At 40.6% G+C, this 144,179-nt stretch overlaps 2 protein-coding genes across 16 annotated transcripts; one reads left to right on the plus strand and one right to left on the minus strand.

Annotated features, from left to right (window-relative positions):
• Window positions 1–6,965: 6,965 nt before the first annotated feature.
• On the plus strand, window positions 6,966–72,765 carry AGFG1 (ArfGAP with FG repeats 1). 13 transcript variants are annotated; one of them, XM_036420980.2, is made up of 15 exons: window positions 6,966–7,436; window positions 18,279–18,372; window positions 43,447–43,562; window positions 47,225–47,387; window positions 48,379–48,529; window positions 55,835–55,954; window positions 56,616–56,687; window positions 57,929–58,138; window positions 59,152–59,329; window positions 64,785–64,864; window positions 65,543–65,635; window positions 67,011–67,058; window positions 68,876–69,034; window positions 71,438–71,529; window positions 72,078–72,765. In XM_036420980.2, exons 1-15 carry the CDS (start codon window positions 7,270–7,272, stop codon window positions 72,135–72,137), a joined length of 1,803 nt encoding a protein of 600 aa, XP_036276873.1. In that variant the 5' UTR covers window positions 6,966–7,269; the 3' UTR covers window positions 72,138–72,765. The 13 variants fall into 13 exon arrangements, with proteins under 13 accessions (XP_036276873.1, XP_036276874.1, XP_036276880.1 ...); XM_036420981.2 differs by having other exon boundaries at window positions 71,444–71,529; XM_045575646.1 differs by having other exon boundaries at window positions 7,261–7,398.
• A 45,210-nt stretch (window positions 72,766–117,975) lies between these two features.
• Window positions 117,976–131,867, minus strand: SLC19A3 (solute carrier family 19 member 3). Of its 3 annotated transcripts, none has more exons than XM_036421048.2 (6): window positions 131,724–131,867; window positions 127,647–127,798; window positions 124,777–125,605; window positions 122,966–123,158; window positions 120,105–120,246; window positions 117,976–119,084 (listed from the first exon to the last, which is right to left on the minus strand). In XM_036421048.2, the coding sequence occupies exons 1-6, from the start codon at window positions 131,800–131,802 to the stop codon at window positions 118,956–118,958; spliced, it is 1,524 nt and encodes a 507-aa protein (XP_036276941.1). In that variant the 5' UTR covers window positions 131,803–131,867; the 3' UTR covers window positions 117,976–118,955. The 3 variants fall into 3 exon arrangements, 2 of the variants coding, with proteins under 2 accessions (XP_036276941.1, XP_036276942.1); XM_036421049.2 differs by having other exon boundaries at window positions 127,647–127,913; window positions 131,724–131,846; XR_004984859.2 differs by having other exon boundaries at window positions 118,950–119,084; window positions 120,105–120,239.
• Window positions 131,868–144,179: the final 12,312 nt, after the last annotated feature.

Consider the following 144,179-nt stretch of genomic DNA (forward strand, 5'->3'; position numbering starts at 1 on the left):
AAACCACGCCGGTGTTTCCAGGAAGCACATGCCAACCGCCCGTGCTCTGCAGGGGGGTTTTCCCCCTTCCTCTTCTCTCTCACTGCTTCTGACCAATTAAATTGCAAGGCAGGAAGCAATGTTAAAAATAATCAAACCACAGCCACGGGCAGGTGCTATCAGAAGAAGAAAGGGGGAAAGCTCCAGTTGAGTATGGTTCCACCAAGCTTCCTACGCCAGGCCCTGCGGTGACTCAGTCTGTGAGGTCTGCGGGGCCTGGGGGAGTTCACCGGCCGGCCAGCGCTCCTTTCCCTGTGCCTTGCTTTAATGGGCTGTAAAAATTAGCATTGGCTCCTCTGGAAAAAGTCACGCCATGCGGAGAGAAGAATGTTAATAAAAAAGAGGCTCAACCCACAGCCCTCTTTTTCCTGCATTGGAAAGGCTCACTCACCGCTGTCAGCTCAGTCCCCTCTTTAATTAAAATCAGCTTCCAGCATGGGGGGTTTGGGGGCGGGTGAAGAGGAAGGTGCAGAGGGGAAAGCAAGACCTGAACACCCCAAGAATGGAGAATTGGGATTCCCCAACAACCCAGACACACTTGCTTGAAACTGGGCGCCCAGAGAGGATGGAGGGATTCTGAGAGGCTCTGTGCTCCAAGGTTTGCTCAGGCAGAGCCTGCAGAGTTGTGGGAGGCCTACAGAGTAAGGGGGCTCACCTCAGAGAAGGCGCCTGGCCACTTTAATTCTGTCAAGGTTCCCAGAATATCAAAACATAAAAAGGTGTCCGAACAGGGCCATGTATAATGTACTTAGCAAATTAGCCCTTTTCATACACAAGCAAACCAAGAAAAAGGCAAGTGTGCGAACCCAGGACTTATTAAAAGCGTGACTTCCTAGAGCCCTGCAGGTGGCAAGGATGGACGTGGGACACGCACGCGTGTGTGGCAACATCTTTCTGTTTTGTCGGAGGATACAGTCGGGAAGTCAGAGGTACTGTCTGAAGTCTACATGTGAGTCCTCCGCTCGGGTACTCGGAGCTAGGAGGCACCGCTGGCCATCCTCTGCTGTTTGCTCCTGCTCGCCCTGCTTTGCTCTGGAGCAGACAGCGGGGTGCGAAGGGTGGGGTGGCTTAGGATGAGTTGGCAGCTGGAAGGCTGGCTCCAGGGGGCCTCACCAAACACCAGGGTTTGTTCGGGACATTTTCTCCGAGTCGCCCTGGTGATAAGACTGGCGGGAGCCGCTAAGCAAGCCAGGTTTTAGAATCTTACCCCCAGAGGTTTGATTTCAGAATGTGCAAGTTCCTTCGCACAAGCATTGTAGCTTTGGCAGAACTGGAGTCATCCTGGGAACCAAAGCACCAGAGACAATGGTAAACAAAATGCTGAGCCTGCTGCATAAGACTGAGGGAAGCTTTATGCTCTGGCTCCCCACTGCTGCCGTTATTTATTCACTCAGCCAGTATGTATTGAGCCCCTTTAAGGACCAGACCCCACGCTAAGGGATGGAGAAATAATGGTGAGCAAACACAGGCCTGGTCCCCTCCCAGGTGGAGCCTGCAGTGCAGTTGTGGGGCTAGGAACCCCAACTGAAATCCACACAGCGGTGTCACTAGCCATGCAGTAAGTGCCTGACAGGAGAGGTGCAAGGTACTAGGAGCGCATGTTTATGGGGTCTGACTTGGTTAGGCAGGACAGGGAAGCATCTCTGAAAAATAGATATTGAACTGGACCTGAGGGATGAGATGGTAAAGAGGGAAGGCAGAGGAAGCAACAATGGTATGTGTAAAGGTCCTGAGGTGAAAGAAAAGAGAATAAAACAAACTGGTAAGGGATGGAGCAGAGTGGGGGAGATATAGGTAGTACCCAGGAGACCTGGGGCACAGTGGGGTGGGGCAGGGGCAGGGGAAAGGGCAGGGGCAGGGCGACCTCGCAGGTAGGCAAGAACCAGGCCCCTTGTGCTGGGCATCTGGGTCTCAATGGTTCTGTCTTTTCTCTTTTCTTTTCTTTTTTTTCACTTCCCCTTCTTTCCTTCCTTCCTTTTTATTGACTTTAGAGAAAGTTGAAAGGAAAGGGAAAGAGAAAGAAACAGACTGGCTGCCTCCTGCATGCCTGGCACTGGGGATTGAGCCTGCAACCCTGGCAGGTGCCCTGACCTGGAATTAAACCTGTAACCTCTAGGTGCACTGGATGACGCCCAACCAACTGAGCTAGATTTTTTTTAAGAGCAATTAGAAGTCACTGAGATGCAGGGGGAGGAGACTGGGGATGCAGGAATCACATTTGCATTTTGAAAGGTCACTCTGGCTGCAGTGTGAACATCTTAGAAAGTAATTTCTGCTTTGCAAATCCAATAAGCAGGCTTACTATTCAGTTACAGGAAACAGAAGCTGGAGCCTTACAGCCAGATCTGAGTTTGAATCCCAGGTACATTTCCACCATGGCCTTGGGCAAGCCAGCTTTTTAGAGCCCAGTTAGCTCAAATATAAAATGGGATGATAATACCTCCTTCTGTCTCGTTGTGAGGGTGAGGTAATTAAAGTTAATAAGTAATCTTGCTTGACTTTGATATTATACGGCATGAAACAACCAAAATTCAGTCATATGGCCTTTCAACTCTGCTTGACTTCACTTGAACTTCACCTTAGAAATACCTTCTCCCACTTCTTTGAAATAAGAACAACACAATAATAAAGCAACTGCTTGTACAAGGTGCTGCAGTCATGCCTCCTGGCTTGGGCATTTATCAGATGACAAGACCATGGAGAAGTGAACAAGCCAAAAACATACAAATGACAAGTGAGCTTTGTAAGTATAAAAACAAAGAAGTAAGCCATTGGCTGTTTGATAAGTGGATGTGTTGGTGATGAATAAGTGACTGCCAGTATCTTATATTTAGCCAGAGTGGGGCTGGTGGTTCAGTCTAGAATTGGACATTTCTCATTTCCTAAATAGCCCAGGGCCCTGCTATAGTGACATTCCAGTTGATGGTAAGTCAAGAGTGTTGCCCAAAAGACTCAAGAGTCAACCTTAAGAGGCTCTTGTTGGCCAGTGATAAGACAATGTGAGCACAAAGGATATGAAACACATCAAATGGGTTGAAATTCTTGAGTTTATAATGACACTGAAAAAAAAAATGGTAATCACTATTGCAAGGTGATACGAAACCAATATGAAACCTGTATTCTAATCCTACTTTCCCATTAACCAGCTGAGTGACCTGGAAACTTCCCTCTCTGGTTCTGAGGGGCAGACAGGGTTTCTAACATCCTGCAGGCTGTGGATTCTTACAATGATTAAGAGATTTGGGTCCTGCAGCCTGACTGTCTGGGTTGGAATCTTAGTTATCCCATATGTATCCTTGGGATATACATTGAGTGGCCAGATTATTATGATCTCTGAACACATAATAATCTGGCCACTCAGTCTGTGTTTCTATGTGTCTGTGTGTGTGTATATATATATTAGCTGTCCCCAGCCACACATTGCTGTGGCTCAGTCTGATTAAATGGAAAAGAAAGAAAAGAGGTCCCGGGTTCGATTCCGGTCAAGGGCATGTACCTTGGTTGCGGGCATATCCCCAGTAGGGGGTGTGCAAGAGGCAACTGATCGATGACTCTCTCTCATCGATGTTTCTAACTCTCTATCCCTCTCTCTTCCTCTCTGTACAAAATCAATAAAATATATTTTTTTTAAAAAAAAAAGAGAAAGAAAAGAGAAAGTGCATGTTTCTAATATGTTTACTTTCACAATGCTTGTAAGTATACAGTATTTTTTGTTGTTTCATTGTCTGTGCAGATACAGAGATTGTCTGGTTTGCCGACACTAGAACACTTAACACGTGTAATTGTCCTTGTGAGGCCGCACAATTCTAAAGATTGGCCCTGAGCTTTGTTGATGGTGATTGCAAACGCCAATCGAATGGGGAATTGCAATCTCTTAAATTGAAATGGCATATCTGTTGGAATCATAAGAATGCAAGGAATGAGGACATCTTCACCTTTGAAAGGTCCTGTAAAGATTGTTGCTTCTATGACGTTGCTCATTAATTTTTGTACTGCAAGCCACGTGCCGTTGCAAAGCATTGGCTGGTTGATATTTCGCAACATGATAATTGGCACGCTGATTTTCAGTTGCAGTACGTGCGGTGGCATCCCTGGCAGATCGAGTGAATTCAAAAATTCTGTTGGATAATTAACTGCTTCATCTGCTTCCACAACAGTGTCGATGGACTTGTATGCGACTGCCTTGCTTTGAATGTTAGACTGAATAATATTGTTAAGTTCATAGACATCTTTGTTCTTGGCTGCAAGAATAGCTCATTCACTCAGCCAATCATGATTCGTTTGAATATTGGGAAATACTGTTTCAACCAATTCTTCTTTTGACGTCACTAAATTGCAGAAGTTATGAGGCAATGAAATTTGTCCTGAGGTCAGATCAACCGACACCTTTCTGTTCCCAATTTCCCGCAATCCATGTGAGAATATCTCAGCTGATCAATTGTTTTGCAGCTGGACACGCATATTTGTAGTTAATTTTAACATCTTTATGTGTTACCACAAAGTGGAATATTTCAGGCAAGCATTTATTTTGTCCGCTGGTGTGGATCGAGGAATTACAGGTAATGTTTGCCTGAAATCTCCTGCAAGCAATATTAATGCATTCCCAAAGGGTCTGATGTTTCCACAAAAATCTTGCTCTGATCGATTAAGAGCCTCGAGCGTTTTTTTTCGTGCGCCATTGTGCATTCATCCCAAACGATAAGTTTGCATTTCTTCAATACCTTTGCTTTGCCAGATGCTTTGGAAATGTTGCACGTGGGAGTTTCAATGCATTGCATGTTCAATGGCAATTTCAAAGTAGAATGAGTTCTTCCACCTGGTAGCAATGTTACAGCTATTCTGGACAACACAAGAGCTAAGGCTATGTCATTTTGGGATTGAATTGCTGCCAGAATCAATCTAATTAGGAACGTTTTACCAGTTCCTCTTGGCTCATCTAAGAAGACGATTTCTCCAACCCCACTACTGACAGTTTGCTTTACTTGATCATAAATGCCTTTTTGCTCAAGTGTTAGCTTAGGAATATTTGATTGCACACACGACAAAAGATCACCCATGTTGTAATTTTGTTCATGACACAATTCTACATCTAGCAAAGCAGCAGCAGATCGATTCAGTGATGGCATTCTCAATTGATTTGAGAACTTTGTTTGCGATTTCTAAGCACAAACTTCAATCATTATCAACATTGAAATGGAGTTGTAAAGTTGGAAATTTGGGAATCGTAAATGGATTGTAAATCAGAAACATTGAAATGGAATCGTAAAATATTTAGTACAGCATGTGTTGCTTTTACACCCAACAGATGGCGCCGTTTTTCAAAAAAGCATGTTTTTACCTGTCACAGGTGTGACATCTATATAATAGTAGGTATAAAGTATATAAAAACACGTGTGTGTTTGAATGCAATGTTGTCTCAAAATTTCAAAGCAATCAGTGAAGAACTTTCTGAGATTTAAGATTTTGAACAAATGAACATTTACTACATTTTTATTTATATAACGTAGAGACCCAGAGACCCGGTGCATGAATTCATGCATGGGTGTTGTCTGGCCAGCCTGGTCAGAGGGAAGGGACAATGGGCGGTTGGCTGGCCTGCCTGCTGGTCGAATTCCTGGTCGAGGAGATAATTTGCATATTAGCCTTTTATTATTTAGGAGGATATACACTGAGTGGCCAGATTATTATGCGTTCAGAGATCATAACAATCTGGCCACTCAGTGTATATCTGGATTTTGTAAAACGTAACAAATGCTTACTTTAAAGGGTTCCTGTACTGGATGCAATCTGTAAACATTGAACACATAGCCTCGGGCTCAGTGTGGGTGAGCTGTTTGGAGCCTAAAGGTAGATTTCCAGATAACACATAGTACAAATAAGAAGCAGGGTTTCAAATAGCTAAAAGTGTGAAGAAAACACCTCACAGCAAATTTATGGAGAGTAACTTTCCAGGAAGGTGGGCTGCAACCTTAAATTGGTTGACTGGGCTGAGGGTAGTTGCCTGCCTTGGAGGCAGGTGTGATGCAACCTTCCAAGTGATTCTCAGCTGATTCCATCTCCCTCTCCCACGGTTCCCTATTTGGCAATGTCCTGGGGTTTTGGGTTGCCACAACTGTGGGAGAGGTCCTTCAGGCATCTGGTGGGTAAAGGACAGAGCTGCTGCTCAGTATCCTACAATGCATAGACCTCCCACACATCAAAAATGACCGAGCTCAAATGTCAATAGTGGCAAGTTTAGAAACCCTGATATAGAGAGAACAGCAAGGGTAGCAAAGGTAAGGGTTCTGAGCCAGAAGGGAGTTTGCTGAGGTTAGGGTGCAGATGGAAATCCAGTGTAGATGAGTTAACCAGGAGGAAGTGATGGAGGTTGGGCTAGAATGCTTTTTAGGGCACAGTGTGGACCCTGGAATTATCTCCAAAGCAGTGAGCAGCTTTTGAAGAGTTTTAAGTAGGGGAGGAAGGTAACCCATGTAATGCGCAATGTATATCTAAGAACTTAAATACATATACATACATACATACATATATATACATACATACACACACACACACACACACACACACATATATATATAATTGATTTCAGAGAGGAAAAGAGAAGGAAAAACATCAATGATTAGAATCATTGGTTGGCTGTATCCTGCACGCCCCCTACTGGGGATCGAGCCCACAACCCCGGCATGTATCCTTGACCGGAATCGAACCCAGAATCCTTCAAGTCTGCAGGCGGATGCTCTATCCACTGAGCCGGACCGGCTAAGGCAAATAACTGAGTATTATCATCATCCCTTGTGTATGCTCCCTGCTTGGCCCCAGCCAGAATCCGGGTCTCAGCGTGGCCGCAGTGACTCCTCCTGGCCAGCAGGGGGCGCCAGCCGCACTTGGCGTCCGGCCGCTCGGGGCGGGCCTCCTCTTGCCGTCCCCCTCTCTCTCGTCTTCTCCCTTCTGGAGAAGTCGGGAAGGTGGCAGCGGCGGCGGCGGCGGCGGCGGTTGTCCCGGCCGGGCCGGTTGGTGTGGCCGCTCAGTCCGCGCTCCTCAGCGCCCGCGCCGCGCCCAGCCCCGTGGACTCGGGCGGCGGCGGCGGCGGCGGCGGCGGCGGGCGGCCCGGAGCGCGGCGCGCGCTGCCGGAGGGCGGCGGCCGCGGCCAGGGCGGCCCGTGGGAGCGCGGGGCCCCGGCGCAGCGCCGCGCGGCTCCCGGCCCTGCCGGCCTGCTCCCCGGGCGCCGCGGCCATGGCGGCCAGCGCCAAGCGGAAGCAGGAGGAGAAGCACCTGAAGATGCTGCGGGACATGACCGGCCTCCCGCACAACCGAAAGTGCTTCGACTGCGACCAGCGCGGCCCCACCTACGTGAACATGACGGTGGGCTCCTTCGTCTGTACCTCCTGCTCCGGCAGCCTGTGAGTGGGGCGGCGGCGGCGGCGGCGGCGTGGGGAGGCCCGCCGGGCCGGGGCTGGGGCTCCGGGCGGCGGGGCGGCCGTTGGGGCGCGGGCGGGCGGGCGGCCGCTGGGATGCGCTCGGTCCCGGCTCCGGGCCGGGAGGAGCTTTCGCTTTCGCCGGGCGGAGGTCCAGGCTGGTGCAGCCTCCGGGCTTGGGGGTGGGCGGGCTGCGGGGCGGAGGTCGGGGCGCCCGGGGCGAGCGTGTCCGGGGCCCGGCTCCTGGGGGCGCTGGCCGGGCCGCGGCGGGGGAAGGCCGGGGCGAGGGGCCGGGGGCGGGCGTGCTGGACCCGAGTGCCCCGCCCCTCGGCGGCCGGCCCGGCGAGGCACCTGCAGGGCCGCCCGAGCGGGTTGTGGGGAGCCGGGGTGGGAGCGGCAGGCCGGGGGGACCCCCTTCCCCCCGCGGGTCCAAAGCCCCCGAGTCCCTGGGAGAAGGCTGGCACTTAGATAGGAATAGTCACAAGATTCAAACGTCCCGATGGCACGGGCGCGGGTCCCGAGGGGAAAGTTGGGGAGGCTTATTTCGGGCGAGGGAGGAGAGACTCGCAGCCGATGCAGGGTGGAAGGGCTTGGCTGGAGCGTCAGGGTCCAAAGAGCGTCCCGGGCAGTTTGGGGAAAGTTTCGATGGGAAGAAGCCATGGCCCCGAGCTGTGTCCTTCCAGACCCGGTTGTGGGGTCCGCGCGGCTTCCCTGCCAAGGCCCGAGAGTCCCGGCCGGGACCGGGACCGGGACCGGGACCAGACCGGGACCGGGGAGGCGGAGAGGGACATTGTGGCAGAAACGCGGAGGCCACCGTTTGGACTTACTGGGGGCGGGTGGCATTGGTTTATCTCTGCTTCAGTAAGCTTTATTTTGGTAAGATTCTTTGTAGCTGGGAAATTCCTTTTTGGAAAAGTGTGCAGATGGTTTGGGAACTGATCAGTTGCTTTTATGCAGCGATTACGTATAGATTCAAAGTTAAGTTAATGGACGGAGTAGGGCTTACTAAATGCTAAGAGCTTTATTGTCCCAAAACACCTCGTTTTTTTCATTTGTACTGTCCTTCCAAGTAATTTGATTACTCCCCTCTCTCCAACTTAAACACACATCCACCCACACACACACAACCTTTGTAATATTAATACCGAGACAAAGTACATGGCATATGAGAAAACATTTGGAAAATGCAGGACATGTCCTGTAGTGTACGACTTACTTTTTTTTTTTAAGTTGGGCACCAAGAGGCATTATTAGTCTTCCAAGACTGTTATTTCTTCAACCAACATTTACTGATGCCTTCCTAGGCTCTGTGTGAAGGGGTGTCTTATAAATATAACAAAATTCTTGTTCTTTTGGTGCTTACATTCTAGTGGGGGAAATGGTAATTAGATGAGAAAAATGTCAGGGGTTAGTATGCACTAAAATAGTATGATAGGAGAGACCTCCTCTGAGAGTTACTTTCAGGTTGTAGTCAGGGGAGCCCTGAGAATTTGACAAGTAGTGATATTACTGAGTTACCCCAGCATGGGAGAGCTAGAGTGGTATCTGAGATTGTCTGGTTCATGATTGTCACTTGCAGATAGTTAAGTGACTTATGTTGGGCAACTTTGGTTCTAAAAATGAAGTCAGTAGTCCAGTTTTTTAAGTGTATTTGACATTTATTATGTGCATAAGTATGTCTTTTACTAAACACAAGGTCCCTTGATATATATTTTATAGGAAAGATTTTTAAAAATATATATATTTTATTGATTTTTTACAAAGAGGAAGGGAGAGAGATAGAGAGCTAGAAACATCGATGAGAGAGAAACATCGACCAGCTGCCTCTTGCATACCCCCCACCAGGGATGTGCCCGCAACCAACGTACATGCCCCTTTCAGTCCGCAGACCGATGCTCTACCACTGAGCCAAACCAGTTTTGGCAGGTCCCTTGATAATATTTTAAGTATTTGGTTTGAAAAATATATGTATTTACTCTTCTGGATTTTGACATTTCTTTGTAGCCCTTTATAAGTATAGTGGGGAACATTTAATTTATTGCAGCGAATGCATAAAATCAAGAAGTATTTACAAATTTCTTTCTAGATTCCATGTCTCAAAAGCATTCTATATAAAAGTATACATCAGTGTAATGACAATTGCTTATTTTATTTTTATTATTTTTTTAATATCTTTTATTGATTTTTTACAGAGAGGAAAGGAGAGGGACAGAGAGTTAGAAATATCGATGAGAGAGAATCATCGATCAGCTGCCTCTTGCACACCCCCTACTGGGGATGTGCCGGCAACCCAGGTACATGCCCTTGACCGTAATCGAACCCAGGACCCTTCAATCTGCAGACGGATGCTCTATCCACTGAGCCAAACCGGTTTTGGCACAACTGCTTATTTTAGTGGGGTTTAATCTATAATAGATAGTGCTTCAGATCTGTGTTTAGTGTTAATTCCACAACCTATTTATTGGACACTTGGCCTGTGTCAGACATCGTGGGAGGCATTGGTGTTAGGTGGATCCTCTAATCCTTAAGGGGCTTGCATTCTAAGTACAGTATATACGTTTAGTTATAATACAATATAACATTTCCTTTCTTTGAATGAGCTACTCATGAAATATGTAAGTGATAGAGAAAATTTCATAGAGGACTTGATGCTTGAGCAAAAACCTCCAAATCCAAGATCCATTTGGCAGGTAGGTCCATGGAGTTGATAGAACAGGTATTGATGAGCTATATAAACCTGGTTTTGAATCCTAGCTCCACCACTAGCTATGTGGTATAGAGAGTGCCACTCAGTCTCTTTGAACTTGAGTTTCCTCCTCTATGAAATAGTTTGCCCTGTAGGTTTTGGATGTAGATTAAGTTTCAACATTTGAGATAATGTGTCTAACATTTCATACAATGTCTAGTTCATGATAGATGCTCACTAAATGAGAGGCATTGTTAACAAGATGGAGAGGAAATTTCTCAGGTAGGAAACAATATATAGGAAAGACATCAAAATGAAAATAACTTTATAAAAATCAGTTTTGACTTTTTAGATATAACTCAGATTGGTTTAAAAATATGAAGGGGATTATTGTTTGGTTTTAAGTAAGACTTTATCTAATGACTTAATGAGGTTGCCTAGATTTCCCTCGTCCAAAGATGGCTGCCTTGAGCTCCTGAAGCTGCATACTGTCCTTCTGGTCCGGACATTCTGCAGTTCACTCCTGGTTAGCTTAACAAGTGCCTTTATTGGACACCTGTTCTAAGCTGACTTCATTGGAACTACTACGAGGATCCCCAAATAGAATTCCCAAGTCAGAAATCTGGTATTCTTGGGAAGGAGGGAATGGATGCTGGATCAAATGTCTACTGCAGAAATATTGAAGGGACAGTAAGTTTCTGAGGATTTTTTTTCCTTTCAAAATCAATAATGCAGGAAAATAATTTAAGGGTAACATAACTATTGAATTTAATAATAATTAAATATTTATTATTTAGATGACTAGGCATAATTGAAAGAATGTGAATTTTGAAGTCAGATTTCTTACACCTCTGCTAGCTTTATGACTTAGGGCAAGTATTAACCAGGCCATAATATCTGTAAATTGGCCTGGAGCCATCTCTCAGTCTCAGTTTCTTCATTTGTGGTAACAAGGTGATAGAAAGTTGCTATGAGGATGAAATGGTACAATTCTTAAAATATTCATTGAACACATACTAAATGTGAGGGCACAGCTTAAATAGTAGATATAAAAAGGGGTGGGCAAAAGACAGATACTATATGGGAAATCCTATAAAATAAAAGGCTAATAATAGGCTAATATACAAGTTGACCTAACAGTGGAAGGACCGGTCGCTATGATACACACTGACAACCAGGGGGAAGACACTCAATGCAGGGTTGGGGAGCCTGCTCAGCCAGAAGCTGGGCTCATGACTGGCGAACACAGCAAGTGGTGGGAGCCCTTCCCACCTCCACGGCAGTCAGACTGGGCTGAGGGATGTCCACCAGGCCTTTAGTAGTACAATTAGCCTATCTAATAAAAGAGTAACATGCAAATTAACCATCACCCCACCACGCCCACCAGCCAGACCCACAAGCCAATCAGGAGTGTGTATGCAAATTAACCCAACCATGATGGATACGGCCAAGGAGAGAGCAGGAGGGAGGCTTGGGTTTCTCCGGCTATGGAGGAAGCCAAGCTTTCCACACACCCTGGCCGGGCCAGGCTTCTGCTTAAGTCTACAAAGTTGCAATTATTGAAGATAAGTAAATCCCAACAAAAATAGCGGCAACCACGGAGCTATAGAGAGCAGGAGGCTAGGGTTGCCCCTGGCAATGGAGGAAGCCACGCTACTGCAGCCCTGACCGGACTAGACCTCTACTCCAAGCTACAAAGTTTGAATTATAGAAGATAAATAAATCCCAACAGAAACACTTCTATTACAACCAATAATAAAACATTACCTTCCTATTAAATACTTAATTTTAGCCCAAATTGTTTGTTTTGTGTAGACTAACATTAGTATAATCAGTGAATAATGTAAGAATTGTTCTGTCCTTAAAAAATGATTCATAGCCCTGGCAGGTGTTGTTCAATGGTTAGAGTGTCAGCCTGTGAACTAGAGGGTCTCGAGTTCAATTCCCAGTCAAGGGCACTACCTGGGCTGTGGGTTCACTCCCTAGCTTTGGTCAGGAGCATGCAGGAGGCAATCAATTGATGGCTCTCTCTCACATGGAAGTTTCTTCCTCCCTTCCACTTTCTGTTGAGAAAAATATCCTAGAGCGAGCATTAACAACAACAAAATTATTCATTAATCTTTCAGAACGTGTTTAAATAAAATAAATAACATTTGAGAAATATATAGTTTGTTTTGTTTCTCTTAATACCAACTATTTTATTTGGACAGTACATTTAATCTTGGAATTTTACTGGTGAATAAATGTAGCTGGTTATTAATTTTGTGTGCATTTTGTTTTATGGTGAATCTTGCAAGAATATTATCTTTTTAAAATAATGTTGAACAGATGAAGAGAGGCATTTTACTTATTTTTATATAGTTGCTTAGAGGCCTGATGCATGAAAATTGTCCAAGAGTAGGCCTTTCTTCCCCAGGCTGCCGGCACCAGTTTCCCCGACACTCAGGACCCAGGCTGGCTTTCCTTGGGCTTCCCACAGGCACCGGGTACCCGGGCTGGTTCCCCTTAGGCCTCCCGAAGGCACCTGGGACTTGGGCTGGCTTCCCTCCTGCCTGGTTTTGTCAGTAAGGATGTTCCGTCTAATTAGCATATTACTCTCTTTTTTTTTATTTTTATAGATTATTGTTATAGATAGATTAGCATTAGATTACAATCAAATATCCTTTAGGAGCTCTGCTTATATATACTATTTAGTTCCTCATGAGGTCATAGTCGCCAGTGACATATCCTTAAATTCCTTTTTACTTAAAAAAAGTTTTTATTGATTTTAGAGTGGGGGAGAGAGAAACATGTATTGGCTGCATCCATCACATCTACTGATGATCTAGTCGCAACCCAGACATGTGCCCTGTCCAGTTATTGAACCCAGTGACCTCTCAGTTCATGGAACGATGCTCCACCAACCGAGCCACTCCTGCTGGTCCCCTTTTCACTTTTTTTTTTTTTTTTTTAGCACTATAACGTGGTTACATACTACTTTGACAATGTAGTGCAATTTAAGTTTACTGTACTATCATAGTAAGTGGGAAAACTATTTGATACATTTTCAGTTGCTAAATTTTGTAGGCTCTATGATGGGGAAGTAGGAAAATCAGTACAACTAATATGAGAAGATATGAAAATTCTTCCTCATTTCTCTCTTTAAATCTTTATCTCTTATTCAATAAATCTTGGTGGCTCTAATTTGGAACACTAACTTAGAACAGTTGTGTTCAGTAGGTATGTATTTCTACAAGAGTGCTAATATATAGTGAAGAAACTTGATATTTTGGGGAAATGTAAAATGTCACTCAAGTTTTCTAGGAATGCCTTTTTTTTTTTTTTTTTTTTTTATCAGTTAAAGAGAACACCCTATAAGTATATGTTAAATTTAATATTGACAAGAACTGTTTATTTTTCATTCTTTTTTGTTTAATTTTTAATTCAATTTTTATTTCTATCAAAAGAATACATTTATTTAATTTAAAATTAGGAAGGCTTATAATGAATAACAATAGACATCTATTACCTTCTTCCATTTCTTAATTACTACAGAAAGTGATGTTAGACTGTTGTCTGTTTCTATTTTTGACCCTCCAAACCCCCCAACCTTTGTCTGATTCATTTGGTAATCTTTCAAGGGTTCTGTGGTGGGAATCAACTTCTAGCTGGCTTCTCTCACCTCTGCAGGAGCTTCCATTTTTAGTTTACTCTGTAGTCAGTTACTGCTGGTATACTAACATTTTATCTTCCAAATTTTGTTATTCAAGAGCAATAGTGTGCTTTGGGGCTCCTCCCATGTTCTCTTTCCCAATGTCTCTTTCTCGGTTAACGCTTTTTGTGCCTTTGTTGTTATTTCAGAGGGGTTTAGAGAGATAGTAAAGACATTCTTGAGTTTTGTCTACTCTTTACTGGAATATCTTAATTAAGTTGTTACTTGAGTATTATTTTCTAGATGCTTGCTAAAGTTTTAAAAGTACGTTACAGTGTAATATTTGTGATTTTCTGAAAACAATAACAACTGTGTTTTACGCTGTGTGTGTGTGTGTGTGTGTGTGTGTGTGTGTGTTTATGTATTTTCAGTGTTTTAAAGTTGGGTTCTGGATGATATTAAATAACTACCCTGTTTCCCCAAAAATAAGACAGTGTCTTAAATTAATTTTTTCTCCCAAAGTTGTGCTAGGTCTTATTTTAAGGGGATGTCTTATCTTTCCATGCACTAGGTCTTATTTTCGGAGGATATCTTATTTTCGGGGAAACACGGTAGTATTGGAATAGATTTAAATGTCAAGTTAACTTTATTACCCTATGCCAACAATAGCAACCCCATAAATTTCCATAGTCTATTGGCAGTATTTTACCAGCTTCTCCCTCAGCAGGGGAAAAACAATAACTAACTAAATAAGCTTTCTTACTTATTGATACAGCACACATTGTTATTTGAGATGAACAAATGGGTATTAGCAAGATTGTTTGAAGCATAGTTAAGAGCAGCATACTGATGGACATATGGAATGAGTCACACCATCTGGTTGCAGTGATACCTGGGTGGTGGTCATTTAAACTCCCAACTCTTGGGGATCTGCATATGACTTAATTATACTGTAAAAACATATTGGAACCCGCCAGTAGGTGAGTTTGGAAGGTCTTGAAACCAATTAACTGGCAAGTATCTTTCAAAATATCAATACTGCTGTTATTAAATGAGTCATTATTTAAATTAAACTGGAGACTTAAAATGTGTTTTTTTAGGATTCAGAATGGGTGTTACCTCAATAGTGGCACTGTAAAAATGATGTGGTATACTTGCTCAACACTTACTCAGTGGTCATGACTAATGTCATTACAGTAAAATGTTTTAAAAGCACTGAATTCACATGATAGCTAGACAAGGTTAGAGAAAAAGGAAAGTAGCATTAGCTTCCAGGAATACACCTTAAAAATAATTAGATAAATAAAAATTAATTTTTGATCAGTTAAAGATTTTGTTCATTAATGATATCTTGTAGGTGGAGATGTTCTGTTAATGAGAAAAAAATATTTTAGTTACTCTAAAAATTTTGGTCACTATAGATACTAATATGGAATTAGGACTACAGTGTTTTATTTTTTAAGTTACCATACAGTAAAGTTAACTTTTTTGTTGTTTTTTAGTTCTATGAGTTTTAACAAATGGGTATAGGTTTATGTAACTACTACCATGGTCAGAACATGGCAATGTTCCATCATCCCCCAAGGATTGTCTTAAATTTTGTCTTTCCTCTGTCCCTGGCAATTACTGATCTGTTCTCCAGCACTGTAGTTTTTCTTGCGGAGAATGTCATGCAAATGGAATCATCCAGTATATATAGCCTGTATGATTTCACATTGCCTTTTTCACTTAGCATAGTACCTTTAATTTTAAAGCTGACATTATTGCAGATGTCCCCCTCTCCCCTCTTTGTCTACTTGTACCTCCACCCACCCTCACCTCCCCCTCCCTTGGCCTTCACTACACTGTTGTCCCTGTCCATGGGATACGTATATATATTCTTTAGTGAATCCCTACACCTTCTTTATTCAGTCACAACCCCAACTAATAATCCCTCCCCCCTTCAGGCCTCAGCCATTCTGTTCCATGTATCCATACTCTGATTCCATTTTGTTTGCCAAGGTATTTTGTTCATTAGATTCCACATATTAATGAGATCCTATTTGTCATTCTCTAATAGTCTTATTTTGCTTAGCATAATACTCAATAGGTCCATAGTACCTTTAAGATTAATCCAGGTTAGTTATTAATGGATTCCAATAATTTTCATTTCTCCTTATTGCTGAGTAGTAGTCTATTGCTTGTGTATTTCCCATTTGAGGAACAATTGAGTTGTTTCCATTTTTTAATATATATGAATACACTGGTACAAATATTTATATACAGATTTTTGGGTGATCACAGATTTTTTTTAAACCTCCCCTGAGAATATATTTATTGATTTTTAGAGAAAGGAATGGGGGAGGGGGGGAAAGGGGAGAAACATCACTCTGACCAGGGATTGAACCTGCAATCTACGTATGTGCCCTGACTGTGAATCAGACCTGTAACCTTTTGCTGTAGGGGACACGCTCCAACCAGTGAGCAACCCAGCCAGAGCAGTAATGAATACCTTCTTTAAGCATAAATAGACCTTTGTGATATGGTAGGGACTCGAGATACATGAGTGAATAAGCTATATACATTGTACTGGTTTGATGCTATCACAGCTGTATAAATAACTTAAAAAGAATAAAAGATTTCCTCATCTGACATTTTTAGAAGTACATAGGGGTATTATTCTTTGCTCTAAGATTTCTCTCCAAAATATAAACCCTTATAACATTGTTTGACATATTTTCATTAAAAGGTCATTCATTTGCCTTCTCTTTTAAAAAAAGCTACTTTAAGGGGAGTGGAATGGCAAAGGGTTTACTGGAAAAAGGAAGGAGGAATTAGGGAACAAGGAAAGACAAGTGGCTACGTGAGGATGGAGGGAGTAGTGGGATTTGAGAGAACAATAATAAGTTCTTCCATTGTTTCCGAGCTAGGTAGGTGTAAATACATATCATAGATGAACAAGTGTCCCTAAAAATGGTGAATTTAGTTTAGTTCTCATGATGAGGATGAGGTGGAAAACAGTATCATGCTTTAAATGAAGAATAATTTTGTAAATTTTCACATGGAAATTTATCTTTAAAGCTTTAATTTATTATTGAAAATTGTAAAGATACTTCAAATTAATTCATATTGTAGTTGTTTCTTTATAGTTAAGGTTGAAAGTTTTACTAGGATGAAATTTGTGATCAGTTTCTTCTGCTATGCAATCTCCATTTCTGTTGTATGACTTATCAAGAGCTAGAAGGAAAATAATTTGTTTTAAAATTTAAACCAAATCTAACTCAACACAGAATTCTCTACTGAAATGTGGAGCAGATAAAAAGTGTAATAGAGTGTGCCATCTATATCTGAAAGTTAGAGGCAGAGAAAGAAGGAGCAGGATATGAAGGTTGAGGGGCTCTGTTACGTATGAATTCTCCTTGTTGTTTTGATTTAAAATAACTTTACATACCATATATAATTACTCAAAAGTGTTTCCAGAATATTTTTGGTCCATAATTTTACAGCATTGTTAAATTTCATGGACAATTTCAAGATGACTATTCTGTAAGAATATTGATAATCTGCTCTACAGTCTGGATTCCAAATGACCCTTTACCAGAGGACATGACTGCCAAAGTAATTTTATGAAACTTTGTATAAATTACTTTGTTAGTTTGCAGAGATTATTTGACCCTTATTCTTCTGGATGGATTAGCCACTTTGTGATATTTGGACAAAATGTAAATCTTATTCTCTCTGAGCACATTTCTGTTCACTTTTTTATGTGTGTGATAAAACATCAAGAAACTCAAGAAATATCTTATTAAGGCCGGCTGTACAGAAAAGATCAAGATTGTAAAAGATCTTAAAAATCATTTAATCATGTATCTACCTATTTTTTTTTTTTTGATTCCCTTCTTCAGGGCCCTACTGTTTTCTCTTGAACACTTACTGCCTCATTAGGTGATTAATAATGTCCCTTATTATCAAACCTCACTTGAATTGATGAAGAGATAGAACTTTATTCTTTTAGTTAATAACTTTGCTTCCTTAGGTTAGTTTAGTTTTCAAAATTAGCCTCACATTTAAAGATATAGCTATGTGATTAGAGTATTTGTGGAGCTCCATACATAACACATTATCATATTTTCTTTAAAAAATGAAAATATTTAAATAATCAATTACTCTTAAAATTCTTTACCATAGGGCTCTCCCACAAATACTATCTTCTCCCTTCATCAAAACACACTAAAGCACTGTTTGTTTGTGTTTCCTAGAAGTCATGTGTTTTAGGTACTTTGTGTTTCTAACTAGGTAGTCACTGAATTTATCTCTAAGTATATTATTTAGTGTGGGTCTAGCAAAACTTAGCTTGACATGTCTGTTGTGGAGATTAATAGTTTAAAATAATTTTTAAAGATAACTTTAGTTTATGAAATAAAACCATTGTTCCCAGTTTAAATGTGCTAGCTAAGTATGTTTTGCATTGATGTGTAATTTTAAAATTATAGTATATAATAGTAAATGTGTAAAATATTTTCTCTCTTAGGCGAGGGTTAAATCCACCACACAGGGTGAAATCTATCTCCATGACAACATTCACACAACAGGAAATTGAATTCCTACAAAAACATGGAAATGAAGTAAGTGTTTTTACAATTTCAACTTTTTTGTTGGCAGCCATTTTAATAAGATTTAATAAGTTGTTTAGAATGGTGAATTTCACTGTCAAAAAAAGTTATTTTTGTATTTTATATTTAGGATTTTAGTATATTCTCAATTTATTTAGAATTAATGTTTGCTATCTAAGTACTTTGCTTTAACCTGAGGTGAAATACATATATTTAAAATTCATTAGTGATGACTACAAAAGGCATTTTAGAAGATGTCTAGTATTGGAGTAACTGTTAGTCTTTGCTTTAAAAGATTAAAAAAAAAAGAACTTTATGGTGTTATCATAAACTTTTGTAAGCATTCTTCAACTTGAGGTTCCCTCCTTCCTATATACTACATTTTATGTGATGTTAAATGTTATATATATTGAGCTGGTGCTTAGAAGGGAGGAGGCTGGTAGTTCTGAGGGCACAGCATAGTGTCCTGGGAGACCAATAGTGTAAATATTTGTAGAGGAGTGTTGTCCTTCCACTCTGCTTTATTGGGCTTCCAGTAATTCCCTTCTGTTTGTTTGCTTTTTTGTTTCTAGTTCCATATTTTGCATTAGTAAAAGTTGGTGATGTAATATTTTTTTAAAACTACAATATTACAAAAAAATCACAAAGAAAGTGGGCATATTTTATAACCTGGAGTAAGGATGAGCCAGTCACCTAATTAATTAATAGCCATCACACTTTTATGGGCAACTCTTATATTTCCGATAAAGTAAAGAGTAGTTTTGTTGTGTTCTGGTTGTATTTTTTTGATACAAGAAAAGTTAAGTGTTAAGATTTTGTTAGTTTCAATTGTCTATTTCACTGTCAGAAGATGTATGCAAGCATTTTGTACTCTGTCTTCCAAACACTTGATGATAATATGTTAAAATTGCTTGTCTACTTGTGATACACATGTGTTTTTGGTTCTAAAATAGTGAAGAAGTGTAAATTCAAGATTATATGAAATATTTTTAAATACATGGATTTGTAGAAGTGAGCACTTTTCAGTCTCCAAATTTTACTGATAACATATTTTGAGTAATCAAGTTCCAGGTTAACATATTTTGAGTAATCAAGTTCCAGGTACATTATAGGAAAATCTAAAGCTAGAAGAAAGTACAGAAAGTTTGTAATGACAGTTTAGTATAGAATAATATATTTACAGGTTAAAATACAATTTGGACTATTTGTACAAATTTTAGAATTAGCCCAGAAATGAAAATTTTAAATTACTTTCTTAGAATGTTGACCTATTATGCAAAATTTTGAACATCATAATGAAATCAGAAATAAAAGTATATTATTGTATTTTTAGATTAAAAGTCTAATGACTGTAACAGAACCGGAAAGGTAACAAACAATTCACTGGGGAAATAAGTAAAAATATCCAAACTTGTTAGTTGATAAGTTTAAGTGGAGATTGGTGCCAAAATATTAAGATTTCTCAAAAAGAAAGTTATGGTAATGACACTTAACGTGAGATCTCTCTTAAACATTTTTAAAGTGTACAATACACTGTTACTGACTGTAGACACAGTGCTACAGCAGATCTCTAACACTTACTCATCTTACTGACTGAACTTCATACCCATTGAACACACTTCCCCATTCCCCCTCCCAGCCCTTGGCAACCACTGCTCTGCTCTCTGCTTCTATGAGTTTGACTATTTTAGATTTCATATAAGTGGAGTCATACAGTATTTGTCCTTCTGTGACTGACTTATTTCATTTTAGCAAAAAGTCCTCAAGATTCGTCCATGTATCGCATATAGCAAGGATTTCTGAGGGAACATTTTTTAAGACTGTAATGTCAAAATGAATTTAGAAAATGTGAAAGGCACTGGTTGATTTTAGTCAATCCATTATGTCAAAAGGTAGAAACAAAATATAAATATGAGAGATGACTGGAATGGGTTCATGACTCTTAAATTCTAAATAGACAGTCATATTTATAGGGCATTTGGAATCCTCTCTATGACAGTCACTGAGCTCAGTACTGTGGATGCTGTTACAGATCTGTGTGCATCAGTTTAGCTGACATCACACTACAATTAATTGTATTGAAGAAGACAGATATGTAACTTATAACATGGCGTTAGATAATTAAGATGAATAAGAATTTCAGAAGTTATATGGTGACAAGGAGGGTGTTGGGAAGCTCTCACAAAGAACATGACACTTTTGCAGGTTTTTGAGAGAGACTAGGTCTTAGGCTGACAGGAGGTATTGAAGGCAGAGCAAACAGTGCACAAAGAAAAGGGGAAATTGGTAATAGTTCTTACTGTTAGAAAACATACTGACCTTCTAAATGCTTGTTAAGGAATACAGGCATACCTTCTTGTGTCCCTAAGGGCATCTTTGAACCAAAATATTCGGGTAGGTATACTTGATTCTTTACAATATTAGCAATATCTGTGTTCTTAAAAAATTAAGATATGTGTAAAATGTGAGGACTAATATTATGAAGTGCAGGATGGTTGGTACAACTTCATAAAAATACAGACTTCAACTGCATGTGCTTTATCATCACTTTCTCATACTTAAACCTTTAAATCTTAAGGATAACATGCATACAGAAAAATATATAGATTTTGACTTATTTCAAAATATTTTGGCTATGTAAAGAACCATACTTAAATCACATACAATTTTGGATTAAAAAGGCACTATCATGCATCTTGTATGTGAATGACTTCATATATGAAGATGAGTGCTTCTGAAGTTAAAAGATTAAAAGTTTATTGACTTTGGAAGCAATCTTGGATCTTCTGCCCCTAAGTGAGAGTTTTATTGTTCTGAGGAGCATGTTGAGTTTTCACACCTGGGTGTGTTACTGGCTTCAGCAGGTAAATTCCATGGTTATTGGGTAGCTCAGAATGTGTTGAACAGAAATAACTTACATTACACATGCTTTTCATGTTCTTCCAGACATTTTATATGGGAAACACCTGTTAACAATCATCTACATGTATAACTTAAGTCTATTTTATATGCTTGCATTACAATTGTAAACAACTTTTTAAGTCATGCTGCCAAGTCCAGCATTAGGATAGGAGGGGACTACCAAGTTTCCTGCCAAAGAACATGGGCACAGGGAATCCAGTATTTGAGACCATTAATGCCGTGTTTAGTATATGTGACTATCTAGAAAGGATTTCACTTTTCATTCAGAACTTTGAAAATTGTTTATTGTTTGGAGAATCACAACACTGATGGCAACCCAATTCATGGGTCATTAATAAAGTATATCTGCATTGGTCTGCGTTGGTAGTTGTGGTAAGCAAGTAGTCTTATTGCATTATGTATCAAGGACATGCTTGATATTTCTAACAGTATATCATTAGTTTCTACAAGTATGGCTTACAAGCAGATATGTATGTTTTTAGGTTATAGAATATAGTGTGCCAGAATTTAGTAAATTATTTTGCAGCAAAGCAGTTTGCATTTAGCATTTGTTGAAATGGCTTTGACATTATTCCAAAATTAAAATATTTCTGCATGTCATGTTTTTGTATTAGAAGTTGCTTTACAAGAGAGAGTGTGTATGTGGTGGTTTCCTCCATTTGTCCTCTTGTAATATGGGTAAATCATGGCTCTATAGTTAAAAGAAATTTCACTATTGGGTTAACTTCTGATTATCAGAGTTAATGAAGGAGGGCTGATGAACAGTGCTATAGATAATTCAATAAAAAGAAAATATAGAAGTCATTTTATTTTGAAACCTATGGGTTTTCTTTTCCAGTAGCAAATTTACTTTCCTGATTTTTTTTTTTTTTTAGGGCTGAGAGTAAAGGGTTACTATTGATGGTCCACAGGTATATAAACTACATGAGGAAAGAAAATCATGCATTGATTGACAGTATTTGATTTTTATAATAGATTATAAAAATAACCCCCAAACACCAACTGTTGTTTTGTTATTGTTGTTAATCCTCACCTGAATATATTTTTTTCATTGATTTTTTTAGAGAGAATGGAATGGAGGGAGGGAGTGGAAGAGAGAGAGAGATAATGACATTAATGTGAAAGATTAGTAGCTACTTTCTAAAGCATCCTGTTCTATAAACCATAATAAGTGTTGCTCATTCTCTGTAAAGAGTAGTAGTCTCTGAAAAGTGGAAGGCCAGTATCAGAAAGAGCCTAAGGGACATTATCAGAGCAGAAATAATAAGCTTTTGAATGAATCCTAAATTAGTGCATGGAACTATTATGTCTTTTGGTTATAAACTAAGCAGTCTTAAATTGTTTCTCTATAGGTAAATAAAGTTGGGTGGGGCTTGTTAAATATTCCTTGAAGTGTGGTTTGTGCATAAAGGATCAGATTGGACTTGGCAGGTTAAGATTGTTGGACGAAGTGCCTCTGAACCTCAATTTCTACAAGTATAAAATAGTAACAATAACATCTTGATGTAAAAAGGTTGGAATGCTTTGAACTCGGGCATCCTATGAAAATTCTCAGCATAGCCCTAACCGGTTTGGCTCAGTGGATAGAGCATCAGCCTGCAAACTAAAGGGTCCCAGGTCCGATTTCAGTCAAAGGGCATGCACCTGCGGTGTGCAGGAGGCAGCTGGTCGATGTTTCTAACTCTCTATCCCTCTCACTTCTTCTCTGTAAAAAAAAAAAAAAAAAAAAAAAGATCAATAAAATGCATATTAAAAAACAAAAAAGAAAATTCTCAGCATATTTCTTGTTGAATAACAAAGATTCATATGCTTATTGAATCAAGATCTAAGATAGAAGATGTTAATAGGATTATTAATATTAATTTTAATCCTTGCTCAGAGTAGTTTAAATACGGAGAATTTTCAGATTTCCTAAAATATAATAGTGTCATTTATATTAATACTAGAGGCCTGGTGCACAAAATTCATGCACAGTTAGGGTCCCTAGGCCTGGCTGGCGATCATGGCTGATTTGTGGGGTGATCTAGGTGGCCCCTGATTGCACCACCTTGGTTGGCCTGGTGCCGCCCACCTGCTGGTTGGGGCCTGTGGACTGGGGGAAGCTCCCATGTTGAGCATCTGGCCCCTGCTGGTCAGTGTGCTTCATAGCAACTGGTCGTTCCACCATTCAATTGATTTGCATATTAGAGTTTCATATAAATAGATTTGGGTTATGTATTTAAATTCTTAGAGCATTTTAACTTTGAATTTATGTGAGTTCAAATAATAATAAAAATTGGCAGTTTTTTTTACATGTTAAATGTCATCATTGAGTGGCAGAGTTCAGTTTCATACTTAATAATTCCAGGATTTACATGTACCTTGTTGCTTATAGCAGAAATGGAGAAACTTTTTTTAAAGGGCCAGATAATAAATATTGTAGGCTTCTGCAGTCATCTATAGTCTCTGTTGCATATTTTTGTTTGAAATTATAACCCTTTAAACTAGGGGTGTTGAACTCAATCAGAGAAGGGGCCAAAATCTAAAATCCAGCCTAAATCGCGGGCCGAATGGTTTACTGAACAGTCATAAACTGTCATTGTGATGGAAACGCAGCAGAGTGCAGTGATGACAGCGCGGTGCGGGCCACATTGCAAGGCCTGGCAGGACGGATTTGGCCCGCGGGCCTTGTGTTTGACACATGTGCTTTAAACACATGAAAACTATTCTTAGATTAGATGAAGAATAGTTCAGAAACAGGCCAGTGGTCCTATTTGATCTATAGGTGGTTGGTTGAAGATTCGATCTGTAAAATTCCATTTTGTTCAGTTCACAATATAAATCCTTTTATAACTGACTTTTTCTTGCTTCATACCCAGAAGAAATGTTTAATAACAGTGACCTCAGTTTTTGTTTTCCATATCTGCTCTCTGTATTCCAGTCTTCTTGCCATTTTGTTGATGCCATTTTATTTATACTGAATCTTTTTTTGCAAGGCCTATCAGAATTTATACTTTCCTGTCAAATCTTCCAGGAGTCTTTTAGCCCACAGGGATGAAAACCTCCACTCGTATTTTAAACTCTTCTAAAAAACAAAACAAAACACAAAATGGCATTCACTATAAGATTTTACATGTATTTTTGTTTTTGTTGCTCTCATTGTTTCTTCTTTATTAGACATTTCCATGGCATAATCTTTCATACTTGTTCATTATACCTAAGCAGTGAGAATATATAAGAATATAATATCTGAGGGAATTTCAAACTTTATACTCATGTTAGTTTTATTGGACTTAACTTGTGGTTTTAAAAAAATTTTTAATTTAAAATATTTTTTGGTAAAAAAATCCTGAGTCCTGCTCCCCAGAGATTCTGACCCCATGAGTGGGTTGAGGCACAGGAGCATCTATATTTTCAGCCAGAATCCAATGTGATTCTAATGCTGACTGCTGTGGAGCACTTTTGAGAAAATCAATATAGATTCTAAAGGTTCCAAACTAGGGCTCAGGACCTGTGGTCTGATTTTAGCAACACTAACTGATTAACTTTCTCACCTTGGGCAGACTTCTTTTCCTGAGCTTCATTTTCCTTTGTAATCTATGGTAAGTACCTGTCCTGCCTATTTCATAGGGTTAATTTGAAGATAGTGTATGTGAAAATGTTTAGAAACTGACTAACATGTAAATGTAAGATCCAGTTTTATGTGCAAGGGTATCTTTTCAATTGATTCCTAAGCTCAGAGAAAAAAAGCATCATATAAGAAAATACTGTGTTTTGAACTGAATTCAGTGAGTTTAGTGTAGATAGAAATTTTTGCTGAATCTTAGTCAATATGATGTTATTATTTTTCCATGTTGAGCTTTTTTTTTAAGTTCATTTTTGTTGAAAGTATTGCATATGTCTCCCTTTTCTCCCTATTGACCTCTCCCCCGCCACTCCCACCCCCACCACATACCCTCACTCCCCTAATGCCTGTGTCCGTTGGTTATGCTTATATGCATGCATACGAGTTCTTTGGTTGAACTCTTACCCCCCTCATACTCTTCCCTGCCTTCCCTCTGAGGTTTGACAGTCTTTGTCTCTGAATAAATCTTTTTTCATCTGTTTACATTGTTCATTATTATGATAGTATTAATAAATATGAAAAGTTAGCTCATTAATGGTGATAATAACATTAAAACATTATCTATAAAAATTTAATTACTTGAGAGGATATCTACCTAGTGAGGTATTTGAGGTTTAAGACCATCTATCTAAAATATTGAGGCACACTGTTGAATTATTTAATTTTTGATTATTTGTAAAGAAATAAACATGTATTTTTTAAATAAAGGTTTGGTGTTAGAGTTCTCTCTTAGTTCTAGCTGAATCTAATGAGTAATAACATTGTAATCTTTAAAATATACAGAGTGTATTCTTTTATACTAATGGTTGGCTTTCAGAGAATAATTAAAAAGAATGTAGAAAATGTTATATTTGCTTTGTACATGATGTAATATGTGGATCTTTTGAATGATGACTGACAACCCAGAGTATCTAGAAGGAGCCAGATGTTAGTTTGTGACTACTCTGAGCATTTATTTTACTTTTTTTGCATTTATATCCATTCCTCTCAGCCATTCTAGTTCCATCTCATCTCTCAGTTTTTCTTATTTCTTTCTTGTCAGTGTTATCTTTTTTAAAATCTAATCTATCCTATCTAATAAAAGAGTAATATGCAAATTGACTGTCACTCCAGCACAAACTGGCTGCCCCCATGTGGTTAAAGATGACTGCCAAAAGATGGCCAGCAGGGGAGGTCAGTTGTGAGGGACCAGGTCTACAAGGGAGGGCAGTTGTAGGCGATCAGGCCAGCAGGAAAGAGCAGTTGTGAGGTACCAGGCCTGAAAGGGAGGGCAGATGGGGCGATCAAGCCTGCAGGGGAGGGCAGTAAGGGGTGACCAGGCCAGCAGAGGAGGGAAGTTGTGTGCAACTTGGCCTGCAGGGAAGGGCAGTTGGGGGGGACACAAGCCTGCAAGGGAAAACAGTTGTGGAGGACCAGGTCTGCAGGAGAGGGCAGTTAGGAGTGACGAAGCTTGCAGGGGAGGGTAGTTAGGGGCAAACAGGCTGGAAGGGGAACAGTTAGGCATCAATTAGGCTGGCCAGGAAGTAGGTAGGGAGTGATCAGGCTGGGAGGCAGAAGTGTTAGGGCCAATTAGGAAGGCAGGCAGGCGAGCAGTTGGGAGCCGGCAGTCCTGGATTGTGAGAAGGTTGTCAGGACATCCCTCGCTCGAGGGGTCCCAGATTGGAGAGGGAGCAGGCCGGGCTGAGGGACACATCCCCCGTGCACGAGTTTCATGCACTGGGCCTCTAGTATATATATAAAAGCCTAAACAACTGTTATGATGGATCAACCTGTTGCTATAATGTGCACTGACCACCAGAGATCAGATACCAATGGGGCCTGCCAGCCAACCTCCTGGCCCTTTTCACTGGCCAGGCTTCTGGGCTGGGCTAGGGAACTGGGGTTGCGTAGCAGCGGACACGGCCCATTTTCTAGGGGTATCAAGGGCCAGCTCTTTCCTCGGGACCAACGACTAACCTCCTTGGTCTGACTAACCAGCCAGTACATATGAAGCGTACTGGCAATTTAAAAATAAATGTTGACTTGCTCATGCGCAATACATATTGATATAAATCTCTCGGCGCCAGTCACACACGTGTCTTAATTTTAGTTTTGATAAATGCGTCTAGTTTGGTAACCCGAAGCTCTATAGAGATATAGAACAAGGTCATCATCCCAAAACTTCCCAGACATCCCTTCCTATTTAATCCCTCTCCTCTCCAGAGGCACCCACTGTTTTGATTTTTATTCATATTTATATTAGTAAAGTTATAAAGAGTGTGCTTTTTATGCATGCAAAAAACTTATTTTGAGTTAATGCAGCATGTTCCTCTTTATTACTGAGCACTATTCTGTTATATGAATATATCCATAATTTATTCATTCTTCATTGTCAGATATAAGTCTAGTGAATATTTTCTCTCATAAAAATAAACGAGTAAGTCTGTGGCTTACTCGTTTATTTTTATGTTAGTGTCTTTTGATAAGCAAAAGTTTGCTTTTTGGTAAAATAACAACAATTCGTAGTTCTGTAATTACTACTTTATCTTCTTAAGAAATCTTCGCCTGCTCTCAAATAAGAATAATCTCATTTTATATTTTAGAAGCTCTGAAAGCTTTAGTTTTCATCTATACATCTGTAAACTTTAGTTTTTATGTATACATCTATGATTCATTAATTTTAGTGTATGTATCATGTCAAAGTTCAGATATTTTCATGAATCTATATTGTTCCAGCTTCATTTATTCAAAACACTTTCTTCAATGGATTGCTTTGGAGTCTGTCAAAAATGAGATGACTTTTTAAATAATGGTATGCTTCTAGCTCTCTATTTAGTGTCATTTACAATATTTATTCATTAGTACTTAGGCCAGTATTACACTGTGTTGAAATAAGTCTTGAAGTCAGCTAGTGCAAGCCCCTCAGTTTCATTTTATAAAAGGTTGCTTTACATATTCTGGGTCAGAGGTGGCAAACTATGGCCACCCAGCCAAATTTATATGGTCATTAGAGTGATCTACTATTGTTTGATATGGAAAGCAATTCGGTTGTCCCTTTCTGTCCTCATAATCCCCCTCCCCTATTGGAAGCTGGTGGTATCAGTCTTCTTTGGGAGTTGATCTTTGGACAGCTGCTCAAAGGATGACTGGGATCTGAGTGTCACTGGGACAGAGAATGAAAGTGACCCAGGGTGGTTATTCAGATATCTGTTTCTTATATCAGTTTTGATGAGTTGTATTTTTCAGGGAATTTGCCTGTTTCATCTCAGTTGTCATATTTATTGATGAACAGTTATTCATAATAGCTCCTATTTTATAATGTGTACGAAATCGTGGGTGGTTAGGATCCCTAGACCTAGGCTGGCCCTTGTTGCTGGACTCTGTTGCCGAGTTAGGCTACATGAAACTCCCTGCCCTGGGACGCTCTACAATGTTCATGGCCTCCTCGATGCTCCTCCAGGCTCCTCTCGCCCCCCGCCATGCTCCACAAAATTCTTCCTGCCCTGCCACTGCTCCATGAAATTCCCTCGCCACTGCTCAACAGTCACCAGTCCCGCCCACTGCCAGCTCTCCCTCTTGGCCAGCGGCTGGGGGGGAGGGGGGATTCAGTCATGATAGCATCTACTAGCTCTTTTATATATATTTGGATAGGGTCTGTAATAATTTTGCTCTATAAACTATGACTTTGGGTTATTTGCTTTCCTTAGCTTGTTAAGGTGGAATCTAAGGTCATGATTTGAGAACTTTCTCTTCTAATATTATTTTAAAGCAGTAAATTTCTCTAAGCTTTGCTTTAACTGCTTTGCACAATTTTTGATACGTTATATTTTATTGTTCAGTGCAAAATGTAGAGAATTATCTGATATTTATATTGTTCCTCTGTAGTGATACGTCAATTTGAAGCTTTTTAACTTAAGAGTGTGACTTTAAATGTCTGTGTAGTGTGTGTGTTTTCTTCTTGGGGTTTGCTGAACTTCTTAATATATTGTATAAATTTGTCTTTCATCAAGTTGTACATATTTTTACCATTTTTTTTTCTTCAAACTTTTTTTTCTTCTTCATTCCCTCTCAACTCTTTATCTGAAGTTTCAAACTGCGTGTATGCTAGACATTTTGCTATTATTTCACAGGTCCCTGAAGCTCTTAATTTTTGTATCAATTCTTCTGTTCTTCAGATTTTATTAATTTACTAGAGACCTGATGCATGAATTTGTGCACCAGTGGCGTCCCTTGGCCTGGCTTGTGGGATCGGCCGACACTGGCTCTCCAACATCCCCTGAGGGGGTCCAAGAAGGCACAGACCAGGCCAAGGGACTCCACTGGTGCACTATCAGAGCTGGAGAGGGACTCGGGAGGGCTCCAGGACGTGTCCGGCCCATTTCGCTCAGTCCTGATCAGCCAGACCCCCAGTAGCAAGCAAACCTACCAGTTCACTGGTCAGCAAACTGCGGCTTGTGAGCCACATGCGGCTCTTTGGTCCCTTGAGTTTTTAGCAAAGGCCAGCTTAGGAGTACCCTAATTAAGTTAATAATAATGTATCTACCTATATAGTTTAAGTTTAAAAAATTTGGCTCTCAAAAGAAATTTCAATTGTACCGTTGATATTTGGCTCTGTTGACTAATGATTTTGCCGACCAATGTACCAGTCGGAGCATCTGCCCATTGGCCTTAGCGGCCTTAACATTTCAGCATATTAACACTTTGATTAGTTGATGGCGAGTGGAATACCAGACACTGAGAATATTAGACTTTTATTATATAGGACTAGAGTCCTGATGCATGAAAATTTGTGCAAGAGTACGTCTTCCTTCCCCTAGTTGCTAGCACCTGCTTCCCTCTCGCACCCAAGGTCCACATGCAACCCACAATGAATATTTTTGCGGGCCCGCCAATATAACAGTATGTAAAAAAAGTTTTAATAAAAGTTTTGTAACTTAATTTTTATAATATCCTGTTATACAGAATTATTAATAACGAACCACAATGTTCGCTAATGTCTGATTATTGTAATCATGTTGCATTCATTTCCCTTACGCACAGGCACACTATTTTTTTTTAAATATATAGTTTATTGATTTTGTACAGAGAGGAAGGGAGAGAGAAACATTGATGAGAGAGAGTCATCTATCAGCTGCCTCTTGCACAGCCCCTACTGGAGATGTGCCCGCAACCAAGGTTCATGCCCTTGACCGGAATCGAGCTCGGAACCTTTCAGTCCCCAAGCCAACGCTCTATCCATTGAGCCAAACCGGTTTCGGCCAGGCACACTATTTTTGATTGACACATCATTAGTCTTGTACTGACTTGTTTGGTATGTGCAACAGGAAATATTTTGCATTCGGAGAACAAGAAAAATAGGTTTATTTGCATTGCACTTACTAATTTGTGCAGTTATTCAGTGTCGGATAAGATAACGTTCAAGAAAAAATTAATTTTTATTAAAATGTTCTATTATTTTATGTTAACAATTACTCATTTATTTCACCCCTTTGTATTCAGCATGTCTCTATGGAAATAAACCTATGTTTCTATGAAAATTAAAGCTTTTGGGGTTTTTTTGCAGCCCACATAAACTTAAACCTTGTTTATTTGGCCCGTGTTAGCCTTTGAGTTTGACATGCTTGCTCTAAAGAACCTTTTTGTGATAATTGGCTGTGGATTAGATTAATATAAAATGTTGATTTCCTGATTTTGATAATTTAGCTGAGGTTATATAAAAGAATTCTTATTCTGAGGAGATATACATTTGTGAGTGAATGTTATGTTTCTAATTTAACCAGTTAACTGCCATGATACTTGGAATTTAATTTTATAAAAGGTCCACAGCTTTCGTCTATAGATGCTTATAATTTACAAATGGTTAAATGGTTAGGAAAAAATTGTATTTATCTTGAGAGAATGATTTAGCAATGTTAACAGTAAAGACTCTGAATAGAGTGTATGTGACTTCTTTCCACTATTGCAGCTTTCTGTAAAACAGATTGTTTAAGAATATGTACACTTGAGGTGGACAATAAAAAAACAAGTGATTATAAAAATTTTAGGAAATATAGCTGACTATTTAACATTTAAATGTATAAGGACTTGATAGACTAAAAGCAGTGGAAGAAATAAAGAAGTAAAAATTGGTAAATGTAACTAGCTAAAACGTGGAAGCTTGTTAAAGAGAACAAAAACAAAATTAAAAGGCAGAATAATTGTTTTGTTACCCATAGAGGGTAATTTGACGTCTTAGTTTGAGAAAGTAGGGCAATTTTTCCCAAAACTACTCTGACTTCGAAAATGAAATAAAATCTTCATTTATAAAACTAAAATTTGTGAAGCACATTCATGAATAAACGTGTATGTTTACCAAGCTAAAGCACCTTACTGAGGGAAGAAGAGGGGAAAGCTTCCTGTCCCAAAAAACCACAAAATGCACAGCTGATTGGACCAGGAATGAACTCCTAATCCTGGGGCCTGGCGATTAATCAGACCCTCTCTTAGGAAACTGAATTCAGATTCACAAAACTAGATTTAAGTGATGAATCACTTGATTTGCCATCTAATGAATAAACAGGAAAAAAAATACTACTAAGATAGAAAGAGCAGGATTAGACTTAATATGAGAAACAAAAGTGATAATCTCTGTGTTTGGGGTGGGAGTGTGTATGTAAAGTGGAGAGGGCTTTGGAAATAATCAGACCACTTGGGGTCCACATATTTTCCTATTTGCAACCCAGGTTCCCATAAAGTTTTTTTGTCTTTTTTTCTTCAAGCATTGTTGTATGCCTCTCTAGACTTGTTTTATCTGATCTGGTGGCTGGATTATGGTTCTTTGCAGCCTAGCTAGAATATAGTTCTATCTGACATTAGAGACATTAAATAAAATAAGGCATGAGATGTGCTGAGTTGTATATACTGCTTTTTACTAAACCTCCCCAGTAGGTGTCTGAATTAGAGCTACTGGTCTCCTTCACAACCCACAGATACTTGCAAATAAGTTTTTTTCCGCTATTGACACTACTTAATTTCTCTCCAGTGTTCTAAATATTTGCTCCCCTTATCTTTTCTATGTCTTTGTACTTATCAGTTATTTAGAAAACAAGTGTTAAACACTTACTAATCTTTCCTGAAACTTACTCTAGTGCTTTTTCTCCTTTATTCAAGGGAATAGGTATGTAAGGTAAATTGTCCTCCTCATTTTTGGAAAGTCCTTTCTCAAAGGGAAAGGCTTCTTTCTTTTTATGCTCATCTCTAATATTCTCCCTGCACATTACATAACCAGACTCTAAAACAGGATTTTACTATTTAAATTGTTACTGTTCTTGGATCCTGCAATGGCATCATAGTAAGTCAGTGGTTTCAGGTAAGTTGGGTAGACAGACTTTTTCTATAAAACATCAGATAGTAAATATGAGGATTTGTGGACCATATAGTCTCTGTTGTAACTACCAAAAAAGCAGCTGTAGGCAGTAGATAATAAGTGGGTGTGGCTGTGTTCCAATTAAACTTTAGCTGCAAACATAGGCCTTAGGCCAGATTTAACCTGTGAAGTGTAACTTGCTAATCTCTGGCCTATATATGATGAGAATTTGGATTAGTTAATTTATTACTTCTGTATGAGTAAATTGGTAAGTTACATATTCTAGGTCAGCTTGTATACTTCAGATGGAACAAAGGAGAAAAAGATAATTGTACTGTACATATATTTCAGAACTGTTAGGAAGTTGCTTTCCACTCATGCATCAGATATTTATTTTGTGTCTACCATAGTATGCAAGTAGTGGTGACTCAGAGAGAGAAGGCTCCTGCTTTAGGAAATTTACCTTCAGAAACTGATACAAAGGGTGTGGAAATTAATGTGTTGGGATAAGTGGTATTTGAAGTTTGGTGTGGTGGATGTTGCCTCTTTGGATGGGTTGGTTAGGGAAGACTTTGTGGGGAGGCCTGTGTTACTGGGAAGAGTGATGCTGATAGGAGTTTGGAGAGTTAATCAGGATATTAGAATCCTGTGGGGTCCAAATTGGCTATGATGAATAATTTGACTCTTATGCTAATGAGGAAGCCATTATAAGGTAGTTTGTTCTTAAATAGAAAAAAACAGACAGTGGATTTAATAAATTGTATTTGATATTTTATAAATATGATAATCCTTCACATATCTATTCTTGTTTCTGGTTCACAAAGACTCTGGTGTCTTAATGATTTGCACATATAGCAGTTTTTCAGTGACTCATAAGTTTCTAGTTCTTTTAAAAGAAAAATATATATAGCTTATTGATTTTTTTACAGAGAGGAAGAGGGAGGGAGGGAGGGAGGGAGAGAGAGAGAGAGAGAGGAGAGAGAGAGAGAGATTGATTCAATCAGCTGCCGCCTGTACAATCCCCCACTGGGGATGTTCCCACAACCAATGTACATGCCCTTGACCGGAATCAGACCCAAGGACCCTTCAGTCTGCAGGCTGACGCTCTATCCATTGAGCCAAACCGGTTTCAGCAAGTTCTAGTTCTTGCAAGTACATTTTTATAAAGCCACATTTTACGATGGCATATACTGTATAGTTGTGGAATGCAAAAAAACAATTTTCCTCCCATCTTTTTAGGTTCTTCTGACTGGGCTAATAATCAAATGAGACAAATTAACAGGAGGAAATGTCTAAAATTTATTATGGATGTTCATACAGGGGTGGCATAAGAATATGAAACCTGAAACCCAGTGTACAGTTAAGGTTTATATGCCATTCTGAACTAAGGAGTGGAAGGGGACAAAGGTCTGGGATTTTAAAGGCAAAATAAGGTAAAGGAGAAGGAGAAAACGTAAACAAATTCTTGCTGAGCCACCCAGAAACAGTGGGACACAGAGGGAAGTCCAAGGATAGGCCTCTGCCAGATTTCTTCCTGTCTTCCCTATTGAGTTTATAGTGTAATGCAAAGGAGATGCCCCCAGATTTTTCTTTCTAAATTCTTTTTGGCAGGTGAGGATAGTCAAAGTTCTTTCTTAGTCTTTTATTTTGTAATAACTAGCTTAAAATCAATATCCCAAAAGGCAAAACTTTGGTCTCCTTCACAGTCTAAAAAAATTCCCAATTTCTATATGTGGATATAAAGTTGGACGATGGAAGAGGCTGATAGGGGGGAAAAAAAGATTCATTTGCAATATGGCGTTGAGAAGCACTCTGTGGATACCTTGGACTGCCAGAAAATACAGACAGGTGGGTCCTAGAGCAAATTAAGCCTGAAACATCACCGGAGGCAAAAAATGACAAAACTGAAGCTGTCCTAGTTCTAGCACATCATGAGAAGGCAGGATTCTTTGGAAAAGACAATGCAGGGAAAATAGAAAGTATCAGGAAAAGAGGAAGACCAAATATGAGATGGATTGACTCTGTAAAAGAAATCAGAGACATGAGTCCACAGGAGCTGAGCAGGGTTGTTGAGAATAGGACATCGTGGGCATCTCTCATTCATAGTCAACAGGAGTCAGAGCCATCTCCTAGGCCAGTGGTCAGCAAACTCATTAGTCAACAGAGCCAAATATCAGTAGTACAACAATTGAAATTTCTTTTGAGAGCCAAATTTTTAAAACTTAAACTATATAGGTAGGTACATTGTTATTAACTTAATTAGGGTACTCCTAAGCTGGCCTTTGCTAAAAACTCAAGGGGCCAAAGAGCTGCATGTGCCTTGTGAGCCTTGGTTTGCCAACCACTGTACTAGGCATAAACCTAGAATGATGAATATAAATGGCAAGACTGACTAGAGCTTTCTCCTGCATAAAGCACGTGGATAGTGTTTTTGTTTCTGCAAACATATAATGAGTATATATTCTTCAGATTGCCTACTGAGAAATATCTATCAATTAGTGGTCTAGAACTATAAGATAGTCCTGCAAATATAGTCTGGATGAGTATAGGAAATGTTAACAGTGGACTTGTTTTTCCAGTATATTTAACTTGAATCATTACATATGTTTGATAAAGGTGTTTGAGATATTTTTTTGACTGGATTTTTGGGAGAAAAATTTAAGGCAAAAATTGTTTCTTCCTTTTATTGCAAAATAACATGTTGATTGTAGAGTTGTGTATAAATTCATGGTAGCTCTTCAGAGAGCCTTTAATGGTATTTACCATTTGTTAATATTTATTTCTATTCCTTTTTTCTTTATCTCTTCAAAATGTGGATATTAGTTACTTGTTCATGAATTATTCAATTCTTCAAGTGTCCCAATTATTCCTGTATTTTGTGGGCATTACTATGAAATGGTGTCTTACACACAGGAGGAGGCAGTAATCCTCTACCTTTCCATTAAGGAGAGAAAGGACACTAAGAGCCAAATCTAGTTGGATATATGTAGATTGGCTTAATAAAAAATATAAAAAAAAGATTTTCTAATTTCAGAGCATCTTTCTGTTCTTTCCATATTTTTATATCTTTCTACCTACAGGTTGCAAGCAGTCATGTCACACATCTTATTCTTCGTATACTTTTTATGAAAATAAGTGCCTGAATAAATGAAATATCCATTCCAGCAATTTTCTGCTCTATTTTGCCGTCCCTGAGAGGATTGATTACAACAATGTATTATCACTACCCTTATCTATTTTCCTTCTCAAACCTGATATAACACTGTTTTCTTATCTTTTTCTATATGAGTAATTGAGAATTGGTAAGGAAATTTCCTGTTTTTGGTGTTCTAATTGAGTTTGTTAAATTGTTTGCATATATTTATTATGATTTGGGTGCTGTGTTGGAATACCTTTCATCTGTCCTTACAGCTGGAATCTTTACCAGCTCTGGCTTCAGGCAGCTAGTTTGTCTGGATACACAAATGGGCTTTCTTGCCTCCTGGCTTCTAGTTGGATCTGGTCTGACTGAGGGGATATTGTCAACAGATCAAAGAAAGGAAGGAGGGAGAGGTTAGGATACTTCTTAACTTGGTTCCTGTGGGACATGCACAGGCCAGCTCATCCTTCCATTGAAAGTCACAGCTCCATCAAGTAGCCCTTTTGTTTTAGGTTCTGCTGACCTCTTCTGCTCTCCCCCTCTCCACCCCTTTCACTGTGGGTGGTGGTTAGGCCCTGCTGTTACTAACCTTGGGGTACAGTACTCACTTGTGATTTCTTCGCAGCCTACCTATGCTTTGTAAACAGTCTCTTATTAAACTTTACCCAAATCCAGTGTGCCATCTGTTTCCAGTGGCAATCTGATTGATAAGTATATTTTAAAATATTTTAGATTGTCAATTGCAATTCTAAAGTGGATTAGCACTAAAATAAGGAAAAATTATTCTGACAATTTGATGAATTTATTCTCTTAGCTGGTATGTGGCTATTTTTAATTCTTTGTAAGATCTGTTTTTGATCCGAAACCGGTTTGGCTCAGTGGATAGAGCATCGGTCTGCGGACTGAAAGGTCCCAGGTTCGATTCCGAACAGGGGCATGTACCTTGGTTACGGGCACATCCCCAGTAGGGGCTGTGCGAGAGGCAGCTGATCGATGATTCTCATCGATGTTTCTAACGCTCTATCCCTCTCTCTTCCTCTCTGTAAAAAAATCAATAAAATATATTTAAAAAAAATCTGTTTTTGAGTAATATGATTATTGAACAATCACGGCACTACCTATTGTTTTAAGCATTATGGGGAATTCATAGGTAAATGAGATATATTCTCAGGAATTGTAATATAAGGTTTGTAATAAGTTTCATGTGAGAGGCACAAAGTGCTATGGAAGCTCAGAGGAGAGAGATTGTCCCCTCAGGACCACTTTGATTTTATCTGCAGCAGGAATAAACGGAGACCCCCATTACATTGCCTGTGTTTCTTTCCGGTGATCTTTCTACTGCTTGCTCTTGCTTTTTTCAGCACTCCATAATCCACTGCAAACCACTTAAGAAAACCAGGCCTTAGAGTAATAAGTAACACTATTTAAAGTTCATTCTATATGCCTGTTCTGAGTGCAAAACATGTTAACTCATTCCTTCCAACATTCCTGTGAAGCAGGTACTATTTATTAAACAGTTCCCTTGTCTAGACTTATAACTGCCACAACCACTACATTATTCTGTAATTAGAATTGATTATCCACTCCCCCACAGAGATCATTATAACTAATTCCATCATGTGGGAAGCTCTTTCAGATGATGGCTTTTAGGTATTTGGGTCCTCAGTGATGTTTCTGGTCCTCCAGGCCCGTGCTCCTCAAGTCAGTAGATTTTATCATTTGCTGTTTCTTGCTGTAATCATATCAGGCACTCCTCTCATTGATTATAGATTTAAGCATCTTACATGTCTTTTTTTCCACTAGTGTAAATCACTTCTGCCAATTCCAGTGCCCATATAAGCCACGTGATTATCAAAATCTATAATAATAAAAGGGTAATATGCTACTTAGACCGGATGTCATTCCGGGTGTCCTTTCTGGGGACACCCGGGGCCAGAGGGAAGCCAGCCTGGGTCCTGGGTCCCGGAGGGAAGCCTGTGCCAGCAGCGGGGGGGAAGGAATTTTCATGCATCGGGCCTCTAGTAATAGATAATTTGGTTTCCTGAATTCCTTGACTTCTTATTTCCAGTGAGTTTTCATCCTATTTTAGACTAGATCAGTAACTATATCACCTCTCAGATTTTAAGTTCAAGCATCCTGTTCTCTCACCTCTACTACTACTTTCTTTCCAGCTCATTCCTCTCATTTTTCTAAGTCAAGCAGTTTTGGGACAACCTCCGGCCCACTGAAGTGAAACTTCTTTCTTGCCTATCATTCATCATATTCTCCTGTTTCTTAGTCTGCCTTAGATTTCATGGCCTGTTCTAATTGTTCCCTTTGAACTCATCATACTTTACTTAATTAAAGCCAACACTCTACCTACTTTGTACCTAAACAGCCAGGTGAGCCTGGAGGAAAACACACTATTCTGACTAGTTTCACTTTTAATACTCATGACCACAGATTGTAAATGCTGCCTGCAGTTGTAGTGGATTCACTCTATTTGCCTTCAGCCTTGACAAGCTTTCCCTTTTGAGTTGATGATGTTTATTATTTTGCTAAAACAAAACAAAAACAAAAAAACAAAGCAAAATAAGCAGAAAATAGAACTTGATACTTTCCTCTCAGCAAATCTACAAACCTGAAAGAGCAGTTCTAAGGGAGCAGAAACGAACTTTTCAAGGACTAAAATGTGACTGGGTCACAGAAACTATAGACACTGTGTCTCCGGAACACTGTCTCTGTTAAAAGAATCTTGCCTAGTAACAGGTTTAGTGTCTTAAGTAAATTTGAGAAATGCCAGAAGTATATAGTGAGTGAGTGAGTGAGTGTGTGTGTGTGTGTGATTGATAGATAGATAGATAGATAGATAGGCAGGCAGGCAGGCAGTTTCCATCTGCTGGCTGAGATTTTTCTAAAACATTAGTTGGCTTATTTTACAATCACTTGGAGGGCTTGCTACTTCCAGAGATTCTGATTTCATAGTTCTCCTTGGCTCCTGAAAATTTACATTACAGCAAGTATTTAACTGACTCAGATGCTATTAGTCCAAGGAATTAAGGAATTGCATTTTGAAAGCCATTTCACTTAAGAACTCCATTGCCAAGAGTGGCAGATAGGGTTTAGGATTTTGAGCAACCTAGAAAATAGCCTTTGGGGGGTAATGTAGCTAGAAATAAGAGCTAAGAATGTGAAGAAGCTCTTTTAGTGACACAGCATTGATTTGTAGTGGACCCAAGCAGTTAGTTTGAATGATTTTTCCTAACAGTTTGGCCTATCCAAGAGAAGGAACAGAACTGTCAGCAGTAAGTAAAGAATTTTGAGCAAATCCTACTGGCTGCTCATGTCAAATATCTATAAGTTTACCATCAAGCACTCCATTTTGCTTTGTATTCGCATGATGAATGCCAAGACAGTAACTTTATCATCTGTCTTCAATCCATCTTTTTTAAAAATATATTTTGTTATTGTTAATAGTATTATAGATATGTCCCATTCCCCTCCCTTTTTTATCCCCCTTTTTCCTGTTCAATCCATCTTTTTAAAATGTGTTTGTATGTTACTTATTATTCACTAGTGGCCCAGTGCATGAAATTTGTGCATGGGTGCAGGGGATGTTCCTCAGCCCGGCCTGCACCCTCTCCAATCTGGGATCCCTTGGAAGATGTCCTATTGCCGGTTTACAGGGATTAGGCCTAAACCGGCAGTTGGACATCCCTCTTGCAATTCAGGACTGCCGGCTTCTAGCCACTCGCCTGCCTGCCTGATTGCCACTAACAACTCTGCCTGCCAGCCTGCTCGCCCCCAACTGACCCCACCACCGGCCTGCTTGCCCCCAAATTCACCCCCTGCTAGCCTGATCACCCCTAACTGCCCCCCTTGCCAGTTGCTCATTCCCAACTGCCTCCCCTGCTGGCCTGCTCACCCCCAACAACCCCGTCCCCCCACCAGCCTAATCATCCATAACTGCCTTCCCATCCTGGCCTGATCACCCACAACTGCCCTCCCTCCCCACTTGGCCTCTAACCACTTCTACCTCGGCCCTGCCACCATGGCTCAGTCCAGAAGAAAATCCAGAAGGTCTCCTGGAAGGTCTCCCAGTCTAATTAGCATATTACCCTTTTATTAGTATAGATAGAGGTCTGGTACCACGGGTAGGGGCCAGCTGGTTTGCCCTGAAGGGTGTCCCGGATCAGGGTGGGGGTCCTGCTAGGTGCCTGGACAGCCTGGTTGAGGGGCTGAGGGCTGTTTTCAGGCTGGCCACACCCCCTTCAGGGTGGAGGTCCCTGCTGGGGTGCCTGGCCAGGCTGGGTAAGGGGCTGATGGCTGTTTGCAGGCTGGCCACAGCTCCCAGGTACCGAAGCTCCCAGCCCCTCCTTTTTTGTCTCTCCCCCCCCCCCCCCCCCCCCCCAGCACCTCCATGAGCTGAGGCTAGGGCCGGCTAGAAGCAGGTATCTGGGGTTTATCTTCTATAATTTAAACTTTGTAGCCTTGAGTGGAGGCCAGTGCTGGCCAGGGCAGGCAGGAAGTTTGGCTTTCCCCATCGCTGGGGACAATTCAAGCCTCCTGCTCACTCCAGCTCCGTGGCCACCACCATCTTTGTTGATTTAATTTGCATACTCATTTCTGGTTGGCTGGTGGGTGTGACTTGTGGGCATAGTGGAGGTACGGTCAGTTTGCATATTTTCCTTTTATTAGGGTTAACTAGAGGCTCAGTGCATGAATTCGTACACCAGTTGGGTCCCTCAGCCTGGCCTGTGGGATCGGGCTAAAACCAGCTCTCTGACACCCCCCTCGTGGTCCCGGATTGCAAGAGGGTACAGGCCAGGCGAGAGATTCCACCAATGCACAATCAGGGCCTGGGAGGGACACAGGTGGTTGGTCAGCTGGGGAGGGACTGCAGGAGGGCTCCAGGGCATGTCCGGTCCATCTCACTCAGTCCCAATTGGCCAGACCCCAGTAGCAAGCTAACCTACTAGTTGGAGCGTCTGCCCCCTGGTCATCAGTGTATGCATAGCGGTTGAGCAGCTTTAGCATATCATTAGCATATTATGCTTTGATTGGTTGAACGGACGACTGGACACTTAGCATATTAGGCTTTTATTATATAGGATTGTTTTTTATATATGGTAGTTAACAGGGGTTTTGGAATGTAAAGTCTAAATGTTTATGGTATTTGGTATCCTGAACTAATTCTGTCAGTTACAGTTAATAATTTGGGCAAATGACTACCATATCTCTTGTTTGGGAATTTTTAAAATAGAAAAATTAGCCTGGCTAGGGTGGCTCAGTGGTTGAATGTCGACCCATTAATCAAGAGGTCACTGGCTTGATTCCTGGTCACAGCACATGCCTAGGTTTCAGGCTTGATCCCCAAAAGGGGGTGTGGAGGAGGTGCTAATCAATAATGTTTCTCTTTCATCTGTTTCTCCCTTCTTCTCTCTCTAAAAATCAATGGAAATTTTTTTTTTTTAAATAGAAGAATTAGAAACTTCCACTTTTCCCATTTTGAATATAACTATAAAGTCACAGAAACTTTTAAAATTACATTTTGGAAGGATTATTAGTCAGTTTTCTGGCTAAGGAGAATCTCTTGTGGTTCCTTTTAAGTAGCTAAATACTATTGCAGAAGCTGGGTCACCACAGGGTTTATGGCATTTCTGGCAGTAAGTTGTATTACCATTCCTGGGTGTCTGCACTTTTCTGTCTTTGCCTCTTAAATGTTTTTATAATGAGATTTCATCTTAGCCCAGGCCTCACAGTGACGTGTCAACTTTTCTGTCTTAATGAGGTTATAGTAGTATTTGTATTGAAGGAGCCACAAGAAATGTTTTGAAACATGGTTGCTATTTGATAAGAAAAGGGGTGAGTCTTTTTTCCTGTCCTCCCTTACCCACCTCAGTGAGCAGGTAAGATTTAGAAAGATGCTGCATTTCCTTCTCTGATTTCTCAAATTTCTGTCAAACTTTTGAAGCTAGATACTGTATTATTTTTGCAATATTAAAATTGGTTATTCTTCAAAATAATGCAATTTTGGAAACTTGTGGACTTGTTTTTATAGCTTTATTGAGGAATAATTAATTACAAGAACTTGTACTTATTTCCAGTGTCTAATTTGAAGAGTTTTGACATATGTGATGCCGTCCATGACTACAATGATAAGATAGCACACATTTTTATCATTCCCAAGGGTTTTTTTGTGTCCCTTTGTAATGTATCCATTTGATCTGCAGTTCCATCACCATAGATGAGTTACATTTTCTAAAAATTTAAATGAATATACAGTATATACTTTTGGGGATGGATGTCTACCTTCTGTCAATCAATATAATTTTCTTGAGGTTTATTTATGTAGTTGTTTGTATCAATAGTTCTTTTTACTGCTGATAAGTCTCCTATTTGATATTCCAAAATTTATCTATTTACCTGTCGATGGACATTTGGGTTGTTTTTCTTAACAGTTTAGAGGTATTATCAACAATGTTGCTGTGGACATTTGTGTACAGATCTCAGTGTGGACATGTGCTTTTATTTTTCTTGAATAGATACTTAGAAATGGGATTGCAGGGCCATATGGTAGGTGTATGTTTAACTTTTAAGAGATTGCCAACTTTCTCAAAGTGGTTGTACCGTTTTACATTCTTGAGAGTTCCTACTGTTCCACATTCTCACTAATACAAAATACGGTCGATCTTTTTATTTTTAGCCATTCTAGTAGTATATACCGTGTTTCTCCAAAAATAAGACATCCTCCGAAAATAACACCTACTTACAGGTTTCCTTCTGAGTGAAATATAAGGCATCCCCCCCTGAAAATAAGACCCCCCCCTAGGCTAAACATGAGAGATTTGGTCCACTGATTCTGAAAGAAATGAGTCACAAGAAATTCACCAGGAAATTCAGGAATTGGATTGTTATGATGATGTTCCAGAAGATGATGACATGATTGTCATTGAATAAATGAGTAAATTCTTGATACTGTAGGATTCACGGTTTGTCTGGTTTGTGTTGACAACTACCGTACTACCGTACCGTATACAGGTAATAAATTTCCTTTATTTTCATTTAACAATAAATGTGTATTGTATTCTTCTTCATGGAAAAATAAGACATCCCCTGAAAATAAGACCTAGCGTATCTTTGGGGCAAAAATTAATATAAGACACTGTCTTATTTTCGGGGAAACAAGGTATGTAGTGGAATCTCAGTGTTGTTTAATTTGCATTTTCCATATGACTAATGGTGTTGGGCTGCATTTTGTAAAGTGGTTATCTAATTTTCTTCTAAACAATTTTTTGTCTTTATTATAATTGAGTTTTAAGAAAATTTTTGTATTTTCTGCATTCAAGTTTTTTCAAGTTCTTACATGTTTTGCAAATACTTTTTATGAGTTGGTAGCCTGCCTTTTCATATACCGGTATTAGTTTTTTGAAGAGCAACTTAATTTTGATGAAGACTACTTTGCCAAATTTTCTTCATTGTTTTCTTTATGCTCTTGCGTCCTATTTGAGTTCTTCATCATTTCATTTCTTTGATTTGTCTAGAAAGTTAAATAGCCCAGGTTCTCATTTTTTAGCCATGAGGAGGAAAAAAAGCATAGGAGGCAACTATACAGTTTAGACTTGTATCTGCCTTATATTTCTTTTGTTATTATTCTTTACTAGCAAATTGTTTATGATTATAGTAAGTTTTGTTTGTTCTTTTTGGTTGATTTTTGAACCTATCAAGGATTTGTGAAATTGCTACAGGTCTAGTTTATTCTGTTTTATTGAGTGAAGTAACTGAGGTTATAAAGGGTACATGGTTTGCTAAGAGCTTATAGTCTTGATCATTCCAACAACAAAAAAATTCCAGATCCTCTCCAATCCCATTTCACTATTTGTTTCCCTATGAAGTGCTGTTCTTTACGATGCTGTTCCTAAGATTTTACTGTATACTGTAACAATAAATTTAGTTCATTTGTTGCCTCTTCATTTCTCATTGTAATATTCTCGTTGAAAGCAGTATTATTACAATTAAGTAGGTTAGTTTTTTGAGAGGTCATAATTTTTCCTTTATATTTCATTAAGTGAAGATGTTGATTTATAACACTTTTTTTTTTTTTAATTCTTTCCAAAGGTCTGTAAACAGATTTGGCTAGGATTATTTGATGATAGATCTTCAGCAATTCCAGACTTCAGGGATCCACAAAAAGTGAAAGAGTTCCTACAAGAAAAATATGAAAAGAAAAGATGGTGAGTGAATAGTTTGTATTTAGAGCAAAGGTTTCCCAAATTACATTAATTATGGGTAAGATTAGTCTGACATAAGAAAGGAAAGAATGGAGGGAGATAGGAAGGAAATAGGCAGGTTAGGTAGATAGGAAATAGAGGAATAGGTAGGTAGATAGATAGATACCCATTATATTTTGGCTTTTTATTGGATTTAGTTTCCAAAAACCTTTACTTCTACTTTATTGTAACTCAGCAGCCTGTTCCTTGTAATTACCAGGCCTCCTACCCTTTTTTGAAAGTTAGGGATACTTCCTTTGATCCTTCTTTAGCCCCATTCGCTTCCTAAGATACTTTTAATCTTATAAAGCCTCCTTTCTTAAAATCTTTATTCATTTAGCAAGTATTTATTTAGATTCTTCTATATACCAAGCACTATGCTAAAGCTTTCATGTGTCCACTCACAATCTCTATCCACTTAACTCAGCTTGCAGTAAGTCTTTGCTCAAAATATCCCTCACTTCCCATCCAAGAAATTATTTTACTACCTGGTTAAGAAGGGAGCCTGTGTACTCCCCTCACACTATCAAATAGTAAATTTTAAAATTAAATAAAATAAGTTGGACTTGTGGCTAGTGAGCCCCTTAAAGCAGAACAGAGTAGAGCTAGAGTTTACTTTGGGCTTTTAATTTTTAGGTATATGAGCACAACTAAAGTCAATTTATTAAGACTCATTAATGATGAATTACTAGTTTCTTTATCAATATTCAGTAGGTGTATATTTTTCCTTATGGGTGTGGCTAAGAAGATGAAGGAGAGAGTAACAAATGAAATAGATAATGAAGAGATAAATGTCTTCTTGTTTTCTGAGGAGCTGTATTTGGACCCAGAGAAGGATATGTTCAAGAGCCTGTTTTGGTCCCGAGGGAATACTTGCTGTGGTTTTTAAGTGTCTCTACCTGTATTCATTGAGCACATTAGAAAGAAGAAGCTCTGATTTTAATGCTCTGTGAACTTTGTATTTTTACTGTTCTTTTTAGGAGACTGCATTTTGCAAGGCAAGATTAGCTTGGGCTGTATTAAGCAGCCTAGATACCATTAGGTGTGAATGTAGATAAAATACACCAGTAAAAATTAGTTGAGGAAAATTTTAGAAGATGGGGTGACAGTGAAAGCAAGGTGTCAAATGATTATTTTAAAATGATATATGTACCGTATTTTTCGGACCATAAGACGCACCGGACCATAAGACACACCAGTTTTTAGAGAAGGGAAATGAAGAAAAAAAGATTCTGAAACAAATAGTGTCCTAAAATATTTTATGTGCATTAAAACCCAACATCACAGTCATAAACACATGTAATCAACCCTGTAAAGTAAACAGCAGCATTTAGAACCATTTTAGAGCCGGGCAAGCACACAGAGACCACACAGAGCCGGGCAAGTAAAAAAACTTTTTTTTAAAAGTATATGTGTAGGCTATATTTGGACCATAAACGCAGGGACTTTGGGGGGGAAAAAGTGCATCTTATGGTCCGAAAAATACGGTAATTCTATTTTTACCACTTTAGTTAATTTCCTAGAGACCTTCCACTCCATAACGTATACTTCTTATATAGCCCTAGCCTAATTTTTTATTTTCTCAGCAGTTTTACCAATTCAGAATATTAGTTTGAATAGGACTTAGCTGGAATTTGAGATAGTTTACCTTCAATTAGCAAGATAATTTTGTGTGAATAAGAGTCAATAGAAATAAAACCACATATTTCCCCAGACTTATAATAGTAAACAATAATGAAATTTACCTATTCAAAACATAATCCAAATAACTGTAAACCTCAAGTAATTATAATTTGTGTTATTTTTTTTTTTCTGCCCTAAGAAACTGGATAGTAGTAACAAGATTAACAGTGAGAATTTTAATTGCTGGGTAGGAAGGGGGAGTGACCATTCAGGAGGGCCAGGGGCTGTGTATTTTAAAGCCATGCTCCTGCACACTTGTGACATGTAACTAGAGAGCAGTGCAGTTGGTTTTTAATAAGGCATAAGAACTTTCCAAATGCAGACTTCCTAAAAATCCCTACTTTGAGCAACTATTCTTAAAACAATGAGACTATTGTCACCTAAAGGTATTTTAAATAGTTCTTTTGACCAATTTTCAAACTTTTCCTATATTATACGTTTAGCTGATTTCTTTTAGTCTTTTGAACTAAGTGCTAGTATTTGGTTTTATCCTTTGATAAGATGTGGCTGTACTCAAAAGTTGGTATCAGTGGTTTGCCAAATTATATGAAAGCATAACTTCCTCTATTCATTGTCATATTCCATCATCTCCCATTTATTGGAAAAAGCAAAGCAGTTTTATTTTTTGTGATTAGTGTACAATTTGATAGTAGCTAACACTTAATGTAGCTAGCACTGGTACCAGGAACTGTTCTAAGTACTTTACAAATGTTCATTTGTTTTTGCTTCACAGCAACCGTATCTTCACTTTATAGATGAGAAATCCTAGGCGCACCAAAAGTTGAAGTAGTTTGCCTTAGGTTTCACAGCTATTGAGAAGTGGAGCTGGGATTTGAACTGTCTCTGGAATAGATATGTGCTCTTTACCGTTTTTTTTCAGCTTTCTCCACCTACCTGAAAAGAAGGTTGTGAAGGAAGAAGAAAACCCAGATATACAGGAATGAAAAAACTCTCACGTATTCCTAACCCTAGAGATCAGCATTGCCGATATTTGGGCATTATATTTTTACTGCCTTTCTTTTCTTTCTTTACTCCCTTCCTCCCGTCAATCTATATTTACACAACTGGGATCAAACCTGAAAGACAGAAAAGTAACCTGGACATCTTTCTGTGTCAAAAGAATAGCTGTGTATCATTACATTAAACAGATTTAAGAGTGCTGTGGTAACATACATGTACATGTATCTGTGTACAGTCATTCAGTTAATTCCTAAGGATGAGGTCTGCAGAGGCATTTCTGGGGCACAGAGCATACCTAGTAACACATTTTAATAGATATCAACAAAATTTGTAACCATTACACTCACATCAAATGCTAATGAATTAGGTTAAAATTGTTTTTATTTCTATGTCTTCCTTTGTGCGTTGCTTCTGCCCATTTAAAAATTGGGCTGTTGACCTTATTCTTATAGATTTGTAATAAGCCTTTATATTTTAGACTTAACTGTAATGTTTTCCGTTCTGTTTCCAAATGTTACTAATGATCTTAAAATACTTTAGTTTTAAAAAATTAAATTATAATAACTATTTATCATGATTGGTCTGCTGTCTTATAAAAAAAGCAGTTAACTTACTTTATCTTAGAAAAATTAAGTAAATTATAAGAGGATTTTCAAAAAAAATTATTTATTGGATTTTAGGGAGGGAAGTAGAAAGGAAGAGTGAGAGAGAAAGAGAAACATCAATTTTTGTTCCATTTATTTATACATTCATTGGTTGATTCTTAAATGTGCCTTGGGTGGAGACTGAACTCACAAGCTTGGTGTTCCGTGATGGGATGATGCTCTAACTATCAGAGCTACCAAGACAGGGTCCCAGAGGGATTTGAAATAAGATTAATATCAACATTCATGCAAAATTAGAATTTTGCTTATCATTTTTGAGTATGACATTTCCTATATTTTTCTTAATTAACTACCTGTTTAACTTTTCATGTGTTTTAGGTATGTTCCACCAGAACAAGCCAAAGTAGTGGCATCTGTTCATGCATCTATTTCAGGCTCCTCCGCCAGTAGTACAAGCAGCACACCTGAAGTCAAACCACTGAAATCTCTTTTAGGAGATTCAGCACCATCCCTGCACCTAAATAAGGGCACACCTAGTCAGGTGAGTAGTCAGTAAGTCTTTGTAGAGGCTCCTACTTGAGGGCTGAATGCCAGAATTTGAGACTTTAAAAAAAATAATAGTATTATCTTGTATGCCAGTAGCATTATGTGCCGGTGGTTTATAATACATTAAGCATTGATGGTTAAGTGATTGGAATGTGTATTTATTTGCTCCTTTGCTGTTGCTAATATGAGTTTCTTTGAATTCTCCACAGCTTTGTAAAAGTCTAGAGGAATATTGCTATAGCTATCTGTTATGTAGTATACATTATAAAACATGAATCTGTGATAATCATCAGAGTCAGAACAATATAGCCTCTGTGATGTACTTTTTTAGGAAAGGATTTCTCAAGGAGTGTAATCCCCCCCATGCCCAATTTGTAAAGCACTGGTGTCTTTGCATTGCAGTATATATCTTATTCTAGACAACTGAATAGACTGAAAGTTTTTGATAAGTGGTACCTAAAGTTTGTACTTCTGTACTTCATTACAGTTGACTGAGCTGTGACAAATCTGTTACTGTGTGACATTACAGCGTCTACCCTACACAAGAATGATTCTGAGGCATGGTACTATTTGAATTAAATCCCACTATATTAATAATGCATACTAGGGCATTTGGATAAATTGCTCTGTTTTACAGAAAGTTTAAGTGAAAAATGAAGAGAGGGGTTAAGCTAGTACTTCATAACTCTTATGTATAAATGATGTATTCTGTGAAAGTCTTATTGCTGGCTTAGCAGTAAGTCCATCCTTTCTTGTGATCACTATTGTAATTGTTTCTTTGCTTTTGACTCTATAATTAGAATTGAGAGATGATTTAGGAAGAGATAGTGAAAACTGGTGCTTTTTTAAAAATATCAAAGTACCAAAACCAAAATAGAAGACTCTGTAATTTTTAAACGGTGTTTTAAGCTTGATTAGTTGGGAATAGTGTGGTCAAAATTTAGCAGATCTGACTGGAAACTTTATAGCCAATATGTGGTTTGTAGTCCCCTGTTGTAGGTCGCTCTCAAGGACAGCAGCAGGAAAAGAAGTTTGACCTTTTAAGTGATCTTGGCTCAGACATATTTGCTGCTCCAGCTTCTCAGTCATCAGCTACAGCCAATTTTGCTAACTTTGCACATTTCAACAGTCATGCAGGTAAGTGTTTTTTCCCAAAGAACTTTTATTAGAGATGTGTATAAAACACCAGAAACAACCTTTTTTGTTTGTTTTATTAATCTTCACCCGAGGATTTTTATTTATTTATTTATTTATTTATTTATTTATTTATTTAGGGTGAATGGAAGGGAGGGAGGGAGAGGGGAGAGCAATACATTGATGTGAAAGAAACACATCTATTGGTTGCCTCCTGCATGCGCCCCAACAAGGTCTGGGGATGGAACCTGCAACCAGGTATGTGCCCTTGACCAGGAATAAAATCCGCAGCCCCTCGGTGTTTGGGCTGATGGCACTCTAACCACTTAGCCAAAGCCACTCTGGCTAGTGCAATAACCTTTTTGTTTGTTTGTTTGTTTTTAACTTAAATACTAGGAAACATATTCTGTTGAGAATATCTGATCACTCATACCTGTTGAGGTGTATAAATCATGTAGCCTTCCCTGGTACTTTTTAATCACAAAAGAGACTATAGTTAATGCCAGGTATTGACCTGACCTCTTTCTAAAAGAAATAAGGAAAGACTATTAAATATTTTTAACCCTTTGGTAGGGAGAATTTCAGATATTCAGAAATGATCAGATAATATAACCTTCATGTACTCATCACTTATGGCTAATCTGATTTTATTTCTCATTCTAGTCATTTCTTCTCAAGTTACTTTGAAGCAAATTAGACATTAATTTATTCTTAAATACCTATTTTATATGTATCTGTAAAATAAGATGTCCTTTGTCAAACATAATCCTGGTAGTATTACCAATCCCTAAATAATAATAACAATAATAATCTATATATATATAAAAGCCTAATCAACTGAACGACTGGTTGCTATGACATGCACTGTCCACCAGGGACAGACACTCAACACAGGAGCTGCCACCTGATGTTAGTGTGCTCCCACAGTGGGAGCTCCACTCAGCTGACCAACCCATCCTGGCGGCAGCCGCTCACTCCCTCAGTAGTTCTGCAGTTCTAATCTCTGGAGAAGGGCCCAGCACCGGCAGACCTGCGCCACCAGCATGATCCTGACAGGATCCTGACAGCACCATCAGCCTCCTAGAAATTGGTCTTGGGCACTGTGGCCACTTCCCTTTCCTAGATGCTCTGCCAGGAAGAAATGATATAAAAGCGACTGCCAGGTGGCTCCCAACAACCAGTGTGAATGTCAGTTGGACACATCCGGATCCCAGGCTGGCCAGGGCATCCCACCGCCCACTGGAGGGCCGATCGCATCCCAGCCCCGCACACCACCACCCCCTTAGGATGGGCGCCAGACACAGGGCTCACAGCTGGTGAATGCAGCTGCAGCGGTTCAAGCCTCTCCTGATCGCAAGCCTCTCCTGATCAGGACTGACTGGGTGCAAGCCTGTGGCAGTTGTGGGGCTGCGATGAGCGGGAGCAGCAGGTGGCATTGGACTGCAGGTTTTGGCCTGATCCCCTCTGGCCACCCCAAGTAGCAATGCCTGGCTTCCTCTCCCTAGCGACTAGCTTCCTTGGAGTTTCTTTAGCCCAGGAACACGACTTGCTTTATAGTCAGGTGGAAACATTTTTCACTGTAACCAAATGTTTTCCCTTGCCTTATTTCATTTGATCCTCACAGAAGTCCTGGAGTGGGTAGGTAAGAGACTTAGTGGAATCCTGTTTTCTTTTTATTAGCTGGAAAATGGAGATTTAGAAAGCTTAGAAACTTGACCCTACAGAAAAGAAGAAATGGTGGACTTTGAAAACGACTTCAGGGTTTTCTCATTGCGCCAAACACTGCTGTAGTTAAATATTTTACCCTTTGTTCTCCCTACATGATCTACAATAATGTGCTTCATGTTGATATTTATTGTTGTGTTGCTGTCAATTAACTGAAAGGGAAGATGGGATGCTTCACTGGGCTGGAAAAAGTTTAGCTGAATCAGAAAGCAGTTCTAATTAAGCAAGTTTGTTCTATATTTATAAAGGCTAAGTTGACTTGCTCATGCACGATACATGTAAAACTCTCACTGACACCAACACCTTGTGTGTTTCCACCTGACATTGGTGATCATGAATTTGATTGAGACTTACATTATAGAGAAGGGCAAATAGTGATATTAAAATACTTTTTAAAATTAATTTCCTTTCAATGTGCACAAATTCGTGCACCTGGCCACTAGTAATAATAATAATTCATTAGTATTCAAATTTCCACTCCAGTTCAATCACACATACACAGTTTTTTTAGATCAGGTTTCAAGTAAGGTCTGCACATTGCAATTGTGAGATATGTCTCTTAGCCTATAGGTTCTTCCTCTATCCCTTTTTTCTTTGTAGTTTATTTATTTAAGAAATTAGTTTATTTGTCCTGTTGAGTTTTAGGCAGTCTGAATTTGTTGATTGTACCACTGTGGGGTCCTTTATCAGGTTTCTGTCTTCTGTATTTTCTGTAAATTGATAGATACTTGATCTGTTACTGTTTCTTTTTTATAAAATATATTTTTATTGGTTTCAGCGAGGAAGGGAGAAGAAGAGCTAGAAACACCAATGATGAGAGAGAATTATTGATCAGCTCCTCCTGCACACTCACTACTGACTATGGAGGCTGCTTCCAGGCATGTGCCCTTAACCCGAATCAAACCTGGGACCCTTCGGTTCGCAGGCCAATGCTCTTATCTACTGAGCCAAACAAGCTAGGGCCTCGTTCTTTTTTAGAGCACAGTGGTGGTGGAGGGGGCAAACCTGCTACTTAGTGTTTAAGAGGCACATAATGTTGATTGCCTGGTTTAGTAATACTAGCTCTTGATGCCCATTACTGGGATCAAGTTATGCAAAATTGTGATATTCTAAATATATCATTCCTTTATCAGCTAAAGTACTTTTTAAAATTTTTTATCTTCCACAAATATGCATGCAGTTAGAAACAATTTACTTATGATAGTTTTTTTAATTAAATAAACATATCATAAAACCTATGAACTATAAACTGTAATTAAATTTTGTCACAGCTTATACCAGAGGTGTCAAACTCAGTTGCCTTGCTACTCAGTTAAACACAAATGAATTATACAGTACGGTGTGTAAGAAACCATGTGCTCTTCTTCATAAAGGGGGATGTTCTAATCTTCTGTTGCCACACGGAAATACAGGTTCAGGATTACTAATATGTTAATTTTCTTAAAAAAAAAAAAAAAAAATCATATTTAAAATAAAACACTTTCTTTTGAAATATTGGAAATTGATGGAAAAAAATTTAAATTTTTTCATAGGTGAAACCAAATGTATCTATCAGCTGTATATGATGAGGGCTGTTCAATTCCATCTCATCCTTTCTCATGAGTACCTGTTTCTTGTTGAAAAGAAACACAGCCCTCAGCAAGATTCAGAGTCATTAATTTGTTACCTAAGTTTTTAACTTAGTCGACTCATTTAGATTTTTTGAAATAAAATTTAAAACATATCTTTGTCACATTCTTTTTTTGTTTGAAGATTGCTTAACGTTCCAGATAGTAATTTTTATATTACTAAATTTAGTAAAGCCTAATTACCAAAGTCGTGTTTACCAAAGTTTTATTCCATAGTACTTAGAAATTTTAAGTCATTATAACCAGTTGCTGAAGACTGAATAGATACAGGGTCTACAAATAAAAACAGATAGAAATTTCACAAAGAATTAATGTGTTTAGTGCTCTGGTTGGAAAACACTGAGAAAATGTTAAGTGTGAATGCAGTAGACTAGACTTAATTATAATAAATGGATTGTATTGAACTGATTTTTTTCCTAACAGTATTTGAAAAGTCAAGTGACTGTTTCCCCCATTTTAAGTGCTAAATATAAGCATAGAATACATAGTATATACCATATATTCGTACATGTTTGAGGTTATAAAGGATAAACTATCTTAGGGACCTAATTCTTATTTCTACAAGGGACAGATTTGTTTCATTTGTTTGCAAATGTATAATTAAACTATTTAAAAAACTAAGAAGTTTACCTTTTGGAATATAGCCATTCTAAATCTGAGAATTTTCTATACCATGTTCTCTATTCATTTGGTTTATATTTGCATTATCTATATGTATATTATATATTTTGCCCTTTTAGTTGGATTTCCCCCCCCCCCAGTATTTCAGAACTCTCTAAGAATTTCTATTGTCTCATAAATTATAGAATCATAATGCTGGATTTGTAAGTGGTGACCATCTAGTGAATCCTCTCATTTTGCTAATGAGAAAACTGGTAGAGCCAGAACAATTGAGGGTCTTGTCTAAGACTTTATAGTAACTTATGTTAGGATGGAATTCTCTGATTTTTATCTGACTCCCTTTAAACTAAATTGTACTTGCTTACTGTTCTTAGCAATACTAAATGGTAACTTTGTTTAAACTTGTACAATATATTTGTTACTTAAACTGTATAGATATTCCAAAATATTTTCCAAGAAGTTAATTTTAAATTTTATTTGTTAGTATTTTTTCCATTATATTTACTTTGGGAAATGTAAAATTTTAGCCTATAAAGTAATTTAATTTTAAGTAAAAGTAATGACAAAATATTGGGACATCCTGCAAATATAGAACTTTATATTGTTAAGCAATAAGCAGCCTTTTAATTTCTGTATTTCTGTATATACTGTTTGAGAGCTAGAACAAAATGTGTTTTAAAAAGATTCTCAAGAACAAAGTGTGACCAGTGATGTGGAATAGCATCCCACATTTCAGCAGTGTTAGGTGCGAGTGAGTACCCAAGAAGGGAAGTGGCACAGGTACCTAGTAAAAGGGGTCTATTTTAGGTACATTTCCTCCAATACTGTCATACCCTTTCATATACATACAGAAAAGTAATTACATAAACTGCTGTAAGTTTTCCTGATTTTCTTCCTATCATATGTTGAGCTCTGTTAATGGAAAATTGTGTTGTTTAGTATCCTTTATTTTGTTTATAAGTATAATACATATTCATTACAAAAGCTTGGTAAATTCAGGCAAACAAAAAAGGAAATATGTAACTATTTGAAATCTTATTTTGAGTTAAAATACAGATTTTTTATGTATATAATACCATATTTTAAAAAGTAGATGAAAATTATCTGGAATTTATTAGCCGTATTTACTCTGTCATAAACATTTTTGTATAAGATTGAATATTATTTTACACTAGAGGCCCAGTGCACAAAATTTATGCATGGGGGTGTGTCCCTCAGCGCAGCCTGCACCCTTTCCAATCTGGGACCCCTCAAGGATTGGGACTAAATGGGCAGCCGGACATCCCTCTCACAATCCAGGATTGCTGGCTCCCAATTGCTCCAGCCTGCCTTCCTGATTGCCCCTAATCGTTTCTGCCCACCAGCCTGATCACCCCCTAACTGCTTTCCTGCCAGCCTGTTTGCCCCTAACTGTCATGCCTGCAGGCCTGGTCATCTCTAACTGCCCTATCCTGCAGACCTGGGTTTCTTCTCTCCCCCCCCCCCCCCAACTGCCCTCCCTTGCAGGCCTGGTCCCTCCTAACTGCCCTCCCCTGCTGGCCATCTTGTGCCCACATGGGGGCAGCCATATTTTGTGTTGGAGTGATGGTCAATCTGCATATTACTCTTTTATTAGATACGATAGAGGCCTGGTGCACTGGTGGAGGCCAGCTGGTCTGCCCTGAAGGGTGTCCTGGATCATGGCTGGGGTTCCCTTGGGGAGTGGGGAGGCCTGGGCAAGGGGCCTGTGGTGGTTTGCAGGCTGGCCACGCCCCCCTAGCAACCCAAGTGAAGGCCCTGGTATCTGGGATTTATTTATCTTCTATAATTGAAACTTTGTAGCCTTCAGTGGAGGCCTGGGCTGGCCAGGGTGTACTGGAAGCTTAGCTTCCTCCATCACTGGGGAAACCCAAGCTTCCTGCTTGTTCTGTGGCCATCTTGGGTTAATTTGCATACTCACTCTGATTGGTTGGTGGGCATGCCTTGAGGTTGTAGTAGAGGCAAGGTCAGTTTGCATATTACTCTTTTATTACATAGGATGATTTTTTATTTTATTTTATTTTTAAATATATTTTATTGCTTTTGTACAGAGAGGAAGGGAGAGAGATAGAGAGCTAGAAACATCGATGAGAGAGAGTCATCGATCAGCTGCCTCTTGCACACCCCCCACTGGGGATATGCCCGCAACCAAGGTACATGCCCTCGACTGGAATCGAACCCGGGTCCCTTCAGTCCCCAAGCCGACGCTCTATCCATTGAGCCAAACCGGTTTCGGCATAGGATGATTTTTTAAATGGCTGTATTATCCATCGTATGATATTCCATAATGTATTTCAGTGTTTCCCTCTTTGCTGGCTATTTGAGTTTCTAATTTTTTCATCATAAAAAAACATGTTTAGCTATTACAAACAATCATACATATTTACAAGATTATTGCTTTACAAAAACTTCGTAGAAGTAGAAATGCCTGCAAAGGATTTGTTGATGTCTGCTTATTGGACATTATTTTCATTCTTGTCACTTAACATTTTTTCCCTCATATCAACCACTTCTTATTCTCATCATACCCTTTATAAAAATCTTAACCTAGCATCTGTTTTGTCCTTTAAAAAAAATCTGACTTGAGATTTTTTTAGAGGATATAATTGCATAATTTAGAGAAGCCTAGAATTTTGCTCTTAGGTTAATGGCCAGTTGGAAATACCAGTGGGTCTTTTTCACTGAACATGAGTGCATTTATGTTATAATTTTTACTATTTTTCCTAGTTTCTTACATTTTAATGTGTTTGAAAGTGGCAAGCTTCTAATAGAATGTGAATATTTTTGTTTGACAATCATGTCTTGTTATATATTCAAGTTTATTTTTATATGCCATGATATGCAAAGTTGTGAACTTAAAAAGAATCAAAAAGGATATTAATCTTTATATCAATGTTTCCGATTTCATCCAGTCAGTGAATCACTCATTGCCATTTTAAATATGAATTTTCCAGAATGTATCCTATATCCTAAATTTCTGTCTTGCTTAATTGTAACCATGTGTTTAGTGCTCTTAATTCGAAATTTTCTTTAATAGGGTTACATTTATAATACTGTTCCTGAGGTCACTCAGTGTGTATTGCATACATATTTATCATTGTACAAAGTGATTTTGGAAATTTCTGGATAACCTTTTATAAATTGTGTGAAATTAGGCTAAGTAAACACTGGTAGGATTTAAAATCTGATCTCTAAATGTCTTTGAAGTGAGCTCTAAGATGTAGAAATGTTTCATAAAATTCTCAAATTCTTTTGTCATGTTTTTTATTTATAGTTTTCATATTCATTAACATGTATTGTTCCTTACCATTTACAGCTCAGAATTCTGCAAATGCAGATTTTGCAAACTTTGATGCATTTGGACAGTCTAGTGGTTCGAGTAATTTTGGAGGTTTCCCCACAGCAAGTCACTCTCCTTTTCAGCCCCAAACTACAGGTAGAGCTTCTCCAGCATTATGCCTAAATGTTTACTTTAAAAAACTATAGTAAAACTCTCTAGATGTAGTTTTGAAAATTACTCTAAACTTAAATTCTATAATTCTCTGAATTTACAATACTTATATTTAGCAAAGCTCTGGGGAAACCTGAAATCTTTATTTTGTTCTGTGTTCATTTATTTTTCTAAACTCTTTAGTATGTTGTCCAATTCACAGAATTCTCCTTTTCCTGCACATGAATCTTAAACTTCTTATCTAAGGAAGGATTAAAGTACTAAAGTTTTTTAGGTTCAAAAAACATATTATGATTCAGGCTCTAAGTAAAGGAAGGTAATTTATTGCTTCCATAGAACTAAAAGTAGAAGTAATTTTTAGGCAACAAACTTGAAAAATAAATGTTATTAGTCAAGAGTAGGTTATTGGATTGGTTTAATCAAACTGGGAAATCATTTTCTGTGCAGGAATTGATCTTTAAACATTGAATACTCTTCCATAAACTATATTGTTTTCTGAAATTCATTGAATCCATGTTTAGATCTTTGGCTGGTTACTTTTCTTTACTTGAACTCTATGTATTGTCTTAAAGCTTTTTCTTTCAATTTTCTCCCTCCCCCTCTCCCCTTTTAACTTTCATCATTTACATAATTTCTGGCTATCCAGCATTTAGAATGCTTTCATCTAGCTGCAGTTTTGGTGAATTTACTTCTGCTTTTCCTCTCCAGGCTACCAACAGTAAGTTCTCTTTGTCAAGTAGGCATCTTTTACTAATTTGTATGTTTAATGCTGTATTTCATGTATTTTTCAATTATAGAATGTTAATCGTCTTTTAATAATCTTCATAAATTCTCACTTTCCCTTCACTTGAGAACACAATAATATACAATAAGAGAGTTAGTTAATTTAAAAATTCCCATTTTAATTTGAAATAAGATTCTTCACTTTCAATGAACTTTGAAAGCTTTAGAATGTAGTTTGTTTACCAGCTACTTATAGCAGATCACAATCACTTAAATATTCACATTACTTAATTTTAATTTAAAAAAAAAAGTTTTAATGCCTGATAAATTTTATCTATACATATTGTTTTAGAGTGTTTAAAAAACAGATTGATGGAAAGTGTGTGTATGGTTTTTTTAAAAATAGTCGTGTATTCGTTCTATTTTAAAAATATCTTTGCGTACTTTGTATCACCGTAATATAAAACTATACATATAAATTATTTTGATTAAAAATGAAACTAATGTGTAGGCATAAAGAACTGGTATCAAAAGCATAGAATGAAATATATTAGCTTTAGTCTTTGGTAATACTTTAAAGAAGTCTGTAGATTATAGGACAGACTTTAAAATTTTAGTAGGATATATACCTGTATGTGAATTATGCTCTATACAGAAAAAAAAATTGCTATAATATTTAAAGTAGTTTGATATTGTATACTATAATTTTCTTTGAAATATATAAAATAGGTCATGATTTTTATGAGGAAACCATGGTATATGAGCATTAAATTATTATGTGGAATTAAGTAATAACTCTTCAAATAAAATAAGTCTGGATCTCAAAGATCACCTATTAAGAAACTCTGGATCAAAATAGTCATCTTAATACATTTTAAATTTCTATTCCTGGGATTTGTTTCAACCAAGTTTTTGTTAGAAGCTACAAAAACTTGTATTGTCAGATACTTTGCATCTTATTAGCATGAGGACTAGTAAAAGGTGATAGTATATAGTTGAATGTTATATATTGTAATGAGTCTCAAACCAAGTGAATTATATCCTTTACTTCAGGGTAGATAATTACACATAGAGATTTGTAACTCTTCCTATTGACAGGGCCTTTGGAAATCTAGATTTGCAAATTATAAGTTAAGTATAGATGGTTAAAGTTGAATGCTATTTGTCAGTTATTATCTACCACATGATATTGGGGAAAATCTATATATTTCAAGGGTTCTGTTTATTCTGTTACAGGTGGAAGTGCTGGATCAGTAAATGCTAATTTTGCTCATTTTGATAACTTCCCTAAATCCTCCAGTGCTGATTTTGGAACCTTCAGTACTTCCCAGAGTCATCAAACAGCAACAACTGTTAATAAAGTTGCAACAAATAAAGCTGGTCTTCAGGCTGCAGACAAATATGCGGCACTTGCTAATTTAGACAATATTTTCAGCACAGGACAAGGTAATCTTACTTTAAACAAATACAAATTTCTGTATTAAACTTCTTTACATTTGGTTGTATTTATTAAAATGTAAGGATACTATGCTTTTCTTAGTCGTTGTATAGAAATTTCATTTACACTAAATGTTCAAGACTTCTAGGATCTGAAATACCAACTACAAAACTGAAATTATACAAACTAATTTGTTTACTTATGGTTTTAAAATAAAATAATTGACAGAAATTTAATTTTGTCTTAGAAAGCCTGCTTTCCTCTTCTATGGCTATACATGGTTAAGAATCTTAAAAATAGAACTGACTGTAAGGTTTTTTGGTGGTTTCTATAATATATTTATTTTGAACGACTTTCAATTAATATCTTGGTAATTTTTTTAAATGATTTTTACAGTATATTTTTATGCTGAGTTTTGGTCTTGAAGGCCAGTATTTTGCCTCTCAAAGTGTATAGTGCAGTGGGGAAGAGCAAGGGTGTGCTTTCATGCTGCAGGACCTACTTTCTCATCTCCATAATGAGGGTACTAAATAGCATTGAACTCATGGAGTTGTGTTATTACACGTAAGGCATTTAGAACAGTGCTTGGCACATAGTAAGTGCAGTAAATATTTCTTCTCATTACTTTATTTTTATTTTTATGGACAACCCTGGGAATATGATATTACTTGATTGTTCACATCAGGGTCCTGTATTTTATGAATTTATATGTTTACTTAAATGAAATACACATGTACCAGAGATGTTAAGTAGCGATTTTTAAGAATTTCTTCTTTATGCACACTCTAAACCTTTTACTGGCACAGGGTCTTAGTTTTTTGTTATAGAAGCGGTAATCTATAGCAGTATGTGTTGCAACTAATCTTGCACAATATTTTCTACATTATTAGATATGACTCTAGAATCCTATTTATTTCCTTAGCTCCGAATCAGTTGTAAATTTACACGTGTTGCATAGGAAATCTGGTTGATAAATTGGAAGTATACCTTTAAATTTGGGGGATAATTTGTTTGTTCACAGGTGGTGATCAGGGGAGTGGCTTTGGGACGGCAGGTAAAGCTCCTGTTAGTTCTGTGGTTTCACTTCCCAGTCAAAGTGTGTCTTCAGACAAGTATGCAGCTCTGGCAGAACTAGACAGCGTTTTCAGCTCTGCAGCCACCTCCAATAATGCATATACTTCCACAAGTAATGCCAGCAGGTACCTTGTCTTTGTGTTCCTGCTTCATGTTTAAATCTTTTTTCAACTCTGAATAATAATGTTAAATAAAGACTGTGGTAAAATTTTAAAATTATTAAATATTTTTATAAATTTGAGGAAACTGAGCTTAATTTGCTAATCCTACCTAATAAAAGAGTAATATGCAAATTAACCATCACTCCACTATACCCACCAGCCACGCCCACCAGCCAGTCAGGGCAAGTATGCAGATAAACCCAACCAAGATGGCTACGGCTACAGAGAGCAGGAGGGAGGGAGCCTTGGGTTTCCCAGGCAATGGAAGAAGCCAATCTTTCTGCCTGCTCTTCCTGGCCTAGGCCTCCACTCAAGGCTACAAAGTTTAAATTATAGAAGGTAAACAAATCCAAACAGAAACTGCAGCAGCCACTGAGCTGGAGAGAGCAGGCTAGGGTTGCCACTGGCAATGGAGGAAGCAAAGCTTTCCACTCACCCTGGCCAGCCCAGGTCTCTGCTTAAGGCTACAAAGTTTCAATTATAGAAGGTACATAAGTCCCAAGAGAAATGGCTGCCAGCCACGGAGCAAGCAGGAGGCTTGGCTCCGCTCCAGGCTGCAAAGTTTCAATTGTGGAAGGTAAATAAATTCTAGATAACCAGGGCCTCTGCTTGGGTTGCTGGGGGGATGACTGGCCTGCAAACCACCACAGGCGCTTTGCTCAGGCCACCCCATGCCCCAAGGGAACCCCCACCCTGATCCAGGACACCCTTCAGGGCAAACCAGCTGGCCCCCACCCATGCACCAGGCCACTATCCTATCTGATAAAAGAGTAATATGCAAATTGACCATCCAACACACAATATGGCTGCCCCCATGTGGTCAAAGATCCTGCCACTATGTGGACACAAGATGGGCACCACAAGATGGCCAGCAGGAGAGTACAGTTGGGAAGCACCAGACCTGTAAGGGAGGAAAGTTTGGGGTGATCAAGTCTTTAAGGAAAGGTAGTTAGGGGTGACCAGGCTGGCAGAGAAGGAAAGTTGGGGGCAAATAGGCTGGCAGGGGAGCAGTTAGATATTAATCAGGCTGGCAGGCAGAAGTGGTTAGTGGCAATCAGGAAGGCAGGCAGGCTAGCAGTTGGGAGCCAGCAGTCCTGGATTGTGAGAAGAATGTATGACATCCCACAGGGATCGGGCCTAAATGGGCAGTCAGACATTCCTTGAGGGGTCCCAGATTGGAGAGGGTGGGCTGAGGGACACCCCTTAGCCCCCGTGACGAATTTCGTGCACTAGGCCTCTCTTTAAAATATAATCCTTGATTAACTGCCTAATTCTTTTTTTTTTTTTAATCAAAAGTTTTATCATTTTCTTGAACACCAAAATGTAACTAAGCGTATGTACATATCTCAAAAATGGACAGATATATACAGATTTAATTATATTCAGTAGAGAATTCATTTAGGAAATTATATACTTTTAAGGTACAGTTTTTAGTCATGAAGACTAAACATTGAAAGTAACATTTTATATCCTTGGTTATAAATATACATTTTTAGAAATGTTTGCACCAGAACAGAGCACTAATTTTATATCTCTTCAGTGTCATATTGGTATTTATCAATAGACATATCTGTAACTGTTCAAATATATCTGGTGGAAAGGAATTTTTTTGTAGCAGGAAGTCTGACACATTTTAACATTAGATCTTTAAAAGCTCCAATCAAGAAGCAGTTTTGACTTCTTGATTTTAGAGTTAAGTTATACAGAAATACAGGTGACTTACACATGCATTGTTTTATTCATCTCTGTTTTTCTAATTATTATTATTTTCTTTTTTTTATTGATTTTTTTTTTTTTTTTTTTTTTTTTTTTTTTTTTTTTACAGAGAGGAAGGGAGAGCGATAGAGAGTTAGAAACATCGATGAGAGAGAAACTTTGATTAGCTACCTCCTGCACAGCCCCTTCTGGGGATTTGCCCACAACTTAGATACATGCCCTTGACCGGAATTGAACCTGGGACCCTTCAGTCAACAGACCGGTGCTCTGTCCGCTGAGCCAAACCGGTCAGGCCTATTTTTCTAATTATTTTAATCCTCAACTGAGGACATCTTTTTATTTTTCATTTTAGGAGGAAGAGAGTGAGAGAACCATCATGTGTGATGGAAATATCAATTAGTTGTCTCCCACATGTGCCCCTGCTGGGAATCAAACTCGTAAAAGGTGTAGGGGTGGTGGTGCTCCAGCCAGCAGAGCCACCAGCCAGGGTTTATGAACATTCTTGATGAAACAGTCAAGAAATTAATTTTATTAAATCTTGATCCTTAAACATGTCTATTTTCTGTGTGGAAGTAAAGTATGCATCAGATAGGTCTGCTGCTTATTGAGGTACTAGTGGTTTGGTGCACAAAATTCTTGCACGGTGTCGGGGGAGTGTTCCTCAGACCAGCCTGAACCCTCTTCAATCTGGGACCCCTTGAAGGATGTCCTACTACCGGTTTACAGGGATTGGGCCTAAACTGGCAGTCAGACATCCCTCTCACAATCTGGGACTGTTGGCTTCAGCCGCTCACCTGCCTGCCTGATTGCCCCTAACCACTCTGCCTGTCGGCCTGCTTGCCACCAGCCTGCTTGCCCTCAAATGTCACCCCCCACCCCCGCCAGCCTGATCACCCCCAACTGCCCCCCCGTGCCAGCCTGCTCACCCCCAGCTGCCCCCACTGCTGGCCTACTCGCCCTCCCCACTGGCCTGCTCACTCCAAAATGCCCCCTCTCTGTCCTGATCACCTCTAGCTGACCCACACTGATGGCCTGCTCACCCCCAACTGGCTCCTCTGCTGGTCTACTTACCCCCAATGGCCCCTGCTGTCCCATCCTGGCCTAATCACCCCCGACGACCCAAGGTCCCAGCCCCTTCTTTTTTCCTTTTCAGCGTCTCCTTGAGTGGAGGCCAGGGCCAGCTGGACTCAAGTATCTAGGATTTATTTATCTTCTATAATGGAAACTTTCTAGCCTTGAGCAGAGGCCATGGCTGGCCAGGACAGGTGGGAAGCTTGGCTTCCTTCATCACTGGGGATAACCCAGGCCTCTTGCTTGCTCCAGCTCCATGGCCACCTCCATTTTTATTGGGATTTATTCATCATCTTTGATTAAAACTTTGTAGCCTTGATTGGAGGCCAGGGCCAGCCAGGGCAGACGGGTAGTTTGGCTTCCTCCATTGCCAGGGCAACCCAAGTTTCCTGCTTGCTCCAGCTCCATGGCTGCTGCCATTTTTGTTGGGATTCATTTATCTTCTATAGTTGAAACCTTGTAGCCTTGAATGGAGGCCAGGGCAGATGGGAAGATTGGCTTCCTCCATTTGCCAGGGCAACCCAAGCCTTCTGCTTGCTCCAGCTCCATGTCTGGCCACCATGTTGGGTTAATTTGCAGCTTGTGGACATGGCGAAGTGATGGTTAATTTGCATGTTTCTATTTTATTAGTGTAAATCAGGGGTCCTCAAACTTTTTAAAGTGGGGGCCAGATCACGGTCCCTCAGAGAGCTGGAGGGCCGGACTATATGAACTACTAATTCCTACTATAACACCTCGGCTGCACTCACTGCTCAAAAAACCTGGCGGGCCAGATCAGACTCCTCTGCGGGCCGCATGTGGCCCGAGGGCCACAGTTTAAAGACGCCTGGTGTAGATGATGATTGTCTAGTTTGGTTATTGTGGGATGAACCAGCCTCTTGTTTTCTGAAACACTGTTTTTCCTTGGAAGATGACTGATAGGCAAACCAAGGTTATTCAGATTTGGATATTTGGCAATATTATCTAAAAAATAGAGTATTTAAGCCTGTCATTTAATGAAAATAACTGATAATCACACATTAAATCAAATATTAGAATTTTGGAAAATTACTTTACCATAAGTGTGACAGCTTCCTATTACCTTTCTGATGAGTGAGTAGTGATATTTATGAATGTGATGTGTTTTTTTCTTGAAATTTTGCATAAGGAAATGTGTTGACATTTGGAAGATTGGCATCAAGTATTTTCTAGATGATAGAATGTCAGTAAAAATTTCATTTAAAGCACAAGATAGACTAATGAATCCAGCAAAAAACAGTTCACTGATAAGGTTTCAAATTCCATATTGAAACAAACTTTTAGGAATTGTTGCTGTTTTTGGTATGATAACAAAGAAAATATCCAAAACTAGAGGCCTGGTGCACAAAACTCTTGGGCAGGTGATGGGGGTATTCCTCAACCTGGCCTTCACCCTCTTGCAGTTCGGGACCCCTTGGGGGATGTCTGCCTGCCAGTAGTCAGACATCCCTCTTGCAGTCTAGACTGCTCGCTCCTTACCGTCAGCCTGCAGTGGAGGCAGGAGAGGTTCCTGCCACCACTGCTGTGTTTGCCAACTGTGAGCCCGGCTTCTAGCTGAGCAATGCTCCCCCTGTGGGAGCCCACTGACCACCAGGGGGCAGCTCCTGCTTTGAACCTCTGTCCCCTAGTGGTCAGTGCACATCATAGCTACTGGTCGTTTGGTCATTTGGTTGATTTGCATATTAGCCTTTTATTATATAAGATTATCTGAAAAAAACTATTAAAATACTCCTTTGTTCAACTATGTATCTATGTGAGGACAGTTTTGTGGTGTTTTTGTTTTTGTTTATTCATATATACTTCAGCCTAAACAACATGTCTGATTGATCTGTTAAACCAGCCATTAAAGGGATTTGCAAAAATATCAAACATTGCTACTGTTCTCATTTCCTTTTTTTTGTTTTAGAAAATACCCTATATAATATAGAGCTAATATGCTAATTAGACTGGATGGCGGAAAGACCTTCTGGAATGATCTTCGAGAACGACCAGTGGATGGGGGTGGGGCCATGAAGCAGCCGGGGTTGCACGAATTTCATACATCGGGCTTCTAATACTTGTCATAAAGTGCTATTTATTTGTTAGCATATAGTAATGGCTTGTTATTTTTATTTTATTTTTTATTTATTTTTTTATATTTTATTGATAATTTTACAGAGAGGAAGAGAGAGAGATAGAAAGTTAGAAACATCGATGAGAGAGAAACATCGACCAGCTGCCTCTTGCACACCCCCCACTGGGGATGTGTCTGCAACCAATGTACATGCCCCCGACCAGAATCGAACCCGGACCCTTCAGTTCGCAGGCCAACGCTCTATCCACTGAGCCAAACCGGTTTCAGCGGCTTGTTATTTTTAAATGAAAAAATATTTTAAATATGTTTTAATTTTTGTACTATATGCATATTGGTAAACAGAGCACACTGAAGCAAAGGCTCTTTAGGGTTCTCAGTAATTTTTCAGAATATATATTAGCTCTGAGACCTAAAGTTTGAGAACTTCTGTCATACATTGTATGTTTATAATGACCAGTTTTCACATATTTATGGCCATCCTATAGATAGAATATCCTTGCTCTTTTTAAAAATTAGAACTCTTTTAATATTTGTTTTCAGCAATGTTTTTGGAACAATGCCAGTGGGTGCTTCTGCACAGACACAGCCTGCTTCTTCAAGTGTGCCTGCTCCATTTGGAGGTAGGTGTTTCCGGTAGTCGTCCCCCCTTATGTGTGGAAGATGCATTCTAAGACACCCAGTGGATGTCTGAAACAGTAGATAGTACCAACCTCCATATTTACTATGTTTTTCCTGTACATACATACCTATGATGAAAAAAAGTTGAATTCATAAAATTTGTCTATTCACCATACAAATTTTGTTTTGTTTTGTTTTCTTATTTTCGAGAACTTAATCACCTTTTCACTTAAAGGAAGCATTTTACAGCTTCTCTTTGGCATATATGAATTGCCAGCGTCACTACTCTTTGCACTTTAGGCCATTAATAAGTAAAAGTTGAGCAGGGTGGAGAGAGATTTCATCACCTTATTCAGATTAGTGCATAATTTAGAACTTATCAATTGTTTATTTCTGGAATTTTCCACTTAATATTTTTGGGCTGTCATTAACTGTTGATAACTGAAGCCACAGAAAGGGGGAGTCATAGATAAGGGGGAAGGAATAATGTGGACACTGTATAGAGGCCAAGTGTATATTGTATAGCAACTTCAGGAGAACCAGATGCCAGAGCAACAGTTTATTATTAGAAAGCTTTAGTTTTCTATCTTCAGAAATATATTAACAAATACATTTTTATATATTTTAATATAAATGTATTATGATTTTATAGTCTATTTTATAATTTTTTTTTTTTAAAGCTACGCCTTCCACAAATCCATTTGTGGCTGCTGCTGGTCCTTCTGTGGCATCTTCTACAAATCCATTTCAGACCAATGCCAGAGGAACAACAGGTAAGAAATATAAATTATGGAACAGCAAATTTTGGAAAAGGGATTTATTGCAAAGAAACCATGTGAGCAAACTAGAAAAATAAGGATTCTTTCTTACTGAAATTAGTGGATAGTGGATAGGAGAGTTTGTTCCTAAAAACAAATACTTGCTGAGAGTTTATAAAATTCTGGAACTTAATGCACATTTGAGAAGGACCTTAGGAGTTAACTAGTGCCTACCTCGCTCAGTCACAGTTTTCATATTCAGGGAGGAAGCCCAGGTATGGAGATGAGACTTCCTTGAACCACACAGCCAATTTATGTAGAGATGGGACTTGTACACAGTAATTCTGACTTACTGTGGTGGTCTGCTTTCAAAATTATAGATATAACTCATTCAATCATAGTAGAAACGTGTAAGAAGGTTTTTTGCCTTGTTTCTGACTCTTGACATGAGATTGCAAGGGCCAAATGGGCTTTATTACATGAGGTCTTAAGATCAGGTCTTTTTCTAGCACATATCTCTCTTAGGATGTTAACATTTTAGTAAAATGTGAAAGATTTACACGATCTGAAGAGAAACCAGAGTATAGAATGTTAACATTTTAAAAATTGTGGGAACCTGATTTAATTTGGGTATAATGTTTTGAGTATTTTCTCAATTGCTGCTTCCCCAAATTTTAATTAAGTATGCTAATTTAAAGTGAATGGACATATTCTTTAGAAATAATTCTACCCCAGATGGTTAAAACGAACACAAAAAGGTTTTATTACATAACTTAAATTTGTTTTTTATTAATTAGGTTTATTTATATGTAGCCTCTCTGATCTCAGTCATGCCAGGTGGGAAAACACAAGATGCTTTTTTTTATTTTGTCTTTTCAGCTATTATATTTTAATGAACTATAGCGAATAATTTTCCCCTTGTAGTACTCAGCTTACTTGAGTTACCTTTGTGTATTTCTAGTTCATATAAAAAGTTGTAAATAAAAATCAAATATTATCCAGGTGCTCTCTCCAAGGTTTGACTGCAGAAGCTAGTTCATTTTAGATGATCCTGTAAATAGCATTTCTGGGTATGACTCATGAGGCCTACAAGTCTTTATGGATATAATTATATCTTCACATTAAAAAAAAGTGTTTATTTAAAATGATGTATTTCATAAAGGTTTCTTCATTTGATATGATCTAATATCCCTTTTATTGCAAACTGTGTAAATATTATAGTGTCATGAATATAGTTCAAAAAATTGGATGTGTTTTATCATGTATTTTGCTACCCACTTTGTAAGAGTACATTCTAATTTTAGAACTTTGAATGAAATACATTTACTTTTATTTTAACAATAGTTACCATTAAGTTAATGACATTGGTCTCTTTATGGCTCTCCATAAGGCCTTTCTGGAGCAATGCATTCTCAAGTGTTTCCTCACGCTCATTTTGGTAGGTGGCCACCACGAATGTCTAGATTTCTGTGGCAGTTTGTCTGCCTGCTTGTGGAAGCTTCTGCTAGTGTTCTGAATCCCTGCATGTGGAATTAAGTTCTTCATGTTTTAAAATGGAGTGGGCATGAATGTGTGGCATTGGGATTGCATTATATTTTAAATTATATAGAAATCTGTAGTGATTTATGTTTTAATGCTGAAAAGTATTATTGCTTACCTCCATGGTCATATTAGAATGTCATAGCTTTTTCAATTGTTTTTCTTGAGTTTGAATTTATAGTAGTTTGAGTGACACCTTTTTGATATACCAAACCATTTTACCACATTATTCCATGGAGTATGGTTTTGTTTAACTGTGCCCAAGTTCTGCTTTTTAGTGCTTTTTGAAAAGTGACTTGTCGAAGTTATGTCAGTGCATTGTCTGTTATGAAACCCTCCTGTTTCCTCCCAGTGTGCTTATCACTTATTCACTTGCTCCCCAATGGCTCTTCCCTTCTTTTTCTCCTTAATAATGAGAAAGTAATTTAAATTTTTTTTACATTTTAATTAGTTTCATTAAGGGTCGTTATAAACAGTAGGATTATGAGTATTACTTTGGCAACATCTGTAACATTTTTTTAGTTTTTATTTTTTGTAACATTTTAATATTTCTGTGCTTAAAATAAGCATTTGAGTAAAATTTTTAAATCAGGAAATTAAGTTTGAGTTATCTTTTTTGATAACATACTTAAAACTATTTCACTGTATAATTACTACTATTCTGTATTAAAAACAACATTTTTGGCTCTTATTTCACTGAGGCCTTCCTAGTACACATAATCCTCTCTAACAATAGTGATATACTGTACTGCTACCACCTGTGTTTCTATAACGCAAATTATTTCCTGAATAATTCTTCAATGGGGAATGATGGCAGCATACCACATATGTAATGGTAGTTCACACAGATTTCCCCAACCTGTGACTGCTCTGTTCCACAGAGTTAATAATGGCCAGACGTGGCAAGCCATGGAGAAGCACAGTTTTGGACACAGTGTTCATTTATACTGTGTGCTTTGTCTCTTCTAATAATACTTAGTTCAAGTCCTTTCCCATCTTTGTGCATTTTGCCCTAATTTTTATAACTCAGCAGTCCTAACCTTCCTTAACCCTTTATCCAGAGCAGCCTTTATTTACCATCCATAAAAGGATTGTGGGAGTCCATATATTTCTCTTGGAAGTGATTTATTAAGAGTATAACATGTCGTTTTAATTGTGTTCTAGTTTTTATTAAGATTTCCCTTCCCCATTTGGCTCTGGTTACAAAATTGCGTAGGTTTTATGTGGCTTTCATCTAACTCCTATAAGTTTTATTATTTTTGGTGAGCTACTTTAAACAGGTTCTAAAATTTTTTCCAGGAATTCACATATTATGTTATAGAACACAATTCATTAGATACAATTAAATACTTAGCTATTTTACTATATATAGCAAAACAAAATGAAAAATGTTAATATGTATCCATGTGAATTGCCAGGATGATGGGCTTTAAAAAGTAGATTGCTGACTAAAGTTGAATTTTATTAATATACTTTGAGAAATTTTTCTTCATTAGTTTTATTCTGGTTATTGAGTTTTAGGAAAATAAAATTTTATAAGTTGTTATACTGTATAGTGCTCAAACTTAACTGACTTTGTTTTGAAATTTAGAATGCCTTTAATGTACATCTTAATATTTTTCAAGGTAAATGATATCTCTGCTGTAATGTTGAATATGAGAAAACAAAATGTGCTCTTTTAAATGTAAGTGATCAGCCCTTTTCTTCTCCTGTCAGCGGCGACCTTTGGCACCGCCTCCATGAGCATGCCTGCGGGCTTCGGGACGCCTGCGCCCTATAGTCTTCCCACCAGCTTCAGTGGCAGCTTCCAGCAGCCTGCCTTCCCAGCCCAAGCAGCTTTCCCTCAACAGACAGCTTTTTCTCAACAGCCCAATGGTAAGATCTGACATTTACTTGTAAGTCCCTGTAGGTCTCTTGTTCTATATAATAAAAGCCTAATATGCTAAGTGTTTGGTCATCCAATAAATCAATCAAAGTGTAATATGCTAATGATATGCTAAGGCTGCTCAACTGCTCACTATGACATGCACTGACCACCAGGGGGCAGACGTTCCGACTGGTAGGTTAGCTTACTGCTGGGGTCCGGCTAATGGGGACTGAGTGAGATGGGCTAGACATGCCTTTGAGCCTTCTCACATCCCTCCCTAACCCCAATGGTGCACTGGTGGGGTTCCTTGGCATGGCCTGTGCCATCTCACAATCCAGGACCCCTTGGGGGATGTCGGAGAACTGTTTTCGGCCCAGTCCCGCAGGCCAGGCCGAGGGACCCCACTGGTGCATGAATTCATGTACCGAGCCTCTAGCACACATGTGTCAAACACAAGGCCCGTGGGCCAAATCCGTCCCGCCGGGCCTTGCAATGTGGCCCGCACAGCGCTGTCATCACTGCACTCCGCTGCGTTTCCATCACAATGACAGTTTATGACTGTTCAGTAAACCATTCGGCCTGCGATTTAGGCTGGATTTTAGATTTTGGCCCCTTCTCTGATTGGTTTGACACCCCTACTCTAGCATGTCATAATGTTATGTGTTTGGACAAAAGAACTTAATTGAAGAACGTTGTATTGTGGTCTACTTGAATGGGTATTTGGGCCTCAGAAAAATGACTAAGTTGGTAAGTTTTTGTGACTAGATTATCAATGCAGGAGAAATCAGAGACTCTAAAGAGTCCCCAGTGTCTTTCTCATTCATTTATCTGTGTTCTAGTACATCTCTTGATTTTAAAAAGAAACTTTAAGGACATAGAGTATTTTTTTTTTGTTTGTTTTAAATATATTTTTATTGATTTCAGAGAAGAAGGGAGAGGGAGAAAGGGATAAAAACATCAATGATGAGAGGGAATCATTGATCAGCTGCTCCTGCACTCTCCTAACTGGGGATGGAGCCCACAATCTGGGCATGTGCTCTTGGCTGGAATCGAACCTGGGACCCTTCAGTCCACAGGCCAATTCTCTATCCACTGAGCCAAACTGTCTAGAGCTAGAGTATTTTTTGTTTTTTGTTGTTGTTTTAATATATATATTTTTTTAATTTCAGAGAGGACGGGAGCGGAAGAGAGAGAGAGAAACATTAGTGATGAGAGAGGATCATTGATTGGCTGCCTCCTGCACCCCCACACTGGGGATCAAGCCTGCAACCCAGGCTTGTGCCCTCACCAGGAATTGAACCATAATTTCCTGGTTCATAGGTCGATGCTCAATAACTGAGCCATGCCAGCTGGGTTGGAGTGTTTTTGTTTTTAAATTCTTTATTGTTTAATGTATTACAAAGTCTCCTTCCCCCCAACCCCCAATTGACCTCTCCCTGGCCACCCCCAGTCTGTGTCCATTGCTTATGTTTATATGCAAGCATACAAGTCCTTTGGTTGATCTCTGAGTGTTTTTGTTTTGCATCAGAAAATTGTGCTATTTTGTTTAAGGTTTTTTTGGTGGGTGGTGGTGACGTAGAGTAATAAATAGGCAACAGTATATATTATGGTTAGAAATATTTACTTGTTTTCAGGAAAATTCAATAGAGACTGGTTTGTGTGGTCGTCCCCCCTTTGCCCCCCTGCTCATCCCTACTCGATTTTGTTTATGGCTAAAGTTTGAATTCCATAGATTTGAAGATTATCCTAAAATTATTGATATTCTTTTCTAAAGTTGTGCTTAACTAAAAATTTGGAAATAGGGTCTGTGACAGCCTTAATGATGAAATGTTCCTAAGGAATACTATGATGTTTACTTAGAAACTGCTGTGTGGTCTTACAGCCCCTCTCAAATAGTCACCATCAGTGCTCATCTATTTATTAAATCCTTTGAATGTCAGTAGGTTAGGTACCTGAGACAAATTGGAATTAACTATTTCTGGGGACTATATAAAAGCTCTTTAAGATATGCCACAGATGCTGAAACCGGTTTGGCTCAGTGGTAGAGCATCGGTCTGCGGACTGAAAGGTCCCAGGTTCGATTCTGTTCAAGGGCATGCACATTGGTTGCGGGCACATCCCGGTAGGGGGTGTGCAGGAGGCAGCTGGTCAATGTTTCTCTCTCATTGAGGTTTCTAGCTCTCTATCTCTCCCCTTCCTCTCTGTAAAATAAACATGTTAAAAAAAAAAAAAAAAAGATATGCCACAGAAAGTTTATTTCTGGTTTTGAAAGAGCATAAGACCTAACAATTTAACATTGATATTTTATTGTTGCTCTGGTAGGAGTTTCTCTGAAACACATTGGCTTTATAAACATCAGATTATCTCTCAAAGATGGAATGGGTTATAATTGGTGGTTCCGTTTTTACAAGGTGCAGGTTTTGCAGCATTTGGACAAACAAAGCCAATGGTAACCCCTTTTGGTCAAGTTGCAGCTGCTGGAGTATCTAGTAATCCTTTTATGGTAAGTGAGGTGCAATTTTAAGCACTTTGTAAGTTGTTGCGTATTATTTTCAAATTAGGAAAAGCAGGATGTGTCTCCTCTTGGATGCTGTTTGCTACTGTATTGATAAGACATTGCAAGAGTGTACACATTGAGGGAGCCACTATGCAAGATACCTTTGTGACTCAAAAAACATTCATCAGTTGAAATAAAAGAATTGACAGTAAATAAGCTATTTTATAACATGAAATTTGTCTGCTTTCTTGCAAAAGGAACACTTTATGAGCAGCTGTAGACATAGTAAACATTGTGGAAAGGGGTCTTGGAGTCAGATTTAGTTTGAATCATAAATGCATTTTTTTAGAGTCAAGTCCATTTTGAGAATTACATGAAATAATTATATATAAAAGGCACAACACAGTGCCTAATACCTAATCATTTTATTATAGTATATTGCTAAGAGTAATAAATGTGATTGCCAATAATTAAACCTAATCTAAATACTCTTTAATATTTTCATCTCATACCACTTTTGTCTGTTTATTTATTTTGTTTTATGTTTCCTTTAGACTGGTGCACCGACAGGACAATTTCCAACAGGAAGCTCATCAACCAATCCTTTCTTATAGCCTTATATAGACATTTTACTGGAAAGAACTTTTACATGGTCACATTACATCTTTCCGCCTCTTGCACTGTTGTCTTGTTTCACTGATCTTAGCTTTAAACACAAGAGAAGTCTTTAAAAAGCCTGCATTGTGTATTAAACACCAGGTAATATGTGCAAAACAGAGGGCTCCAGTAACAACTTTTAACCTGTGAATTGGCAGAAAAAGGTAGCGGTATCATGTATATTAAAAATTGGCTAATATTAAGTTATTGCAGATACCACATTCATTATGCTGCAGTACTGTACATATTTTTCTTAGAATTTAGCTATTTGTGCATATCAGTATTTGTAACTTTTAACACATTGTTATGTGGAAAATGTTACTGGGGAAATAGATCAGCCACTTTTAAGGTGCTGTCATGTACCTCGGAATGAATGACCTGAAATCATTTTAACCATTGCTACTGGAAAGTTACAAAGTCATAATTGGAAGGTTTTATTCAGTCTTGAATTTTTCCCTCCTAAAGAGCTCTTCTATTTATACATGCCTAAATTCTTTAAAAATGTAGAAGGATACCTGTCTGCATAATAAAGCTGATCATGTTTTGCTACAGTTTGCAGGTGAAAAAAATAAATATTAGAAAATATGCTATTGTTTTTGTGTTCTTGCTGCAATGCCTTTACCAAAGTGGCCTTAAATGTGAGTAGTGAATTGAGAACATCTTGAATTCTTAAATTAGGATTTCAGAAGACTTCTAGTGACTAGCTTTTATGTCTAAAAGAGAAAATTTTATAAAAAGGCCATGTAGAAAATGTACTAAAACTACTATGACTGCTATATTCAGGAATATGTCAGTGGTAAAGCATTTACATGTAGCTTGTCAGATTCACCATAATCCTTCTAATTTCTTTGCAACTTCTTAATTTTGTGAAATTTGTAAATATGAGGAATTTGCATGTATGTGTATTTACAAATTTTTTAAAGTATCTTGAATTCTTAGACTTCAAAAGGCCTATTTTAAATATTGATTTTAAAAATACTGTCTTTGAATGTATTGGAAGCAGACATGCATTAACTGTGACATGATTGCACCTCAGATTGGTTTTCTGTTTAGACAAACTGATATTATTAATAGGACATTTGTTTATGTTCATCTCTGGGGGGGATAAAGAAACTGGAACCCAGTATTACCTTGAAGTTATAGAATACTTTGTTTAAAAGGGCAATGATACTAATGTTTAGTTATAGCTTTTTGTTAATATTCAAATGAACTTGTTTAAATATTTATGTGCAGCAATGCCTCATTCATCCAGAGATAATCTGGCAGTCTCATGAAAACAACACAACTGGGAAACTTGGAATCAACTTTTATTTTAGTGCCTTTGAGCAACCTACTTGTAATGGAGTCTTTACTGATAATTTGGTTTCCCAGCCCGTAACAAATTAGCAGTTCAGAGCTGTTGCTCAGAACTAAGGAGATAGAAAAAAACTATGAAGAGAATACTCTTGAAGACTTTTTAGTGTAGGGGCAGCCAGCCCAGCCTAGATCACTAAATCACATCATCTTCTAATAATTGTCTATTTCGCTGACACTCTGTCATCAAGAAAAGCTGAAATTACATATACAAATGGGTAACGTGTTTATAAAGTTTTATCTTATGATTAGACATTTTTTTTAAAAGCTTTGGTATTAAAAGAGGTGAACATCTGTTCCCTCAAACATTTTATTCATGTTGAATACCTTTTTCAGTGGTGGCTACATGAGTTATCCTACTATACTCAACTTGTGTAGTGTTTTAGACTTGTTAAAACATTGCTGTTTGTTGCATATCTAGCTGAATGTGTGGTTTACCTGACCCATTTGATAAGAAGACTGGGAGATCTCTGCCCCTTTTCTGAGCAGTATGCCTCTTCTTTTAGAATTAAATGAATGCTGCAACGGTTGTGGTGTGTGTTGGTGTATACTTGAAATGTCTCTACATTTGTGGGGGCTTCCTCCACCTTTTCATGGAGTGAACACTAAAGAAATGTCTTTGAATGTCTCTGTTTTAGATTGTATTGGGTCCCCATCAATCCACATGTACAAAGTTATAATATATAATTGTAGGCATTTCCCAAATAACCTTCCAGCTTTCCATCTAAGAAATAAGTAAATTAAACAGTTATTATGAAAATAATTTTAAAGACTATTTCTTCTGAGTAAATTCTGAATTTTGTAATTAAATTGGAACTTTCATTGACTTGAAATGAATGCTTATAAAATTAAATACTTAGTTTAAGAAGTGGTCCAGATTTATAGTAGATTTAAGTCAACTTCATTTAGACTTTCCTATTCAGGTTTGCATCTGGTTTCGATAGACCACCAGAATTGTCTCTACATTTGTGGGGTCTCCCTCCAGCCATTTTTTCATGGAGGGAACACAGAGAACTGAAGAGGAGAAAACTCTTGAGGTGACAAGGCTGAAAATCATCTAGTTTTCTGGCTTCCTGGTTGAATCAGATCATCATCTCCTATCTTTACTCAGGAAAGAAAATTTTATTTTATTTTAGGGTGGCGAACTTGGTTACGTTTAAAGGCATGCTGTATTTTCATTTTTGTGCAAAATAGAGATAATTACTTTATTTGTTCAAATAATTTCTCTAAATTTGAAGGAACATATCAGTGGTTTACTTGTGAGTTGACCCTTCCCCCAGTGCACATTGTCTTTGCTGCATACAGTTCCTAGAAATTAGTAAAATGGATGCTTTTTTACCATTTCCAAACAGTTTTGAGAAACTGGGTCTCAAGACCATAACCCCCAAAGATCTTTTGTTTATATAACGTGTTGGTCAGAATTTACTGTATTAGAAATTAATACTAAGTCATTTAAGAACTATGTTTATTTAAATATAACAATAATCCATTACATGTTAACATAAATACCATAAAAATAAGTGTTATCCAAAAACAGTTAATGGGAACATTCTGTTTTGCTCATCTTTTAAATATCTGGACTGAGAGAGACAGCGGAGTCTCATTGTGATTCTTTTTCTATCACGTGGCATATGGATGCTGGAAACTCCTCTGTGAACTGCAAGATCATGGGTGAAGCAGAGACAACATTTTGGTACTGTTATGAAAATCGTTTGGATCTTGTGTTTTGGGTACCCTCAAGGGTCCTCAGACCAGTCTTTGAAAACCACTGCACTACACTTGAAATGTATATTTTTGGGACAACAGGATGTCATTGAAAGCATAGCACCCTCTGAACTTCTATGGGTTGTTTTGGGGGGTTTTTTGGTCTTTTTTTACTTAGTTGGTGGGAAAAATGAAAATTCCTATTGAAGTTGCAAATGTTAAGCCCAGCCGGTATGTTCAATGATTGAGCATCAGGAGTTAACTACTTTTTTTTTTTTAATTTTTTAAAAAATATATATTGATTTTTTACAGAGAGGAAGGGAGAGGGATAGAGAGCTAGAAACATCAATGAGAGAGAAACATTGATCAGCTGCTTCCTGCATACTCTACTGGGTATGTGCCCACAAGCAAGGTACATGCCCTTGATAGGAATAGAATCTAGGACACTCGAGTGTGCAGGATGATGCTCTATCCACTGAGCCAAACTATTTAGGGCAGGAGTTCACTCCTGTTTGAATCCCAGTCAGGGCACATGTCCAGTTGTAGGCTCAATTCCCAGTAGGGAGCATGCAGGAGGCAGCCGATCAATGATTCTCTCTCATTGATATTTCTGTCTGTCTCCCTCCCTCTCTGAAGTAAGAATATATTTTTAAAAGTGCTATCATGCTTATGTGTAAGATTTTAAAAAATATTTCCCAATCCTGAGGGTTTGCATATCCTACATATCTAATAAAACTTAGTTTAATTTGGGTTCCATTTATAAGTTGATAAAATCAGTACAGTTTATTCTTTAAGGGCTTATTTAAACTTTACAAGTAAATTAATAGGGTAATTAGTGGAACATGTTTTAAAGAGATCTTTAAAGTATCACAATTTGTGAAACAACTTTATTGATAGTTTGTTCCCCAGCTTTTAAATTTGTAAGATATGTTCCTCACATTTGTATTAAGTTAGCCTGTTGCATCCTCATTAGTTAAAATCTTCTTTGCATCTTTTAAAATGTCATAATGTCAATAAAATTTTTATGTAATGTATTTGGACAAGCAAATATATGGCCAATATGTAATTGAATGTTTTACTGGTGAATATTTAGCAACTGCTTCTGGTGGAAAAATGCCCTGTGTTGTAGTGTTACTGATTGATACTCGTGGTATAAATATTGTCACCATGGCTGATTTCACCTGCCAGTCTGGTATTAAACTTGGAGTTAGAAAGAGGTAATATATAATACTAGCAACTCTCCTAAGCTTTTGCAATCCAGCACTAGCACACACTGACATATAATTTGACAACACACTCATTAAATTTATTGGTTATTTGCTGATTGTATCCAGTATTGGAAGAGTCTTGTATTGTTCAGCAAGATTTGAACACTAATTCATTTCTAGAAGCAAACTGGGTCTGAGGCATTTAATCTGAAAATAAGTATTGTGAAACCTTGGTTTTTAAAAGTTCAGTTATAGTGCTGCAGGGGTTGTACATTCATGGCATATACTCTGAATTCTGTCTACATTTGAGTTTTGTTCAACAGTATTTTAAAAACTTGGAATTTGAATAGTTTTAAGGGAAGATGTGCTCTTAAGTGGGCCACTAGCCTACCACTCCCAGGGTTCTTACCCTCAAACATTCAAATGAATTTTAAGGCCATTCAATTGCAAATCCAACTTGACATAAAAGGGCTCTTATGCTTCCTCTTCTGATTTGGGGGCCAGTCCTGAAGTAGTTGAATTTACGATATTTTTCAGTGAAGGATTTTTCCAACAATACATTTTCTTTTAAATCTGGTAACCTCTGTGCATTCTGCTTATTTTATGTCAATGGATAAGAATTTAACATATCTTTAAATAAATTTTTGAAATCTGCTTGTCCAACTCACAGAACCTTGGAGTTGAATGACAAAAGGATGTTACTCAGGATTTCACATAAAGGAAAAGTGATGTTTGGTAAAATACTTCAGTTGGAATTTAAGTGCCCATTGGTGTTTTTTGTTGTTTGTTTTTTTAATTGGTTCTTTGGAATTTTGAGTAGATGTTACCCAAGTTGTAGTTTAAGCAATATTTAAACTAAATTCTCAAAATTCCCCCTCAATCTTGAGGGACAGAGGATGCAGACACCTTCTAATTTTCACTAAATGTCATTAAGTAAAAGGCAGCAAAGGACTGTAAACTGTTTCATAGAAGACCATGGGTACAGTCAGGCTTTTTAAATACTTTTAAGTTTTTTTTAAATAATATTAAAGTAATACATGCTTACAATTTTTAAAAATCATGCAATATACAAAATGTATGAAGTAAAGTGTCTCCTTTCTGTGATCTTATTCCCATACCCCTGAGGAATATTTTATCTTGTATAGTCTTTCAGAAATGTTATTTAATCCTGATGTATACATATATATGCCTCTCATTCCCCCCTTAATTCAGATGTACAGTTTTGTATGTTGGTTCTTTTTAACTTGGTTATTTATCTGTATTATCACATCCAGTTCTAACTCATTATTTTAATGGCTCCAATGTTTCATTATGTGAATGTTCCTTTTGAAGAACATTTGTTTATAGATTTTTTTGTACTGAAAATATTGTTACAATATAAATATGTATAATATATATGAAGATTAGTCTTGATTCTGCCTGATGGGAAACTCAATAAAATAAGACATTCTATTTTGAGGCTCACCAGCTGTTTTAAGTATGAACTTGCACTTCCACTTAGGAAATTGTTTCATCTGAAGAAGAAAAAAAATCTCTTGAGTACCTTAAAATATTTGGAAAAATCTTATGCTTTCTGGCATTTAGTCACATTTGTTTTGCATGTTGATTTTGCCATTGCTCCTACCCATGACTCTTGGAGTTTCTAAATGTCCAATTTGGGGCTCTGCTTACTACTTGTTGGTATTGTGCCTTATATATGTTATCTTAGAATATATAATTTTAAAATATATTTTTTAAAATTGATTTCAGAGAGAGGAAGGGAGAGAGAAACATAAATGATGAGACTCAATCAGCTGCCTCCTGCACACCCCACACTAAGGATCAAGCCCAAAACCATGGGCGTGTGTCTTGACCAAGAATTGAACCGTGACCACCTGGTTCTTGGGTTGACATTCAACCACTGAGCCAGACGGGGTCAGGCAGAATGTACCATATTTTTAAGAAGAAAAAATACAAATTTACTGTGCCAAAATATTTGCACAGTATTCATTATTTCTTCAAAATTAGTTATCTTTGCCTTAGAAAAGCCTCTGGTAAAAATGGAAAAGTTCTTTTCATTTTTTACAAGATTAAAGTTCAGGGAGTTTCTCTAAATGTATTTATCATTAGTCAAGGACAGGATTTGCTTCCTGGAGTATAATAATTTGTTTTACGAGGAATAATATCTTCTCTAATTAATTATTAATAGAAAAGATATCTTAGCACATGAAGTCTAAGAATCCGGAACCAGAGAAATTTCTGAGTAGTCAGAGGAAGAATGAGACACTTTTAGTCAGCAGTGTATGTCTTGGAAGTTGTATTAATGTGCCAAGATTTATGAAGATCAGTCTTAATGCAGGAGCACGTCATACAATTTGTCATTTAATGTCATTTATACTACTGCTTCCAGGCAGTATTTGTCACAGAAAAATAGGCATTTAGTTGCTTACTTGGCCAAGATTATTCAGCCAAGTGGCTGACTTTAAAGTTCTCTCTTTTTATATTTTAGTAGAGCTCTGATGCACGAAAATTTTTGGAAGAGTAGGCCTTTCTTCCCCCAGCTGCTGTCACTGGCTTCCCTCTGGCACCCATGACCCGGGCTGGCTTTCCTCAAGTCGCCCACGGGCACCAGATTCCCAGCTGGCTTCCCTCTGCCCCAGCTTCATCAGGAAGGACTCCGGAATGACATCCGGAAGATGTCTGGTCTAATTAGCATATTATCCTTTCATTATAGAAGATTACTACTTTGAAGCTCCTGGTTCCAGCAGAGTTTGGATTTAAAAAAACTTGTTTCACCATCATTAGTAGAAGTTAAAATACTACTCAGCCTTTCTATCTGAAATTGTCTGATTTTGTTACTTTCTCCATACAGACAGTCCTCTGGTTATGTTGGACTTGACATATGTCATTTTGTGGTTAGAGTGGCCATCTCTCATTTATTACAAAAAAAAAAGTTCCGTCATTTTGATGTATGTACATATGTGCTTTATGTTTGTTTTTTTTGTTGTTTTTTTTTTTACCATAAATAAAGGTCAGGAATTATCTTTAATTTTTTTTTATTTTTTTTTTTTACTCTTTCACTTCATTACTGCTGTGTATGTGCTCCATGTGAGTGATGTAGGTGCTTATGGAGGTGGGTTCCAACTTACAGCGAAAATTATGTTATGTCATGCTGTAGGAATATATCTGATGTTTCTCTCTCATCGACGTTTCTGGCTATCTCTCTCCCTTCCTCTCTGTAAAAAAACAATAAAATATATACATATAAAAAAGTTTTTTTAAAAAAAATACCAGAGAGTGTTCTGTGTCAACATGGGAATTAGAAGTTGAGGTTATGAAGCTATCTCGGAAGCTCAAACAACAGCAAGTACTGTGATCTCTTGCAGCGTAGCATGATGTCAGCTTTAAAGTACTTACTGAGATGGCTCCAATAAAGATGGACAATAACAAGTGTTAGAGAGGATGTGGAGAAATTGGATCCTTCACACTGCTGGTGGGAATTGAAAATGGTGCAGTCTGACTGGCTCAGTGGTTGAGCGTCAACCTATGAGTCAGGAGGTCAGTTCTATTCCCAGTCAGAGTGCATGCCTGTTTTGTGCACTCAATCCCCAGTGTGGGCCGTGCAGGAGGCAGCCAATCAGTGATTCTTTGTCATTGATGTTTCTCTCTCTTCCTCCCCTTCCTCTCTGAAATAAAAAATATATTTAAAAAGAGAAAATGATACTGTTGTTTTGGAAAACACTTTAGCAGATGCTCAAAAAGTTCAACATACTAGTAGTTACCATGTGACCCAGCAATTCCACTGCTAGGTGTATGCTGAAGAGAAATAATATGTCTATACAAAAAGTTGTATGCCAATGTTTATACCATTATTCCCAATAGCAGAAAGTGTAAACCACCATCCATCCATTAACTGGTAAATGGATAAAATGTGGTATAGCCATACAGTGGAATAATATTAAGCCACGAAAAAGGAATGAAGTGCTGATTCATGGTGTAACGGATGAACCTTAAAAACACTATGTAAAGTTAAATAAGCCAGATATAAAAGGCCTCATATATAATTCCATTTGTACGGAATATCCAAAACAGGCAAATCCAGAGACAAAATAGATTAATGGTTTCCAGGAGGAGAAGGGGAGAGATGGTGGTGAGGAGGACTAGGAAATGACCATTAGTAGATACTGGGTTTCTTTTGAAGGCAATAAAAATGTTCTAGAATTAAGTAATTTTGTAAACATACTAAAACCCACTGAATTGTACACTTTAAAAAGGTAAATCCTATGGTATGTGAATGATATCTTAAAATGCAACAATAAAAGGACTGAGCATGAGTTAAGTTATCCCAATATTTCCTCTGCCGTTCTGGGCTATGGAGACTTCATCCGAATCCCTGACGTTAAACCAGTGCTGGCAAGTAGCAGGCACTTTTTTCTTTCTTTTGGGTAATTTAACCAAAATGAATGAAATACATATTCTAAATTGAATTCCTTGACTCACTTCCTGGGGTGATAAATTGGGTCCTATGACTCATTACCCAGTGGGGAGGTGCTGCCCTGCTTCCGGGTGCATCAGCTGCCTACCTTGCCAAATGGCTTTGCCATCAGCCACTTGCCAAATGTTACCCACTTGCTCAAGTGACATTGTGCTGAGCAGCCATCACTAGTTATGTTCCAGCACTTATTGATGATTATCCTAAGAGTTCACATGTGATGCCATGATAAAGGGGGAAGACCCCAGATGGATGTTTTTGCAACGAAAGAATCTACTTTTGTCATGCCATGTATGGGTTGAGATGAGGGACATAGGGAAAGAAGAGAAGATACAGGTGTCAGGGAGAAAAGCAAGGGGTGGAGTAACCAAGGAACAATTTGAAAATCACCCTCCCCCCACTCCCATTCCATTAGAACCTGATATTTTTTAAAGAGATAAAAAGCCGATACTGCTCAAATCGAGAGAAGAGTTTAGTTGTCCTCCAAGTATTTTCTGATAAATTGGTTTTACTTATCCAGGAAGAAGGAACAATGCTAGAAGTTACACTAAAACATACCCGGGCATCTAGTCATCCCAGCCCGTATTTTCCCTGTTTACCCAGCAACCTGCCAGGCGCAACCTCTGGTGCTAAAAGGCAGCAACAGGAGCATTGGCGGTAGGATTTCAAGTCTGGATTCCCATTCCAGCTCCAAAGCCTCACACATGTGGCACTTGTCTAATCTCCCTGGATGTTAGTTTTTCCATTTGTATAAAGGGGAACATGGTATCTTTCAAGATTGTCTTCAAAATTAAATGTGATTGGTGTATGCCCTAAGTGGCAATGATTTATGTCCTCATTATTGTCATCATGGCTTTTTTTTTTTTTTTTGAGCTTTTATGTGTTCCGAGTCTATATTTCTTTTATAATTGGTCCAATTTTAAGAATAGGATGTGGTTCTATATCCTTATATTAATGTAAATTACAATTCTAGCATTATCTGCTTAACCCTCATCATGAAAGTAAATTTGATTGAAATCACTTCACATTAGTTGTACACATCAAGTTAGTAATAATGAAATCTTCAATCCAGACCAAATAAAAATAACTCCTGCTTTCAGTAGACAAATGGGTACTTTGCTTAATAAGCATATATCTGGGAATACATTTTAGTTAAAATGGACCGTTCTTTATTATCACTGAACTCCAAAGAATTTAGGAGCTGGAAGGGACCCTTGGCAGAATCTGAGCTCAATGTTTACAAAGGGAAGAAATGGCTGCTTAAAGAGGGCTAGTGACTTATTGACATGCAGACAGGTGCACAGTGATATGGTCAAGACCAGAGGGCGCTGTCCCCCATTCCCATTTGATGCTTGTTTCAAGGCATCAACTTCTGAGCTAAGAAAAAGATAGTGATACAGGTCACTTGCCCTTAACATTTTGCTATATGTTATCCCTTCAATTACCTATGTGAACTCCGGTGGACATCTCCCCCCTCTCACGTCCTCATGACCCATCCTAGCTCATCAACCTTACAACACCTCAAGTTCAAAGGCTTCGTAGATCTGCCTGTGGCAATTACAGCCTCCCACACTATATTCCCACAGTCTTATAAACGATTACAGATCTGGTTATTTCTGGATAAAAATGCTCAGCCCTATGTCCCATGACTCCCATGGAGAAGTGTTTGATGAGGACTGGCTCCTGGTAGGTGAGCAAATGTTTCCTGACACCTGTTTTCTGTTCCTTTCCATGTCTCATTGTTTCTAACTCTTGATTCTGTTCTGTGTCAGAGCAACTCAAAGGAAAAAGAATATTCATTAATATGCTCCCTAAAAAAGTAGTCAAACTCTATTTTGAAGGCCTTAGGTTCAGGAAATAGATGTGTCTCTTTGTTCTTGCCTTGGTCCTGCTGGCAAAATGTCTTACTCCAGGATCAAGAGGCTGGTGATTGAAGGAAACAAAGGTGCTGCCCGCTGGGCTAGTGCAGGTGGAATCTGGGTGGGAGATGGGGGCAGGTAGGTGTCTCTGGAGGCTGAATATCCAGCCTGTGGAAGCACGTTGAGTGGTCTCATGAAATATCACCATAGATTAGACATGTTAGATACCTCATTCCAAAGGTTTTCTTTTTATTGCCCAACTATTTGGCCTGAATTTTAGTTTTTTGGTAGCTCAATTTTGCTTATATCCAATTACACTTTTTTTTTTTTTTTTTTTTTTTTTTTTTTTTTAACAAGCAACAAAAACCACAATAGCAAAAGAAAAAATGAACTCTAGATGGATTGGGTGATTATTTTTATGACTTTTTAAAAAAAGTACCAGCTCAATCTTAAAAAACACACGAAAATTTTGCTTTCAAGAGGACGTTATTTTCTGAGTTTTCATCACCTGCTCTGGTGACCTCCAGAAGCTTGGAAGACTGACCTCAGAGGTCACCTGGGTATCCTTTATGAAAACCATTGATTTTATTTTAAATGAACTTCCCTGTATTATTATGGAGCATCCGCCCCCCCCCCCCCCTAACCCCCCCGCCCCTGCTGTTTTAGATGACGTGCATTTTTAAAAATGTTTCCATTTAAAATGTTCCTGGAAGACACGTTGTACTTTGGGTTTACTGCTTTGCTTCTCTGCTTGGTGAGTTTTCTGTGAAGAATGTCTTTGGCCCGAAGCCTAATGATGCAGCTGAATTGCATACTCTACCCGAGAAAAGAAGGGTCAGATCTCTGTGTGACCCACACGCCTCACACAGACACTGTTCAAAACCCAACCTCTCTGGCCTTGTAAATGGCCTTAAATTGATTCTTGATGATGTGACCACCTGCTGCCATCCCCTGGAAAGAGGGTGAAGTCATTCATTCATCAAATATTAATTGATGCCTTATACTGTGAAAGGACCTCGGAGTTCAAAATCAAAGCCACGTGGTTCCTGCCCTCCAGAACTTCAGAGTCTTATAAAAAGGCACATACCAGTCAGACCATGTAAAAAGGCAGGTGCTCTCACAGGTGAGGGGGTAATCGAGTCTCTGAATGATCTTCCTTTCATTTGTTCAGTAGCCATTTTGGTGTAAGGTTTAGGTTAAGATTTTTTGCATGGATGTGCCATTGTTCTAACATCATCTGTTGAAAGATTATTCTTCGTCCATTGAATTGCTTTTTCTCCTTTGTCAGAAATCAGTTGGGCCTTTCAAAGTAGTAAACATCAGCTCATAGCTCTAAGAAAACATATGGAAAGAAATACTGAAGACAAACATAAGAAAAGTGACTGAATAATGCAAAATAAAGCTAAAAAAATTAGGATTGTTTGCTATTACAAGAAAATTATTGAAGACTGTCCTGAAGTCTATAGTTTTGATGACCAGACTCCTAGATTTCACTCTTGGGTCTACAGTGGACAAGAGGAAACATGAAAGCAGGGAAGATTGCTGTTGTACCTACAGAAGACATTACTAGTAAGTACTAGAGGGATCGTGCATTGGGAAAGGCCAACAATGGAAGGCATGAGTTTTCTATACCCAGAGTCCTCATAAAGAAAACAGTCCATAGGCCATCCTTTGCCCTATTTAGAAGTACTCCTGTCTAAAAGTAAGTGATTAAGTTTCTAAAACTATAGGATATACCACAAAGTGTAGATTAATTTTTCCAATTTCTAAACCTACTGAGTGTAGTCATTGAGTTCTTCAATTATATGGATGTTTTTGAGAACCACTGCTCCTTTCTATTTCTGTTCCTGAATGTGTTAATGTGCTTTTCTAAACCCATCATCAAAATCTGATCTCTCACCTGACTGAGTGAAAGTAAGTTCTGTGGTCTAGTAGGTTTGACTCCTTGTGAGTCACAGGATCGTGACCAATCAAAGCCTCTAAGAAGATTTAGAGTCAAAAGACTGTTTAGCTTTATTTATATGGCTTACTTTCAAGCATATTTGAATCATTTTGTGGTGTTGCGTGCTTTAATATCCCAAGAAACTGTCATCAGCACCAGAAAAGATGTTACTGGACAGTCCCCTCCTTGGTTCTTGTAGGAAAAAATTCAAATGAGTGACTCCAAACAAGTGCATTATAGTAAAGCCAATTTATTAAAAAGTAAAACAAGTAAGTTTATTAAAGAAGCAAGGCAAGCAAATCTATTAAACTTCATCTGGCCTAGAGCACAGATGGGCTTCTTGGCTAACCTGAGAATTTAGCCTGGTAGGGGTTCAAGAGGATACATACCCTTCTGTCTGTAGGCTTTAAAACTCCTCTGCCCAATATCTCGGTACAGATTAACTCTCAAGGTCTTCCTTTTGCTCTGTTACAGCTTTCCCAGAATTTATGAGAAATATTTGGCGATTTTATCTTGACAAATCCTGAGACGGCGGGCTTCTCTGTTTAAACAATGAAGTGAACACTCCCTCTTCCCTCCTATGTCCCCCTAACGGCTGACTTCTTTGAGAGAGATCTCTCCCTCTTCCCTTCCCCCTTCCCCTCTCCTGCCTTAGCAGTTCCAGGGTGATTTATACCATGCTTTCTATGGTGAGGGAGAAGAGGCAGTGAAACTCCCCTTTCTTGCCTGCATTCTTTGGTTTGAGAGGTAATAGCCATTTGTTCTCAAGAGTCCTTGGTTGGGTAAGATAAGATTTGACTGCAAACAAGCTGCAAGCTGCCCAAACTGTTGTTTAATTTTCTTCTAGTTAAATTTTCTTGTCTCGGTTTCCCTATTCCTCTTGTCCTGGAATTTGCCTAGCTCCTCAGTATCCTGTAACAGAACTAGCATTCTACCACACGAATCTTGGGAAGCCTCTGTGGCCAGTGGGGTCTTGAGCTAATACTCTAGAAATCAGCCCTTAGATGACTGAGTCCCCAAAAGGGACAGAGGAGCTTCCTGGGGCCTCTGGAACCTCATGTCAATGGCCTTGTTGCCTACTCTATGATCAAGCCTGGGCCTATAGATGTGACTCATGCAGGAAGAATTAATTACTAGGCAGAAAGGTGAGGCAATCCTTAAGCTGAAGCAGGAGCCTGCGGATGTCCCAGGTGGGGTGATTTTGACAATTCACTGAATGAGTTCACCGTTTGCAGTCAGGGCATCTACCCAGAGAGAAAGCAGCAGACATAACCACAAGTTTACATACACGTGGCCCCAATAGCGATGCTGGAAGTTACCTTCTTTATTTAAGTTTGTGTGTTCTCCTTCTCCTGCCGAGGGACCGCAGGAATGTTCCCTGGAGCGGTGTCAGGGGAAGCACACACTGTCCCTGAGAAAAAGCTAGTGAGCCAGGAAAGTGTCAATGGGAAGATGGGTCTCTCTGGCTCATCTGTTTTCAAAGAGGCTGTATTTGAAAATAGGGGTAGGTCCTCTGCTAAATATTTTCACTGGGTGAGACAGGGTTAAATTTAGCTAAACTGAAACTATGTGACTTAATAAGACTAAAGGTATCTAGTAAAGAAACAAACAGTAGGAGCCTGATGTTTTCCTATAAGAAACTGAAATAATAACAAGGAAGTGGTCATGTGTCCTCCCTCTCCCACTGCCAGAGGTGGTATATAAGGGCTCCCCCAGCAGAAGGGGCATCAGACCTCCCTCACCTTCTGACTATCACTCCTCGCCTCTCCTGAGTCCTCTCTACTGACACCATGGGGTGCTGTGGTTGTGGCGGCTGTGGTGGCCGCTGTGGTGGCTGTGGTGGTGGCTGTGGTGGCGGCTGTGGTGGCGGCTGTGGTGGTGGCTGTGGTGGTGGCTGTGGTGGCTGCACCACCTGCAGGTGCTACAGGGTCGGCTGCTGCTCCAGCTGCTGCCCCTGCTGCCGTGGCTGCTGTGGGGGCTGCTGCAGTGTCCCCGTGGTCTGCTGCTGCCGCCGCTCCTGTGGCTGTGGCTCCTGTGGCTGTGGCTCCTGTGGCTGTGGCTCCTGTGGCTGTGGCTGTGGCTGTGGGAAGGGCTGCTGTCAGCAGTGCTGCCAGAAGAAATGCTGCTGCTAGGCAGTGGCTGGGATACACCTCGGCCCAGCAGCTGAGGGAGGCCACACTCTATCCTGCTGGTAAGACTTTTCTTTGCCCCATTCTGTCTACTTTTTCCTTGGAGCCCTCTGTCACGAGCTTTCCCCCTCACGCTTCTCATGCCCCAGGCTTTGTCTTCCTGGGGTCTCCCCTTGCTCTCACTCTGCACAGAGATGCCCAAACCACATAGCATGAATTAAATATGCAGCCAAGGAACTGATGCTCCCTGGGCAAAGTCAGAGTCTCCTGGGAACCCTCATCGTTTCTTCGCTTGTACTGTCCACTTTTTAATAAATAACTCCTGCCTGGGTTTGGCCACGTGGAGCTTTCTGCCTGTACGCAGTCTTTTCTACTCCTCTGTCAACATTTGCTATTTTCAATTTGCTAATAAAATGACTTACTGCATGATCAAACTCTCATCAGTCACACGTTGTATCATTTCCTTTGTTGGCTGCTTCCAGTTCTGGCTCCCCCACTGCTGTGCTCTCCTGCAGCCAGTGGGGGGACTGGATCCTGAGTCCAGAGCCATTTATTAGAGAGAGGGACAGCCCCCTTGGCTGCTGTCCCCAAATGACATTTTGCCTGAGGGATCCCTGTATTCACCCAAGGATTTTTGAGGTGGGGTGAAGGTGATGGGGATTGGTGGTAGCAATGGGTTTTTATTTCCTAAAACATCCAAAACATGAAAAATGGGGCCCCAAGGGGAAAAAAAGGAATATGTGCCAGGCACACCTGGGCTATTATGGAAACACAGAAAGGGCACCTGAGTCAGGTTTCGTGTAGGGGGAGAGGGTAGAAATCTCAGGGGGTGGTGGTGCTTGGGCCAAGTCACGAAGGACAAAGGCTACCTCTGGGACAAGGGTGTGGCAGGAAGCATCTGAGGGAAGGCCATTGCAGGCAGAGGTGAGTCTGTGTGCAACGACCAGGGGGAGAGGCAGTGTGACCAGTGGGGACAGCTAAGCTCAGGCTGAGCTGAGTGTGAGGGGGTAGCATAATGAGAGATGAGGGTGGAGAGGTGAGCGAGTCCAGATGCAGAAAGATTGCATTCAAGTCTTTGGATGCCATATTCCACACTAAGAAGAAGTCTTTGAAGGATTTTGGTGGGTGGATGAGGTCCTTTGTAGAAGATATCAGTCTGGCAGCACAGGGAGAGTGAACTGGAGGGAGATAAGCCCAGAGGCGGAAAATCAGACAAGACACTGCTGGAGGGATCTGTGCACTGGGGTTGGGGGCCTGAACCACAATGGAGAGATTCAAGAACGATTTGTTTTTAGTACTTTTTTTTTTTTTTTTTTTTTTTTTTTTTTTTACTAATTTCAGAGAGGAAGGGAGAGGGAGAGAGGAACATAAATGATGAGAGAGAATCATAGATCAGCTGCCTCCTACACACCCCACACTGGGGATGGAGCCCACAACCTGGGCCCACAACCTGCCCATGTGTTCTGATTTGGGAATCGAACTGTGACCTCTTGGTTCATAGGTCGATGCTCACCACCGAGCCACACTGGCTGGGCCAAGAACGGTTTAGTTGTAGGGTGGGATTCAAGGAGAATTCAAGAACAATGGTTCCAGCTTGAACAAGTGGGTGGGTGACAGATGGGGGCGATCTAACTTGGATCGGTGAGGAACAAGGTGAATGAATCATTTGGTCACCCACTGAGATGGTGATGATGATGGTAGCAGCTGACATGGCCAGCAAGCATAATCCCAATTAGTCCTCCCAACGATCTAAGCGGCAGGCACTCATTTCATCTCCACTAGCTACTTCAGGTCATCAAGGTTGTGAAGAGAAGTATCAGCCACTACATGGAAGGGCCAGGATTCACATCCAGCCTCCTAGACACAAAAGCTTGCTTTCTTAGCTCCCAGACTGCAGGCTGTAGAGGAGGAGTGGGATCGGGAGTGAGCCTTGCTCATCTTTGTGGCCTTTCGGACCCTGGCACAGTATGCATGGTGGAGCTCCCGGAAATACTTTGTGCAGTGAAAGTAACGGAAAATCTGCTCCATGGGGAATGGGACCTTTGGGTTCCCTACTATTAACCACAGGTCTCTTTCCTCCTGCTACAATCTTCACTAGATGGGAGGCAGAGTCTATAACTGCAGAATCATGGCACCATTGAAATTCGTAGTTGGTGCTAAACTGTATCAAATTTTGTCAAGAAGCAGCAGGGCTGGGACCAGGGGAGGACAAGTCAGGCAAGTGCAGAGTCCAGTCCTCTCTTCATGTAAAATTTTGGTATTTGGCTCATCATGGATATCTTGAATTTTTAAAATATATTATGTATCTCGAGAACTTGAGGTTTTTTTGGTGCCACCTTAAATTTTGTAGCCCAGGCAAGTGTTTCATTCATTCCATCCTAGTCCTGGCCAGGGGAAGAAATATTACATAGATTCAAATACAGCCCTCCCCCCACTCCAACCTCTCCCCCATTGTTATTTCTATGCTGGTTTAAGTAGATTGTCTACATGGAATCATATTCATTTGTTGGAAAGAATGACTACTCCAAATTGGTTAGTCTCATACCCTGACGTGGCTTCTGTGATCCCAAAGACTGGTCAATTAACAGGTAGTCACCTAGCACTTACGGAAACAAAACCAGGTTCCACTTAAGGAGGGAAGTCAAGTATAAAAGCTCATGGAAGCTGTGTCTTATGAGGGCCGAGAGACAGAACAAGGGTGTCTAACTCCTTTGCACTGCAGCTTACAACAGTAAATCAGGTCTAAAACAACATGCTTGTACCAAAAAATTGCCTTTCTAACTAAAAGTTCTACAGGAAACAGGCCAGTGTTTGGGAGATTTTTCTATAAAGAACCAGATTGCAAGAACCCTATGATTTTGCTCATATGTGGGATAGAAAACAAAAAGCAACATATGAACTAACAAAACAAAAAAAATCTCATAGGGCCCTCACTGGTGCTCAATGGTTAGAGCACAGGCCCACAGACTATAGGGTCATGGGTTTGATTCCAGGTCAAGGTTACCTACCTCAATTGTAGGCCCAATCCCCGGTCCCAGTCAGGGTGTGTGTGGGAGGCAAACCAACGATGTGTCTCTCTCACATCGATGTTTCTCTCACTCTCTCTCACTCTCTTCCACTCTCTCTAAAAATCAGTAGAAAAAATACCCTTACCGGACAATTAACAAAAACAAAACAAAACAAAAACAAAATCATAAGTAAAACAACAGAGGGAAAGGGGATGGGGAGGCTGAAGGGGGTAAAGAAGATCAAATATGTGGTGGCAGAAGGAGACTAGACTTCGGGTGCTGAGCTCAATAGTATAGACAGATGTGATATAAAGTTGTACACCTGAAATTTATGTCATGTTATTAACTAAGCTACGCCAATACATAAATAAAAAAGAACCAGATAGTTAATGCTTTCTGCTTTGCAAGCCATGATCTCTGTTGCAACCACTCAGTCCAGCCCTGAAGACTTGAAACAACGATAGACAACACGTAAATGCGTGAGCGGCTTTGTTCCAATAAAACCTCATTTACAAAATAAGTAGCCAGCCAACAAGTGGGCCTTAGTTTGTTGATCCCTGATCTAGACATTGAACTTTTCAGATAAGCAGTGCAGTGTGGCATGGTGGCTCCGAGGACTGGCTCCGGGAGCAGGCTACTGGGCTTGCTTTCTGACTCTCCAATTTCTTTGTGACCGCAGGCAGTTTTTCTTCATCAGTAAAATAGGAGTATTATCAGTCTCTTCATTGGAAGATTATTGGCAGGAATTAATTAAAATGATACACGTAAAATACTTAAAATTATGCCTGGAACATCTAATAGCTCAATTGGTACATGGAACCAGAAGAGAGTTAAGCATTATGGAGGAAGTACTTGTAGAATGGATTTGACTTTCTCTGCAACTGGAAAAAAACACACCTTTGTGCTTGTGTGCTGGTAGGCCCCAATCTCAGTAAGACCATGCAGGGCATGTGAGTCCCTTCAGGAAGTGGGCTTTTTCCTCGTTCCTCGGGGTTTAGGTTAGATTCCATCTCTGGGGTCCTGTGACTGCTCTTTCCCAGGACCCAAGACCCCTTCCCAAATCTCTAACAAAACCCTTTGACTTTGAACCAAGAGCATCTGCTCAGTTTTCCGTCGGCCCATGAGATGATCAAAGTACGGGGCAGGAACCCTGTCTCAGTCACCTTTGTAGATGAGCCTCCCATCCCCACCCAAGGCCAGTGCTCAGAATGGCAAAGCAGAATGCACCATGATTTGGTTGTTGGTCAGCTGCTTGTGTTTCTGTTGTTAACTGTCCCTTGAGGAACTACCTTCATTGTATTCATTAGTGTAATATATTGTGATGAATAAGAATTTTAATAAGAGCTCAGCCAGAGTAGCTCAGTTGGTTGAGTGTCATCTTATGCACTGAAAGGTTGCTGGTTTGATTTTCAGTCAAGGTACATACCCAGGACACGTATGGAAGGCAACCTATTGATGTTTCTCTCTCTCTTTCTCTCTCCTCTCCCTCTCTCTCTCTCTCTCTCTCTCTCTCTCTCTCTCTCTCTCTCTCTCTCTCTCTCTCTCTCCTTTTCTCTCTCCCTCTCTCTCTCTCTTTCTCTGTATGTCCTTGGATAAGGATTAAAAAAGAATTTCAATTTTTAATAAGAATTAAATTCCCAACCTATAAGCATTTAACTGGTCTCTCTTTAGGTCTTCTTTAATGTATCCTATAAATTGCTGCCAGATACATCTTCCTGAAAAACCATTTTACCATGCTATATAATTCACTTGCAAAAGAGTTATGAAAGTCTCCACTCCCTAAAGTTCATACCTAGTTTCAACTTTTATTTCCAGCTTGAACACCTGCTAACTCCCTTGAATAAACTTTTCACTACACATAATTCTGCTTTTCTTTCTGTCGCCTGAATAATTCTTTTTTATATAATATATTTTATTAATTTTTTACAGAGAGGAAGGGAGAGAGCTAGAGAGCTAGAAACGTCGATGAGAGAGAAACATCGACCAGCTGCCTCTTGCACACCCCCCACCGGGGATGTGCCCGCAACCAATGTACATGCCCTTGACAGGAATCGAACCCGGGACCCTTCAGTCCGCAGACCGATGCTCTACCGCTGAGCCAAACTGGTTGTGGCATCGCCTGAATAATTCTTGCATTTTCCCTTACGACGTGTAGCCTAACTTGAAATACTAGCAATAGCCGATATTTATTACCCATTTACTGTGCCCCAAGCTCTATTCTAAGTGTTACATTTCACCATAACCCTATGAAATAGGTATTATTATTTCCATCAGGAGCTCAAGGCACAGAAGGATCAGGTCACATAACTGGAGGCCAAAGGAAGCAAGTCAAGCAGGACAATGGCAGATGACAGGGTCCACCCTTCACTCCTCCTTCTGCATGGCCAGTTCCCATTCATGCCCCAGCTCAAGCCCTGCCTTCTGCTTAAAGCCTTCCTTTCTTCACTATCTAACTGGAAGCAATTTGGAACTCTGAGAATCTTTGTGAACCTTAATATACACTTGGAACGTAATCAGCCAGTACTTTGAGTCAACTCTTACTGGACTATTAAGTCTTTTCTTGTCCTTAATTTAATCAAAAAATTTTTTTCTCATGTCTCTTACTAGTTTGAAGTTGCTTAGACATACATTTCTTTGCATTGTCCACATTGCCTGGCACATGAAATGTGTCCAGCAAGTATTTGTTGATTTGATTTGCATCTACTTGCATGTTTATCATTAACAATAGAACTAGAAGCAGGAAGTTAATTGATAGATGCACTAAAATGTCCTCTATTTAGGACAGCAACACACACCTGATTATTTTTAACTGGCATGCTTACACAGTTGAGCCATGCTTTACCTAGGAATTTATGCTACTGACTAATCGGTGGTACATTGGTTTCCAATGAGCTGTTTGTACAGGCTGGGAGCTGGGATTGTTGTCTGTCTCTCCAGGGTACAAACAAGCTGGCATCCCTGAATGTAGATGACTCTGAATGCAGACGCACTTTGAATGAGTTCTCCCCAGGATGTGCCACCAGCATCTGGCTTAAGACTAAGGCCACTCTGTCATGACCCTGATAACCAGGATGCCCTCTCCTCTGAGTCAGAGTCCTAACCTGTGTCACAGAATGGACAGATGCCCAGCATCTCTGCCTCAGGACAATGAATGATATGACCTGGGACCATCTTCCACTTTCCATTTTCAAAATGTCCTGTTCTGTCTGAAGCGATGTTCTACAGCTTAGTAAGTGGGTGTACGTGGTGTGGGAATGAAAAGTCGTTGTCCTGGGCTGCTACAACTGAGAATGTAAAAGATGCCAGGGGAACTCTGATCTTGATCAGATTTTTACAATTATATAAAAAAAGGGGGGGGGGTGTAGAGACTTAATAGTTCTTTCCTTTTCTACTTTAAAGATGGCTTTAAAAAGATAAGTATAAGCTAAGTTTACAAGGTTTTCATGTGTACTTTTTTGTGTACTTTCCATTAAGGAAGTACACAAAGGCCATGTGAGATGCTGCTGAGGATATTTGCATCCACAACAGGGAAGTGGCCTTGAGTCTTGGGTCAATAATCTCACCCAGAGGTGGTATACAAGGGCTCCCCCAGCTGAAGGGGCATCAAACTTTCTAACCTCCTGAATCTCCCTTCTCACCTTCTCCTGAGTCCTCTCTACTGACACCATGGGGTGCTGTGGTTGTGGTGGCCGCTGTGGTGGCTGCGGTGGTGGCTGTGGCGGTGGCTGCGGTGGTGGCTGTGGTGGTGGCTGCGGTGGTGGCTGTGGCTGTGGTGGCTGCGGTGGTGGCTGCGGTGGTGGCTGTGGTGGTGGCTGTGGTGGTGGCTGTGGTGGTTGCACCACCTGCAGATGCTACAGGGTCGGCTGCTGCTCCAGCTGCTGCCCCTGCTGCTGTGGCTGCTGTGGGGGCTGCTGCAGCGTCCCCGTGGTCTGCTGCTGCCGCCGCTCCTGTGGCTGTGGCTCCTGTGGCTGTGGCTCCTGTGGCTCTGGCTGTGGGAAGGGCTGCTGTCAGCAGAAGTGCTGCCAGTGTAAGTGCTGCTGCCAGAAGCAATGCTGCTGCTAGGCGGCCAGCAGAGCCTCTGTCCCCGGGCAGCAGAGGCGGAGGCCTCTCCTCCACTCTGTCCTCCTGCCCTGCCTGCTATCCCCTGGCATTCTGGGACTTGGCTCTTGGCCTGGGACTTTGGTCCTGAATGTGGGTTCCTGTCCTTTCTGCTTTCTGTGTTTTTAATTTTCCTACCCAAAAAGTTTCCAGTTCAACAGTTTAGAGCCAAACAAAGACACGACTATGGCCTTGTTCCTAGAGAAAAGCTAACATCACTGAGCTTAATCCAATAGGGTCTCCAATCCCAACATTCTCTCCCTGTGTCTGATTATTTCCTCCCATTTATATGTTTTTATCTCTGCCCCCTTTCCCATTTGTATTCTTATTTGTCAACAGCTGTTATTCTTTACATTTCTAATAAAATAAAATAATCGTTAAAAGTTTCCCTTTGCCTTTATTTATGTTTGACCATATCCTACCTCCTGGGAAATCTTAATCTCCCTTAAAAGTCCTTGGTGATGGGTAGTAATAGTGAGCAAGATCCATGTGGATACTTTTCCTGTCCCTGCACCTCACAAACAGAACACCTAAAGTATGACTTTTATCTACAGTTTGGATTCTATTTTGAGGCAAGAGTTCCATTTACAGATAGACAACAAATTCCCCTAACTTATAAAAAATCTCAGAAAGGCCCTAGCCAGTATGGCTCAGAGGATAGAGCGTTGGGTAGAACTGAAGGGTCCAGGGTTCGATTCCAGCCAAGGGCACATGCCTGGGTTATGGGCTCAATCCCCCTGAGTAGGGGGTAGGCAGGAGGCAGTCAATCAATGGTTCTCCTTCATCATTGATGTTTCTATCACTCTCTCCTTCTCCCTTCTTCTCTGAAATCAATAAAAAAAAAAAATACTTTTTAAAAAAATCTCAGAAGGAAGAGGGTGGGGGGCGGGAGGAGATTTGCCAAAGATCTTATACGCATATATGCATTAATTTTTTAAAAATATATATTTTATTGATTTTTACAGACAGGAAGGGAGAGAGATAGAGAGCCAGAAACGTCAATGAGAGAGAAACATCGACCAGCAGCCTCCTGCACATCCTCCACCGGGGATGTGCCCGCAGCCAACGTACATGCCCTTGACCGAAATCGAACCTGGGACCTTTCAGTCCACAGACCGATGCTCTACCACTGAGCCAAACCAGTTTCGGCTGCATATATGCATTATCTATGTGCATAAACAATAGTGTGGTGAAGGCCTGGGGCAGGACTGGAACCAGATGCAGAGGGGCAATGGGGGGCAGGGGAGGGGGAGGGAGAGGGGACATGTGCAAAACTTTCAACAATGAAGATTGAAAATGAATAAATAAAAGACAACCTTAAAAAAGTCATGTTTTATTCACAAAGAACCTATTTATTTATTTTTTAAATGTATTTTGATTTTTCACAGAGAGGAAGAGAGAGGGATAGAGAGTTAGAAACATCAATGAGAGAGAATCATCCATCAGCTGCCTCTTGCACATCCCCTACTGGGGATGTGCCCGCAACCAAGGTACATGCCCTTGACCAGAATCGAACCTGGGACCTTTCAGTCCGCAAGCCGACGCTTTATCCACTGAGCCAAACCGGTCCCGGCACAAAGAACCCATTTAAACATATTTTCAGAAACATCCCTACTACCAAAATAAGGATGACTACATTGATTTTTTATTTCCATCAACTGGGGCTGTTTCTTCTTTTCTAGGAGGACAGAGTTCCACCTCTGCAGCGCAGCCTTTTATTTTCCCTCTAAATCCAGCCTTAGAGCTTGGTGTTGCTAGTTTAGCTTTTCCATCCGGCTGTGCTATGGACATGGAATTGACCAGCCTCAGGCTCCACTGGTCCTTTCCTAGTGAATTGCTGTTTGCTTTTCCGTCTGAATTCATTTAACCTTGAGTGGGATTGTTAAGGTTTAGGATTTCCCTCAAATTCATTTCAGTCGGATCTTACTCAATAACTTAAACTATGCTTTCATTTATTTCTTCCCAAGCCTAGAAGGACCTTGAGCAGTCCTTACCTTATTTGTGTCTTTTTGTCAGATTGTGATTGTCTATTCCTGATAGGAAAATCATTAGGTGGTGGCTGTGGTGGCTTCACTTTGAAGATACAAATTGAAATACAAATAGTATTTGATAATTGAGACCATGAGTAGTATTTAGGACATCAATATTTTAGAAGACTCTCCACGTTGTGTTGACATATGTTCACATTGAGAAATACCTAGACATAAAGGCAGGCCTTTGGGCGAAGGGGTTTGTTCTCAGATCATTATCACCCAAGGCAGAGTGTGAAACCTGTCATGGGTATTTCCATCAGAGGTGGGAAGATAGTTCTTGCAAACATTCAGAATGACGTCATGGAACTGAATCTTGTGGCTCCATGTTCCTCGTAGACTTTTCAGTGTATGTTCTCTCCATCACATTTGGTTTCTTTTGGACTAGAGGCAGAGAGTGGTGGGGGTGCTGTCATTGCAAAGGGAAGGCCAGCCACCCCTGTCACTGCAGTGAGTTGCCACATACCTTCATCACAAGAAGCCAGTTTTCAGAGGGACTGGTTCCTGAAAAGGCAACATGGTCACAATTTAAAATATATTTCTGTCATGCTGAGTGAAATAAGTCAGTCAATGAAAGAGAAACACCACATGACCTCACTCATTTATGGATAATAAAGAACATTATAAACTGATGAACCAAAAGATAGATATAGAGAGAGTAAAGCAACAAGCAGACTGTCAAATTACAGTGGGGAGGGGAGGGAGATCTGGGGGAGATAATAGATCAACCGAAGGACTTGTATACATGCATATAAGTACAACCAATGGACACAAAACTCTGGGGAGGGAGGGTATATATGGGAGGGGGAGAATGGTAAGATATGTACAGTACACAGATAATAATTTAATTAAAAAAATAAAAAAAAATTAAAAGAAAGATAAAATTCCTGACCTTTACTTGTGGCAAATAAATAATAATAAAACATAAAGCCCATATGTAAAATAAAACAAAAATATATTTCTATAACTCAACTGAGCTCAGCAAATCTTTTTCACTTTCAATCTACTATTGTTCTTGCTTAGTTTTCAAATCCTTATAGGTCCTGCCTATAAATTTCCCACAGTAAGGGATATGGACAACGTTTAGGCCAATTACTCAGAAAACCTAAATAAAGACCAAATTTGAAATTGGATTATAGAGAGGAAACTACAACCATTTACCAACTGACATGAGATGTAAGACGTGGGCACAGAAGTGTTCTTCCTATAATCTTCAGTCCCCATCACCCTACCTCCACCCCCATGCATATTTCCTGTCTGATTTTCTTATGAATTTCATGGTAGCTTCATGTGGTGGGAATTGTGTGGACTATGCTCTAGTGCAGGAAGAGAGAGCTGAAGGTGGGAAAGCCAGAAACCACACTGTATGTGCATGTGGCACATTTCTTTCATTTAAACATCATGGATGATTCATCACATGGTTCACTTTAGCCACAGCAGCCCTTTAGACCCACAGCTCAGCACACACATAAACACACATATCATTGCCTCCCATCACACATGACCAAAAGAGTGTGTTAGTTTGCCAGGGCTGCCATACAAAGTAACACAGCCTAGGTGGCTTGAACAAGAGGATTTTATTTTCTCACAGTTCTAGAGACTGAAAGCCTAAGATCAAGGTGTTGGTCGGCTTGATTTCTTCTGCAGCCTCTCTCCTTGGTGTGTAGATGGCCATCCTCTCTCTGTACATGTCTGTGTCCTATTTCCTCTTCTTAAAAGAATACCAGTCTCAGAGATCAACCAAAGGACTTGTATGCATGCATATAAGCCTAACCAATGGACACAGACACCAGGGGGGTGAGGACATGAGTGGGGGTGGGGGTGGGGGTGGAGGAGTCACTGGGGGAATAAGGACTCATATGTTATATCTTAATCAATAAATGAAAAAACAAAAAAACAAAAACCCAAATACACCAGTCCCATTTGTTTAGGGCCCACCTTAATGACCTCCTTTTAACTTAATTGTCTCTTTAGCTGAGCCAGCGTGGCTCAGGGGTTGAGTGTTGACCTATGAACCAGGAGGTCACGGTTAAGTTCCCAGTGAGAGCACATGCCTGGGTTGTGGCTCTGTTCTCGGTGTGGGGCGTGCAGGAGGCAGGCGATCAGTATTTCTCTCTCATCATTAATATTTCCATAACTCTCCCTTTGTTTCTGAAATCGATAAAAATATATTTTGAAAAAAGATCCTACCTCCAAGCATAGTCATATTCTGAGGTTATGGGAGTTGAGACTTCCACATATGGATTTTTATAACAAAAGAGAAGCAAAACATAGAGATGTCGTATGCTTTGTCCTTCATTTATGTGATTTCGCTAGTGACCTATGGTCAATATAATATGCCCCCTTCCACCCCTGTAGCCATTATGGGCTTATACTTATCTTCTTTCCATATCAAGCTGTCACCTATTTCACTGTAGGAATTCTGTCGTGGTGGCCCCCAAACGACCCAGCATGACGCCTGGCAAATAAATGTTCAGCAAGTGTCGCTGGTTCACGGTGATCCCTGGGTCCTTCTCTCATAAATCAGTGTAAACACTGTGTATGACCCTTCAGCGAATCCTGACAACTCCATGCCTTCTAGTTACAGTGACTGAAAACAAACAGGTCCTAGTGAGAGGGGCAGGGGCAGCAAGGGCCTCCGATGCTTTACATCTTCTTTGCTAGGAGGGGCCGCATGTCTCAGAACTGTGCCAATAAATCTGACTTTGTGGGAAAACTATCTTGGAATCCTCAGCGAGGAAAAGCTGGGTATGATTGATGGATGAGGGCATCATTCCTGGACTCTTTCTCCTGGCTGAGAACAGTCACGTGAGAAGATGTGGTCCTAAAGGTGGAGTCTGGAGTCAGAGGGTGGAGCCCCTGGGATAAGTCCTAGAGACTGAGAGTAGTGAAGGGGTCTGGGTGGCCAGAGGAAACTGAGGACTGGGACTTTTGAAGGCGATAACAGAATAGGAACAGAGCCAGGTGGTTACCCAAACTACCTTGTCAACTTAGGATTTGAGAGGCTCACCTCATATCCCCCCTCCTCAAACCCTATTTTTTAAATTCCACAGGGAATGACCCCTTTGGGAGTTTTATCTGACATGGTTTTTCATGTTTCCTTTGCTTATTTCATGCTATTTGGTCAGTTCTACCCGTTTAAGCATCCATCTTTGTCAGGTTCTGCTTGGGATGGCAAGGAAGCAGCCCACTGTGGGGTTGGCGTAAGAATGTCCTTCTCCTGGGAGACACTCCCAAGGGACTTGGCTGCCTTTGGCCTCAGGCCCATCTGCCTGACCCAACAGGCATCCTCCTGACCCCTTTCCCTCTCATTTTGTTCTAAATCAACCATGATGGATCAATGCTCAACCGAGAAAAGGGCCAGGGGTCATGACAGGAAATTAACAGAAGGGGCATCTGGGGACAGGTTTTATTGTGTATGTGGCTCCTTCAGAGAAGGCTGAGGGGGGTGGTATGGAAGTGGCTCATAATATGATTATTTTGGATCTAATGCTCATCTTCTCATGTTACAACTGAGAGTTGATTTTGTAGTTTGACGTGGCTAGTAGATGTCCATGATGCCTGCCCTGGCTGGAGCCGACTTGGCCATCGGGTTCCGGGATAGCTGAGTTGGAGGACATGGATGCTTAGTGAGGAGAGGAGCCGAATGGAAAGCACATATGGACTACAGTGTCCATGGTCAAAGAAATGTGATGAGAGGCAAGCCTCCATTTACGTTGTGTTTTGGAGTGATTCTCAGCAATGAGACATGTCAATCAAAATCAACACGCAGTAGAAGAGGACACTGAAGCAGACAAAGTGGCCACACAAAAGATGAACCTCAAATGTGGCAAGATCCTCAGTGGCCCTAAAGCCCGCAGGGTCGTGCACATAGTCACGTACTCAGACTTCGGTTGCTAAGGCTCTATAGAAGGAGAGGTGTGGGGAGAGCTTAATTTATGATGTTGAGGCTTTAAGATCGGGATGTGACTCTCAATCCTTTGATTTTTTTATTTTATTTTACTTTTATTTTATTGATTATTCACAGAGAGGAAGAGAGAGGGATAGAGAGTTAGAAACATCGATGAGAGAGAATCATCGATCAGCTGCCTCTTGCACTCCCCCTATTGGGGATGTGCCCACAACCAAGGTACATGCCCTTGACAGGAATTGAACCCGGGACCTTTCAGTCCGCAGGCTGACGCTCTATCCACTGAGCCAAACCGGTTTGGGCAAATTCTTTGATTCTTGATAAACCCACAACAGATTAGTCATTCATAAATTATCTACATCTATTGCAAATAAATTACTATCTAATTTTTGATTCATTGATTGCTTTACACATATAATGTCTGCCTCATCTGATGGAATCTAACCATATTTCCCCCCATAAGCGGGCAGTGTAGCACTGGACAGAAAAGAAGAAATGACTCTTTGAGGCTGATTTTAAAAAGTTTATTAGCAAAGAAGTTGTTTTGCATACACAGAGATGACAATACAGTGGTAATAACAGGAGATAAATAAAGAAGCATTTCAAGAAGGTAGAACATTAACTATCTTGTCTCTGTTTTGGAGAGGACATGATTGCAATGGTGACTGACAGAGAAGACTGTACAGTTATTACTTTGATTGGTGGTTATTAAATGAGGGCATGATCACAGAAACTACAGACATGTAAGGTTCCTGTGGTTGGTCATAAGGCCCAGGTTAAGGCTGTGACTTGCAGGTCAGAGAAGAATAGGCAGAAGGGAGGTGGAAGTCTTACCTGCAGCACCTGTTCAGAGGCCGGCTGGCCCGCCTAGCAGCAGCATTGCTTCTGGCAGCAGCACTTACACTGGCAGCACTTCTGCTGACAGCAGCCCTTCCCACAGCCACAGCCACAGGAGCCACAGCCACAGGAGCCACAGCCACAGGAGCGGCGGCAGCAGCAGACCACGGGGACACTGCAGCAGCCCCCACAGCAGCCACGGCAGCAGGGGCAGCAGCTGGAGCAGCAGCCGACCCTGTAGCATCTGCAGGTGGTGCAACCACCACAGCCACCACCACAGCCACCACAGCCACCGCCACAGCCACCGCAGCCACCACCGCAGCCACCGCAGCCACCACAACGGCCACCACAACCACAGCACCCCATGGTGTCAGTAGAGAGGATTCAGGGGAGGTGAGGAGTGATAGTCAGGAGGTGAGGGAGGATGATGATGCCCCTTTAGCTGGGGGAGCCCTTATATACCACCCCTGGGAGTGGGAGAGGGAGGACACATGACCACTTCCTTGTTGCTATTTGCCTCCATTTACATGGAAGAATCCATCATCTCTTATTTACTTCCCTTTTCGATATCTTCCCACATTTTCAGTTTTGTTCATTTTTAGAATATTATATTTTAATGTGAGTAAAAAAAAAACAAAAAAAGGCCTAAGAGTTCTAGGGAAGCATTATGGGAACCAAGCTGTCAGCAGGAATGGGCAGACTTCTCTGCACATCCATTATTCTCAGGGGACATGCATTGTGTGTGTGACATGTGGGCGGGGCTTACATCCTCAGGCAGCCTCTGGCCAGATGATCTGTGGGCTCTGAGGGAGAGCTGGAGGCGGGGGAGGTGAAGGTGGGCACAGGGAAGGTTAAGGCACAGTCCCAGACCGGAAAGAGCTTACAATAGAAAGTATCATCGGGAGCTGGGGCTGCGAAAAGGGTCACAGATTCAAAGGCCGCTGCCAAGGCCAGGTGCCATCACTGGATTTGCTGACCAGTAGAAATGTCTACCTTTTACCTCTTAATTTGGAGCATACCCCTGTGACTGGTCTTCTCACATCTGGGCCGGAATGATTGTTTTAAAAACAGAAATAAATCCTCTCACGCATCTGCATTTCCATGATGTGATTGTTGGTGGGTTTTGCTTTGGATGAGAACTACTTCTTCTCCTTGATTATATGATATCAATGGATGACTGAGAGCAACAGCCCTCGGCAACTTATGCTGATAAAAACATGAGGCAAGAACATGAGAGTGAGAGTGGGCCTTTATCGCGCATGCTGCTGTAGGAGCATCTGGGGCTATCACTGAGGGTGCTGGGGACCTGGACGGAGTCACGGTGGAGGTCAGATTCCCAGCTTCATTTTGTAACAGACTGTGCTGCTCAGTCTATTTTTTCCTAATCTGGTGGGATTGTTCTTTGGGACTTTGAGTCCGAGGAAATACTGTAACGTGGTTTCAACCGAATGTATGGAGAGAGAACCAGTGAGATGTGGAAAGGAGCCCATAGTAACTGAGTGCCTTCTTCCTGCCAAATCTCAAAGATTCAACTGTGTTTCCGTGAAAATGAAGATCCCTACAACATGTTAGCATCATGTTTGCTTCCAACGTGACCTTAACAAGAAAAGCTGAAATGAGCAGTTGTCAAATATAGTTCAGAAGATGTAAACAGGCATAACCCCAGATACCCTATTTGGAAACTAGTAACAACAATAAGGAAGTAACCGCTGGTCATGTGCTCTGGATCACTCCCCTCCAGCCCCAGAAGTGGTATATAAGGGCTTACCAGGAGGAGGGGCCTCAGACTTTTCTAACCTCCTGAATCTCCCTGCTCACCTTCTCTTGAGTCCTCTCTACTGACACCATGGGGTGCTGTGGTTGTGGTGGCCGCTGTGGTGGCTGCGGTGGTGGCTGTGGCTGTGGTGGCTGCGGTGGTGGCTGTGGTGGTGGCTGTGGTGGTGGCTGCGGTGGTGGCTGTGGTGGTGGCTGTGGTGGTGGCTGTGGTGGCTGCACCAGCTGCAGGTGCTACCGGGTCGGCTGCTGCTCCAGCTGCTGCCCCTGCTGCCGTGGCTGCTGTGGGGGCTGCTGCAGTGTCCCCGTGGTCTGCTGCTGCCGCCGCTCCTGTGGCTGTGGCTCCTGTGGCTGTGGCTCCTGTGGCTGTGGCTCCTGTGGCTGTGGCTCCTGTGGCTGTGGCTGTGGGAAGGGCTGCTGTCAGCAGAAGTGCTGCCAGTGTAAGTGCTGCTGCCAGAAGCAATGCTGCTGCTAGGCGGCCAGCAGAGCCTCTGTCCCTGGACGGCAGAGGCATAGGCCTCTCCTCCACTCTGTCCTCCTGCCCTGCCTGCTATCCCCTGGCATTCTGGGACTTAGCTCTTGGCCTGGGTCTTTGGTCCTGAAAGTGGGTTCCTGTCCTTTCTGCTTTCTGTGTTTTTAATTTTCCTACCCAAAAAGTTTCCAGTTCAATAGTTTAGAGCCAAAACAAAGACACGACTACGGCCTTGTTCCTAGAGAAAAGCTAACATCACTGAGCTTAATCCAATAGGGTCTCCATTCTCAACATTCTTTCCCTGTGTCTGATTATTTCCTCCCATTTATATGTTTTTATCTCTGCCCCCTTTCCCATTTGTATTCTTATTTGTCAACAGCTGTTATTCTTTACATTTCCAAATAAAATAAAATAATCGTTAAAAGTTTCCCTTTGCCTTTATTTATGTTTGAGTATATCCTACCTCCTGGGAAATCTTAATCTCCCTTAAAGGCTGTCAGCAGAAGTGCTGCCAGTGTAAATGCTGTTGTTAGGAGCAACGGTGCTGCTAGGCAGCCCGTCTGCAGGTGCTGGTGGTACCCAGTCTCTTGGTTAGACTGGCCTCCTCTCCATCCTCTTGCTCTCCCCCCGCCCCTGTCCTCAGTCCTGTGTTCTCTTCCTGTCTTTCTTTGAAGTTTTTCATCTGAAAAGTTTTCAAACTATTAAGCACCATCTCACGGAAAGGATATCAGCTCACCCCAGCACCCGAGTTATTGTGCAAATCACTCAACTCAGCCACATGAAATCCTAATGTTGGGTTTGAGGGCTATGCTCACTGCCCGTCAGCTCTGTTTTTGTTCTGTTTCCCTGTCCACATGCATCGTTTTCCCTTTTATGTGTGTATACACTGAGTGACCAGATTATTATGATCTCTGAACACATAATAATCTGGTTACTCAGTGTAAATCCTATATAATAAAAGGCTAATATGCAAATTGTTCCCTCAACCAGGAGTTCGACTAGCAGGCAGACCCACCAACCTCCAATGTCCCCTCCCTTTAGCCAGGCTGGCTGGACCCCACCCATGCACAAATTCATACACCAGGCCTCTAAAAAAAAAAAAAAAAATATATATATATATATATATATATATATATATATATATATAGTGTGTATACACACACACACACACATATATATATATATATATATATATATATATATATATATATATATATATATATGTATATATGTTCAGAGATCTTAATAATCTGGCCACATATGTGTTCTTAGTGGTCACATAATGTTAACCAAATTTCCTAATAAAATGAAAACTACATGCTCATAAAAAGCATTCTTTATTTGCTCTCATGGGTTTGAGCACACAATTTCCTGGTTTGTTGTTCTAAAACTCGAGAACTTACCTTTGAAGAAAGCCTTCACAGCCCTTGCATGAGTGTCATCACACACCACGGTCCTATAAGAAGCTCTGGCCAGGTCTCTGGGAACCATGGTGGCCCCTCAGTGACACATATTTTTTTGCCATTATAGTCCCCCTATGTTTCATGTTCCTTACTTCCCCCTTTCTTCCTTTAATTCTTTTTGTGTTAATATTTTTCTATACAACATGTTATATTCCTTTTTTCTGTATAGCAATTGTATAATTTGTTTCCAATGTTTTAGGGAGTTAGACTTGAAACATTAACTCTTAAATAAACAAAGCAATGGTGTTTGAGGGTGGTGGTGAGTGTGGTCTGCCCGGGGACAGGCGGTAAGGGGGAGAATTACCTGAAGAGAACTTGAAAACACTAATAAAACTGATTAAAAGCCTGCCTTCATTTTATTCCCCCCATGACCCAGCAGTCCTAAGCTACAGTTCTAAGCTATGATGGTGATAAAATCTGCTCCTCTGCCAGATGGACTGCTAGCATACTCCCTGCTTGGTGACTAGTCACTAATTTTTATCCTCCTCCAGAGCAGTGTAAAAATCTTTAGTTTTAAACATTCTTCTACTGGCTCATACTCTTGTCCAGTATTTTAGTCTCCTGTTTGAAAATGTCTCAAGATAAAGATAAGTACAGATGCTCTTCGAATTATGATGGGCTGTGTCCTAATAAGCCACTGCCCATCAGCACCACTTTATTTTTAAAAAATTATTTTTTATGTTTTTTGTTTTAAAATACAATATATGTATATATTTTATTGATTTATTTTTACAGAGGGAAAGGGAGAGGGAGAGAGCTAGAATCATCAATGAGAGAGAAACGTCCATCAGCTGCTTCCTGAATGCCCCCACCTGGGGATGCGCCCACAACCAAGGTACATGCCCTTGTCGGGAATCGAACTTGGGACCTTTCAGTCTGCAGGCCGACGCTCTATCCACTGAGCCACACCAGTTTCGGCAGCACCACTTTAAATTACCACTTCTCTCTTTCTCTTTTTAAAATTTAGCCTGTAAAAATGGGCCCCGGATTTATGTAAGTGCTGGCTTATGAAGACAAATTCCTGAGGTAAATTTCTCTTGTCACTGCCCTGATTAATTTTCTTTGTGACCCTCCCCACCCCTCCCTCCCTCAACCCCACCCTGTAATTCTGTATTATGTTCTGTGACACTCATGGAGGATGCAGCTCCTGGGCTGCCACTGAAACCATCATTCCAGGTCACCAGAGAGAGCACATGACAGATCCAGTGCTTCCTTGTCTATCTGGTCTCCTGTTACAATTTTTTACCAATGCAACCACTCATTAAAAAAAGAAAAAAAATGTATTTCTATCCAGAAATTTTAAATTGTTTGTAAGGTGAGGATTTTTCTAACATCTAGCCTATTGTTGCTTTAATGAAAGTAAGTCTTTCTTAACTTAATATTTTTTAAAAACACTTGTGAAATGTTAAGCAACCCGGAAACCCCCCTTCTCCTTCTTCAAGCTCAGTCCCCCAATCCCATGGCCCTGATTGAATCCAGTGAGGGGCTGGGGTGGGGGGTGGGGGGTGGTGGCATTGAGGCCATCTCCCTTAGAACAGAAAAGTAAGAAAACAGGATGATGCTTGAAAAATCACCCCCACACTAGCTCAAAATCGATGTAAGTGGTTATTTTGTTTGTTAATGTAAAGCTGGCCTTCACCTTCAACTATTTGTTGAGTAAAGACACCAAAGTAGACTATGAAATAGTGATCCCTAAGACCACACAAGTCACATGTTTGAGTTAATGAGTGGGAAATAATAACACCCACCGGAGCTATCTGGACTGGATAAAGCACAGACATTAAACACAGGGGAAAATTTTCCATTTTGACATATATGAGGCTGCCCCAAATCTGAATGAACCCCCCACCCCCCGCCCCCCTTCAGGCACTTAAAATAAAAGCATCACCATTCTGCTTCTGTGAGTAATCTTTCTTTAGAGTGCCCCTTCCCTTAGTAAGCCCTCTGGGGTTACAACTAATATCCATTTTCATGATTCTGACTTTATGTCATTTAAGGTAGACCAAAGTACCAGTTATCCTACTTAGATAATCTAATGGGTGTGCAATCAGGGCCCATCTGGCGGGTCCCAGCGGGCTGAGTGCAATGGCTTCCTGCCAAGAGAGCCCCAGTGACACTCTGCATTTCCCCGTGAGGATGGGAAAGACGGCAGCAGAGCAGTGGCCCTCGAGGGGCCACTTAGCAGCACTGGCTTCTCCCTTTCCTGCTTCACGTCTGTACTTCCCGCTGGTAATGGCGACGAGGCTCAGGACACACTGCTTCAAAATGTGGCACCGTGGCATACTGACTGTAAAGGGAGCAACCTGAGATGTAGCAGCTGCAGGAGCAAGTCATAAGACCCTCCTGTGAGAGGTGCCCCCCATACCCGCAGGAAAGGAGCAGCCTTCTCTCTGAAGAGGAGGGGGCGCTGAGAAGGGTCTGAATGGATGGCCCACCCTATTCCCCCCAGTTTATTCCTCTTGTTGGTTTTGTACGATCACATTCTTTCATGACTCCACATTCTTCACCAGCAGTATAAAAACCCCTAGCCGGTTTGGCTCAGTGGACAGTGTCAACCAGTGGACCAAAGAATCTTGTGTTCGATTCCAGTCAAGGGCACATACCTCAGTGGCAGGCTTTTCACTGGCCCTGGCCCTGTCTGGGCTCTGGTCAGGGCCCGTGCAGGAGGCAACCAATCGATGTGTTTCTTTCACATCATTCTCTCTCTCTCTCTCTCTCTCTCTCTCTCTCTCTCTCTCTCTCTCTCTCTCTCTCTTTCTCTCTCTCCCTCCCTCCCTCCTTCCCTCCCTCCCTTTTCCACTCTTTCTTAAAAAATCAATGGAAAAATATCCTCGGGTGAGAATCCTGATATACATAAAGAGCTAGGTGGCATCATGACTGAACGGGTGGCAGGTCTCCGTGCAGGTCCCCCCTCTCCCTCAGCTCCTGAGCCACTGACCATGCGGGGGCCTGTTGGCAGGGCAGGACTGGGGACTGTTGAGCAGCGGTGGTGGGCTGCTTCCCAGGGTGGCTGTGAGCTTAGCAGAGCAGTCACCCAGGCGGAGCAGTGTGTGTGTGGGGGGCGGGGGGGGGACGGGGGGGGGAGTGCAGGGGAGTTTCGAGGAGCAGTTGAGGGGTCGGGAGCCTCATGGAGCAGTGGCTGGGAGCGGGGAGCTTTGCAGGGCGGCAGCAAGCTTCGTGGACCAGTCAGGGGCCTCGGGCATCACAGAGTATCCTGGGGCCAGGGGCTTCATGTAGCGTCTTAGGGCGGCAGAGGCCAGGCGATGGAGGCCACGCTAGACCTAGGGACCCTAACCGTGCCTCTAGTTAAATAAATAAATAAATAAATAAATAAATAAATAAATAAATAAATAAATAAAAATTTGAAAAAATCCTAGGACAAAAACACTCAGGTTTATTTATTTCTTTGGGTCTTTATTTTCTTTTGAAGGCCCCTGTGTTACATATAATATATATTAAATAAATGTGTATGCTTTTCTCTTGTTAATCTGTCTTTTGTTACAGAGACCCAGCTGAGAACCAAAAGGAGTAAAAGTAATTTTGCTTCCCCACAGTATCAAGGATTGCTTTTAATAGGTTAAGCTTCAAGGTCACACAGGGAGGGAGAGGGTGAAGGCAGTGAGATTCATGAGTGGAAGAGGGGCCTCCTTGCCCCCTCTCTCTTTTTTTAAAAAAAAATATTTTATTGATTTTTTACAGAGAGGAAGGGAGAGGGATAGAGAGTTAGAAACATCGATGAGAAAGAAACATAGATCAGCTGCCTCCTGCACACCCCCCACTGGGGATGTGCCTGCAACCAAGGTACGTGCCCTTGACCAGAAGTGAACCTGGGACCCTTCACTCTGAAGGCTGACGCTCTATCCACTGAGCCAAATCAGTTAGGATCTTGCCCACTCTTTTAATCAAGAAGACATTAATGTTTGTCCAATCAGTTCCCCAAACCAAAGGGTATCTCTGCAAATTGGAAGGTGGGACTGGGGCAGGGTGAGGAGGATGGAGAGAAATAGTAATGGGCAACCGATTTGTCATTAGTTGTGTGTTTTGATGTGACATTTGTGGGAAGTTATTACTTCATTTACCTAATTAAAAGTGGATTATTTTTAAAAATTAACCTTTTTTGAGATGTTGTGTGGTTATTTACTCACTCCTTCCAAAACTCCTTCATATTATACTTCAGACATGAATTCTATCTATTTTTAAAAAAGATTTTCCCAGAACATTCTATCATCAGTATGCCACATCATGTCCTCATGCATTCAGTAAAGATACTTTCTAGTTACCACTCCTTATAAAACTAGTTGTATACTTAAAGATTCTTAATTTTCTAGATGAGGTAAAAATATTATTTAGCTTTTCTCACAAGCCTTTTTCCCCTAACCTGCTAACAATCTTTGAAATGTGCTTGAAACTTCTTTTTGAAAAAGATCTCCATGGTCCTTTCAAATTGGAAAATCCATAAAGAGCCTATATTATAACAGAAGCTTTAGATATGCTAAAAAAAAAAAAAATAAAGGAAGAATTACATCAGGATGTCTGAATAAAGCCTTCCCTCTCATGAATCTCTGTGTTGTATGAAAATGCTGAGTCATTGCAGTTTTTAAATTCCAATCTTTTAAAATGACATTTGGCATTATATTAAGGAGCTTATGGGATATCAAAAGTGCATAATCAATGATAAATTCATATTTGTGATCGAGACAAGGGAGTTAGCAATCAATATATCTCTACATTCTTGGCTTTTAGAGTTTAATTTAAGCATATTTAGTTATATTCCTACCAAAATCAATTTTTAAGAAGGTTGCTTTTCAAAACCAGGTACCTCCAATAACACATTTTGGTCTAGGGAAATTTTTTATAGAAATAGAATTTGTCTTCTGTTATGCCTTTGGACTGTATATTTTTTGCTTACCCTACTCTGGCATCTGTGTAAACTTTAAAAAGTTTTAAATAAATTTTCATGAAAGAACCTCAATAAAAGTTGTTCTAGCATTAAGGAGGTTGGCAGAAATGATATGAGGTGATAGAAATACAAAGAAACATTTTAGAAGAGGGTCTTAACTCTATCTAGATTTCCCTTGGTGGCGAAGGTGAAAAGATCTGGAAATATTGAATTACTTGTGGTAACAAAGATAATGCTTGACCTTTTCTGCCCAGTTTAATCCCCTCCCCCATGCTTTTGATGGGTGTGAATATTCAAGAGGTCAAAGTGTATTGATTTTCTAAGAAAGCAGACATTTAAATCAGGCCAGGAAAGATAGATTAATGGATGATCTTCATCTCAAGTTCTCTTTTGCCTACTTTAGTTATAAGAATAAATTAATTTCAATTTAAGCACAATGAATTTGTGGAAAAATAAAGGAACTATCTAGAGATTGTTAATGTAAAAGTCCTTTGAAAACATAAGTGAATCCTAATAGTGGACTCCGCACTCTCTCAAAGGGACCTGATCCTTTTGAATTTTGCACAGCCCTAAATATAATCCCTTTGATAAAAGGGTCTTTGATCTTGATTATTGGAACACTATGGAACACCTAAGTATGCTTTTTATAATTCCATGTAAAGTTGGTGCGCACTCAAAGAAACCAGACTGAGGCAGCTGCTGCTCTCTGGACAAGCCATGATGGAATTCAGAAGGAATAGGGGAATTGGAATGAGTGACTGTTCCCTGCAGGCCAGCTGGTGCTCAGACCCTTTAGACCTGTGGTCGGTCGGCAAACTGCAGCTCGAGAGCCACATGCCATTCTTTGTCCCCTTGTGTGTGGCTCTTTCACAAAATACTATGTCCTGGGCAAGTCTATTTTGAAGAAGTGGCGTTAGAAGTTGAAGTTTAAAAAATTTGGCTCTCAAAAGAAATTTTAATCGTTGTACTGTTGATATTTGGCTCTATTGACTAATGAGTTTGCCTACCACTGTTTTAGACTCATTTAAGTTGTTAATGCACACACAAAAACGAAGCCTGTGACTTCTCAATGTACAGCATGACTTCATTAAAGACTGATGTTAGCCTTGGAGTCCAGCCAGCCTCCAAGCATCAGAGCCAAGAGTGGGAGCCTTGGAAAGTGGAGCTTCTCTCTCCAAGAGCCGGGCGAGTCACACAACATGGTGAGAAATGAGCAATTGAGAACTCGGGGTGGTGGAGGTGGGTACCAGTTCTTCAACCTGAATGCAGCTTTTCTCCCATGTCCTTTCTCTACTCCACATCCCTGATGCTTGAGCAAGAGTGATCTTTCTTGTCTTAGCCAGTTTGGCTCACTGGATAGAGCATCAGCCTGTGTACTGAAAGGTCCTGTCAAGGGCATATTCCCGAGTTTCAGGCTATATCCCTAGTAGGTTTGGTGCAGGAGGCAGCCAATCAATGATCCTCTCTCATCATTGATGTTTCTATCTTTCTCTCCCTCTCCATTCCTATCTGATATCAATAAAAATATATTTTAAAAAAATGGCCTCTCTCTTTACCCTTATTTCTGTTTTCTCTATTTCTACTGTAATATCATTTTTAAAAATTTCCTTAAGATCCTTGACAGAATTCTTCCTTTCAGAATTCTCTCTGTACACTTCTACTCTATTTGAGTGTTTGATCATTCACTTTATTTTTTTTTCATTCATTCATTCATTCACTCACTCACTGATTTATCTACTAAGTGTTTTGGAACTTCTACCTGGGACAATAGGAGATAAACTTTTGATCTTTGTTCTTGAAAATAATACAGTCTAGTAGGGAAACTTGAAAAATAAATTTATAGTCTTAATAAAGTGTGATAGGATTGTAAAAGCTCTGACCTGAACACCAATCTAACCCAGTGGTTTTTATCAGGGGTGTTTTGCTTTTAGGAATACAGATGTCAACATTTGCAAACATTTCTGGTTGTCATGACAGGGGGGGATGTGTATGCGCTAACAGAATCTAGTGAGTTAGAGGCCACTGTTGCTGCTGAACATTCTACAGAACAGTGGATTTTAATCCTTTGTTTTTCTAATTCTTACCCGGGGATATTTTTAGAGAGAGAGGAAGGGAGGGGGAGAGACAGAAAGAGAGAAACATCAATGTGAAAGAGACACATTGATTGGTTGCTTCCAGCAAGCACCCTGACCAGGGCCCAAAATTGAGCCTGCAACCTAGGTATGTGCTCTTGACTGGAATTGACTCTGAGACCTTTCAGTCCACCAGCTAATGCTCTATCCACTGAGTCAAACCTGCTAGGCTATAATGTGCACTCTTTGGATGCACTTATAAGGTGTTCCTATAATGTGCTGTGAACTAGGTAGTTAATTGTCAGGTTGCTTACTACCCTCAGCTTTTTTTCTCTCTCTCTTAATGCTGTGGTTTAGTTTACCTGCGGTTTTAGGTCAATCCTAGTTCACTTGGTTTTGCCAAAAAATTTGACACTAATTAAGGACCTTGTTATCTCAAGGAGACAAAAGATTGTTTGTGTTAAAAGAGCTTTTAAAGAACAAACTTTATGAAAATTTTACCTTTTCTACACATGCCATACATAATGGGTACATTATATAACGAGAAGAGGACTTTTCTCTTTTCCCCAGAAGCAAGTTCGTATAGAGGAAATGAGTTTAAGGTGAATCAAACCCTAGAACAGGTTTCTTGGAGTCAAATTGGAGTTTTCAGGAAGCACATGAGAATAATACTTGCTCAACAATGGACCTGAAATGTTGAATAAATATGTGGGTGTGGAACACCCCAACTTGAAAAATAATAATCTTCAAAGTCTTATTTGATGTAGAAGCTGCATTATGTCAGGAAAATCCAAGTGAATTGTTGGGCTCACTTCAAAGAAGCTCTGGGCTCCACCCTTCTCACTATGGAGCATTAACTCTTGCATCAGCTCCCCTCCCCTCCCTTTCGTACCTCACTACCTTCGCAAAAGTGTTTCAAATGTCCAAAATATGTTCCGAGGAAAGGAAGAGTGCATGGACAAGTATCTAAAAACTCCCCAACTATTGTAGCTTCTCAGCGGGGGGGGGGGAAGAGGGAGGTAGTTTTGCCAAGGCAGAAAGCCAGGGGTTGCTGAAGGGTGAATTCAGACTGTCTCAAGGTCACTCAATCTCCCTGCCTTTTTCCTATTGGAAAAATGAGATATCAGAATCCAGCTGTAGGTAAATAAGGACGAAGCAAACACTTACCAACCAACTCAGGGAAAAGCAATAAATACTCAGGGGTACACGTGTCCTCTCCCCTGACCCTCCCACTTGTCACACCATGCCCATCCTCTTTCCATGGTACTACTCTCTGTTGTTACCTGCCATTGTGACCAAAATCAAGGCTTCCTATGTGTTAAGGGCTTTTAATGGCAATTGAATGAAAGTATAACATGCATGAAAGGCCAGAGAAAAAAATTTACAGTCTAAAAAAACAAAACAAAAACACAAACAACTTAGTTGTGGAGAGGAGACAGAATTGAAGGTTGTAAGACTCCAGTCTGGATTACCTGGGTTATTCTAGCAGATATCTGGTTATGGTAGGGCTGGGGAAACTGGGTGTGGAAAATATTATTAATTAGAAGGCCACAAGCGTAGGCAAGCCCCTACAGCTATGATTAAGAAAAGATGCAAATATTTAAGTTGCCTTGATTGGGAACCCTTGAAATAAGAAGGTAACTCGTAGAGTAGTAGTTTTCAAACTTCTTGGAACATGGCCTGAGAAAGAAACATATTTCATATGTCAACCAGTACGAGTATGTGTGTGTGTGTGTGTGTGTGTGTGTGTGTGTGTGTGTGTAAACAGAATGTTCTCAGAACAGAACTTATTTTTATAAGCTGATCTGCTCTCTATTCTATTCTACCACAGGACTTGAACATTGCTCAAAACCTGATTAAAACTTGCTGTGGAAGAGCCCGCCACAGAAACCAGTATAAAAGACACATTGAGGGGCAGCGCTCCTTCAAATCTTGGGACACAACACAGAGACTCCCAGAGCGACGTTTTCTGCCTTTGGGCAGCTCTCCTGGACATGTTCCAGTTTCCCCGAGGCCGCGACTAGCTTTTGGCAGACTGGCTTGCAGTTCTGAGCTCTTCTAGGACACATCTTTTCCTGGTGTCTTTGAAAGAGCTTCTTTGCTGGGTTTTGCATAAAAAAATAAAAAAAAATGCTTTTCTTGGGCATTGGTAGAAAAAGTGAGAAAAAGAAAGCTAAGGATATGACGTTGAGGTAAAAGTATGATATTTTGGCCAGTGACACCAAGAGCTGGGCCGTGTAGGCCGTCAGCATGATGCCCCTGCAGTGGCTGCTCACTTTCTGTTAGTGCTCTGGGCTGACTATATCTCGGTGGCAATGACTATCCCATGGAAGAATTCCACCACTTGTATGGCTTTCACTCCTTGGCCAAACAAGAGCAGCAGCAGCAGGTAGGAGTATGTCCACAGTGGAAAGATGTCTTTTATTATCTGTAACATTAAACGGAGAAAGTGTGAGGACAAAAACACATGCAAGTGAAATGCACCATGGGTTTCTGACCTATGTATTGTCGGAGAGATATGTATCAATCCACGACATGTTGGTTGGCCCAAGTCAAAATGGGTCCAATCTGAAACTTCACGTAAATTTCTGACAATAGCATGAAAGAAATGAGAAACTGAAATTCAAGAAAACAAATTGTAGAGATAACAGTTTGGATTCATTTTCCTCCCCTGCACAGGTGGATTGTAATGGCCATCACAAAGTATAATTTGAGGAAATTTCCTGCCATGACGCCTGTCATTACTGCAGGTGCTTAATGTGGGTTGGGTTCCTGAATCCAGCTTCCAGGGCAATGAGTCGGGGAAGCACCATCTTTACAGACGGAGCCGGCATTGTTACCACTGTTTTGGTTTCTGTTTCAAGTGTAAGGGGCTTAAGCTGGGACACAGAGGTTTCAAGTGAGGTTAAGCAACTGAGATTGTTGTTCACACGGATCAGATGCACTGGCAGTTAAAGGGAATACTCTTAGAAAGCTTCCCCTGGAGACTGATAAATTAAATAAATGCAAACTTTATTAAAAAATTGTAATTCACCCTATCAGGTCTGTTGCAGCTTTTGAAAGTTTTAGAGACTAGTAATTCTTAGGAGTCTAATAATAAAATGCAAAGTAGAAGAAGACAGTGTCTAACAGAAGTTGTATTGGGTGGAAGACACACAGTGCAATGTACAGATCTTGTATCATAGAGACGTACACTTGAAACCTATATGACCATGTTAACCCATGTCACCCCAATATATTTAATAGAAATTTAAAAGAAAAACAACAGAGTTTGTAGCAAGGAAATCTCAGATCCTTCTCTGACTCCATGTCTCAGGCATTGGTGAGGATGAATGAAATGGAACACAGCACTTGCCAGACTACCTTGATTCCAGAGACCATAGCGTCAGGATTTTATGGAGGAAATAACTTTTGCTTCCATGCCCAATGTTGGCAGCCAGTTTTCGAAAGTAGAATGTTGAACAGAAAAATGGCCCGTTTGGATGGTTTGACTGGATTTGGAATCCATTACCAGCAAAAGGAGACTCACTTAACAAACAGCTGCAACAAATCCTCTTGAATACATTTCTGCTACTTGAGTTAGGCTCCAAGGTTGCCCCCTGCTGTTACCTTTATTTATTGCAAAAAGGATATTGTATTTCTGTTTTATCTGTTGGTGCTCTGTCCCTTTGAATTGAATGGCTTTCCTTGTGCCCGAGGGAAACCTAAGGGCCCATTCAGAAGAATTTTGGAAATGAGAGGGTTACCAGATTCCTTGATTATGTCTCGGCTGAGAGAGAAGGGAGCAATAACTCAACAGGAAAGTTAAAACACTCCTTAGATTTCCTTTTCTCATTCAAAAGCATTTTTCTCTTTTTAAAATTAATAGTGGAGTAATAGCTATTTAAAAAAAGAAGACATACTGAATTTACAATCCCAGGTTATCCCAGTGGCATAATTTTTAATATTTCAAGCAGGTGGTAATTTTTAGTTAATTTTTAACCTGTCATTTCAAAGGTCATTAGTAAATCAGTTAAAATGTTACCAAACAAATGCTTTTATTTCCCTCTAATTATGTTAAGATGCAAATTGTAGTTTTCAAAAGAGAGTTGGGTACATTGAAAATTGTGGTTATAGAATCGTACACCTAAAACCTATATAACCTAAACTAAAACCTATATAATTTTATTAACCAATGTCACCCCAATAAATTCAATTTAAAAGGAGAGAAAGGAATTTGCTTCTGTTTCAGAACACTGGCCTATGCTAGTATATTTTCTGTCGGGGGAGCGGGGGGAGAGGTTGGAACCCCGAATCCTGACTGTTTTTTATTGCCACAAGTGAGTAGACTTTTAATAAATATCCCAACTATTACTGTGATATGCACCATCAGACTTTCCCCCCTCTGTTGTACTTAATCCTAACTGGTTGATCTTACCCAGATTTTTTAGTGTCTCTGAGTTTTGCTGATTAAAAGAAGATAAAAATGCACATCTGGTATGGCTCAGTGGTTGAGTGTCAAACTATGAACCAGGAGGTCATGGTTTGATTCCATTCAGGGCACATGCCTGGGCTCTGGGCTTGATCCCCAGTGAGGGGCGTGAAGGAGGTAGCCAATCAATGATTCTTTCTCATCATTAATGTTTCTATCCCTCTTTCTCCCCCTTCCTCTCTGAAATAAAAAAATATATATACATATAATAAAAAGCCTGTGGCCCTAACGCTGTAACAACCAAAGACTGGCACAGGTGGGTGGGGCCGAGTGATTTCGCGTGCTAGGCTTCTAATATATATCAGGCAATCAATGATTCTCTTTCTTTTTCTTTTTTTAAATATATATTTTATTGATTTTTTACAGAGGGGAAGAAAGAGAGCTAGAGAGCTAGAAACGTCGATGAGAGAGAAACATCGACCAGCTGCCTCTTGCACACCCCCCATCGGGGATGTGCCCGCAACCAATGTACATGCCCCTGACCGGAATCGAACCAGGGACCCTTCAGTCCGCAGACAAATTTCGGCTCAATGATTCTCTTTCATCATTGAGGTTTCTATCTCTCTCTCCCTTCCTCTCTGAAATCAATAAAAAAAAATAATTTTTAAAGAAGGGCATGGCAAGGTTCAGACGGAAAAATCATTTAAGTAATTAAGTAATATGGGTAAAAAAAATAGTACTGAGTCATGATAAGCTGGAATATCAAAATCACATAAAGAAAATGTTCACTAATTAGGCTATTTAGAGAAGAACCTAAATGGATTAGTAAAATATCTGGTGGAGAGTGTGTGTGTATTTGGAAAAGAACCTAATTAAGATGACTCTGTGTCCCCATAGTGGAAGTCTGTAAAGATTTGACCAAAGGACAAATAAGAATGATTTATGATTTTTTTAATGTAAGTTAATATTTATAAATGGAGAATCATTGATTGCCTGCCTCCTGCATGAGCCCCACTGGAGATTGAGTCCACAATCTTGGAATGTGCCCTGACCAGGAACTGAACCACAACTTCCTGGTTCATAGGTCGACACAACCTCTGAGCCACGCAGGCTGGGCATGCCCTACCCTTTCTAACCAGCAGTGTTGGTTAATAGGCACTGACCAGGCAGCCTCATCATTTTAATGATGATTGCACAAACCTGTGCTTTCTCTTAGGAAGCTTTCAACAGCCACATCACTCATCTTGCTACTTAGATGCTAAGAGCTAGGACTAGGGCCTCATTGCAATGACCTTTCCCTTGGATCCAAGAAATCTCAAGGATTAATGAATTGTTGATACCAATTTTGGTACTTGGAAAGTGGGGTGCTACTGTGACAAATACCTAAAAGTGTGGAAGGAGCTATGGAACTGGATAATGGGTAGAGGTTGGAAGAGTTTTGAGGAACTTGGTAGAAAAACCTTAGAATGCCTAGAAGTCCTAACACCAATAGCTGGGTCTTTCTCCACTTATTCATTCAGCGAGCCTTTACTCGTGTGCTTGGTGGGGGAGAGGGGGAGGCTAAGAATTTTCCCTTCTAATTCCCAGGTAATGTGCTGGTTGGGGACTTCATTGTGAGTCACTGCTTAGCAAGCAAATAGCAGTCTTGGTCAACTCTTTGGCTGCAAGCTGGAAAGGAGAGATTTCTGTAGTAATTTTAGATTTACTTTCTTTGGAGATCAGACACTAGAGGGCAGTGTAATCACAATCACAAGCTGTGCTTCACACTAAATCCAGACCAACTTCCTAAATAAACGACTACTGCTTCGGTCCAGGCATCTTTGTTTAATCTTTCTATTTGTTCCTCTACTGCTCAAAGTGTCCTCTATTGAAATTTCACAGGAAAGACAAGCTCAGGCAATTTTCAGCACTTAACAGGAAATGAGAAAGACTCTTTAAAATTTCTGCACACATTATTTTTATTTTATTTTTTATTGATTTCAGAGAGGAATGGAGAGGGAGATAGTAACATCAATGATGAGAGAATCATTAATCAGCTGCCTTCTGCACACCCCACATTGGGCATATGCCTCAACAGGAATCAAACTGTGACCTTCTGGTTCATAGGTCAAAACTCAACCACTGAGTCATGCCGGCTAAGCCACATTATTTTATCTAGTACAGTCTCTGCCATTTAAAAATTAGGCATTTCCCTTTGCCCGTCACTGGTTTCTTATTTATGAATACTTATAGAACTCCCTGGGAATTCTACTTAAGTTTTCTCTTTTAAACAGCCAGTACACTGACATAGCATTAAAACATCTATCTGGGATCATGATAGGAAGAAAGCTCACGGCTCTCCTTGCACCACTAGGAATTGACATGAATACCATGACATGAATACCAGGAATGTTAATCTAGTCTTGAGGTAGAGTTTCAACAGCAAAGCTCAGGAGAGCACCAAGTAAAAAATTAACATAAAAAATATTAAAGGGTGATATTATCAAATAGAAGCTTGCTCCTAATGCTAGGCTATCAGAATTAATTAAAGTGGAGTACTTAGAAATGAGACCAAACCTTGTAATTCTCTCAGAGAACTGAGTTATACAAAATACACTTAGTGGAAGAGGGAAAATGTGACAAAACTGTTCCACGTGGAGTCCGTTTCGGTAAGATACACATCTAAGCAAGAATGGGCAGTTCAGTTAGTTCTTCTGCTCACAAATGAGGAACATTCCCTCCAGGACCTCACTGGGGACCTCATTGTGAGTCACTGCTTAGCAAGTAGCAGTCCTGGTCAATGGGCACAGAAACAAGCCATTTGCATGTATTTACAAGTGATCAAAGCCAGATTTTTTCAGTCACTGCTATTCACGGGAGCGGGGCGGGGTCCCAACATGGGTTGTTTAATTGAGACTAATTATTGTTTAATTGTCAACTGCATCCAGCTCAGCTGGGCATATAGATATCTGGTCTAAAGCTGAGAGTTTGTTGTGGTTTTGAAAAGGTCCACTGGCATCCAGACTTGTGAAGACTGTCAATTTATGGCACCCGGGGACGGTGACCAGCACAGTCCTCGCTAAGAGCCTGCAGTGGTTGACATAAGATTAGGGCTTTGTTCCCTTGATGGCGTTTCTTGGTCCCCCTGGGCGTGGCTCATCGGTGGCTCTGACTTGTAGCAGAGCTTTGCACTTCCTTTCGGCATTTGGCAGAGTAGATAATGTATAGGCTTCTAATAAGGAAAATTCCAGCAATGACAGCAAAATAACTCCCATAAACTAAAAACTGTAGAAAAACAAATAGAATTAGACACACATGAAAGGTGACCATCTCTGTCATTGATTATTCATAGTGATGTTCTTGATTTGCTTGGATTAGGGGGTACCTGAGATCCAGTATCTCAATAATGGGATATTTAGTTTTGTACAATATTTTCTTCTGCTCCCATCTTACTAGTAGAAGAACCCGGTATGAAAGTGTAAGCAATACAGTAACTAAAGCTGAAGCCGGTTTGGCTCAGTGGATAGAGCACCGGACTGCAGACTGAAAGGTCCCAGATTCAATTCCGGTCAAGGGCATATACCTTGGTTGCGGGCACATCCCCAGTAGGGGGTGTGCAAGAGGCAGCTGATCGATGATTCTCATTGATGTTTCTAACTCTCTATCCTTCTCTCTTTCTCTCTGTGAAAAAAATCAATAATATATATGTTTTTAAAAATACAGTAACTAAAAGTGTGGGCTTTGGAGCCAGGGTTGCTTGGTTCAAATTCTAAGATTGCCAATGGTGGAAAAAGACTAAATCCCACTGATCTGTGTGTGTCTATGTTTGGAGAGTAAGAATGCTATATGTAATATCTCCAAGAATAAATTTTGGACACTGAAGTTACTTCTTATCTACCTTATGTGCCCCCCTTTTTTTCAGATTAAATGTAAAATGTGAAATTGGGCTAATTGCCAGTCCCTCAGTGAATTCCAATAAACCTTGTTGGATTCCAATAAACCTTGAATGGTAGGTTCTAGATGGTAGGAGGGATATGGGGACACAATGGGGACATATGGGGACACAATGACGTGTTGCCTGATGATGTTTTAGAGCCAAGAGTAAATGCTCCTTTATTGTGATTATTGCTCAAAACTACTCAGTGTGTTATACTGATAATTAGAAAATTTTCTTATTTTAAAATTTGCCTAGCCAAGGAATTCGAGTAACTTAAGTATTGCAGTGGTAACGTTGTAAAATCCTTTGAGATGACCTAGTTATTCTGTATTCCCACCAACTCTGAACTGAGCAGTGCTGCAGCTTACCTGAATGCTGATGGGCAGGTTAAGCCCTCCCTGATCCACTACGACCACGGTGATGATGGTCTGAACCACCAGGGCCAGGAAGGTGTTGATTCCAAACACCAGGGCATACCGCTCCATGCTCAGATTAACTGCAATCTGAAATCTATCATTAGACATGGGATAGGTGTTTAAAAGAGCATACATGGGATTCTTAGCTTCAAAAGACAAAAACAAAAGAGAAAGCAGTCTGCTAGGTGGGATGGGGGTTGAAGAGACAGGTGAAAAGGGGAAAGGGGCTGAGATACACAAACTGCCAGTTATAAAAAGTCACAGGAATGTAGAGCAGAAGAAATTTAGTCTATAATATTGTAATAGCTATGCACGGTATCAGGTGAGTACTAGTCTTACCAGGTGATCACTTCATAAGGCATACAAATATCTAGTCACTATGCTGTAACACCTGAAACTGACATAATATTGTATGTCAACTGTAATTGAAAGAAAGAAAAAAGAGAGAGAAAGCAGTGTCTTTTATTGCAGATTGAAAACATTTGTTTTATTTTATTTTATCTTATTTTATTTTATTTTTCAACCACAGTTTACATTCAATACCATTCCACACCACGTACTCTACAGAGTGGTCCTCCCACTGCCCCAATTACCCACTTGGCCCATACCCAGTTACCTCAACATTATTGACTATATTCCCCTCTTTGCAATCTGCATTTCTGGCTATTCTGCACCACGGTACCAATTTGTATTGTATTGCTTATTGCCTTCACCTTTTTCACCCAGCCCCCCAAACAGCTGTCAGTCTGTTCTCTGTGTCTGTGAGTCTATTCCTATTGCGTTGTTTCTTTTTTTGTTCGTTACATTCCACAGATACGTGAAATCATAAGGTATTTGTCTTTCTCTGACTGGCTTATTTCTTGTTAACAGTAATCCTTATCTAAATCTTCCCAAGTATAGACAAACAGGAAGAGCAATGAAAGGGAGTTCAAAATATTGTTAGAGGCTTAATTAAAATAAAGAAAAAAATGGCAAAATTCCTCCTGCCCGATTTAATACTTCCAGAAATTAAACCTAAATGTTCTAAGTTCTCATAACTTCAGAATATTGGATGCAATTTGATTTTAGATACTGTTGTATAGTGAATTTTTATAAAAAATACCTAATGTTAGGAAATTTTTGGAAAAAATTTACTCATTATAATGTCAATTGTCTGTATTTACAGTTTCAAAGTTTGGAGAGGACAACATAACTGGTTGTCCAATGAAATCTGTAATAAATTTGTAATAAGTATATAGGTTTTGAAACAAAACACTTATGAAAGACCGGAAAATGCATGTTATTTAGCATTCCCCCTGGAATGCAGGTAAAGGTTTTGTGTTTTGACTATGCTTACAATGAAAAGAAATAATATAATCCTACCTTAACAAAATGCTAACATTAAAAAAAGAAACTCAAGACACATGAGTTTGATTCATTATATTGACTCATTTCAGTGAAAACACACACACAAAACTTGCTATCTTTTTCATTTGTTTCCTTATCTTTTTCCAGGGTGCTTATATTTATGTATTTTGTCAATTGCTTATCAAACATTTTTCACAAATTAAAAAACAAAACTTGATAAAACTTTTGTTTCTATCTTTTTAAATTTAAATGTTGAACAAAAACTGCACACCTATGGATGAGGACAATGAAGGGTGGGGAAAGGGAAAAGGGTGGAGGGGAGCATTTGAGGGGGAAAAAAAAGAGGAACATTTGTAATAATCTGAACAATAAAGATCTATTTAAAAAATAATTAATTTAAATATTTATCTTTTTTTATTACTACTAAAATACATTTCCTGATAGTCAGCTTCCTTTGTACTTATATGTGGATCTAAATGTTTTTAATAAAAAATAACCATCTTAGGGTATTAGTGGGGGTGAAGGGATTGAGCAAAAAAGAAAAAGAGAGACCTTATGGACATGAACAACAGTGTGGTGATTGTTGGGGAAGCGGTGGTGATGGAAAAAGTAAAATAAAATAAATAAAATAAAAAATACTCTCTGGAATTTATTTTTTATATTATTTGCATCTACATTTTTCAGTACACAACTTTTTATAACATGCTGAGAATATTTTTTTTCAAATATACACTTGGTATTATGCCAACAACCAAGTGAAATCAGGGCTGAAACCTAAACGAAATTATTCAAAATCAAGTTTCATCACACCTTATTATAGAAAATTGCTTGAAATAAAAAACCACAACCTGACAATGTGTCATTGCTCTTGCTTTATGAACCTACAGAGTTTTTTTTTTAAGAACTTTTATGAGTTTATTTGAACCAACCAGATCATATATGCCTGGCAGCAAGATCTCAAATGCTCTGGAGAGTAAGTTTTTGTAGCTTCTTTCATGCATTTGAATGTAAGGAGGAGACGAAGGAAGATTGCATGCAGGTGGGAGACAGTAAGATGGAGATTGGACTACAGGGCAGTTAACAAGATTATATGCCTTCTTGAGGGTGTTATGGCTTATTTCAAAAGTGTGTTAACTACGGTAGATGCACAGAAACAATGGACAGGGCTTACTTAAGGCAAAAATTAAACCTTTTACTAAAAACGTTATGTGCCTGGCATGTGACTACCCACCAAGACGTGTCCTGTTAGGAATTTTTTTTCTTGATAACTACTCTTAGTAATATCCAGACAGAAAATAGTTAACTAAAAAGATGGCTTAATTATGTCTAATATAATATGAAGTATTCGACATTTAATATTGCAACTGATTAAAATCCTTCTGAAGTTCTCAAAGGTCCTATAAGACTATAAGAGAAAGAATATGGTTTAGTTTTAGGAGTGGCCAGAAATGGTTGGTAATACTTACACTGCTATGGTTATAAGAAGCATGTAGCTGGACTTGAACATCAAATAGCCAGCATAGCATGCCCAGATGTCAGTTATGTAGTGCATGAGAAGTAGGGAGCTGGCATTGACCACTGAGAAGATGGCCAGGGCCAACTCTCCCAGAAGGTTCCAGTTGACTTTCACATAACCCACGGCAAAGGCAGCCACGGCCCCTGACAAGGAAGCATTAGGAAAGATCAAACATGTTGCCTTTGCACGTGGAATATCAGCTTGGTCTCTTAAAAGCTCAGGTCTCAGGTAATATTCTAGAAGATGAATATATTGCTTTCAAAACTTGTGAAAATAGTGCAATCCACCAAATATGGACTTATCCTTTTCTCAACCACATTTTTCTTTGGCTCCTCTCTTACTTCCTATTTTTTCAATCATTTAGTTGCCACACTTTTAATTAGCATATCATCTACATGCCAAACACTGTACTAGGTGGAAGGGCCAAGGTCCTAATCATGGCTCAGTGGGGAGAAGTAAAAACCCAGTTATTCAATACAACAAGCAAGGGCAGGAAGAGAAGAGGATGAAGCCATTGCTCTGGGGTACACCTGGCCCATTCATATTTGCCTTTCTTTATCATTTTTATAGTAAGTTTTTTTTTCAATGATGTGCTGCACTGGGTAGTAAGTTTTAGGCTATCTTATTAATATTTATATTTTATTATATTTACATGCTATTTAAATATTTATGTTACGCTTATTTATATAATTATTATATATTATAATTACTGATTATAATTAATAAGATTAATCTTTATTACTCTTAATCTTAATTCGAGTCCCATCTTAACATCTTCAGATCTGGCCTAATTTAGTTGAGATTTTGGGTGAGCAAATCTATATTGGTTCATATTAAGAGGTTGAATAATTGACTATAATTAGGGTTAGTAATTATAGTTCTCTTTAGCAAAATGAGAGATATTTATGCTTCAAATTACTGACATTTGATTAATTAACCTTTTCACATTTGTTCTAGTAAAGACTATGGTTGCAAAGGAAAAAACACCTGTTCTTCCCTCAAGAACTTGGCTACAGGAGAAATCATTTCAGTGGAGCATTCGGCTCGGTGCTGGTTTTTGGCAGTTAAACTGAAGTCTCCCAAAAGGGAGACAATAATAAACAAATGCGGCATGAATTTTCTGAACCTTTTTGTAAATGAGGGTGTGGAAATCTCCTACTTCCTGGACAATATCTTCAAAGTCTTATGTGGCATTTAAGTTTCCATTTACCAGGACGTAAATATTTGTCAAAGCTCAAAGGCAGATTTCCCTCTGATATTAGAATCCTGACTCTCCCATATCTTCTTCTCCTCATTTAAATCTCAGAAGGGACTTGTGAACATTTTTGGTGTACAGCCTAGAACTTCTAAAGGTGGGCGCTAGCTAAACCAACTTCTTTATTAACCAAAACTCTACAAGTGATCATTTCGTTAAACTCATTTTCTAAAATAATAAAACTCCTACTGAGCTTCAAGCCGTGTATTGGCCTTTGACACTGAAAACAATTCTAGAAGAACAGGGGGCATTATTAGCACGTTTCCTGATGGTGAGGTGAAACCTTAGAAATTTGGCTCGCGTTTGCTTGGTGTTCAATCCTGAGCTCCTTCATAACGAAGAAGTGTCATGCTCCTCTTTCCTCTTCCCCGCGTCTTCCATCCTAAAGGAGATCAACATGCCCTCTAACACAGAGCTAATTTAGCACCATGGAGAAATTTAGCAACTGGAAAAATAAACATAACGAGGGTAGCCCGTCAAAGGAGAACCAATCAAGGCATACTTACCTCCAAAGGTGGCGATAGCTTCCACTCCCCCATTATAGACGGAAGAATTTTGGGACGGTGCCTTATAGTCCCACAGGATTTGAACGTAGTTGCAGACCTGGTTGAAGCCCGCTGTGGAGAGAGCCCACCACAGGGACCAGTATAAAAGGCGCTTGGAGGAGTAGCACTCCTTCAGGTCTTGGAACCACTGCGCAAACACTCTCCGAGCGACGTTTTCTGGCTTGGGGCTGCTGAGCTGGCCGGCACCCAGGCTTCCTGAAGTGGTGGCTGTTTCTGAAGTGGGTTTCTCCTCATGGCGGCCAGGTGTTGCCCCTTCCCGTGGTTTATCTAACCCCGTATTCATGCTTAATGGCCTGCGTGCTTCTTTGCTGGGCTTTGCATGAAAGAACATGCTTTTCTTGGGCATTGGGAGAAAAAGTGAGAAAAAGAAAGCCCCGGAGACAGAGACCAAGCATATGACATTGAGGTAAAAGTAGGATATTTTGGCCAGCGACACCAAGAGTTGGGCCAGTACCGAGGCGGCCGTGTAGGCCACCAGCATGATGCCCCTGCAGTAGCCGCTCACTTTCTGGTAGTGCTCTGGGCTGACCACGCTGTATATGTAGGCAAAGTAGGCCACCTCGGTGGCAGTGACTACCCCGTAGACGAATTCCACAACCTGCATGGCTCTCACTCCTTGGCCAAACAAGAGCAGCAGGTACATAGTGATTAAGCTAATGCCTTGGAGGACGATGACTGGCTTGTAGCGGACGTAATCAGTGAGGATGAACACGGGGAGCAGCAGCAGCAGGTAGGAGTATGTCCACACGGGAAGGATCTCATTGGTTATCTGCGAAGTTGAAAAAATGGAGAGTGTGACCATGTAGCACCAGGAAATGAAAAGAACACCTTTCTTAGCCATGTGCACAATGTCGCTTGCACAATGTCAAATTTTGTATCCAATTGGATAGGATATTCTTCATGTTATGAAAAAGAATGGAACATGGATTTTCAAGAAAGCCACTAGGGAAACAGAATGCCCCTTGTATCCGCGCCCCCCCCCAAAAAAAAAAAAATTGTATACTTCTGTGCATCTCAGTAAGAGAGTATGTACAATCTGAACTATACTATGTTTATTAGTAGATGTATGTGCACTTGAGTAAATCAGTCAAAAATTGCTCAACAGATACTTCTAGTTTTTTCAGGTCTTAAAAAAATACCTTTACCATGAATTGTACGCCTGAAATCTTATAATTTTATTAACCAATGTCACCCCAATAAATTCAATAAAAATAGCGTTCCCTTCCTGTTTAAAGACTCATATTAGATAAAGAGGCTACAATGCTAAAAGAAACCAACAACCTTTATCTTTATTTGGCCCATCCCTATGTCAAAAATGTCAGCCCTTCCAAGGTCTGGATAAATATATACACAAAGATCAAAGACTAAATAATGGTATAAATTATGGGGTGGGAAAAAGAAATGCACTTAATATCCTCCCCAACTCCTGGCTCCCCACCCCCCCCCCCCCCCCCCCAATTTTTGTCTCAATTCTAGCCTCTGTTTAAGATGGATTAAATCATGGAGTAAGTAAAAAATGCAATGCATTTTTTCAAGGTTCATTCATAGGGAGAGAATACTGAAGAAGCTGTTGATATGGGGGTCTTAATGGGTACACCATACCAGCCTTTGCTCTATCCCTTCTGCTTTCTACAGCAACTTTATTGGGTTTAAATGCCAACACTGAGGGAAAGTGCAGTGATTTGAATGGCTAGTGTCACTGAGCTGTGCCTTAGGATGGATACATTAACTAGTCCATCATGGTTGAAGAAGCAGACCCTTGGGATTCACTTGCTGATTCTGAACTTGTATCTGTCATTTGTTTTGCCTTAACCATGACATACTTCCACTTGGCAATCCTTGAAGCACCGTTGTCTCTAAGTGATTTTATATCACACACAAGTTCACCTCTCTGTCCTTGCCACCCTATCACCAAGGAAACCAGCATCAATTAGTCTTCCCAGGGAAGTCATACACTCTTCAGTGTTTTCATAACTCTGGCTGGAGATTATAAAACTAGCCCAGAGTAATTCTCCAGTTGAGCCATGCATTTCCTGTTGCACTTCTTAGGGAAAAAAAAAAAAAAGAAAAAAAAAAAAGAGGTGGATCTTTTAAGTAAGAATTTGGCTTTCTGGGGAAGATAATGCTAGCAGATAGTTTTTCAAAACTGAGGAAGTGTCCTAAAGAGATGTAACAATTCTTTATCAGAGTTTGCTTATACATCATCATCCTGGAAGTTTACTAGGAATAGTTCTAGTGCCTGGCAGAAACTTCATTTTAGGACTAGAGGCCCAGTGCACGAAAATTCGTGCATGAGTAGGGTTCCTTTGCCTGGCTGGCAATAGGGGCCGATCATGGCCATCTTGCCCAGTCTCGATTGGGGCCAGTGGCCAGGGAGGAACCATGGGAAGGCTCCAGGGCATGTCTGGTCCCATCTTACCCAGTACTGATTGGTTGGATCCCAGCAGCAAGCTAATCTACCTGTCAGAGCATCTACCCCCTGGTAGTCAGTGCTCATCATAGTGATCAGTCAACAGGTCAGACTTTTATATATGTAGATTAGTGTCATGAAATCAATAGAGACCTGAAAGGTTCCCATGCAGTAAGACCAATGTTAGAACTCTACAAAAGTTAAAATATTTATTGCAACCTGTAATGTATTTTGGTTTCCCATTTTTGCAAGTGTGAGGAGGAAAGAGTAGTTTGAACAGTTCTATTAAATACAAATACCATGAAAATGAGATTCATTGAAGTCAGTGCATTAATCTTATTCAAGTCTGGTAAAATTGAACCACATTAACACACATATCGATATATTGATATTAACTTACCTCTGTGCTGGTCAGGTTTTTGTCTGGTCCAGATAAGTATGGGATAAGGAAAGGTTCTGAGGGTCTCATCATGGAGAAAAACCCAAATAAGCAGAGGATGACAGTGGGATAAATCCAGGAATGGCCCGGTGAAGTTTGGAAACAATCCATGGCTGATAAAATGGAAACAGAGCCAATGTTAATTGATGTTTACTCTTTTTGGCTTCTTGGGAATAATGAAAAACTGATTATCTCCAAATATTTTATGGCAGTTTCATCCACCTGTAGCTGAAATGGAAAGGTGTGATGAATAACTGCTCTCGAATATTCCGTAGATTAACCAGTCAACCTTCTGTTGCCAATAAATTTCTTATCCATTATTGCTGGGGTAGAGTCACACTTCACTGTTCCTCATCACACACACATGGTAATAAGTTGCCACTAATAAGTGGTAAACAATGGGCCAATGAATGTTTGAAAATAAGTAAAACACATGTAACCACAGATATACAGAGAATAAACAGTCTGGGAGGGGATGATTAATTCATCAGCAACTGTTCCATGAAAGTAAAAAAGAATGACGGCATATACGATAAAGTGGAACCAGAAGCATGTACATATTTTGAGGATCACTTGTATCCACTCTTTCAATGGTTTTGACCAAGGAATTCAACCTTTTTTTATCTCATGGCAACATACTTCTAGGTAAGCTCAAACCCAAAAGAACATAGATTGAGCTGATGAAGCCTTCTATTAGACTCTGAAATTTTTAACATGCTGAATGGCACCTTTTTACACATGAATCCCACCAGGGAACAAACCTGAAACCCAGGCATGTGCCCTGACTGGGAATCAAACCGGCAACCCTTTGGTACATTGGTCAATGCTCAACCTACAAGCCACTAAGGCCAACTGCAAAAATTCTTAAAACATATAATATCTCACTCTTTAGTCAGGGGCACTGGCCTCTTTTCCTTTAGATTGTCAAATAATAATAATAAAAAATGACAATAGTCAACACAACAATAGCCTTCCAGTGTAAATGAATCCAAATTATACCTATCTTTTTTGTCAGATTGGCAAAAATATATATTTCTTGGTGTGCCGCAGATTTTAGAAATTAGTTTATGTGTGCTATGAGATTAAAAAGAATGAAATCCCCTGTCTAAAACCATTGAAAGAATAGATTCAAGTGATCATCAAAATATGTACACCAACCATGTCAAACTCACGGCCCATGGGCTGCATGCCTCGCTTATATGGCCAGTGTTACCCTTTGAGTTTGACATGCTTGATGTACATGCTTCTGATTCCATTTTATCATATATGCCCTCATTCTTTTTTACTTTCATGAAACATTTGCTAGTGAATTAGTCATCCCTCCCAGATTGTTTATTTTCTGTATGTCTATGGTTTCATCACTTGAATCTCAGGTGAGCCAGGAGGAATATTTCTAGCAAAACCACAGAACCAGTGGACAACCTTAGCTAGAAAGTCATCTCACCACATTGTACCACTGAAATGTGCTGTGGTAACTGGTCAAGTGCATGTGGAGGGGTGAGAACAAATTTGTCCTTTGCGGAAAAACTATGCATTGTTTGAGCTCTTTTACAACTTTGTTAATTGCATTAACTGATAACAACGTGACATCATTTTTGTCTGTGGCCATGCAAATGAGTTATATCCAAGGAAGCTACAACCCTCTTCCTGTCTTCCACCTGGAAAACCAGTTTTCCCTGCCTTTCAGTATTCCTGATCTATACATCTACTAATTCTTTGGATTCTTCTTTGATCTGGTTGGAATATCCTTACCAGCTTCCTGACTAATCCTACCTAATAAAAGAGTAATATGCAAATTGACCATCACCCCAACACACAAGATGGCTGCCACCATGTAGTCAAAGATCCTGCCCCCATATGGACACAAGATGGCCAGCAGAGGAGGGCAGTTGGGAGGGACCAGGCCTGCAGGGGAGGGCAGTTAGGGACAAACAGGCTGGCAGGGGAGCATCTAGGCATCAATCAGGCTGGCAGGAAAGTGGTTAGGGGGTGATCAGGCTGGGACAGGTTGGTAGGATAGGGCCTAAATGGCCAGTCGGATATCCCTCAAGGGGTCCCAGATTGGAGAGGGTGCAGGCTGGGCTGAGGGAAACACCACCATGCACGAATTTTGTGCACCTGACCTCTAATGAGTTAATAAAACCTTTAATATTGTACATGCTCATTTGTTTAAAAGATATCTTTATTGTTGAAAATATTATAGATGTTCCTCTCTGCCCACCAATGACCCCCTCTACCCTGCTTGTGCTCATTTTTATATCTGTTTGAGACTTCTGACTTTATTCTTTTCCGGAATTTTCTTCCAATGCCTGTTACCATTCACCACACCTCAGCCCACCCAAATAACCTCCAACTGGTTCCTCTGAATCTAAATGATTTGCTGATCGTTGTTAAATCCCCAAATCAGTTTTAATATGTTGACATCTCACTGCAGACCTTCCCAGATTTAGGCGTGGTTTTCCCCCTCCAGGCTTGGGTTTTCCATGGACAATGTGGCCCCATGGGAAGAAGAGCGTGACTCTGGAGTTTCAGGTTCATGTTCCTCTTGCCCCATCCCTGTTTGTGACAGGTACTTAACCTCTCCAAGCCTCCTCTGAAAAGGTGGACAATTATACCCATCTCACAAGGTTGTCTCGGACTGTTCCGTCACGTTCTTGGCACACACTATGCGTTCAGTACAGCCGCCTTCTCTCCTCCCTCACATGGCAAACTCAACCAGGAAGAAAACAGCCGGGTACGCATAGTTCAGACAATAGCTTCAGAAAGGTAAATAATCCACAGTTCATAATTTCACATAAACTGCTAAGGGACAACAGGCCAGATACACTTATTTCTGAATATTCATGCTTGAGTTGCATTTACCATTCCCCAACCTTAAATCACTACTGCTGATCTATAACCAACAATGCCCGAACAAAATTCATGCTTCTGTCCATTTCAGCTACTCTTAAGACAGTTGGAAGAAAAACATATCGGAATTTAGTCGTGTATTGCTGTATTTAAAATATATACCTTGTTGAAAACACACCTCCCGTCTTTAGGAGACACTAACGTGCTCAGGTATACGCAGGAGTGGTTTTCTTTTTTATTTTATTATTATTTTTTTTATTGATTATGGTATCACATAATTGTCCTCATCCCCCCAATCCCATCCCAAACCCCTCCCTACATATGCCCTCGCCCCCCCTACCCTCCTCCATGGCCATTGGCCAGGCCCATATGCATGCACACAAGTCCTTCCCCTTTACCCCCACCCTCCCCTACTTTCCCTGAGGTTTGAAAGCCTGTTTGGTGCTTCTCTTTCTCTGGGTCTGTTTTTGTTCATCAGTTTATGTTGTTCATTATTTCCTCTAGACGTGTGAGATCATGTGATCTAAGAAATACCCTTGTAAGAACCTAAACTGAGACAAGCCATAATGGTTATGCTGAGAGGCAAATGAATCAGTCTGTAGAGCCTTCCTTTCTGGGCCAACAGTTCTTTTGAGTCCCAATTTCAATGTCAAATAGTTCCTTATGTATACATGTCAGCCATGCTATTTCAGATTTCTTTCCCCCTTTCGGGTCCTGTAAGCACCGGACAAGCCCAAACCTTTCGCATCGGACCAGCAGCAACACCGACTTGCTCTACACCCAATTCGATGACCTTTCTCTCAGTTTCAGTGCAAGGAGTTCGCCCTGGAGCCCGGGTCCCTAGGCTTCAAAGCGCCCTTTCTTTCCGCACTCGGGACCTTTTCGTTAGTTTCAGATGGGGCTTTGCAATTCTGTGCCAAGGCTTCTCTCCTGGACCGGGCATGCGGGCTCGCCACCAGAATGCGGGCTGTCATGAACCTGCCTTTCGGGAAGGCAGCGGCGAGCGTCCAGGCACACCTCCCGGGCGATGCGCGCCGGGCAGGAGGGGCGCTCCCCGCGGCGGGAGGCGGACCGCGAGCGGGTCCAGACCCGTCCCAACCCGCCGCCACTGCGCGCCCGAAACTGGGGGACGGGGAGTGCCGATCACGCATTTCTTCCATTCATCCACCCTCCCGGGGCCTCTCTTACCTACGGAAGGGCGTTTCTGCTCGTCCAATCGCTCAAATCCTGGGTTCACCAGCCCCGGGGGACCACGACCTTCAGCCATCCCCGCGCGGGAAGGCGCGCGCCGGAGGCAGGGGAGGGGGCAGGACCGGCCCGAGACCCCGCCCAACGTCTTGTACTTGCCAGTGGCCGGCGCCCGGGCGTTAAGCGGGAGGCGGGAGTCCTAGACACCGACTCCAGACCTTAAAGTAACACACGGACACCGATATCCACCCAAGGAAGCGGGAGAAGCTGAGTGCAGTGTCCATCTGTTTCTATATGTCCGTTCCTCTCTAAACCCATTTATTTCCCTCAAAAGTTTTTGAGAGGAACACAGCTTTGATCCCCCATTCTGCACATGAAGAAACTGAGGCAGAAAGAGGTAAGGTTCATAAGTAGAGAAGCCTGGATTTGTTGTTGTTGTGGGGGCATCCTGAATCCGGTGCCAATGTTTATAATCACTAGGTATTATTTTTAAAAATATATATTTTATTGACTTTTTTACAGAGAGGAAGGGAGAGTTAGAAACATTGATGAGAGAGAAAGATGGATCAGCTGTCTCCTGCACACCTCCCACCGGGGATGTGCCAGCAACCAAGGCACATGCCCTTGATAGGAATCAAACCTGGGACCCTGCAGTCCGCAGGCTGATGCTCTATCCACTGAGCCAAACCGGTTTCAGCTAGGTTATTATTTTTTTTTTAAGGTGGTGGGGTGGGGGTGGTTTCCTAGCACTTTTGAGAAATTGCTAGTACAAATAGTTCATATATTAAGTACTTTTTTAATTGAGAGAAGTTAAAAAAAGCATTACAAGGTTCTCATTGGTTAAAATGGAATTAAAAAACGGTTGAGCCGTTGGTGGAAATGAAAACCCTCCCTCAAGATAAATGCTGCTTGGTTTCTAAGGGCTGCTAGTGGGAATGAAATCAATTAAAATTGGGTCCATGTCCTATTGGTTTGGATTTTCTATTCTCACGCTCCTATGATTTTCGGAAATCTGCCTATAAAGTACCATGATGCACTTCAGGAGTGGGAATAGCCTGTTCACAGCGGGACAGATGCCCTTGTGAATTCTAGGGCCCTCCCAAAGAACACTGTGACGTTGTTGTTGTTGTTGTTGTTGTTGTTGTTGTTGTTTTTTAAGGTTGAGGGTGTCACGATTTCCTCCACACTGCTCCCCAAAAAAGACCTCATTTGGACCTTGAAAAGTTACTTCTGTGTTTCTTTGCTATCTCGTGACAGCGTAAACCAAAGAAAGATGATGGTGAATTCAATTCATAGAAAAGTCAACATATTTGCTGATGAGTAGACATGGGTCTATATTTGGTTCCATATGATTCAGTGGTGGGATCACAGATGACCAGAGATGGGCCATGTGTTGATAATTGTTGGCTTGGGTGATGATTCTTAGGAATTTATTGCACTATTCTCCACTTCTGCGTATGCTTGGCATTTTCTATAATTAAGGGTTTTAAAGTAATCTATTCACTAACACCCTACTTATTGAGTACTGTACTTAGTACTGTACTAAGTACTAAGTGCCAGATGCTGCTCTAGGTCCTTGAGATAGATCAGTGAACAAGAGGGTTAGAAATCTTTGCTTTGTAGAATGTATTTTCCAGTTGGACATGGGGTGAGGCAGAGTAAACATGATAAATTCATGGATTTTATGGCATGTTAGAAAGCGTTAAGTGCTATGGAAAAGGGGGGGAAAAAGACAAGGATAAGATGAGGATGTAGAATGATGGAGAAGAGGGCTAGGGTCTGAGCCTTGGGCGTCAGTCTTGGGAAAGAACCTACAGATGAGGCTGGAGAGGAGCAGCAGAGAGGGGCAGAGGGAAATGAGGGTGGAGGAAGGAGGAAGGAAGTGGGTTGGGGTGGGAGAAGGGGGTGGTCACTCAGATGTGTGAAATGCTGCTGGGGGGCCAAATGAAAAGCCCTGTGGGGAAAGGGTGCACTTTTCACTTGATGGGCTTCCCCAGAAAATGGACTGAGAGCCTCTGGTGTTGGTACTTAATCATGTGATTGCAACAATGAACAAAAATCCTTGATGCAGGAGTGGGTAAAGTTGACCAGACAAAAACAGTCTGACATGGGAAGCTGTATTGTAATGGCCTTCCTCTCAGAAGTCAAGCCTTTGAAGCAAAGGCCCGTGTGTCCTTAGATTTCTAGTGCTTGGCTGAGTACCTGGCCTAATGTCACACTCACCTATTTGCTGAATGAATAAGTAAACCAGGTCATGGAATGCTGGGGTAAAGCTAGGGGCTGTCAGCACTTCTTACAATAGGAATTCGGTGGCAGACATAGATGTCATGAATGTGTCTAGAGCACAGGAATTTCCCTCAATGACTTTGATGACCAAATGTCTATCTTTTTTTGTAAAACCCAGTATAAGATAGCGTAGGCCCAATCACTGGTTAGCTAAAACCTATCCCAGGTCTTAAAATAGCACCCTTCATTATATTCTATTGTTCTCGCTCATTGGAGGGGATACATCTTATAGAACAGACACACATTGGAATAGAAAAGTGTTTTGCTTTTTTTTTTTTTTATTAAGAAAGAGTTGCTTTTTAAAAAAGAGACATACAAATGGGAAAAGTTAGTGGGTATACAAAAGAACAAAACAGTTCATCCTAAGTAAAATTTTCAATAAAATAAAATATTAGCTCTCAAGACTTTATTTTGTTAAACTCACAAATAGATTTTTGATGTGGGTGCCTGGGTTCCCAACCCCTAATGTTGATAATATATGGTGGTATTTGATCTTTTTTTTCCAAACAGAGACAAGATTCCAAAGAGGACAGAGAACAAATACTCCGTGATGCTAAGTCCTGGAAGATACTGGGAGAAGAAATTGATGCCACCATGATGCCAGGCTGAAGGGAAACAGCCAGCCCTGACCCTTCAGAGTGCAGGGCGCAGAATGAGCAATTCCACAGCACGGAGTACACAGGACTAGAGGAAGCCGGTGGCGGGAGAGGAGGAAAGTCTTACCAAATTCCATGAGCAAAGCCCCAGGAAACTTACCCTGGAGGAACAGGCTACTGGCTAGCAGCAGCATTGCTTCTGGCAGCAGCATTTACACTGGCAGCACTTCTGCTGACAACAGCCCTTCCCACAGCCACAGCCACAGGAGCCACAGCCACAGCCACAGGAGCCACAGCCACAGGAGCCACAGCCACAGGAGCGGCGGCAGCAGCAGACCACGGGGACGCTGCAGCAGCCCCCACAGCAGCCACGGCAGCAGGGGCAGCAGCTGGAGCAGCAGCCGACCCTGTAGCACCTGCAGCTGGTGCAGCCACCACAGCCACCACCACAGCCACCACCACAGCCACCACCACAGCCACCACAGCCACCACAGCCACCACCACAGCCACCGCCACAGCCACCGCCACAGCCGCCACAGCCACCACAGCGGCCACCACAACCACAGCACCCCATCGTGTCAGTAGAGAGGACTCAGGTGAAGTGAGGAGAGAGACTAGGAGATGAGGGACGTCTGATGCCCTTTGCTTCAGGGGCCCTTATATACCCCCTTTGGGGCCTAACCCAGGGCACGTGGCCACTTCCTGATTGTGGTTTCACCAGCTTTCCTTGGAGAATTTCACAAGACCCTGAGTGTATTTCCTCACGGAACACCTCTGAGCTCACAGACTTGTTTATTTTTGTACTTTTCCTCAAGTTACTCTTCTAGTAAAACATGTTTCTAAAATGTTTGAATCTAGCTGCCTTCATGGTCCCCCTATGACTCAATTTCTTTATTTTGGGATAAATCATATCTATTTTTTTTTTTTTTAAAGAAAACTGTTTTTTTTTTTAGAGCAGTTTCAGGCTCATGGCAAAATGGTTCGGAAAGTACAGAGTTCCCGTAGGCCCCCTGTCCCCCTACTCACAGCCTCCCCACTATCAGCCTCCTGCACCACAGCTGTGCAGTTGTGACAATCAATGAGCCTATGTGGAAATACCATTATCAACCAAAATTGTCTTTTTTTTTTTTTTTTTTTTTTTTTAATGCCTTCATGTTGCCGAATCACAGCCCTTTGTCTGTGCTCGGGATCAGACGGTGAGCTTCCTATAGTCCGGGATTGTATTGTATGGATATTTTCATCCCAGTATCAGGAGCACAGCGGTGAGGTGACAGAGAGACATGTTGATGAGTGAATGTTTGTGCCCCCCCCCCGCCCCAGTTCATATGCTAAATTTTAAGCGGATTTTAATGGGGGTCTAGTTTACCTACTGGGAACAATAGGGTTGTCGTAATTGGGAGAGTGGCCATTGCTAGTGGGTGGAAGCCAGGGCTGTTCGACATCCTACCACACACTGGACATCCCCAAAACAGGATCTGCCTGGCTCCACCTGTCAGTGGTGACAAAAGTCAAGAAACACTGCTGTAAGCTGATTGATGATTCTCTCTCATCGATGTTTCTAACTCTCTATCCCTCTCTCTTCCTCTCTCTTCCTCTCTGTAAAATATCAATAAAATATATTTATACACACACACACAAAAAGAAAAAAAGAAAAAGAAACACTGCTGTAGGGCTTTATTTCCAAAGCATTTCCCCATCTATTCTTTCAGTACCATAGAGTTTTCAGAGACTCACCCACAAACAAATTATTCCTCAATTCATTCATAAAGAAGCACGAAGCCCCTAGCGTATAAAGTTCTGTGCTGGGAAGTCCACGTAACGGCTCAGCGGTGCCTTTATCTGGTCTGTGATGTTGAACAGAAACTAAGGCCGAGTGAAGCCTTAGAATACATGGAACTACAATATGGGTCGTGTCAGCTGATATAAAAAGTTTTGGGTATTAATGAACAATATAGATCTACACAGTTAAATAATTCTAGGGCTCCTCCCAAACTTCTCACCTTCTAGGCCACTGTGCAGAGGTGACTGTCATCTTGCCAGCTCTTTCTGCTGGGAGCTGACCTCCTATTTTTGTTCATTCCTTTCTATGACTGCTTCTTGATTGCCAATGCTCGTTTTTGTTATAATAAACTAGAGGCCCAATGCAAGAAATTTGTGCAGTGGTAGGATTCCTAGGCCTGGCCAGCTATCAGGGCAGATCTGTGGGGCGACTGGGGATTTGGAGGAGGGGGGAGGGTTGGGCACTGGCATCCTCCTTGGGTGGCTGGGTCCTGCGAGCTGAGGGCAGCTCCTGCGTTGAGCATCTGCCCTCTGGTGGTCAGTGCATGTCATAGCGACTGGTTGTTTCACTGGTTGTTCTGCTGTTCAAATGATTTGCATATTATTAGGCTTTTATTATACAGAATGGGGATTTGACTCTCTCATACAACTCCCAGTGTATTTATTCCACCATTTTTAGTAAAATCCATTACTGATGGCAACTTAATTATTATAATATAAATGTTGTTCCTTACAGAGTCCAAATAGGCTGCTGTGATTATACTTCCTTCATGTACACACACTTTGTTTTTCTGGAATATCTTCCTTTCTATTTCCATTTTTTGTTGCTTTTGCTTCAGCTTTCTGCCATGTGGGCCATATTATTTTGCATGTGTATTTTTTCTTCTTAAATAACAAATCATGAAAACTCTTCACGCACCCCAACTCTTTTTTTTTTTTCTTCTTCTTCTTCATTTTAATTAGGAAATGTCTTCTTATTTCAAATGCATTACAAATTGTACCGGGTAAAGATGAGTCATTGCAAAGATATGCTTGTGCTTTCTAAGAAATCACACGATGTGAGTTCCACCAAAGAACGTGACCCGGTGACCGGCTTTGCAGCACGAGGTGGGAGGGAGGCCTTGTTCCCTGTAAGCCAGCTCTGGGGAGGGTGTCGGGGCTGCTTCTGCATTGGGCCAGGACGTCAGAGCCCGAGGCCCCTTTCCTTCCTCCATGTAAGAGGGCTGCCCCTCTGGGCTGCCCCAACCTGGCCTCCTGGGAACACTTGCTTGTTCAGTTGTCAGACCACCGATTCAAGCACAGCCTGCCGTGCTCTACGGGTCTTCTTAGTGTGCCCATGATGTCTTCTTAGTGTGCCCATGACGTTGACAGTACCCCCCTTTCCGAGGCTCCCAGGGGCCCTTACTGGGGTTTGTAAGGCATTTGACTTAGAAAACTAAACAAGTAACCTAGTAAACCTAGCTGACATTCCAGAAAAGGGAAGTGATTAATAGGGTATGTGGTTCTCTCGTGACAGCTGAGCCAAATAGCAACAAGGAAGTGGTCATGTGTCCTCCCTCTCCCACTGCCAGAGGTGGTATATAAGGGCTCCCCCAACAGAAGGGGCATTAGACCTCCCTCACCTTCTGACTATCACTCCTCACGTCTCCTGAGTCCTCTCTACTGACACCATGGGGTGCTGTGGTTGTGGTGGCCGTTGTGGTGGCTGTGGTGGCGGCTGTGGCGGTGGCTGTGGCGGCGGCTGTGGTGGCGGCTGTGGTGGTGGCTGTGGTGGCTGCACCAGCTGCAGGTGCTACAGGGTCGGCTGCTGCTCCAGCTGCTGCCCCTGCTGCCGTGGCTGCTGTGGGGGCTGCTGCAGCGTCCCCGTGGTCTGCTGCTGCCGCCGCTCCTGTGGCTGTGGCTCCTGTGGCTGTGGCTCCTGTGGTGGTGGCTGTGGGAAGGGTTGTTGTCAACAGAAGTGCTGCTGCCAGCAGAAGTGCTGCTGCAAGAGGCAATGCTGCTGCTAGGCGGGCCTGCCGGCTCTGGACAGGTGCTGCAGGTAACTCCATTGGTAAGATTCTCCCTCTTCCTGCCTGTCCTTCATGATCGGAAAGTCACAGGGGTGGCAGGAGACTGGTTCTCAGGCTGCGGGTTAAATCCATATCCCTGGGTGCTTGAGTACCTGCCTTCGAAGGGAAAATGCTAGCACAAACCTTCTCTATCCACCCACCGCCCATCAACGTGTGAACCCAGCAACACAGAGTGATGATTTTAATGCTGTGCTTTCTTGAGAATTTAGTGTTGAAATGTTTCTTGCTATTTCCCCCTCTTTCTGTAGCTTCCCCATCCTATATCTTTGCTACTATCTTCTGTAGACCTGCGATTTCTTCTCAATAAACCAATCAAATTGGCATCAAAGTCTCACCGTCTCCTTTTATTTCTTATTGGAATGTGTCTCATTGAAAGATTCTGCCAAACCCATAAAGTCAGACCCTGATGTTTATTTGAGATGGGTTTGGAATAATTAACTAGTGATCTGACTCTAATAGGTTTTCCCACACGGTAAAGATTTAGGCTTCAACCTATATAAGCCAGAGGGGGTAATGGGAACATCGTATTAATAGACTGAACACTGCATGCCTAAAGCCACGGGTATCTAGTCAGGTTATTTTAGTTTGGCTCTAAGTTTAAAATCAGCTGGTTTAATGAGATTTTTTTAAATTTTTTATTTTTAATATATTTTATCGATTTTTTAAAGAGAGGAAGGGAGAGAGATAGAGAGCCAGAAACATCGATGAGAGAGAAACATTGACCAGCCGCCTCCTGCACATCCCCCACTGGGGATGTGCCCGCAGCCAACGTACATGCCCTTGACCGGAATCGAACCCGGGACCCCTCAGTCCACAGATCGACGCTCTACCACTGAGCCAAACCGGTTTCGGCTAATGAGAATTTTTTTATTCTATCACCTGTATTAGTTAACTGTGTCTTTGGCAGGTTATGGCTAAGAAGAGTTGTGAGTTACTAAAGCACTCTCCACTTTGATTATGTTCCATCCCAAGTAAACAAGAACTTGAAAATAAAGACATCTTGCAACATCCCGGAATCCCCTGAGGGTGAAACCACACACAGAGCACACCTTCTGAACGCAGCCCCCCCCCCCCCGATTTTATATATTCCCTTCCTTAGAATTTTCTACCTAAATCTGTCCCATGTTGAAAGTGAGAGCTGGAGAAAGGGGGGGGGCACTGGCTGCCCCCAGGCTGGGGAAGGTGATTTACTCCCCCCCTCACTCTTGCCCACCCCCTCACCCTGGACCACAGAGGTCCTGCTCTCTCTCCCCCCCCTCACAGAGGGTAGATGCTCCGGAGTGGTGCTTTCAGAGGCGGTGCGGGAGGGGCTGGTGGAGGGGCGCACACAGGTACCAGAGGCGAGCATGCTTCCAGAGAGAGGCTGGGGGTGCGAGGGGGCCACCGGACAAAGGAGATGGGGCCCTTCCTGCCTGGCCCAGTCTCTCTTCAGTCGTCCCCGGAAGGCGACAGGCCAATGTGCTTGCAGGGTGGGGTGTTACTACTTTGTTACTAAATGTTAGCGTCGCCTACTACGGGCACCAAAGGGGCCAGGTGATAACATGAACTAGAGGGACTCACTTTGCTCTGGTTCTGGAGATCACCAGCCGTCAGGTCAGTCAGGCGCCGGGCATGGTGGGATATAGAGCAATGAGAGGTGATGAGGGAGTAACATGTCTGGGGGCCTGGGACAGAGCATGCCGGACAGCACACTGAGGGGTAGGTCAGTGAGTGCGCTGGGAGTAGGAAGCTCACAGTAAAGGAAGCAGGGTCAGAGTGGTGAGGGGGTTGCATTTCATGGTTAGGTCATTGACTGTGAGAGGCCTGGCCAACCTGCAGGGTTTGCCTTTAGAAAGGATATGGCCTGCCTTGTATATAAAGGGCTACTCTAAGCAGCTCCTGAAGAATCACCAGGGGAGAGGCTGGGAGGGGAGCTGCTCCGCCTGGAGGGAGTGCTTGTTGGGTGCCGGCAAGTGGCCTGGGCCTGTGCTGGGTGTTCTGGGAACTGGCTCTGCAGGTAAATCCAGTGCCCTGGGCATGAGAGGAGGATGGGACTTAGAGGAGGACAGGACTCAACTGGTGCCACTGCCTTTGCTCTGAAAGGGTGTTTGCTGATCATGGATCATGCCTAGGAGGAGTGTGTGTGGGAAAAGAACTTTGGTGTGGGGGCATGTGTTCCTGGTGGGAAGATGAAGTTGAGTTTCGAGCACGTAAAGCTGAGGTTGTCAAAGGTCTCCCGTGCTATCATTGTGCCCCGGAAAGCCCTGTGAGGGCGAGAGCACTTCATATTGAGTGAGGGGATTCCAGGCACCTCCAGGTCAGCAGTCCCCTGACTTGGGTGCAAACATCTCCGATCTTGCAGAGGCAGACACAACGCACCCTTCGGAGCACAGCCCTGAGGTGGATGTGCAGTTGTGCCAGCAAGGAGCTGATTGGGCAGGTGTGTTTGTTTCCTTTGCAGGAGTTCAGGCAGCTCCTTGCTGGGGAGGGGGTGGGGGACAGCGTGCCTTGTTCAAGCTCCCAAATAGATCTGGAGCCCTGACCTCAAGTCTCTAGAAAAGATGCCCAAGCTCAAGGTTAGTCCCCAGCTGAGGCAGTGAATTTGGGATATGACTAGGTCAGAGTTGGACACATTTCAACGAGTGTAATATTCACATCCCACACTCATGACGCCTGACCTGAAATACAGTGAGCATCTGGAGATGTGGCCATTGGTTTATTGAATTACGAGGGAATTTTGTGAACCAGGGGTTTGGGGGCAAGACCACATCTGTGTGGGTGGGGATAAAGTGGGGTTTACCCTGAAAAAAGTAAATATCCTCTGAAATCAGTTTGGCTCAGTGGATAGAGTGTCAGCCTGTGGACAAAAAGATCCCAGGTTTGATTCCAGTCAAGGCATGTAACTTGGTTGCAGGCACATCCCCAGTAGGGGGTGTGCAGGAGGCAGCTGATCAATGTTTCTCTCTCATCGATGTTTCTAACTTTCTATCCCTCTCCCTTCCTCTTTGTAAAAAATCAATTATGTATATTAAAAAAGAGTAAATATCTCCACATCCATCACATTGAGTTGAAGTGAATTTAAAAACAGGATGAGTGAATCTTCCCCCTTTTATTGGATTTTCATTGTGATTTGTGTCTGGACTCCAAGAGCAGCAAAGATGTTTGAGGACGTCCCAGCGGTGGGGTGGAGAGAGGAGCTGGCTGGTGCCAGCAGCCGGGTCTAAGGAGCAGAAGCACGATGGTGGTGGTCAGGAGGAGAGGGGAGGCGGACGGAGAGCATGGTGCATTTGCTCATCACTTGAAATCACTCTCTGTTGTCTTCCAACCTTTATTTATTTTATTTTTTATTTTTAAATATATATTTTAATTGATTTTTTTACAGAGAGGAAGAGAGAGGGATAGAGAGTTAGAAACATCGATAAGAGAGAAACATCAACCAGCTGCCTCCTGCACACCCCCTACTGGATATGTGCCTGTGACCAAGGTACATGGCCGCAGGCCGACGCTCTATCCCCTGAGCTAAACCAGTTTCTGCTGTCTTCCAGCCTTTAGTAGAGACTTGCCATTAGAATCTGGGGTTTGAAGGGTTGTGGGGACTAAAGGAACACCCTGCTCCATCCTTGGGATGGAGGAGGGAAAAGGGAGCACGGCCTGTATGGTTAAGCGCAGAGGACAGCAGCAGAGCTACCCGCCCAGCAGAGCAGGGTCTCCGGAGAGCCAGTGCTGGCCACAGAGGGCTCCTGGGTGAGGAGCGGGAGGCCAAGTGGAGGAATGCGGGCAGGGGTGTGGGGGTGTGGTGAGGTAGGGCAGCTGGGCCTGGGCATGGGACCTGCACCCTAGGGATCTCTCAAGACAAGCTGGGGTGAGAGGGTGCTTGGAGAAACACAGAAGTGACTAATGGAGGGGCTAAATTTCTGCAAACGTGACTCTACCGTCATTAGAGACCTAGACTTTGGGTGACGTAAAGTGTGTCATTCCGGCTTGCCCTGGTTTGGAACAGATTGCATGTTATTTTACAGGAAATATTGGCACTATCCACGTACAGTAAACTATGCTTGATGCTTATACAAGAACTATCGATTGTATGCAGCAGAGTTTATTTGGCCAAACCTCTGTAAGTGAACTTTGAGGTAGTTTTTAATGTTATGCCTTAATACATGTCCAAACATAATACACCCAGACATAGGGTCAAAATCCCAAGGTTCAAATCCAAGTTCTAATACTGACTGGCTTGTGCAATTAGTTCACCTCTCTGGTCTCCTTTCTTCCTAGCATGGAAATGATAATAATAATAATAATAATAATATTTATTTATTTTTAAAATATATTTTATTGATTTTATACAGAGAGGAGGAGAGAGGGATAGAGAGCTAGAAACGTTGATGAGAGAGAAAATCATCTACCAGCTTCCTCTTGCATACCCCCTACCGGGGGGTATGTGCCCGCAACCAATGTACATGCCCTTGACCGGAATCGAACCTGGGACCCCTTAGTCCGCAGACCGATGCTCTACCACTGAGCCAAATCGGTTTCGGCAATAATAATAATAATAATAATAATAAACAATACTTAATCCAGAGAGTTATTATGCAGAATAAATGAGCCAGTGCCTGGCACAAAATTAGACCTCAATAAATATTAGCTATACATTACATTTTTTTCTTCTAATTATTTTCTTGGGGCAATTTTTGGAGGTGAAATTACTAGATCAAAGATCACTTTGCACAGCAATAACACTGACAAAATTGCCCTCAATAAATTCTGTGTCAGTTTTTCCCACCCACAGCGTCTGATACTTGCTTTACACCTGCAAACAGAACCGTTCACAGGCTGACGCTCTACCCACTGAGCCAACCAGCTAAGGCGTGAGGTTTGTATTTTACATTTTGGTCTTATGATAAACTATAAATTTAAAGGTATTTTATGTGTTCCACTTCGTTGCAGCTATTCTTCCTTATAATGTTCTCACTGTCCGCTCCTTCGGACCCCAGTCCTCTCTGCAGCTTCCTTATCTTCTAGTCTGACAGATATTCACAGCTCATCCTCTCAGTTCATGACCCAAACTGGAAATCATTCATTTTTCAAGGAGCCCTGGTTTACATTTCTTTTAAAAATGCGTGATTTTGTCCTTTGCTTGTTTTTTATCCATATGAATTTGTAAGAACTTTTTACATGTGAAGATATTAATCTTTTGTCTGTGCTGCCAGTTGTATGAAAACATATACATTCAATTATATACAGTGTATAACACTTGAAAATGATAATAAAAGACTATGATACTGGCTTATGTATCTAAATACTAGGTGTTTGTTGTTATTTTAGAGTGAACTCTTTCTACTTATTAAAAATACGACAACCAAGTGTGCTGTAAGACAGTGTGCCTTGTTATTCCGGGATCAGTCTCATACACCTTGTGTTTACCAATGGCATCATTTGCTTTTGGGCATGATTTCATCTTACTTTTATTTTTATTTTCTTTGTACAGTAATATGCTGTGCAGGTTGGAAGCGGGAGTAACAGGCCGTACCACACAGCCTCGGCGGGTAGGAGGCTCCACATCCAGTTTGTGTGAGTGCACCAAGACGTTCACAAACAGCGAAACCGCTGAGCGACGCACTCCTCAGAACACATTCCTGTGTGAAATGGCATGTGACTGCGTTTAAAACGCTCTCCCTGTAGTTTACTGAATGTTGCTGTGCACTAACAAAGTTGAAAAGAGAAAACTTCATGCACAAAAAAATGAAAAA

Source organism: Pipistrellus kuhlii, unplaced genomic scaffold (assembly GCF_014108245.1).
Source record: "Pipistrellus kuhlii isolate mPipKuh1 unplaced genomic scaffold, mPipKuh1.p scaffold_m20_p_7, whole genome shotgun sequence".
In the NCBI taxonomy this organism is placed as follows: domain Eukaryota; kingdom Metazoa; phylum Chordata; class Mammalia; order Chiroptera; family Vespertilionidae; genus Pipistrellus; species Pipistrellus kuhlii.

What these genes read in the sequence shown, in the direction of transcription:
- AGFG1 (XM_036420980.2), top strand. Translation starts at nt 7,270, where the DNA reads ATGGCGGCCAGCGCCAAGCGGAAGCAGGAGGAGAAGCACCTGAAGATG. An exon ending in ACCTCCTGCTCCGGCAGCCT is followed by an intron (nt 7,437 to 18,278) that starts GTGAGTGGGGCG and finishes TTTCTCTCTTAG; the next exon opens with GCGAGGGTTAAATCCACCAC. An exon ending in TGTGCCTGCTCCATTTGGAG is followed by an intron (nt 64,865 to 65,542) that starts GTAGGTGTTTCC and finishes TTTTTTTTAAAG; the next exon opens with CTACGCCTTCCACAAATCCA.
- SLC19A3 (XM_036421048.2), bottom strand. Translation starts at nt 131,802, where the DNA reads ATGGCTGAAGGTCGTGGTCCCCCGGGGCTGGTGAACCCAGGATTTGAG. An exon ending in AAAACCTGACCAGCACAGAG is followed by an intron (nt 125,606 to 127,646) that starts GTAAGTTAATAT and finishes TCAACTTCGCAG; the next exon opens with ATAACCAATGAGATCCTTCC. An exon ending in ACCTGCCCATCAGCATTCAG is followed by an intron (nt 119,085 to 120,104) that starts GTAAGCTGCAGC and finishes GTTTTTCTACAG; the next exon opens with TTTTTAGTTTATGGGAGTTA.